At 41.4% G+C, this 144,179-nt stretch overlaps 2 protein-coding genes and 1 pseudogene across 3 annotated transcripts in view; 1 reads left to right on the forward strand and 2 right to left on the reverse strand.

Annotated features, from left to right (window-relative positions):
• The window catches only part of CYP1B1 (cytochrome P450 family 1 subfamily B member 1), an 8,462-nt gene extending 6,191 nt beyond the window's left edge, over positions 1 to 2,271 (forward strand). Inside the window, 1 exon segment of the mRNA XM_077764259.1 lies at positions 1 to 2,271. This exon segment is cut by the window's left edge and continues 1,755 nt beyond it. The gene's annotated coding sequence lies outside the window, so the exon portion shown is untranslated.
• Positions 2,272 to 22,431: 20,160 nt separating this feature from the next.
• Positions 22,432 to 23,432, reverse strand: LOC144231687 (transcription initiation factor TFIID subunit 9-like; annotated as a pseudogene).
• An 11,653-nt stretch (positions 23,433 to 35,085) lies between these two features.
• On the reverse strand, positions 35,086 to 101,404 carry RMDN2 (regulator of microtubule dynamics 2). Of its 2 annotated transcripts, XM_077764222.1 has the most exons (11): positions 101,384 to 101,404; positions 92,979 to 93,446; positions 75,726 to 75,900; positions 74,568 to 74,670; positions 70,327 to 70,387; positions 62,704 to 62,779; positions 61,303 to 61,380; positions 53,078 to 53,176; positions 45,447 to 45,500; positions 45,279 to 45,359; positions 35,086 to 35,184 (listed from the first exon to the last, which is right to left on the reverse strand). In XM_077764222.1, exons 2-11 carry the CDS (start codon positions 93,428 to 93,430, stop codon positions 35,131 to 35,133), a joined length of 1,233 nt encoding a protein of 410 aa, XP_077620348.1. In that variant the 5' UTR covers positions 93,431 to 93,446; positions 101,384 to 101,404; the 3' UTR covers positions 35,086 to 35,130. The 2 variants fall into 2 exon arrangements, with proteins under 2 accessions (XP_077620348.1, XP_077620349.1); XM_077764223.1 differs by lacking the exons at positions 92,979 to 93,446; positions 101,384 to 101,404 and adding an exon at positions 87,478 to 87,576.
• Between the last annotated feature and the right edge of the window lie 42,775 nt (positions 101,405 to 144,179).

A 144,179-nucleotide genomic window follows, 5' to 3' on the forward strand; every position in this document is an offset into this window, starting at 1 on the left:
TCTGTTCTCTCATCCACAACTTGAACGAGAACTGAATAATCTCAAGATTGGACCTGTAACAGTGGGTTCCTCATTACTTTACAGCATATTTTCTAAGATTATATTCATAATCCAGAATCTTCTTGTGACATTGATGTAGTGAATATGCTCTAATTCTAAACTCTTGGCATGCTTCAGTTTTAATTGAATCTTAAAGCCCTTCTGATTGTTGAGTTCCAGTTGAAGTCACTGGAAATACGGCCATTAGCCTGTGTGAGACAGAGAAATTTAACCAGCATCTGCCTGATGAACAGTGAAAAATGCAGTGACTTATCTGGGTGTTCTCTCTATTAGCGACCAAGGGAGAAACTTCCCATCATAATGGACTTAGTTTTTGTTTTAAGTGAATTTTTTTAAAATAGCATTCATGTCTGTGTTTTGGAAAGTCAGAGTCAAAAGGGAGTCTAGGGAGGCCGCTTTGAAGATTATGTCACGTTCCAGTGATGGCTGATCAGATCAGGTGTGCTGTTCAGGATGGTCAACCCAGTGAGTGGCCACTTTGGTAACTGTGAAAACATATAGCCGGAACGAAATGTGTAGGCTCCGTTTATGTAAGGGTCCTAAAAACCTTTAAAAAAAAAAATGATGGAAGACCAGAGGAGTACAAAGTGAAGTTTAGAGCTTTAACTTTCATTGCGTGTGGACTTCCAGAGGAAGACATTCAGTGTCCTGAAAGCTTGCTCTTACATTTTATTAAGAGTTTTGGAATCATCTCATCAGAATTATAAAGGAAGGAAGGAGTATTTGGCGGTTGTGGGAAAGGGTGGTGAGAAAAACGAGCGAGAAATGAAAAAGAAGAAAATTGGTTACGCGTTTCCCCACGCATTCCAAATTAAATAATCTGTGGCACAAAAGTTGAAATATCAACACTTAGAAATAAGATGTTCTGTGTGCCAACGTTAAATCCCAAGTAGGCTTTTAAGAAAGATCTACAACACAGAAGATCCGTTTTGTGATTTGGAATTCTTTTGTTAACAAAAATGTGTATCATAAAATCTCATAGTGCTGCCTCTTGAATACAGAGAACTGTGCCAGTATTTTTAAAGGCAACTAAATTCAACTGTAGAGGTCAGGCTTACCCAATACGCTTAAATTTTTTTTTGTTACCGGCTATTCCCAAATGTTATCACCCCTATGCCCTAAGCAGGGCTGAGACAGTGATTTTAGGCTGCCCTAGCCCACTGACCCTGAGACATGTGTGGTAGCAAAAGTAATCATGTGTCGATCTGGATGCCTCATTAAGTCAACCAAATCCAGATGTGCTGTAGTCTGTCTGCGTTTGTAGGCTCAGTTCATCCAGCAGTTTTGGCAAGGGAAAAGCTAAGCTTATATACGAGGAAGTAAGGTGGGCTCTTGGAGGTTACCTGGATTATTTAACACAGCCTCATTCATTTTATATTTTATAACCTCGTTACAGGAAGGAAAGCAAAACCAAAAATAAGCAAATAAAAATAACCATATTTGGAGGCTACAATAATGAGGCTATTGACTTAATCAGAAGACCTTATTTTATTTCTTTCAGAAAAAGAATCTATTTGATGGTCACTGTTGTAGTCAGAATAGCTACTCCAGGTTATTGTAATAGTTAAGGTATATTGTTTATTAAATGCTTCCTTTATATATGAAGCTTTCACTTTGTAAGAAAATTGCTTTTTTTTTTTTCCAAACAAAAAGATGTCTCAGGTTGTTTTGTGGGTTATCTGAAAGCTTTTTTTTTTTTTTCTTTTTTCCTGAAAGCTTTCATGTCTCAGAACTTAGCCTTCACCTGTGAAATGTTATTACGGCCTTAACATTTCCTTATTAGATCTATATTAGATCAAATAGTTGCATAGCATTTATATTAATTTGTATGTTCTCAGCTATAATACATGATGTGATATTTTAGTAGATGTTCATGAACTCTATGATGGCTTTTTATTTAACCATTTCTTATTTTATATTGTATCACTTATGCTTTTAATATGTACAGAGCAACTATAATGCATAGTTGTAACGGAAATCTATTTTGGAGACACAGCATTAATATGTATCTTTTGCTTTTTGATGGGCCCAATTAAAAAACATTCTGTATCTGTAATTTGTCTATAACAGGACACCATTGCCCAATAGTAAAAATCACTTTCATAATCTTGTTACGAAGTTTTACTTTATGTTATAGCAAAGATAGCCTAATGTATCCATTCCTTTCAACTACTCTCTGTAAGTGTTTGAAATAAAATGTTGCATTGTAAACATTTTATTTGTTCATTTTACCTATCAGTTTGCTTGCTTTTTTTTTTTTTTAAATAGATTTTCAGCATTCAGTTTCCTACCAAATTCCTGATCTCTACGTTTCTTAATTTATGAGAACCAAAACAGAAGTTAAAATTCAACAGCAAACACCTAGCAAAGTGAGAGTTAATTTTTAATTAAGATTTGTTTTTGTTTTATTTTATTTTTTGAGAGACAGAGAAAGCATGAGCAGGGGAGGGGCAAAGAGGGAGGGAGACACAGAATCCAAGGCAGGATCCAGGCTCTGAGCTGTCAGCACAAACCTGACGCGGGGCTTGAACCCACAAACCATGAGATCATGACCTGAGCCGAAGTCGGACGCTTAGCCAACTGAGACATCCAAGTGCCCCAAAAGATTTTCTTTTTAATTTGGTTGATAGACATGTCTATCATGCATGAATGTCTATCAACCGAATTAAAAATGTAACAAATACATCTCAGGTCCAGTAAAAATAAGATGGATGAGAGCATTCCGTCACATGCTATGTGGAAATTTCTGCTGCCCTTTTTACCAGGTTTAAGACGTGACTTCACAGGGCCTCTGCTGTGACTCTCCAGGCTTTCACTGCCCCGCTCTCACCAGAGGGCAGGGTGTGCGGTACCAAAGCCTCTTATTTCTCCCCGGCCCAAGCTCCCATTACTGTGAAAACAGGAAAAGAAATCGTGAAGTAAAACTGCCCACAATGTCATTGATACTTCAACTTGACGGTAACACTTCAGCAACTGAAAGATATGGCTATACATTGGTTTAAGAGAATACTCACTTGTTTTCCAGATGTGCTGACATAGTACCTTCGAAATGGTCATAAAACTTTAGGACAAGTGAACTAAATTTTCCCAAAGGTGAAATCTTTACAAAATTGTACTTGGAGTCAGGTGTTTGCAAAAGTATCGCACAGAGTTGAATTCTCCCCAGTCAATGCACTAAAACCTAAGGCTGGAGTGCGGGATGGGAAATGCAGGTAGCTTTAGACATAAGACAGGCCTGATCACTGCAAACTCATAGAGGTTATTTCCACAGCCTTGAAGCCAGTCTCTTTTTTTGCATAAGTGCTACGGAAATATGGCTGTTAACAGTCCCTTACTTGGCCTCAGTGACTCACAGGCTCTCTGCTTTTCAGCTTTGACCTACTAGTTATGATCCTCAGGGAAGGGAAGGAAAAGAAAAGAAAAGAAAAGAATACATTCAGAGGCAATTATTTTTAATGGGGAAGATTGGAGAAAACGAGGTTTAAATAGACATGGGCAAGCTATCAGCAAACAAGAGCTTATGCCTGTGGCTCCCAGTGCACTCACACACAGGCCATGTGGTCTTCATGAGCACTTCCCAACATGCGTCAGGTATGAGGGGAAGAAATTCAACTAGGATGTGCCTAGCACATACTATGTTTGAATCACCACACTAAGCATTATCTCACAACAGTTCTGTGCAGGAGGCAGTGAAGTAACTTGCCAAAAGTGTACATTTAGGAGTGGCAGCATCTGGATACTCCCACAGATGAACTTGACTCCAAAGCCCATTGTCTTCATGCTGTAGTGTTTCACCTCCCTGTGTGACTGTGTTTGGGCGGACAGTCTAGTCTGTTTTTCAATCCTACGATGCTTGGGTTTCACAGCAGTACACGTCCTTTGTCTAGGGCACGTTCCAAGCTACAGTCAGATTGGGACTGGCATTGTTGAAGTGCCAGGAGGACTCACACTACTCCTCTCTCCTGGAAAAGCATCCTCAAACTGTTCCTTACAAGGAAGAAGGAAGGAAGGGAGGGAGGGAGGGAGGCAGGGAGGGAGNCTAAAGCCTCTGTCCTATAATTCACTTGGGCCAGGGATCCTTACCTGAACCAAAGGCCATCTGTAGGTTGGACCAGTTGCCCGTCAAGTGGCCTGATTCAAGAACTCTCTTTGATTGGGGTGCACGGCACTGGATATTGGCTTATGTGACCGATCAGAACCTCTCCTGCTCTCAGCTAGCTTGGGTTAGGGTAAACACAGAAAACTGGCCAGAGAGAGTGCCAAACCAAGGCATGAATGAGACAGGCATGTCGACAGAAAGCCTGCCTTGGAAAATAGCTTCCTGGAGCTACTGGAACTGGCATTGGACCACTTGAGATCCCTTTAGGTGACAGAGAGGTTAAATAAACTAGCTAAATAAATATTATACTGAATAAACAACACAATATTACACAAATTGCACAATATAACAGCACAAACCCAACAGCCACTGAGATCCCTTCAGGTCGGAGCGAAGAATCACTCCACCAGCCTGAAAAATCTTCCAGGCTCTTTAAAAAATTTTCAATCCTGTTTTTTATTCCTATCTGTCTGCTTTTGTTTGTCTCCCTCTCTTGGCGCTGGGTGGATACTTTTTGTTTGCATGTGTTCCAGCAAAATTTGTATTATTGTTTTATATACATGTGGCTTTAATTTGTGCGAATGCTCTCTAGCTCTCATCCTGTTGCTTAGTCCTCTACATACGACGTTTTCGGTATTGTCTAATCCCGTGGCTTCTAACCACTGCCTACTGCCCCTGGGGGTTCATCCATCACATTTTCTCTGTCCAAGTCTTGGGGATGGGCACCCGAATGGCCTCCAACTTCATGTGTCCCCAAATAATGCTGCAAGGAACATTTTCATATATGACGCTGGTGGACCCATGAAAAATGTGTAATACACATTATGCCCACGATTGGAATCGCAATCAGCCATTGGTGAGCAAGCCTGTGTCTACGTAATTAAGGTTTGTAAGCATGTTCTCCAGAATGCCAACCAGCCACCCTTCCGTCAGCTCTGCACGACAGTTCGCTTCCACCTGCATCCCCACCAACACATGGAATGACCTCATTATTTTTTACGTGAAATATACCATTTAGGGAGGTATAATGCATTAAATTGATTTTTTAAAGAGACATCTACACTCATTTTTCAGTATGTCCTGTAGACATATTTGTATTTACATACACATCTCCTCTCTCAAATGTTACAGTCATTAAAAGCAGGTAACAGGTGTCAACAACTTTGTTATTGAATAGACAGTTTGCATATAAATTATGAAAGAACAAAGAAGTGAATTCTATTAAATCTGCTTCTCAGGACTAATGATACCTTCATCTTTCCTCAGATTCCATTTTCTTTTTTTTTTTTTAATTTTTTTTAACATTTATTTATTGCTGAGAGACAGAGACAGAGCATGAGCAGGGGAGGAGCAGAGAGGGAGGAAGACACAGGATCTGAAGCAGGCTTCACGCTCTGAGCTGTTAGCACAGAGCCCAATGCAGGGCTCGAACACACCAACCTCAAGATCATGACCTGAGCCTAAGTCAGATGCTTAACCGACTGAGCCACCCAGGCGCCCTCTCAGACTCCATTTTCAATCGGTGCCCTTGAAGTCTGATCTCAGTTTCTTCTCCTGGCTTCAATGTTAGGCTTATTGAAGGTTTTTAGGTTCTCTCTCACTCTGAAATGAGCAGAAATGCCAACCCTGGGCCTTCATCATGTGGTGTGAACAATGCCTTTCAAACATTTTTTACCATAATCCGCAGTAGATCTATTTTGCATTATGACTTTGTATGTACCTATGTATGTCATTATGAGCTTATACACTTATATAAAAATACTATTTACCATTGTCTTCTGTGATGCAATCTGTTTTTAAGTCTATTTCATTATTTTTCATTAAAAATGCACTGTAATGAGATATCACCACACACCTATGATAGAGGCTATATTAAAAACCAAAAACCTAATAATAGCAAGTGCTAGAGCTAATGTAAAGCTACTAGAGCTTTCAAACATTGCTGGTGGGGAGTCCAAAATGGTACAGTATGATTCAGCAATCCTGCACCTAGGTATTTATCCTAGAGAAATGAAAGTTCGTTCACATAAAAGCTTGACATTAATATTTATAGCAGCTTTATTCATAATCACCAAAGCCTGGAGATGACCTAAGTGTGTTTCAGCAGGTGTTGGCTAAACAAACGTTGCTGACTCCATACAAAGGAATGACACCCAGTGATAAAAAGCCATGAACTCTATTGATCTATGCAACATCTTGGATGAATCTCTCACAGGAGTACCGTTGAGTAAAAGAAGCCATCCTCAAATGGCTGTATACTATCTGAATCCAGTTATGTGACAGTCTCAAAAAGACAAAATTAAAGTGATGGAGAGCAGATCGTGACTGCCAAGGGTTAGGGGTGAAGGGAGGCTGTGACTCCAGAGCTTTGATGGAATTTTGCGTGGTGCTTTCAGATTGTGGGCAATAGTTACACGGATCTATAGGTGTGTTAAAGTTTCTAAAACTGTACATTAAAATAGACTGAAAAATATTTTTAAAGGAGAGTTGCTGCACATGAGCTTAAACGAAGCTGAACGGAGGTTGGCAGATAGCACAGCAGCTGCTGGCAGACATAGAAGCACTGAACGAAGAAGGTCAAGTCCAGATGTGTGAACCAGAGTTATGTGTTGAATCCTTGTAGGCTGAGGGAAGAGGGTGGTACCAGGTTCTCAGAGCAGAGCAGGGAAGTAGGACACCACCGTCTGGGAGAACAAGAGCAGCTAAAAGTCATGGGTTGGAACGTGCCACTCGACGCAATTTAAATTCAACACTATAAGTGTTCATTGAGCACCTACTAGGTGACAGGCACTGTTCTGGGCACTGGGGATATAACAGTGAAAAAGATACCTGGCTCTGAGCTCACGGAGCTGACATTCTAGTGGAGCGGGTATGGAGAAAGAAATAAAATAGGATTTTATTATAAATAAATAAATAAATAAATAAATAAATAAAAATTAATTTATAAATAAAATAAGAAATAGGGTTTTGGTTAATAGTAAGTGCCGGGTTGCTGTAAAGACGAAACAGAGTGGTGCGTGGGTGTGGGAGGGGTGAGGACTCTAGAATGAGCAGTCAGGGAAGCCTTTCTGAAGGAGGTGGCATGAAGGAGTAGAATTAAGGAAAGCCTTCTCTTCCTCCCACCTTAGGTGAAGGAAATAGCCAGCACTGCGTTTTCAGACAATAAATTAATTACCTTAAATTAAAAAAGCTGGTTACAACTCATTAAATTGATCCTATGGTCACTAATGAGTCATAGCCCACAGTCTGAAATAAAATAATTTTAATACACCAATGACAGATGTCGTTGGCAAGCCCTTAATTAGCTCTGGCTTTTGGTTTTGCCACATGGTAACACTATGGTCCAGATGGTTTTCTGCCTTTGACTCCCAGCTCATTCGTGATCATACTCCCCTGGGAACGCTGCAACAATTCCGATTCCTGGAGAATTACCAGCAAGCAGGCTGTCTATGTACGTAAGTCATGTTGGCGCTAACATTCTTGACAATGATGCCTTGAAAAACACAAGTTAAAACAGCCTGTGAGTTTTTTAACTTCACACGCAGCACAGGATTTCAGATGAATTCTTTGGAGCTCTTAACGGATCTTCTTCTGGACTATTTCATAGACTCTCCCTCCGGCCCTTGAATGAAACTTTTACTATATCTGATTGCAAAGAATTTCCACTCTAGTGTCAGTGGGTTTGCTGAGAAGATCGAGCAGCCTGGGGTCACTGTGTCCAGGATCTTGCATCCCTGGAATAGTACTGCGTGTCTGGCAATGTTTTCTTTGTGTGCCTCTGTCTACGGCTGCACCACTCAGCTCTGGCTATTGTCTAGGCCCTGGAACATCAGAGCTCAGGTCACACCCAGCTTTGAGAGCATCACACAGTCCCATCCCCACACGTAGCGAAAGCTGCTAGTGTTCCCTTGGGTCTGGCTTGCTCTGTGCTGGCCCCTCTGATGCCTCCTCTGGTATTTACCCCCGTCAAATTTTACTGCTGCCCTGCTTCAGTGGGCCAGGAGGGCACCTCACTTCCTCCCACTGCCCTTCCCAGCAATCATCATTTTAAGACTCTGCTTCTGCAATTTCCACAGCCTCTGAGCAAATCCAGTTGGCACCCTGCTTTCTTAGCACTTGGCCTTGACATTGAGGAAAAAAGTGGGAAAACACAAGCTGGGCAAAGAGGTGGAGGAATAGGGCTGATTTTTTTACTGTTGTGTTTTCCAGTGTGGTTTCCAGAAACTCATTGTGCTAAAAAGTGGAGCAAGCCAGTTTGCCACTTAGTTTTAATTTTTAACTTCAAGAGATTGTTCTGGAAACATCTATCAAGGCTTTGTTAACAAAACCCTATAAAAACTGTTCTCCCTCCTCAGAGCCCCCCACGGCCTCATTTTCTTTGTGACCATGTTGTAAGAGGTTCAGGCCACGATCTAGAGCTGTTCCTTGGCTCAGCTGAGTTCAGCTCCTTCGCCATTTTCTTTACCAACCTGCCCCCTGCCCCTCCCTCGTGGCTGAGCTCAGACCTCACAATCATTTTTTTTTTTTTTTAATTTGCATCCAAGTTAGTTAGCATTTAGTGCAACAATGATTTCAGGAGTCGATTCCTTAATGCCCCTCACCCATTGGGCCCATCCCCCACCCACAACCCCTCCAGCAACCCTCTGTTTGTTCTCCACATTTCTAAGAGTCTCTTATGTTTTGTACCTCTCCCTGTTTTTATATTATTTTTGCTTCCCTTCTCTTATGTTCACCTGTTTTGTATCTTAAAGCCCTCATATGAGTGAAGTCATACGATATTTGTCTTTCTCTAATTTCACTTAGCATAATACCCTCTAGTTCCATCCACATAGTTGAAAATGGCAGTATTGCATTCTTTTTATTACCAAGTAATACTCTATATGTGTATACATCATACACATATACACCACATCTTCTTTATCCATTCATCCATCGACAGACATTTGAGCTCTTTCCATACTTTGGCTATCGTCGATAGCACGGCTACACACATTGGGGTGCATGTGTCCTTTTGAAACAGGATGCCTGTATCCCTTGGATAAATACCTTGTAGTGCAATTGTTGGATCACAAGGTAATTCTATTTTTAGTGTTTTGAGGAATCTCCATACTGTTTTCCAGAGTGGCTGCACCAGTTTGCATTCCCACCAGCGGTGCAAAAGAGATCCTCTTTCTCTGCATCATCACCAACATCTGTTGTTGCCTGAGTGTTAGTGTTAGCCATTCTGACAGGTGTGAGGTGATATCTCAGTGTCATTTTGACTTGTATTTTCCTGATGATGAGTGACATTGAGCATGGTTTCATGTGTCTGTTGGCCATCTGGATGTCTTCTTTGGAGAAGTGTCTGTTCATGTCTTTAGCCCATTTCTTCACAGGACTATTTGTTTTTTGGGTGTTGAGTTTGATAAGTTCTTTATAGATTCTGGATACTAACGCTTTATCTGATATGTTGTTTGCAAATATCTTCTCCCATTCCGTCAGTTGTCTTTCAGTTTTAATGATTGTTTCCTTCACTGTGCAGAAGACTTTTATTTTGATGAGGTCCCAATAGTTCATGTTTGCTTTTGTTTTCCTTGCCTCCAGAGACGTGTTGAGTAAGAAGTTGCTGCAGCCAAGGTCAAGGAGGTTCTTGCCTGCTTCGTGCTCGAGGATTTTGAGGGCTTCCTGTCAGACCTAACCTTCTAAATGAAGCTTACCTTGACCTCCTCCCAGACACTCTCAACTCACTTTATCTTACTCAGCTTTCTCTGTGTTTCTTTTTTTCTTTTTCATAGTACATACCTCCTGTTAATATAATGTAAATTTAATCTTTCCATCTTGTTTGTGGTTTCTTGTCTGTCTGTAAAGGACCTCACTCCACAGAATGTAAGAACAGGCATCATTATGTTGCTCGGAAAGTGGAATATTCAATCATCCCACTAAGGTTTTCTACACAACATTTGTGTGATCTGATTATTGCCTAAATAAACAATCCATTCACACACACACAATTAGTTAATTATTGTCCTGTAAGCCTGTGCTGTCCAAAAAGATAGCCATTAGTCACACGTGGTTATTTAAATTTAAAGTAATTAAGGGGCACCTGAGTGGCTCAGTGGGTTAAGCGTCTGACTTTTGATTTGGGCTCAGGTCATGATCTCATGGTTGTGAGATCTGAGCTGGGCATGGAGATAGTATGGTATTTGCACAAAAACAGACACATAGACCAATGGAATAGAATAGAGAACTCAGGATTGGACCCACAAATGTATGGCCAACTAATCTTTGACAAAGCAGGAAAGAGTATCCAATGGAAAAAAGACAGCCTCTTTAACANGAGAGAGAATACATGTAAAAAAAAGAGATTCTCCCTCACTCCCTCTACCCCTCCTCTACCTCAAATAAATAAATAAATAAATACATAAATAAATAAACCAATACTTAAGTAACTAAATAAATTTAAAGTGATTAAGCTTGAAAAAATTAAAGTTCATGTCCTCAGTCACATTGGTATTTTAGGTGCTCCATAGCCACATGCGGCTAGTGGTTACTCTTGTGGACAGTGCAGATAGAAAACACTTCCATGATAGCAAAAGGTTATATCAGACAGCACTGCAATAGAATAAATCAGTTTGTCAATATATTGGATTTTTTTAAATTCAACCAATAGCCATCTATTTAGTATCTACTTGGAGTAAGGTACCATGATAAGAAATCTGTGTTGCACAAGGAAGATTCAAAGAACTTGCCTCTTTCAGCAAGCAGGTCTGAAGAGAAATATAATATGAAAAGATATGGGTCAAAAGCCTTGAGACAAATATAGAGAAAGTACTGCAGGAATTCAAAGGAAGGAGAGATTTATATTTTCCAGTTCAGGGTAGGAAATCAAGGAAGACTTCTTAGAGGAGGTGGGTCTGAAACAGAAAACTGCCCACTTCTGCATTTCAGAAGCACAGAGCACTCAACACCTGGGGATAACTAAAGGAGAGAAGACCTGTATAAAGTAATAACCTGGTGGGTAAGTTAATTCCAAACAAGGAGATTAACAGTGATAGTTCTCATGGCTTTGGAGTCCGGCTTTTATCTCTCCCTCACCTTTGCCCGGGCATGAGTCCCCACATCTGCAGAAACAAAGACTTCTTTTCCCGCTGGGCTCATTTACCCTCTCCCCTGAGCTGACTCATGACTAAGCTGGCCTTCACTCACAGGTGGCGAACCCAAAACTCCCAGTGGAAAATAAACTCAGGTCAGAGGAACAAGGCTTATGAGGAGCACAGTTACTTCCACAGAAAAACAATTAAATTTCTAAGAGCTGGTGTAGTTCTTTCTAATACGGTTTGAATATTTCTGGAGTGCTTAATCTGATTGACATCATCCGGCTAGCTACAAAGGGCTCCCCTGGCCACCAGCCATCTAGATAGATGAGTCTTCGGTGGCTCACACCAGAAGTCAGCAAACCATGGCCCATGGACCAAACTGGGTCCACGGCTTCTTTCTTCCAGCTTGTGAGCCCTGACTGATTTCTACATCGTTAAACGGTTGGCAAATATCAAAAGAAGGAGAATATTTAGGGACACATGAACATTTTTACGAAATTCAAGTTTCCATATCTGTAAATAGTGTTATGCTGGAATACAACCGCATTCACGTATCTGTTTTCTATGTTTTCCTGGTTCAGTGGCAGAGCTGACACATGGTGACAGAGACCAGGTGGACTGCAAAGCCTGAAATATTTACTCTCTGGCCCTTTACAGAAAAAGGGTGCCCATCCTGGTCTGTACCATCAACTTCTGGAGACACCAGCAGAGAGTGATAATAACCTCCTGCTTCTCAAGCTCTTTCTGGTTGACAACACACTTCCCTGGACACCATTGTCACCTCCGTCTTGAATTATCCTGGGCTCCACCAGGCTGATGCTTCTTCACAGACAGACAGGGACCCATAAAGCCAACTGCTCCCCCAATGAGGTCATTAGGGAGCAGAAACAGTTCAAAGGCATTTTTTTTTTCATAGCAGCTACATTCAGGCAAAATTCAGACCCATGCAGTGCAATTGCATCCCTAAAACAAAATCAGGAAACAATTATTTTCCTCTTCCCGAACTATTTGGTTTCTGAAAGGTTTTATCATTTGAGAGGGTGCCCCTCACTATCATTATCCATAGCCTAAGATAATGCAACCAATCCAATGAGATTCTTCCTCATATATGGTCACAGGTGACACTCTGAAGTGTGGTTTTGGGCAATTCTCATGTGTCCTTATAGGCAGGGCATAGTAAATCCTGCATAATTGTATGCACATTCAGATCAGCCAGGCCATTTATTTATTCACATCCAATTTATGCTTCTAAGCATTAAGTGCTGTTAGGTTTTGTTGTAAAAGAAGACTGCTATAAAAATAAGCACAGCACGTTTCCCGATTCTGTGGTGTTCATTCTCTGCTCAAGGAGACACACTCCAGCACCCCAAACCCAGCGCGCTGGATGCAGCAGTGGCTTCATATGAAGTGCTCCGGGAATAAAGATTAAAAAATGCCAAAAAAAAAAAAAAAAAAAAGATTAAAAAATGCCTCCTTCCCCCAGGGACTGTGGGGATATGAGGGTTAGGAATGGCTCTGGAGACGAGGCTCTATGTACACCGGGCCTACAAAGATGCTTTGGGTTGACCAGAAAGACATGGTGCTGGGGAAGGACATGGGAAGACCATGGATGAGGCCCTGAGGAATGGAAGGGGCTGTCTTATTCCCTGCTGGGCCTCCGGTGCTTGGGAAGGGGCTGGCGTCTCACGTGTGTGCCATAGACACTTGTGGGATGATCGAGTGTGACGTGCTTAGGGATGGTGCCAACCCATATGGAGTGGGGGCGGGTGTTCGTCTGCTTAGCAGCATGCTCTTTGGGAACCATTCATTGGGGCGAGAGGAGGCTGACTTTTAACATGTTATTTCACACGTCGGTGGGTAAATGAATAGCTCTTCTTGGAACCCCTGGAAAGAGCTTGTCTACAGTATTCAGCAGCATTTCTGAAGCTTTCTCCCACTCTGGCACACGTGATAGACGTTGTGCACGTGTTTGACATGCCCGTGAAACCTCCAAAATGGCCTGGGACATCCAGCTAAGAGTACTGAGGTGCCCAACTGTTAACGACACGTCACTAACAGCCACCTCTGGGCTGTGTGGTCTTAGGTGAGACAGGGTGTGCATCTCTGGCTGTTGTATTTGGAAGGCACTATTGTTTCTCTCGCTCAAAAAAAGCATATCAAAATTCAAGCGAGCAAGTTATATTATCGCAATAATCCTAAGTCAACTGCTCTCACTGATTTGTTTTTAAGGGATATTATTTGTGCCTGTTGGCACCTTATTTTCAAGAACAAATTACTTTTCAATCTCACAGTGAATTGAGATATAACAACTGGGTCACCTGGGTGGCTCAGTTGGTTGAGCATCCGACTCTGGCTCAGGTCATTATCTTAGCGTTGGTGGGTTTGAGCCCCGGGTTGGGCTCTGAGCTGACAGCTCGGAGTCTGGAGCCTGCTTCCGATTTTGTGTCTCCCTGTTTCTCTGCCCCTACCCTGCTTGTGTACTCTCTCTCTCTCTCTCAAAAATAAATAAATAAACATTTAAAAAGATCTGACAACTAGGTTTGCGAGCCACTGCTTTGTATTTCAAAAAGCCTCGAGACATTTATAGATTTAGCAGTCATGGAGTTAGCGACCAAGGATCCATTCCATATGGAGATTTTTCTGAAGCACAACTTTGAATCCCATGGCTAGTGAGGCCAGAGGCTGGGAGTGCCTCCATCAGCTAGTAAACCCAGCCCGTTGCCCACCTGCTCATGTCCACGTAGCAGTAACATTTTCTACTTGACTTCAGAGTCCCTGTGATCCTTGGGAACTGATTAAGAGCAAAAGCTTGTAGAAAATGGTCCCAAGAAAAACAGCAGCTGCTGGCAAAGGCAATAAGTCAGGGACACAGTCAGACAAAGGGTCCTAAGGCAGGTTCATCAATGTCTATGGAGAATCGTTGAGAACACAAAGGCCACTCCAAATTTTCCTTTCCACTCGACTGCTTTGCACAGGGGGGCGTGTACAACTCCACTGACATTCACAAACACCTCCAGACACACCCCACCTGACTGGGAAGGGTCAGCTATATCCCTGCAACACTCCCTTGGCAATTTGTTTTTGCCATGACTCTGCATGACCCTGAAGAACCAGTTGGCAAATCAAAGATAAACATCAAACCAGACTTGGTCTAATTGCATAAATTCCAGATTGATGAAGCCTGCGCTAATGAGGTTTCATGCCCTCAGGGAAGTCTTAATCCTCGTCTCAGTCACCCGGGTTGGGGATGTCTTTCCTGAAGAGGCTCACTCCCCGGGGCACAGCCAGCCTCCCGAGGCCACGTTGTAACTTGCTCTCCCTCTCTGAATCTTCAATTTTGGCACCTAAACATAACGTGCCCTTCATGATCCTTTCCAGGTAATTGTTCCAGGTGGAAGATTCACAAAAGCGCAGGATTACCCATGAGCCTTCTTCGTAAGCTGCTCCGCTGTCTCGTTTCATTCTGGTACTTAGGCCTCAGCCATTGGGTGTTGTCCAACTTGAGTTGTGAAGTTCGGTGAGTCTCTCTCACGGCCAGGAAGCTAGACTCAGATTAAGAATTACTGTTCAGTTTCAAATCAGGGTGCTTCGGTTTGAGCACATGGGAAAGAAACCATAAATAGTCATTTTAAGCATAATCTCCAAAGATTAATTAAGAATACATTCAATTTTTTAAATGTTTATTTATTTTTGAGAGGGAGCACCTATGCAGGCTCAGGCCTGCAAGGGAGGGAAGGGAAGGAATGGGGTGGGGGGAGCAGGGGAGGGTCAGAGAGAGAGGGAAACAGGGGATCCAAGCAGTCTCCAAGCTGTCGGTGCACAGCCAAGCGCGGGGCCGAAACTCACAAACTGTGAGATCATGACCTGAGCAAAAGTCAGACGCTCAAGCAACTGAGCCACCCAGGTCGCCCTACATTTCAGTTTCTTGACATGGTCTTTCAAATAGCAGCTTGCTTTCAGAGTGCTCCTAACTTTCAAGGTCTTTTTATATTAATTGCCTGATTTTTTAATTTATGTAGGTCCTATGGATAACAACATAAATCATAATAATTCAATACGACAACATGCTATTATGCAATACAGTAGATGAGGCGGTTAAGGTAATCAGTCAGAGCCATGCAGGGAAATGGTCCTCTGATCTTACTTTTAAGAAATGTATAGGGAGCTCATGCAGAGTCATGTTTTCTCTCCGTTTCAAGTTCGTCATGAGGTGACCAGAAGCTCTATCAGAAATGGAACCATGCTGGGACATCCACCCAATTAGAAACCAGATTGCATCCCAGCCAGGCAGGGCAGAGGCATCTGAGATCTGAAAACAGTGTGACGGGCTGGTTATATCGCTGGCTTTTTCAGGAACATGAGAGGAGGAGCAGAGAAATTGGGGCTCTATGTGGGGATGTGTGGATAGAGCTAGACGGTCAAGGGAAATATTTTTTTCCTAGCAGGTAATACTCAGGCCCGTGCGGAGGCTGGCCACAGAGGTCCAGAAGGGAGGGGGGAGAGGATGAGGCAGGACAGAAGGAGCCGTAGCAGCGAAGCCTCTGAGAAGGTAGCGGGACGTGGGACGTGCTGCACACGGTACGCTGTGGGGAGTTCGTGTCGTGTGGGGCTGAGGGCTTTCATCAAATCTGGGGTTCAAGGACAGCAGGGAGCCTGTTTGGGATTCTCTCTCTCCCTTTCTCTCTGCCCCTCCCACTCGGGCTTACTCTTTTCTCTCTCTCTCCCTCTCTCAAAATAAATAAATAAACATTTAAAAAATTGGGGGGAGGTTCAAACCTTATCTCTGCCAGTGTGTAGAAATGTGTGAATTTGTGCAGGTTAACCTCTTTAAGTGATCGTCCCCTCATATGCAAAATGGAGGGAATGAGATCTCAAATTCAAATCCCTACCCCTGAGCCACACACACACACACACACACACACACGCACGCACGTGCTGGTGTGTGAGTCCCTCAGATGTGATGAAAGCTTAGGTCCTCAGTCTTTCCACAACTTGCCTTCTGGCATTCTCTGTCCTCGCAACCCTCCCTGGCCTTCCTCCGACTCGCAAGGGCTCCCTGATGCTGGTCTGCTGGGTCTTCACCTGCCTGGGACCCGATTGTGGATTGTGCGGGGAGAGCGAGCGGGGAGTCCGGCTCGGAGGGGAGGATGGAGGGCCAGCCGGAGGAGAGGAAGGGAGACTAGGAAGTGGGGGAAGTGGCGAGTTGTCACACACTGTGCTGGTCACATTTATAGCCCTTGTCTCCTCTAGTCCTCACAGCAAGGCCTGACCCTTGGCATCCAGGGGCAGATGGTGAAACGTTAGGGCCTTGGGAGGGCAGGGCCAGCCCAGCAGCCTTCCGTTACCCGTCCTGCCTGACCCCTCAGGGATCAGCCGCAGATCACGGATGATTCTGTGGCAAGGGAGGAAGCGGGGTCTTCCCTCAGCCGTCTGCCAACGTGATTCCTCTGTGAGTGGAGGCAGGGCCTTCTGGTTAACCCTAGGAGTGAAAGGGAGGGTGAATACAACACAGAAATAGGTATCAGAGGAGCTGGGGTGCAGACAGGAAGGACTGCGCCCCTTAAGGAAAGGAAGTCAGGGCTTCTTCTTCTTTTTTTTTTTTTATATTTTTATTTATTTCTAGGAGAGAGAGAGAGACAGCGTGAGCAGGAGAGGGTCAGAGAGAGAGGGAGACATAGACTCAGAAACAGGCTCCAGGCTCTGAGCCGGCAGTCAGCACAGAGCCCGACGCGGGGCTCGAACCCATGAACCGCGAGATCATGACCTAAGCGAAAGTCGGACGCTTAACCGACTAAGCCACTCAGGCGCCCCAGGAAGTCAGGGTTTCTGAGGAAGAAGTGAAAAAACAGGAGCCCATGGATGCTCAGGAAAACCTTCACAGACTGTGCGTCCCCTTCCAGCCACGGCCCGTCTATGGATTTAGGAACCAGACGGTTCTGAGTCAGAATCGCGTTCTTGTGGCTCACTCATTGTATGACCTTAGACAAGTTAGCCTCCCTGGACAATAGTTTCTGCACTTGTAAGCTGAGAACAATCCCAAAGGACTAAAACCCTGAAGGACAATCCCAGAATGAAGACCGACCCTTCCAGGACAATCATGTGCGTTAAAATTATACATATATATGGTGTTGAACAGCATCTGGCTTTTCATTGTCGCTTGAAAAAATCTTTACTGTATTTTCATAATCATTTAAAAATTTCAAATCAAGTTTGGACGCAAAAGAACTGCATGCCCTCCTTGGCTTCTAGGGGACATGCCTGAACCAGAAACACGGGGCTGACCCCCCCTAGTGCTGAGAGGGGCAGAACCTCCCAGGGCATGGCTGGCACCGGAGATGCCCAGAAATGACGTGCAGTCTTCTGGTATGGACTCCAGAGCGGGGTCTGGTGAGATCAAAGTGTCTGCTTCTGGGGCGCCTGGGTGGCTTAGTCGGTTAAGCGTCCGACTTTCGCTTAGGTCATGATCTCGCGGTTCGGGGGTTCGAGCCCCGCGTCGGGCTCTGTGCTGACTGCCAGCTCGGAGCCTGGAGCCTGTTTCAGAGTCTGTGTGTCTCTCTCTCTCTGACCCTCCCCTGTTCACGCTGTCTTTCCCTCTCCTAGAAAAAAAAAAAAAAAAAGGTGTCTGCTTCTACCTGTCCAAGGCCTAACTGTTAGTCGCAACCCTTTGGGTTTCTCAGAAGCCTCCGGTGTAATCAACCCACTTTCCTTTTTGATTCTTTTACCGAGGGCCTGCCGGGTGGTAGGTTTTATTCTAGATGCTGTGGGTACAAAGGCTGAAGATGTCGGTTCCCCTGTGGCTGTGGCACAACTCGGGAAGATGAAAGGAAGCCACAGACCACGTCCCCCAAGGCGGTGGTCCTTGCCCTGCCCGCAGGGATGGCTCTCAGTGCAGGAAGCCTTGAGCCCCGCAGGAGATCGTTCTGAATTTCCCAGAAAACAGCTTACGCAGCTTGGAGTATCAGTTTTCTCCTTGGCTCCTTCCCCCAAGTTCCAAGATAACTGAACCAGTAACACAGAACACTCCGTTTATTTGGTTGTTGGGAAAAACCAAAAACACCCCAGGGAAGGAAGGCCCCAGTGCCCTGTGCAAAGAGACTGGCAGTCCGCAGCAGCCTTGCCCTGATGTTCCCTGCGCCCCCGCCTCTCTGAAGGGCTCCCCTCGAGTCCAGGCTGAGGCCCTCCAGCGGAAGCTCCCCGAAGGCCTCCCTCTGGGCTTGGGAGATTTCTGCTGGCTAAATGGAGCCAGTAAGTGCCTTCTATGGTCTAACTGGGGCAAGAAATGGAAAACAAAGAAGGGGACGAGGGAGAATAGAGAAGAGACAAACGAAGGAAAGTAGCCAACATCCTGGACACCAGACTTGCAAGTGAAGTTAAAACTACCAGGCTCCAGAGGCTTCTACAGGCTTACAAAACACTCCAAAGTATTATATATATATTTTTTAATGTTTTATTTATTTCTAGGAGAAAGAGAAAGAGACAGCGTGAACAGGGGAGGGTCAGAGAGAGAGGGAGTCACAGACCGAAACAGGCTCCAGGCTCTGAGCTGGCAGTCAGCACAGAGCCCGACGCGGGGCTCGAACCCACGAACCGCGAGACCATGACCTAAGCGAAAGTCGGATGCTTAACCGACTAAGCCACCCAGGCGCCCCCAAAGTATTATATTTAATCTTTCCTTAAAATTCTCATTCCCTCATCATCTCTTTCTGGAAGCGCCGGATGTGACCCCCAGCTCAGGTCATCACTGCCCGAGTGATTTCGCCTCCGGAAGCTTGTGCTTTATCATCTGTAAAATGGCCATGATGACCTTGTGGGGAGAATTAAAAGAGCCAAAGTGTGTAAAGCGTTTCACACAGTATCTTGCCTGAGCAGTTTGTGGGTTTCCCGCCTTGAGTTTCCTTCAGGCTCTCAGGAGCCAATAGGAAACTGAAAATGCTATTGAACAAAATAGGTGAAAAACAGACATGGATTCCCCAACTAGTGTGTGTGCCGCACGGGGTGCACGGCAAGATGATGTCCTCTGTGCGAGGACTTGCACCGAGTCCCCGAATGCTGCCACGCCCTTCCCCTGGGCTTCTGGACCCCCTCATCGCTGGGCCTGTCCCTGTCGATATTTATTCAACAACCAGAATCGAGAGGAATAGTCAACAAGCACTTACCACATTCTTATGTGTGGGCAACTTCAGTGTCAGTACGGGGTTACAGCGATAAAAAGCAATGTGGAAACATCTAGGGAAGATGGAAAGAGCCCAAAGATTCTCTGTCCCTTCAGAAGGGGAGCTGCTAAATGGTTAGTCTCCATTTCTACACGCCGATTACTTTATGTACATTTGTTTGTTTGTTTGTTTTAGTTTATTTTGAGAGCGGGGCAAGAGCAATTAGGGGAGGGACAGAGAGAGAGAGAGAATTCCAAGCAGACAGAGCCCAGTGTGGGGCTCGAATTCATGAACTGTGAGATCATGACCTGAGCCAAAGTCAAGAGTTGGATGCTTAACCCCACTGAGCCACCCAGGCGCCCCTACGTACATTTATTTAATCTGCCTCACAAAATCTTGCATGGTGGGAATTTTTAGCACCATTTTATGAATGAGGGCACTAAGGCTCACAGACTTTAAGTCCCTCTGCAACTTTGTAGAGGAAGCAAGTGCCGGGTCTGGGTCTGAATCTGATTCTGGACGCAGTACTTGTTTTATTTTACATTCTGTTAGCTTTCACTGGAAGCCTCAATTTATGGAAAACAAATGAACTCCCGGGAGAAAGCAGCACATTTTCCCCCATTGTTTGCTCTGCACCCCTTCCTAATCTTTCCTGGAAATAGATAAGGAAGCCACCAGGACTCCCCAAGGCAGCCGTGGCCATCTGTCCACACAATGGATTTGGGGCCGGGTGGCTTTCCCATCAGACTTTTGCGTCTCTGCCAGCTCAGTACAGCACGTCTCTGGGTCTGATTTCTCCCTGCAGGAACCCAAGAGTCTGTCTCTGTACGTGTTATCAGACCCACTAAAGAGTTGCACATGTCAGTGCAGAAGAAGAGGGCTTTGATGTTGGCTCTGCATCTAGGAAAGCCTCGCTGCTGCCCCACTCCGGCTTGAGCTCTGTGTCTTTCATCAAGTCCCACAAGACGCCTGGCCACCTGCCAGGATGAAAGTAAATGAAGCAGGAAGCTCACGGGGTCACCGCTCCTCCCCGGGACCTGCCGGGAGGAGGGTATCAGGATTCTTGCCCGGTCTTCAGAGTCCATGGCCCCTCTGGAAATGAAAGGTGACAATGGCGAGGTGAGTGTGTGTTCTGAGCCAGGCTCAACAAAAGCGAACAATCGCCTCCGATCAGTTTGCAAAGTGTACACACATTTGTCATCATGCGTCTTTCTCCCGGGAAGCCCATGAGCTGGGCACAGCCGGAAGAAGTATTCCCAACAACACGTACTTGGCTTGCTGAGATCACACTGGGCCGTGCCTGTGGGCTCCTGACGAGACTGCCCTGCAGGTAACGGATGTTCCCAGATGACACCTTGCATCTCTCTGGGATGAGATCTCCAGGATTCTCTATCACCGGCACCTCTTGCTTCCCAAGTTGGGCCCATCAACGACAGTCGTCCGTTAGGCTCTTTGTTTTCTCCTTCTTCCTCTTTCTACTAGTCTCGTTTTCCTCTAAGCCTTGAATTCCTTCCTGGTTGGCATACATACCTTTCCCTGCTGTGCTATTCAGGGGGCAAGGGCTCCCACTGAGCAGTTGCTGTGTGTCGCTGCAGACGCAGTGGTGCTCCCTTGGAATGGAATGATCCGGGATTGCTGGCGATGCCTGGACGTGGTGCTGTGGACATCGATGCCTTGGGAGGACGGATCTCAGGAGGCTGCTGCTTCCTGCTGGCTAACAATTTTACAGGCTAGTCCATCTTTCCCACTCTCTTTGCCTTCTATGGGCCCATTTACTGTATAATCCATTTTACGTGCCCTCTTTATCATATACTAAATCTACATGTGGATTTGGGTGTACTTAGGGCCATTCTATTCTGTTCCACTGATCAGTTCATCTATTCTTTCACAATACTGGTTTACTTCTTGGAGCTTAAGACTACATCCCCCCCACCCCCACCCCCCAAGTCTGGTAGGTATGGTTGCCCTTCATTACTTGACTTCTTTGGAATCTCCATAACACTCTTGATGTTGTTTTTCCATTTGAATCTTAGGGCACTAAAAGAATCTTGTTGGTATTTTAATGAGAATTACACTAAATTTGTAGACTACCCAAGGAAGCTTTGATAACTTTAGGATGCTGTCTTCTTAGTCAAAAGATAGTATGTCTTTCTACTTGTTGGGGCCCTGAGATTTCTGCTTGTCTATCAAGCAGTTCTTAGGTTTATTTCTAGATATTTGATTCTATATTGTGGTTATGGTTAATAAGGCATTACCTTCCATTACATCTTCTATCCAGCTAGTGATTTCTACACACTGATTTATTATTACACTGTCTTAGTAAACGCTCTTATTTTTGAAAATAATTTTTCAGTTACTTCACTCAGGTTTTTTGTGTGTACAGGTTAATTTACCTACATAAATAATGATATTTATTATACTCTGTTAATATATTACTTCCAAATGGATACTATCATTTACTTGTCTTTTTAAATTAGAGCTAGTAACTTCTAGAACAATATTAAATAATAGTAGTGATAATGTCATCCTTGCGTTGCTCTGACTTCAATACAAATATTTCTAAATTCTGTGTTAATAGCATGATGGACTCAGATAAATATCTTTCATTATTTTAAGAAAGTATCTTTTTAGTTCTATTTTGTTAAGAATTTCTTTTTTAATCAAGAAAGGATGCAATTCTATACTTTGAAAAGTTCTGCGTGTGTGTGTTTTATCGTGAATATTTTAGTAATCAGTATTTGTTATTTATAAATAAATGAACATAAATATGTTGGCGGGATACCAACTTTTTTTTTACTTGTATTTATTTTTTTGATGAACGATTTTATTTTTTACACCTAAGGGCTGATGAAAACTCATTACTAATCCTACTAAAGAAAATCCAACATCCCAATCAGAAAGGATAACTGTATTTACTCATTGAATGCCATTTTCATTTTCTAAAACACAACTTGAAAATACCTAGTGCGTATATTTAATCTCAGTACAATGGATTCAAGACCAAGTATACATGTTACAAGCATCAAGGCTAGATTACAAATTATCAGTCATCATGGTCATCATCATCATCATCATCATCTTCTTCTTCTTCTTGTTTTCTTTTCAATTCATTGGCAATATTTTGTAATGACACCATGTTAGCGGTATTAAGAATGTTTGGGGTGCCTGGGTGGCTCAGTCAGTTGAGTGTCCGACTTCGGCTCAGGTCATGATCTCACAGTTCGTGGGTTCGAGCCCTGCATCGGGCTCCGTGCTGACAGCTAGCTCAGAGCCTGGAGCCTGTTTCAGATTCTGTATCTCCCTCTCTCTCTGACCCTCCCCTGTTCATGCTGCCTCTCTCTCTCTCAGAAATAAATAAAACATAAAAAAAAAAATTAAAAAAAAAAAAAGAATGTTCTTGGACCCAATTAATGATGCATTACTCAGAACATTTTGAACTGCGAATGATGCAGGAATTGATGCTTTTATAGTTGGGGACTGTGAAGTGGGCATCTGTACTGTAAACCTTTACCTTGTGAGAGACATTGGAGTCCTTACTTTAGTTGACACAGACATGGTTTGTGGGATTGGTGTGCCAACGCCCTTAGGTCTGCTAGTAAGAAGCACAGGATTGTTATTCTTCCTGCAGAAGTAGATGCCTTTTTTGGTAAAGACTTAAGTCTATAGTTTGGAGCAGTTAAGCAGTATCTATAAGGTGGTAACCTGGGGCCTGACTATGGCTTGATTAATGGCAAAGGAGTTTGATTTATTTGCCTTGCAATATCTAATAAAAAGTCTCTTGGGGGGAGGAAAGGTAAAAGACTGATCAACATGACACTGGATTGCCAATTGCACATCATCTGCATCGACAGTGGCTTTCTTAGCATGGCTTGACTAAAGTTTTGCATCATCTAGAATTGTGGCCACTTATCCGAAGGCAAACTCCAACATCTGATTTACAACTCTTAGCCCATATTCTGGAATGCTCATATCCTTCAGGATTTGTGCCATCATCTGTGAATCTTTAGGCATGCTCTTCAGAGAAGCCCTCTTGCCAGACTCCATGATGTCCGTTAATCAGACTTCTTGAGCTAAATCACCCACATTAATGTATTTCAGTCCTGATCTTGATGCAAGTTCTTTGCCTAGCATAAGCCAACCCCTGGCGTACCCGTGAGCAGGATGTTCAGAAGCAACATCGGGGGGATAACCAACTTTTAAAAACTGGTAAAATCAATGAAATCAAAAAAGCTTGGAGACCAATGGGCTTACAAAATTATAGCAAAATTACTTATATTAAAATTTTAACATTAACCACATATAATTTAGCTTTTTTTTTAATGCAGAAAGCACTTAGGGCTCTTGAATGCTTTAGGATCATCGTTATTGATATTGATTATCTTCACAGTTGATGAGAGGTTGGTTAACTAAGCATTGGTCATTGGAAGGCCTTGGTTTACCTCTGGAAAACTAAGCATAAGAGACTAGATGAGAAGCATCGGATTTCTGTGGCCCTCTAAATGTCTTCCTCCACATCATACAGTGTTCTGGTGAAGCCATAATATGTCAGGTTTCCCCAGCCACACCTACAACTATGGAGGCACCACAACAAGACAGAGGAGGCATAGACTGTGAGCCTGTGTAGCCTGGGCCCGGCCTCTCTGAACCATGCCTTGGACAAGTGGACTGTCCTGGCTGAAAGATGTTCTCTCTGGCAGAGGCAAGGTGGTAACACACCTATGGGCAGACCAGTCAAAAGATGGGAAGGAAGCAGATCTCATAAAGACCCATTGCTTCAGCAGAGTGGGACTTCCTTTTGGGCCCACTGCCAGAAGTCTTCCTGCGTATGGGGCGCCTGGGTGGCTTAGTCGGTTAAGCGTCCGACTTTCACTTAGGTCGTGATCTTGCGGTTCGTGGGTTCGAGCCCCGCGTCGGGCTCTGTGCTGACTGCCAGCTCAGAGCCTGGAGCCTGTTTCAGTCTGTGACTCCCTCTCTCTCTGACCCTCCCCTGCTCACGCTGTATCTCTCTCTCTCTCTATCCTAGAAATAAATTTAAAAAAAAAATTAAAAAAAAAAAAAAAGAAGTCTTCCTGCGTAGAGGATTCTGACAAGTAAAGAAACACAAGTATCCTTTGTAGTCATAAAGAGAGAAAAGATGGCTAGAGGGATAAACATCTCAACCAACAAATTCTTTTTATCAGATGTCTGGTTTTTGCAAATTTTTACTGAACCAAGACATGTGTTCTTTATAAATTAATACACACTGTGCAAAAACTCAAAACAGTATGTTGATTTATTCCATAAAGATAATTCCCAGGCTAACTGTGGGTTTGTTTTTACATTGTCAACAAGAGTAGGGAGTCAGAGGAGAATCTTGTAAAATCCTGGAGATGAAAAGTTTGGGTCCACATGGAAAGACTACTCTGTAATCTAGAGTAAGTTCAGTCTCAGCCTCCTTCCTTCCCTCTGGGTCTTTCCCTTCCTCCCCTCCCTCATTTTCTTCTCTCTCTCTCTCTGACTCTTTATACACACACACACACACACACTTACACATATATATGAAACATATATGTTGAAAATTGCAAATTTAATTCAACTTTAAAAGCACTCATTGAGCACCATGGGAACACAGAAGCAAGATAATATGGGGTGACTTTTAATTTATTTAAAGAATGAATACATGTGCATATAGAGTCAATAACAATTCAAAGAAACACAGAATTGAATAATAAAATACGACGCATGGATTTTGTTGCAAGAGGTCGAAAAACTCATGACTGGTTGTTGGGGTTGTATCAGGGGGGTTCCTATAAGTATAGCAGAGCAAGGGAGGAAGGGGGGCATATGATTTATATCTTCTTTCTTCTAGTCTATACAAGCGGTTCCTGAAGGTCTGTTTTGATGACATTACCCTGGGACAGGAGGCAAATCAGAGCCTCTGTCAGTTTTCATATGTGTTAAGGCAAGAAAGAAAGAAAGAATAACAACCTACCAGCAACTGACAAGGATGTTTTTGGCTGTAGGATTACTGAATTTAGTGCCATCAGGTTAGAATGATTGAGTCAAGGAAGAAGAACCCAACGGGCACATGAAAAGATGTTCCGGTCATTAGTCGGGAAAGTACAAATTAAAACCACAATGCAGTGCAACCACACTTAGATGAGAGTAGCTAAAATTAAGACAGACTGACCATGCCAAGTGTTGGAGAGGATGTGTAACAACTAGAAGTCTCATGCCATCCATTCTGATGGGAATGCAGAGTGGTACTGCCAACTCAAAAGCAGTATGGCAGCTTCTTGTAAAGCTAACATACACCTACCGTGTGACAACTCCACGCGTAGGTTTTTGTCTCCACCTTCCAAATAAAAACACATTTTTGAAAGACTAGCATATGAATATTCATATCAGCTTCACTCATAATAACCCCAAACTGTAAACAACCCCAAATAGGCGAATTGATGAATTATTTATGACATATTCAGGTTATGCAACAAAATGGAATGAACTATTGATATAACATGGGCGAATCTCAAAAATGTGCTCAGAGAAAGAATGATCCCCTTCATGGGATGTTCTAAAAAAAAACAATCAACTTATGGTGCCAGTAGCAGATTTATGGTTGCCTGAGGCTGGAGTGCGGGTTGGAGATTGAGTGGGAAAGGAACTTTCTGGGGGTGATGCACAAATTTTAGATCTTGGTTGTGGTAGGGGTTAAACTGGTGTATAAATTCGTCCAGACTCATCAAACTGCACACTTCCCATGAACACATTTGGTTGTATATAATGCATACCTCACTAGAGCTGATGTAGGAAGAAATGGAGGCGGACCCTCTTCTCATGAATGGGTTTCAGGATGGTGAGCCAGTGAGAAATGGCAGCCCTTCTAAGAAATGCCTGGGGGGTGAGGAGCAGCGAGCAGCTCATCTCCAAATCTGCTTCGAAGCTGTGCAAGGATTTAGGCTGAGCCAGAGGCTGGCAGCCATGATCTGCACCATCTGTGTGTTTGGATGTTTCCTTTGAGACCCGACTCAATTCATTAGCTCCTCTTTTGAACAAGAAACTTGAGTTGGGGGCTAGCTAACTGTGGTTTGAAAGAGCATTTCTCATGGGTTCTGTGCATCCTGAAAGGGGTCCCTCCCTGCCCTGAGAGCATTTCCAGTCCGGGATAAGGTGGGGAGGCAGAAGGAGATGTGCAGCTATAGCTTCTGCACCCCCAGCGAGTTATCCTCTTTGCAAAGAAACTGGGTCTTAATAATGCATGGCTGAGTTGGGGAAAATTCAACAAAACTTTCCCTTCACCCCCAGATTTCTCGGCCAACTCGATAAGCCAAATTGAAACAGTCTCGATTTGGGCAAGGGAAGATTTGCAACTGTGAGACAGATCATAATCTCTGCTAAGTATATCCTGAAATGACATACTTCATGGCGAAGTCTGTGAAGATTCACATCATTATACCAAAATTAAAAGGGAAACAAAGTATGAGTGTGAGCAACATCTTGTAGAGAAACGACCACAAACAGATGTATGCAAATTGCTCCCTAAGTAGAATAAGGTAACTTTCCAGGACGTTTCCATGAATTTATATTATAAGGACACTGAAATCCCTATCTAAACCCCATCTTAATTACTGTTTTCCCTTCCAATGAGCCATTTCCCCACCTCGGGGGGGATACTTGTGTGTTGTTGGCTAAGTTAACAACTACACGAATTTCAAGAAGTCTATCTTTGTTTCTAGAAGACTCTTTGGTAGCTGCCATAAGCACTTTTTAGGTAAATAAAAACAAAGGAAAAAGAAACAAAGAGTTCCCAAGTAGATTAACTCTGAAATGGTTTAAAACTGATTTAAATTTGATTTCTTCCCTCACGGCACAGGCCAGGGCTGGGGGTAAGGGTATCTGGGTCCAATCTCCAGCAATTCTGTACATGAACTCCAGCAACCCTGATCTGGTTTTGGTTTCCTCATGGTCAAGTTAGGATGGTCCTTACCAATGTCAACAATGTCAGCAAGTAAAAAGCCTTCACCGAGGTTTTACATCTAGTGGGAACGCTTGGAAAAATTAAAAGTCTGACATGAATAAAAAGCAGAGTCTCTTTGGCATTTAAAAGAAAACTTTTAAAATGTTATAAACATAATACATGTGCTATCACTATCCGTACCTGGTGTAGGACTGGTCCTGAAAGCAATAAAAATCATCTCATTAAAAAAGTTTCCAATCTGTTAGCTTTGAGCAGAAGGGCTAAGTGTCCTTCAAAAGCAACACTCAATCTTATGAGGTTGTCAGGAATAGTCCTCTGTGATCGCTTTAAATCCTTTTAAGTTCCACACTGGGGTACTGCAGGAATTACTGTATTATTAAACCAAAAGACTACCAACCGAAGCCTAGAAATAGAATATGAATTAAAATTTCAGAAAGAAAAAAGAATTGGGTCATATAAATGCCACAATGATTAAGTCTAGTCGATGGTCCATATTCCAAATTCAATGCGGGCTGTAGTACTAAAAAATAAAACAGAATGTACACATATCTGTGTTGTTTTGAGGGGAGTAAGAGTGCTATGAATTTGAAGTCAAGGGCTGGTCTTGGCATTGACTCAAGCTTACTGCCTCTGGCCTAGTCCCTGAACTGTAGGGCTTCTCCATTTCCAATCCTGCTCTCCCCTCTTTCCCTCTGCTCTCTCTCTCTCTCTCTGTGTGTGTCGAGTCATATCGGAGGGTAGAAATGACCCTTAATTGTCTCTTTCAGGAACCCTAGGAAACTACGGAGTGCTTTCGTGTTTTTGGAGTTATTTAGTTGAACACACGCCAGTTGAGGACATACTGCTACACAGACAACACGAAGGTGAATAATCCACGGTCCCTGCCGTCATCTCGCCAAAGAGCCGGGGCCGGTGGGGCTGAAAAAGGACATAAAAAGGGTCTTGCTAGTTTGAGGGAGGAGAGAACACCTCTACTCAGGTGGGTCAGGAAGGCTTTGTGGTAGAGCTTCCATCACTCGAGCCAGGCCGCGAGTGGGGAGAGAGATGCCCACAGTGGCCACAGGGGAGGGAAGGGACCCTGTAAGATGACAAAACCCAAGCCGGAGGGCAGAAGAGTATCAGGCACGCGTTCAGCAACTACCCCTTCAGCCTGGCTGGACCGCAGCGCGTGTGGGCCCGCGCGCACGCGCAGTGCGAGGGAAGGGTGCTCCTGTGCGAAAACAGACTGGGCGGGAGAACCGGGATGGGGGCTGTCTTCAAAGCCTTGCCGAAGGCAAGGGCTGAAGGCAGTTGGAAGAAGATGGAGAAGTACTGGTTTAAGCCTGCCCTTATTCGGGGGAGCTCACTTGCATGGGTCGTGNTGTGGTGGCAGCGATGGTCAGTGGGTGGCTTCCAACCTCCACAGCAGCCGGGCCCAGTGACAGCTGGTTTCTGGGGCCCGCATCAAGCTACCGACCTTGACTTTGACTCCAAGGAGAAGAATATGAACGAGGTAGTGCTTGGCTCCCTACTCAGGGCCCACTATGACCCAGGCTTTGAGGCTCACCGGGACCTCCTCATGGCTGGGGGTGACACGGAGCCGGGCATCAGAGGTGCCACGGCTGAGCAGAGCCAGACCCGCTGAGCAGACCATCCGGGACCAGCTCAAGGTGCTGGAAGGGCTGGAGTCCTTCCGGGCTCGCTCACCCTGGGCAAGCAGTGCCGTGGAGGAAGGCACCACATGCACTACCAACGAGAAGTGAGGCTGAGAGGAGCTTTTATAAACCATCAGTAATAAAAAATAAACATCAGTCATGTTAGAGGAAAGCCCAATTTTTTTATATTCTATCCTCTCTATAGAAAATGATGTTAATATCATGTGATGAGCAAACGGTACATGGCAAAATGAAGGGAAAAAAGTGTCTTAGACACGTGCCACACCCTTAGTACATAATGATACTTATTTGTCTGGATTTTGTAGTATTTGTGACATTCGTCAGCTTTTAAAATTTTATAATATTTTGTGATGTCTTTTTTAATGTTTATTTTTGAGAGAGAGAGAAAGACAGAGACAGTGTGAGTGGAGTGGGGGAGGGGCAGGGAGAGAGGGAGACAAAGAATCCAAAGGACGTTCCAAGCTCTGAGCTCTCAGCACAGAGCTTCAAGAGGACTCGAACTGACTCACAAACTGTGAGATCATGACCTGAGCTGAAGTCGGACGCTTAACCAGTTGAGCCACCCAGGCGCCCCTGTCTTTTTTATTCTACATAATGTTGCTTTCATACCTAATTTTGTTTTGGAAAGTTTGTATTCTTTTTCTTAACAATTCTCTAAATTGAATAAACTTGAGGTCTCACAAGCTTGAATCAGCCCTTGGATGATTCCATAATATTAGCTCAATAAATATTTGAGTAATTACTATTGCTATGTACACGGAGCTCCCAGGACTGAAGAACCCTAGGGAAAAAAAATACATTTCAAATGAAAAGACCAAATAAATAACTGAATTAGTAGCTTGGCTGGAAAATCACTGTCTTCGTGACTGGAACCTTTTAAAAGTTAGGAAAGCCAGGGTGACTGGGTGGCTCAGTTAGTTAAGCGTCTGACTCTTAATTTCAGCTCAGGTCCTGATCTATGGTGTGGGATCGAGCCCTGTGTCAGGCTCCAGGCTAAGCGTGGAGCCTGCTTAAGATTCTCTCTCTCCTTCTCCCTCTGCCCCTTCCCCTGCTTATGGGCTCTCTCTCTCTCTCTCTCTCTTTCTCTCAGAAAAGAAAAAAAAAATTGGGACAGCCAATGCTTGGCTCCAGATGAACTCCACACACACCATGTCTAGTGGCTGACCGCTTAGGGCACTGCAGCAGCACGGTTATGTGACATTAATAGTTTCTAATCCTCTTTCTACTCGTAATTTTCATCAGATTCTTTTTCCAAGCAGGCTTCCCAATTTAAAATTAGTTGAGTTGTGTAAACACAAAGTATTCGAGAAGGAGGAAAGGCATAATTTAATTCTTCATCTGTTTATAAGAATTAATGGTTTAGAGGACTGGAAAGTGCTCCAGAATTACAAGTCCCTGAAGTAACAATTTCTGTTTTTCAAAATCCAAAACGTGGGCAAAATATAGGAATCAATGGTTTTCAAGCTATTGGACAGCGGGAAAGAAAGGACAGTAATCCCTGCGAAATTGTAACAAATGAGGTGAGCCCTACAATTGCCCCACATTACTGCCTTGAGAGGGTTTCCAGGCAACAACGCACAGAGGGAGAGCCCCGAAGGAGTCCCATGATCTTCTTGAGTTGAGGAGACAGACTGATCAACATAATAGCAAGCAAAATCCTGGCTAGATTTTTTTTTTTAGAAATTAAAAAGCTGATTCTAAAATTCATTTGGAAATGCAAAACAAAACAAAACACAACACCAGAATAGTCAAATAAGTTTGAAAAGAAGCAAAGCTGGAGAAATAACAATGTCTGCTTTCAGGACAATATAAATGTACAGCTATCAACAGTGTGGTATTGGCATTAGTAATACTGGTAAATAGTTCAATGGAACAAAATAGAAAGTGCATAAGTAGATCTACACATATATGGAAAACCGATTTTTGACAAAGGTGCAAAGGCAATTCAGTGGGGAAACAACAGTCTATTCAGCAGATGGTGCTAGAACAATTGTTTATCCATATATACAACAAGTGAACCTCAACCCATACCTCACACTATATACAAAAATTAACCCAGAGTGGATCACAGATTTAGATGTAAAATCCCAAAGATACAATTTTTGGGAGAAAATATAGGGGAAAACTTTATAGCCTTGGATTCAGCAAAGATATTTAGACACAAGACCCAAACCAACATACATGAAAGTAGAAACTGACTCACCAAGATGAAAAGCTCTTGTTCCGACAAAGACACGTTAAGAGAATTAAAAGATAAACCACAGACTGAGAGAAAACATTGACAAATTACCCATCTAAGAAAGGATTTGTAACTTACAGAATAGATAAAGAACCCTTAAAAGTCAATAAAAAAGAAAACAAGTTATCTCAATTAAAATAATGGGCCAAAAATTTGAATAGATATTTCATCGAAAAAGATATATGAATGGCAATTAAGCACATGAAAAACTGCTCAATGTAATTTGTCACTAGCGAAATAAACCCCCCAAAACCCCAATTAGATACTACTACACGCCTAGAGCAGTAGCTCAAATTATGAATGACCGTACCAAGTGTTGTTGAGAAGGCGGAGGAGGTAGAACTCTCATTCATTGTTGGTTGGAATGTAATATGGGATAACCACTTTGGAAAACATATATGTGTGTGTGTGTGTGTGTGTGTGTGTGTGTCTGTGTGTGTGACACACACAGACACACAGACACACACACACACACACACACCCTTTCTTCCTTTCCTGTCCTTTTCCCCTTTCTTTCCTTCCACCTCCTGCCTCTTACCCCCACACCCCACATTTGCTGGCAGGGTTGCCCAGAAGTTCAGACTAGAGCACGAACTGCAGTAGACTGCCCCGGTTCAAACCTCATGCTGTGCTCTTATGGTATTTAATAGCTCGTGCTTTAGCCGCCCCTGTCTGTAAATAGGGTAATACCGAAAGTTCCTTCCTGTTGGGCAGCTGTGAGGATTCTATGATTTGATACAGGTTCAGCACTTAGCACAGGCAGAACCATGGGTTAACGCCATGCAAGTGTCACTGATCTCATAGCCCCTAATCTAGGACAGACATGTTGGACTCCAATCAGTGGAATGTAAAAAGGCCTGGGCTCAGAGAAGAAGGCAGAGGGCACGAGATTCCAAGTGCTGGAACCCAGTCCTGGCTTGGCCAGTGCCAGCTCCCTGCCCCCATCTGTGCTACTTATTATTTTTTTTAATATTTATTTATTTTAGAGACAGAGCATAAGTGGAGGAGGAACAGAGAGAGAGGGAGACACCGAATCCAAAGCAGGCTCCAGGCTCTGAGCCATCAGCACAGAGCTGGATGCAGGGCTCAAACCCACGAACCGTGAGATCGTGACCTGAGCCCAAGTTGGACGTTTAACCGACTTAGCCACCCAGGCGCCCCCAGCCCCTCCCACCCCATTCTGTGCTACTTATGCGTCAGATCTTAAACAGTTTCTGGGGAAATGAGAAGGCAGGTCTACAAGACTGTCTCCATGGTCCTGTCCAGCTGCTAGCACTGCTTTTTCTCACTCAAAATTATATAAATATTATCAAATGAAAAGCTTTTTGAAAACCGTTAGGCACACGGGAGATTTTCACGTTACAGCGTAGGCCATTCATTATTTAGTAAGAAAGAGAACTAACCTTGCAAATTATATGGACGGAACAACTGTTAAAATTTTAGCAGAACACCAAGTGACCTCTTTAATGTTTTATGAGACGTTTTAACATGCAGTTTATTATCTTCTGAAATGGGATGTATGCGAAGCTCTGGATGAGAACTCCCCTTTTCAAAGCCAATCACGAAGTCTCTTTAGGAGACTCTTTAGGAGTTTGTGTACTTTGCCTGTGGCGGACGGTGCACCACTNAGCTATTGTTCTCTCCCAGGTGGGCAGCAGGCGTGGCCAGTGAAGTAACCACGGGAAGAAAAGCTACATGCAGTTCACATGGCCCGCTTCCTGGGAAATTCACCCACGTAAGTGTAACAATCTACCTATGATGCTGCTGTCCGAGATAAATACTCAGCTTTTAAAGGGGGCAGATTTAATGGGGAGGCCATCTTTAGTTGTGACCTAGACAGCAGGGTTTTAATATTAATTTGAAAGGGACACAGTATAACCATGATGAGGAGGGAGATTTTCCCCTGTTAACAACCTCCTGCAGAAACTCTCAAGTGTGTCAGAAATTCCTAATACTTTAAAGATTCAGGTGCCTTTCAGGAGTGATATACTCCCATCAGGTCAGATCTTTATCCAGAAACTGGATCAGCTCAACTAAGGGGCATCCATCCGCCCGCTGAAGACATACCACAGGGACCAAAGAGGAATTTCGTGAAAACAAATGGAGCTTGATGAGCTCTTCTGTCATTTACTGATGAATCCCAAGTCCCAGGGAGAGGATTTTTTGATGTTCCTCATAATTCCTAGCAGAAGTCTTTGCACCGATCTCTGCCAGAATGCGCTGCCCCAACAACATGGTTCGTTCTGTCATTTGCTGCTAGTGAGATTCACCTGTCTCAACTGGCACATCCTTTAGGCTGTTTAGAGAAAGCCAGAGGTATCCATAGTCTTATGGACACTGTGTATCTATGGGGGTACCTGCCACACCCCTGTCCCTCCTCGCTAGTAGTTTCAGAGACCAGGCAAGAGTCAGTTAAATTCATTCAGGTATCTCGATGGGTCACTGTGAAAGGCCAGAGGGAGGAACTGGCTTAGTATGGTTAACCAGCACCTCTAGGTCAGCGCTTGAAATTGTGTGTATAAGTGTCTGTGTGTGCCCATATATTTGGGATAGAAACAGGAAATTCAAAGTTTGACCTGATGTCCGGGATGAGGCTGGTTAAAGTGTAGTGAGGAACCTCTATAGATCACTGCTAGTTAAGTTCAATGGAAAAAAAAAATCGTTTTAGTTTAGTAAAACTTGGGAACTATAAGAAATAAAACACAACTCCACAGAAATATGAACTGCTACCAGTTTAGTGTATTTCCAATAGATGCTCTTCTGCTCATTTTCATATAGCTGAGCTCATATGTATGCGCTATTTTGCCTCGTACTTGCACTTAAGATGCTCTAGGCATTTCACTATTTTTGTAATTTTTTTCAAATGTCAAAATAATATCCTATTGTAGTTGTATGGTTAACTGCTTCCTTACTGTTGGACATAGAGTTCTACTGTAATAAATAATGCTGCCACAAACATTCGTGCATGAGTAATGATACTTTTTCTCCTTAGGACCATTTCCCTGAAATGACATTAAAGATTAAAGAATCAGTGCATTTTTAAGGCTCAGGACATTTTTTAAGGGTGTGTATGGGGATAGGGATGTTCCAACTCATGCGTCATTACCGGCATTGAATATCTTTTTAAAAATATTTTTCATGTTTTTATTTATTTATTTTGAGAGACAGAGAGCACAAGCAGGGAAGGGACAGACAGAGTGGGAGAGAGAGAATCCCAAGCAGGCTCCGCACTGTCAGTGCAGAGCCCGATGCAGGGCTCGAACCCACAAGCTGTGACACCACGACCTGAGTCGAAATCAAGAGCAGATGCTTACCCGACTGAGCCACCCAGGCGCCCCAGATATTTCTTCGGAAGAAAACAAAAATCTTTGCTCATTTAATATTAAAACATTACCTTAATGTAATTTTATTCACATTTCTGATTACTAGTTAAAATATATTTCCTCTTTTGTTATTCCTCTTCTGTCAACGTGTTCACGACCTCTGCCTATTTTTTCTGTCTTTCATTCACATGAATGAAATTTTGTTTCCCAAAGTCTCCATTGAAGCAGGAATCAAACACTTGCTAGAGTTCATTTTATTGAATTGATTTAAATATTTTATTTAAAGAAATATTCTGAAGATTATAGTATATTGATAGGAAAAATATAAATCATACATGTTTAAAGATCATTTTGTACTGACATTATGCGAAACAGACTTCTCCAAACAACATGATTAGTTTTGTAGTGCTACTAGTGGAATGCATTCTGCAAAACTGTGGTTTTACCTTCAGATCTGAGCACATTACCCTTACATCAGAAAAGAAAAAGGGATAATAAAAAACACAACTTGGATTAGTTTAAATTTTAGTAGACCACATCTGATTTGTTGAAGAGTAAGTTCTTTTATTTACCTCTTCAAGGAAGCGCTTATTTTTTTCACTTCTTTCTGTGCATCTTTATCCTATAAAGAAAATACAAACACACAGTGAAATTTCACACATTTATCCTGCTACTCTGGCTACTTTGAAACAATCTTTGGTTGAATGAGGGGATACTTTGTGAAGGACCCTTAAAAGGACACTACGGATTTCTGAGATCCAGGCATGATTTAGATCTCTGAGAACACGTGTAATGCAGAGGGCTACTTCCGGGCTGTTCCCCAACCAGGTCGGCAGTGGGGGGATATGGGAAGAAGAGATCCTTCCCTGTAAGCGGACATATTGGACTTCACCAGTGTGTTAATGGTAACATTGGTTTTTTTCTTCAGCTGTATGATGTGGAGGAAGTCCTAGCCTTAGCAGCAAGATTGGAAGAAATCAGAGATTCCGCTGCAAGGTCTAGACTTCATTACTGACTTCATCAAGTAGTTTATGTGAAAGATGAAAAACCATAGACTATGTTTTCTACGTGGTTTAATATACTCCACATGTATTGTTATTTCTATAAAACAAGAGTGGAGGTTAGAAACAGTGGCAATAAATTTAGACGGCAAGGTACTCCTATGCACTTTTGCATTTAACAAACATTTATTGAGCCCCTGATTAGAAAGAATTTAAGGGATGTAACAAATTAAAATAAATAGATGAGAAAAAATGAATAACGTAGTATTCGGAAGTGGCTGTTAGATTTTTTAAAAAACCCAATCTTGGAAGTTCTTCAATAGTTTTAATCTAATGTAGTGTCTAGTCAATCAGATGTCTACCTTCTAGCAAATCAATATTTTTTGAAGGTTGTGAGAAAATATGATTAATGAATTTAGAGCATTAATGCATTATTTAAAAGAACTTACAGAAAATAAGCTGTAAGTCACGTTTATCTTGGTAACCCTGGAGATGGTTTAGTGCCTGGTACCTACAAGTCCCTAAATAGGATGCCTGCTATTAGCAGTAACATTTCCCTTTAATTGATTTCTAGGGATCAATTGCTTACAGAATAATGACATGAGAGAATTATTTCCACTAGACGCTTAAGGAAATGAACATGAACAAACCATAAGGAAAGATTTAAAAATTAAGATCATGGCTTAGCAATATTTGCACACGTGCATATAACTAAATTCTACAAAGAACTCCCCCAAAACACACCCCAAATTAACCGGCAGTGAACGCACACCGCACACCCACAGTCACACCTGCACACACAACACCCCTCCTGTCGTACCTCTCTCCCCGAGGCTTCCATCCAAGTATTTTATTTACTTATTTTTGATGTGCAGGCTTTTTAGCCCAAAATGCCAGCTGAAACGACTACCTCCAAACATGCTTTCCTCTGTTACTGTCCAAAATGTCCGCCCTTCACACCATCAACCCTCATCGATATTCCCCCCAATACCGTTCTCCTTGACTCAATCTCCCACCGGTCCTCTTTTCCTCACACATTTCTACAGAGCCCCCTGGCACTCCTGTGTGAAGTCACTTTTGCACAACCACCAAAGCATTTGCTGAGAGAATACATTTTGGGGGTAGAGGGTAATTGCCCTCTACCATTTCTTACAGCTGTTAAACTCCTGCTCACTCTCCTTTTACGTTCATTTCTTACGGCTTTGGCCCCTGGGGCGCTCTCCCACCAAGGTCTGCCATCGCGGCTGGAGACATCCTAGTCCCCGGGGACCGTGGGTCCCAGCCTCCAGGGAGGTGGCCTCCTCAGCTCTGATGCCCTTCCCCACCACCCCCGTGAGCATACCCTGGGCTGCGTCATGACCCACCGCTAACCGCCCCACCTCTGGAACAGGCATCCCGCCCTCCGAACACACCTGCCGATCTCTGCGTGTCACTTAGCCCATCACTCTCAACACCAAGTTTTCCACTGCCACAGTTTAGAGAGGTTTTTTCCTTCTTGTCTTCTACCAGCTTTCGCCTGCTTTGGCTTATTTTTCTTATTATTATTTTTTGCTTTGCCTTTTTTCCTACCCACTGTAGGTTCTATATCCAGCTACCCACTTACTAAAAGACAAAAGCCCATTCCCCCCTCTGTGGCACCTGCCCTGGGTCTCTACAAATTCCCAAGTCTACAAACCCATCAGCTTTTCTATTGAGCCGGCAACAAAAAAAGGGGACCCTGGTGCGCTCGGATCCCTTCCTGACCTCCTAGGTCCCGAGGAACTCTACCAATGATCTCCTCTCTCCTTGGTCTTTCTTGAATCCTTCCTTCTCTGATGACCTTTTCTCATTATCATTTAAATATGCTCCCCTATTTCCCATCTAAAAAAACACAACAATTTCTCGACTCTGGCACTTTAACTGCCACCTTACTTTCCGCCCATCTAATTGTTGGAAGTACGTCTACCGGCACTGACAGCATTTTCTCAGTGCTCTGTCTCTGCTTCTATCTTTCCACTGACACAGTCTGGGTTAAGGTCACCAGTGACACAGACATGATTTAACTCCACTCATTCTGGTCCTGACGTCTCCAGGGTTTCTGACAGAGGTGACCACTTCCGCCATCCCTTGGCTTCTGAGGGCTCGTCTCGTGTGGTCACTTCTTCCAGTCTCACTTGCAGCTTCCGTTTCCTCCTCCTCTTCCATTATGCTGCTGTTTCTCAAAGTTGATCCTTTGCCTGCTATCTTTCAAACACTATATAACCTCACGGGGTGACCTCCGCCATCTTATGGCTTCAGACATCATTTATATGACAAATACACAACCACTTTACAGATTTGAAAATCTCACAAACTCAAAATGTCTGTAACTGAGCTCACCTTCTCTACCAAACCTGGCTCTCCAATGGTCCCTGGGTCCTTAAAGGGTACCTCCATCTACCTTGGTCAGTTGCTAAAGCCAGAAACTGAGAATCTCATTCTTTTGAGTCCTCTATCTCCTCAATATCCAGTTTCTAAGTTTTGCAGAGAACACCACCCATGAATCTGTTAAGTTTGTGCATCTCTGTTCACTGCTCATTGCCATCATCTTAGTCGGCATCATCGGCTCAGGTCTGTGTTACTGCAGTAGTTACTCAAATGCTACTTCTTTTTCTAGTTTTGCGTCCCTCCAAGCCAAGCCAAGTCTCGACACAGTAGCCAGCATGCCCACCCCAAAATCTCATTTGTTACTTGTTGCTTAAGACCCTGTCTTTAAGAAAAAGGTACACAAGGCTCTCATCTCTTCGTTCCCTCTAGTTTCAGCCATACTGTACATTTGATTCGATGCTTTTAGGCATATTTCTCAATTCCACGCCTTTGTCTGTTTTTAGTGTTTCATAAAATGGGGCGTGTCTACTGCCTGCATCAGTATCACCCGAGATATTTGAATCACTTACAAAGTGTGTGTTTAATTGTCCATGTTTCCATTCACTGTTGCCATGTAGCTACATATTTCAACACTAATACCATCATTAGAACACATTATTTTGTGTTCTCCATTTTTTCATTACATTAAAAGTTGTTTTCTGATTAAACAAAGTTTTTGTAAATATGTTTAGAGCTGCAAAAAGAATAGAAGCTGATCAGCTTTCCACAGTGATGTAATAAAGGAAAAATGGTGGTCAACTACTCAGCATAACATTTCATTACTTTTTTTAAGGACAATTATTAGATTTTTTTTATCAACAACTTTTATTAATCTACTGAGGAGAGTTATCTTATTGCCTGTTACACCTTACAAATTCTTTTTTTTTTTTACATATAGTTTATTGTCAAATTAGTTTCCACATAACACCCAGTGCTCATCCCCACAANACACCTTACAAATTCTGCATTCAACATTTCCAAGAATGCATCACAGTTGTACACCTTTACACTACATTTATTTTCAGTGATATGTCCTTTGCCAAAAGTCGAAATTATAGGCTGGACTGTGTTCTAAAGGGTTCTTGATGGTTTTGTTTTCCAGTATGAGGTGTCTTATATAAATTGTAGATAAAGGCAGTTCTACTTTGACCTGAAGCCTGGGAGACTCCCCCGGGTGAGAATTTGAACGCTGACTAAGGTATGTGTGATCATGATCTTCCTTCCATCCTGATACCGAGAGTGTCTTATACACTGAGAATCCTCATGTGTCCTATGATATCGCTCTGTGAGGAAAGGGTTCCTCATATTCATTTCATTGAATTGCTTCTCTAACATGAATCATCTAGTATTTCCCAAATGCCTCCCTCCTCCTGGTAAAGACTTGGTGCCTTCCTTCTTGGTTTGCTCAGTGTTCTACCCATTTGAAGGCTTGAGCTTTGGCTAAAGGTGATGGGATCTCTCCCCTGTGGGAACGCTAGTGTCTATAAAGGTTAAAGCTGAGGCTGACGGTTCTTCTCCATTCATTATATTTATAGGGTTTCTCTCCAGCGTGAATTCTCATGATGGCTAGGGTTAGAACATCAGCTAGGGGCTTTACCTATATGACATTCATATAGTTTCTCTGCCATGTGAATTCACTCATGCTGTTTAAAGGATGAGTCATTGCTGGAGGCATTTCCGCTCTGGTTATAAGCAAAGGGTTTTCCTCCTGTGTGAATTCTCTGGAGTGAACAGAAGTTAGCTCTCAGGCTGAAGTGTCTGCCACATTCGTTACATTGTTAGGGTTTCTCTTTGGGTAACACATGCTGAGTCAGCTGAGCTGTGGGTGTGTCCTCATTCTCAAAGAGCTCCTCTACAGTGTGAGATGTCTGCCGCTGAGGGGGACAGGAGAGGATGTGAAAGGTCTGCCTGCATCCATTCATCTATTCATTTTTCGACATATGAATTCTGCGCTGATCCTTCAATGATGGCCTCCAACCAAAGCCTTTGCCACACCAGTTACACTCACATGGTGTGACACTCCCCTCCATGTAAGCCTTCTCCTCATAGCTTGTCAACTGCACAGGCATCTGAGTAATTCTGAGGCCTTCGTCATTATGTTTCAAGTACTCGATATATTGGCCACATTTGCTCAAATGTCATCTAAGGACTCAGGTTATGGCTTTGAATTCAGGTGATTCCTTTCTTCTCCAGATTCAAACTATCCAAACCTTTTTTCTAAGACAGCACCCCTTCTCTCCATAAAACACTGTAGTTTCAAATTCCAGGGATTCAAAGTTGGTCACATGCATGAGTCTAGGCCTTAGAGCCCAAGGGCTGACATTCTCAATATCAAGTGCAGTGTGATGAGCTTAGAGCTCCCTGGGAGGGATAGAAGACATGTCACAAATAACCATCATGCCAGGAAGACATTACAAGTGCCATAAGAAAGAGGCACATATGGGAAAATATATCAGTACTCTCTGCCAAAGGCTTTGGATAAATAAGAGACAGACATACTTGTATTAAACTGTTATACTCCTGGCTTGTGTGTAAATGATTATCAAACACCAACTTGACTAGACTGGGTGCTGGGTAAGAATGACTGATCCCAGACTGATGCTGTGTCACCAGTTATTTTTAAGAATATTACTAAAGGAGATCGAAGAGTGACACTTGGGTGGCTCAGTTGGTTAAGCATTCAGCTCTTGATTTTGGCTCAGGTCATGATCTCCCAGTTAGTGAGATAAAACCCTGTGTCAGGCTCCACATGCAGAGCTTGCATGGGATTCTGTCTTTCTCTCTCTCTCAAAATAAATAAACATTAAAAAAAAGAGGTCTAAAAAACTTCTTTAAGGTGTTTTTAAGATCAAATTAAAAAATACAAGCAAAATGGGGCGCCTGGGTGGCTTAGTCGGTTAAGCGTCCAACTTTCGCTTGGGTCNTCAAGAAAGCTTAACAAGTCATGTATTTTGGACTGCCAATGAATAAAAGGTTAGAACCCAAAGAGCAGACATAGGGGGCTGTAAACAGAATAAAAATCCCTGCCTGTAACTCAGGAAAATGTCTCCTCAGAGAGTGGGAAAGTCTGTCCCTTCCTCAGTGGCCTTATGAATTTCCTTTTAAAAAAAAATATTTATTTTTGAGAGAGAGAGAGCACAAGCAGGGGAGAGGCAGAGAGAGAGGGAGAAAGGATCCGAAGCAGGCTCCATGCTGATAGCAGTGAGCCTGATATGGGGCTTGAACTCATTAACCCTGAGGATCATGACCTGAGCCAAAGTTGGATGCTTAACCAACTGAGCCACTCAGGCACCCCTAATTTCTTTTCAAATGTATCAGGAAGAATGAATTCTCCAGGCCTAGATAGCATAGAGGAGTTAATCTATAAGAAGTAAGTTCAAACCAGACATAGGCAGGCAAATAAGAATTTCTAACAAATGAGGCTGTGGGCAATTATTGCTGGGTTTTGGTAACTGACCCACTCCTCACTCTGAGCTATAGCATTCCCTTAGATGGAAGGCAGGCTGAACATCTGTGGACTAACTATATTTTATAAACTTAACTGAAAAACCAATCTCTTAATTAAAAGAAATCAAATATGAGGACTTAATGAATAGAAAATTAAAAGTAGGATTAGGATTTTATTACTAAGAGTGATTACTGATGACAGGGATGATTGTCTATTTGTGGAACAGGATGGAAATACAGTCCAGGATTTGAAACAATGGGTAACTTGAAAGCCAACCACACAACTTGTTAGCCAGGAAGCCGCATCCTTTTCCTCTGAGCACTCCTGGAGTCCTCCTCTTCCTGACACTGTTTCTGGTATATTTACTGTCCTACAAGAGTTGGTCTTAGAAGAGCAATTAATGTCACTTCAAAATGTTACGACAATTTTAAAACAGTTTTTGTCTTTACCAGATTAGCACATCCCTTGCTGTAAAACAAAAGATTACTTAACGCTCTGCTCTCTGCACCCAACTTTCGCAGCCCTGCCCCAGGTCAGTAACTCGGATGCTTCGTCCAGGCAAACGACTCCCAGGCTGCCAGGTCATGATTTCATTCATCAAGCATTCTCACACTGCCTTACACACAGGGATCCTTTTTTGGTTTCAAAGTGGACCGTTTCCTAGGACCCAAGATTACCTTCCTAGGGTCAAGCAAAGACCACATGAAGAATAATATACTGCAGTTTCAAGTTCTGGGGATGTAAAGTTGCTCACATGCAGGACTCTGGGCCCTAGAGCCTAAGGGCTGACGGTCCCGATGTCAGGTGCAGTGTGGGGAGCTTAGAGCTCCGTGGAAGGGACAGGAGACGTCACAAATGACTCCACTGCCAGGAAGAGGTTACAAGCACCACAGAAAAGAAGGAAGTATGTCAGGCAGGGGATTCGCTGATGGCTGGGTTATCTTCGCTGTTATTAGTGGCTCCGCTAGACATTTTGGAAATGAACAGACTTGTCAGCAAAATCACTAATGGGGTATATTTCAGTCTGGAAAAACTTACAGAGATGGGGACTACAAATAACTCTCCTCGGCCTATTTTCTAATTGAAAAAAATACTAGGATATTCTTGACATTACATTTACTACTTGAAACAAGACAAAACAAAACCTCCTAGAAAATACAAATGGAAACATCATTGGGAAAATGTGTAACGTGGGAAATATTTACCAGTGCTATGTTGCTCATTACCTAAATATTCCCACAATGCCCAGCTTTCTTAGTTACATTTATTACCAGTCCTATTTATTAACACTATTAGCATTATTCTTTTTATTTGCACGGTATGAGACTTCTGATTTTCCCTACCAGTACTTATGGGTGCTTATTACATGCCAGGCATGGTCGTTGGCCTGGGAGTAGAGGGGTGAATGAAACACACCTGGCCGCGACTTTCCTGGAACAATCACACAAACAATTGTACAACCACAACCATTCTGGATGATGTGAAGGAAAAGTACGAGGAACTTTCTTGCCTGGGAGTGGCAAGGAAGTCTCTCCTAAAGAAATGACATTTATGGTGGGGCCTGAAGGGTGAGTAGGAATCAAGCAGGGGAAGGGAGTGGAGGGCTTGGGAGGGAGTGTTTCAGGAAGAGGCAAGAAGAGGTCCCCAGGGTGTGAGGCAGGGAAGGGCATAGTGTAGAGGTGGGGAGAGAGGGCAACAGAGATCCAAGCCTTGAAGGACATGCTAAACATTTAGGGCTTTATCCCCAAAGCAAAGGGTTTCAAGTAAGAAGTGTCATATGGAGGTTTACGCGGTCTGTTCCTTTGGATGCCACTGAGAGTCAGGAACGGCTTGGCGGGAGAAGGAAACCCAGAGACCAGCGGGAGGCTCGCACGTCGTCGGTCCGGTGAACTCGGGTGGTTTCCTGCTTGGTGGTAGCAGTCGAACGAGAGGGCAGCTGGGTAGCTCAAGGCATGCTTTCGAAGAGGAAGACTGAGACCTGGGGGAGTGGATGGATGTCTGGATTGGGGGCTGAGGGAGAGGATTCCCAACCGATGGATGGACATGCCAAATACTAGAGGGGAAGATGGAGAAGAGTAGCTCCAAAGGCCCAATGACGAGGGAAGTCTGAGGTGTCTGCGACACATCTAGGGACAGAGGTCAGGTAGGAAGTTGGATAATCAGGTCTTAGAGCTCAGAAGGGAGGGCTAGAGATACGAACTGAGGATCCCTGGCAGGTAAATGGCATCTGAAGCCATGGACTATAGGTTTCTGGGGCAGGAAGAAGGAAAGGTGAGGGGGGAGGGGGAGAGGAAAGGGGAGAGAGAAGAGGAGGGGGAGGAGAGACTTAGGGGACAAAGACCAAACCTTGGCGGGGGGTGGGGGGGTGGAGGGGGAGACATCAATATTTAGCCCTTGTTATATTTCATGCACAAATATTTGCATGTCAAACCAGGTATTATACCTCACAACATACTGTATTCTAATCTCAAATTCTAAAAAGAATGCACAGACCCTCAGTTTTAAACGACTGCATGTAACTGGAACTGACATCACTGCGGAGCCACGGAAAAGATAATAGCGTCCCCCCCCCACCACCGTGGAGCAAGCAACCAGAGGGAGAGAATCCGTTTTCTGCCAAAACAATTGCACAGAGTGTCTTCTGGAGATAGGGCCGCCCCTGAGCCGAGGCTGCCGTGCACCTCCTTTTAACCAGCAGAACCAAGCGAGGGATCGGAGTTAGAAGGACCCTCAACCCTGTAGGAAATTCCAGACATAAGCCATCTAGGACCTTGCATGGGCGGTAACTGGAAAGGCCCAGTGAGGCCCGAGTAGCCCTGTTTAAGGACGCAGGCATCCCGGAACCCTGAAGTTCCTGGCAGGTCTTATCCGCTTCCCCTTTTCTTCCTTATTTCCCAGGACTGAACAACCCTGCCCCTCGTCCTCCAAGCAAACAACTCTCTGCTTTTCCACCGAGGTGCCTGTGTTCATCACCTGCGATGCACCTCCCCCTCACCTCCACGTTGCATACAATTACAAAGCCTACCTCGGATGCTACCTGATCTCTTCCAGGTGAAAATAGTTTCTCCCTCTTCACTGTTTCCATAACCAATTATTTGTACCTCTCTTAGCACTTCAGGCTTTTCACCCTAGGTTACAGTTACTCGGATATATGACTCATATTCTCTCCCAGGCTGTGAGCTCCCAGAGGGCTGTGCGCATGCCTCACGCGTTTGTATTTGAGATCACAACACACACGGGAGCCAGTATTGCTCTGACAGAGAAGAAAAGGGTGCTCATTTCTGCGGCATTCCTTCTAGCTGCGATTCTGAGGATGACAATGTTTGGCGGTGTGAGAAGGGAGCCGGAACACATCGATCCATTTCCTTTTGTCCCTGCAATACCAATAGACGGCTCAGGGCAACACACTCTGGGTAGTTAACTCAGAAACTCCTAAACCGGAGCACATCCAGCATCCTGAATTAGCGAAGAGAAGGGCAAGAAGCAACATGATAGTTTCTTCTTCGTTAACGGGAGGTGTTCAGAGGCCAAGAAAATGTTAATACATGATTTTTAATCTTCACGGTAGAGGAAAACCATACCCTACTGTGAGCTGGAGACTGAAGACGGGCCCTCCTCTTGTGGTCTGTGCTTAACAAGCACTAGGATATTTTAACCGCTAGCCCTTGATTTGTGTGTCCCTTAAAGATACAGGGAGTCTGCTGGTGAAGGGTGACCCACAGCAATTCTAAAAACTTCACAGTACGTGTTAAATCTAAATTAAATCCAAAATGTTTTGGTATGGAAGAAAAATCCAGATGCCTCTGAGTGTCTAACTTCATATCTGGAGCTACAAAAGGACTGGTGAGAATAACAGCCTTCGCTGTCACTGTTAGGACTTACCTCTTTGGTGACACAAGGAAGCAATACTGCCAAACCACAAAACTTCATGGCATCATCCATTTGTTCAAGATCAATATAACACTACAAATGAGAAGTAGACAATATGAAAGGGAATCCCGTTTTTATGTAATGGATTCAAAGCGATCTTAAAACAGCGGTCTTCCTTACCTTGGCCAAGAACAGGTAATTGGACTTAGAAAAACCAGGGTGTAGTTCTTCAACCTGATTTTAAGAGAGAACAGAAAAAAAGAATAAATGGGGCAATATTATCACAACCCGTAAAGAGGATATATATCAATAAATCAAATACTAACCAAATTGTGCTAAAAATTTAGGTTGGTTGTGTTACATCTGAATCATTTGATCAGTTCAAGGATGGTGGAAATACAGCTTTTGAGATTATCCATTAAAATGAGATTATTATTATTACACTTATAAAGCTTATGAAACAATGAGATACTTTAAGATTTCAGGATTCCTTTGTATAACTTATCTTTTTTTTTTTTTTTTTTTAAGGACAGAGACAATTGGTTATACATCTTCCCAGGACAAGTCCTATTCAATTCATAATCTATTTTGGAAGACGAGTCGAGGATGATACTGCTGTCAGCATAGAGCCCAAAATGGAGCTCGAACCCACGAACTGTGAGATCACAACCTGAGCTGAAACCAAGAGTTGGATGCTTAACCTTCTCCAGGCGACCCAAGAGGGTTACTTTAAAAAATTTACAAAGATATGCTTGTTCTACAAGATACAAGTGATACAAACATTTCCAAAATTAAAAGTGAAAGTTTCTTTGTTCTGATTTTATTTTCAATTTCAATCTCATCTCCCAGGAGTAACCACTATCAACAGTACCAGAACTTTTATCAACCATACACAAGTAAAAAACAAAAAATTCACTTTTGAGAAAAATGAAATGGGACCTTTTCTAACCATTGGTCCACAACTTTTTTTCCCCACAACATATCAAAGACATATTTTTGAGGTAGGTACACAGACCTACCTCACTGTTCCTAAGAGGGGTATTTCCTATTACACATATGCCATAGTTAAATTAAGCATTCTCCATTATACCTTTAGACATTTTTTTCACTGTTACTAATAATGATCAATGAACATACTTCCTCCTGTATACTTGTGTACATGTGTGATTATGTCTGTAGAAGAGATTTCAGGAAGTTGAATCGCTGAGTCAAAGGATACATGCGTTTTGAAGATGGATACCATTGGATGGATCTAAGACTTAGGGTGCTGAGGAGTTCACATCTTTGGTAAAGGGCATATACTCGCTACAAAATCTGAAAGGAAAGGATCCTAGGATAAAGTGTCTTGGGCTGGGGAGTTAGACTGGGTGTTTACTCTTTAGGACCGAGGAGATGAATAGTGTGTGGATCTGCCAAGAACTTGCTGGTGAGACAGCAAGGCTGCTAACAGACGAGAGGACACTGTCAAGTTCAGTCCTAGCCAGAGCCTTGAAAAGCCTAGAGAGCCACCCAGCGTATGGACGGATTCTGGTTCTGCTGCTTCTCTCTTGCCCGATTATTTCCATCTCAACTCTTCAAGTCTACTAAGTGCATTTCTTAAGTCTCTCTAAAAGGAAGAATTTGATTAACCTTTGTTCAACTGCACCTTCTTCTAGGTCCAGTAGTTGCCCAGCTCTGTCCAAAACCTGTCCAGAAAACTTGCTTCAACATATGAGCATAAGCAGCTGATTTCTTTTTTAATTAATTTAAATTCATATCCAAGTCAGTTAGCATATAGTGCAACAATGATTCCAGGAGTAGATTCCTTAATGCCCCTTACCCACTTAGGCCATCCTCCCTCCCACAGCCCCTCCAGCAACCCTCTGTTTGTTCTCTACATTTAACAGTCTTTTATGTTTTGTCCCCTCTCCTGTTTTTATATTATTTTTGCTTCCCTTCCCTTATGTTCATCCATTTTGTATATTAAATTCCTCATATGAGTGAAGTCATACAATATTTGCCTTTCTCTGACTAATTTTGCTTAGCATAATATTCTCTAGTTCTATCCACGTAGTCACAAATGGCAAGATTTCATTCTTTTTGATTGCTGAGTAATATTCCATTGTATATATACATACCACATCTTCTTGGTCCATTCATCCGTTGATGGACATTTGGGCTCTTTCCATATTGTGACTACTGTTGATAGCACTGCTACAAACACTGGGGTACCCGTGCCCCTTCGAAACAGCATACCTGTATCCCTTGGATAAATACCTAGTAGTGCAATTGCTGGGTCATAGGGTAGCTCTCTTCTTAATTTTTTGAGTAACTTTCATACTGTTTTCCAGAGTGGCTGTACCAGTTTGCATTCCCAAAAGCAGTGCAAAAGAGATCCTCTTTCCCTGCATCCTGGCCAACATCTGTTGTTGCCTGACCTGTTAATGTTAGCAATTCTGACAGGTGTGAAGTGGTATCTCATTGTGGTTTGATTTGTATTTCCCTGATGATGAGTGATGTTGAGCATTTCCTCATGTGTCTGTCAGCCATCTGGATGTCTTCTTTGGAGAAGTGTCTATTCATGTCTTTTGCTCCTTCCTTCACTGGATTATTTGGTTTTTGGGTGTTGAATTTGATAAGTTCTTTATAGATTTTGGATACTAACCCTTGATCTGATGTGTCGTTTGCAAATATCTTCTCCCATTCCATTAGTTGTCTTTTAGTTTTGCTGAATGTTTCCTTCACTGTGTAGAAGTTTTTATTTTGATGAGGTCCCAATAGTCCATTTTTGCATTTGTTTCCCTTGCCTCCAGAGAAGTATTGAGTCAGAAGTTGCTGTTGCTGAGGTCAAAGAGGTTTTTGCCTGTTTTCTCCTCTAGGATTTTGATGGCTTCCTGTCTTACTTTTAGGTCTTTCATCCATTTTGAGTGCATTTTGTGTATGGTGTAAGAAAGTGGTCCAGGTTCATTTTTCTGCATGTCGCTGTCCAGTTTTCCCAGCACCATTTGCTGAAGAGACTGTCTTTATTCCACTGGATAGTCTTTCCTGCTTTGTCAAAGATGAGTTGGCCATCCGTTTTTGGGTCCATTTCTGGGTTTTCTATTCTGTTCCATTGATCTGAGTGTATGTTTTTGTGCCAGTACCATACTGTCTTGATGACTACAGCTTTGTAATACAGCTTGAAGTCCGGAATTGTGATGCTTTCAGCTTTGGTTTTCTTTTTCAAGATTCCTTTAGCTATTCAGGGTCTTTTCTGGTTCCATACAAATTTTAAGATTGTTTGTTTTAGCTCTGTGAAAAATGCTGATGTTATCTTGACAGGGATTGCTTATTTCCTTAATATTGGCATTTTAATCCTGCATATATACCTTAGCACTTAAGTTTAATTAACCATACTGGTTATAAATCAGAACATCTCTCTCTCTTTTTGTGCTCATGGTTAAAAAAAAAGAAGCAGCAGCAGCAGCAGCAGCNACAGCTTGAAGTCCGGAATTGTGATGCTTTCAGCTTTGGTTTTCTTTTTCAAGATTCCTTTAGCTATTCAGGGTCTTTTCTGGTTCCATACAAATTTTAAGATTGTTTGTTTTAGCTCTGTGAAAAATGCTGATGTTATCTTGACAGGGATTGCTTATTTCCTTAATATTGGCATTTTAATCCTGCATATATACCTTAGCACTTAAGTTTAATTAACCATACTGGTTATAAATCAGAACATCTCTCTCTCTTTTTGTGCTCATGTTTAAAAAAAAAGAAGCAGCAGCAGCAGCAGCAGCAGCCAAAGGAAAATAGGCTACTAACAACACCAACTTCCTTAAATGGAGCAGATTCTAACGTTTAACCAAAGAGCTCACCTAAATAAATAACAAGGAAGGTAGTGTTGCTCAGTAGAATGTTCTAGTTAAGGAGTAGTTCCTAGCTAGGCTCTTAGAACACCCTATCTGGCAGAGACTATTGTAGTTGTTTACTTGGTCTTGGCTGTACAGTTCCCTGAAGACAGGAGCTGTGTTGGTCATTTCTGCCTTCCCTACATTTGCCACGATGGTACCAGGTATGTGCTTGATAAACATTACTGAATAAACTAGCATTGTTTTAAAAACATCTCATAAACTCAAGCAGCAGCCCTCCATCATATCAGGACATAGAAGGTGGCTCTGCAGGTGGTAAAACCACTAAGAGAGATCCAGAGATCATATGTTGCAAAGAGTGCATGAGATCAAGGCTGTCCATTTATCCCCCAACACTGCCACCCCTGTTATCTACTACCCACACCCCAGCCCTCATTCCAGGCCCTCAACCACACAATGGGCTGCACAGGGAGAGTTTTGAGAGCTTTAAAAACATGGATCGAGCTTTGAAAACACTTTCCGTATGACCCAATAATCCATCCCCAGGTACTTCCCAAAGAAAATTTAAAACATGTCTACACAAAAGTTGCATATGAATGTTCACTGAAGCTTTATTCATAATAGCCCCAAACTGGACACAGCTCAAATGTCCATGAATAGGCAAATGCATAAGCAGCCTGTGGTATATCTCCACAAAATAGAATATTACAAGGCAGTAAAAAGGAACTAGAGATACACCAATGAAATGAACGAAGCTCAAAACATTATGCTGAGCAAAGGAAGCCAGATACACACAAAGTACAGCTCTATGATTTCATGTGTATAAAAGTTTAGAATAGGCTAAAAAAAAAACCCAGAAAAGTAGATCAGTGGTTGCCTAGGGCAGGGGGTGAGGGAAATTGACAGCAAAAGGGCAAAGAGAAATTTTGAGAATGATAGAAATGTTCTAAATCTTAAAATGGTGGTGGTTACGTGAGTAAATAAATTTGTCAAGCTTCAATGAACTGTACACTTGAAATGGATGCATTTCATTGAATATAACCTATACCTTAATATATTCAAAGATTCTGAAATAATTAATCTGGGTCATGGTCTGGGCTCGCATTTTTTTTTCAAAGTTCACCCATTTATTATTTGAGAGAGAGAGAGAGAGAAAGAGAGTGCAAGTTGGGGAGGGGCAGAGAGAGAGAGGGAGAGAGAGAATCCCAAGCAGGCTCTGTGCTGACAGCATGGACTCCACGTGAGTCGTGAACAGTGAAATCATGATCTGGGCTGAAATCAAAAGCTGTAATCTCGCCTGACTGAGCCCCTCAGGCACCCCCAGGCTGGCATTTTTTAAAGTTCTCCAGATGATTCTAATGTATAGCCAAGGTTGAGAACCACTGTCTGAGGGAATCATGCCAGAATTTTGGATGAGGTGGGAAGCATGCTATAGTTGGAAAGAATTCCCACACAGGATTCACAGATGGCTCCTGGTCTAAAACCACCTCCCTGGATGCTGTGATGCTGTAGAGGATCAGATTTCATAAGTTAGAAGAGCAAAATAATTTTAAAAAAGCAAAGTTATTTACTTATTTGTAGTTAGAGTAGTTAATGGGCTAGATCCTGGGCCAAGAAAATTACATGTATTAGTTTATGAATTTTCACACAAATCATATAAAGTAGATATTCATCTGCTTTACAGATGAAGAATTTAAGATTAGAAGAAAGAGGGAAACATGGTCAAGTCACACAGACAGGGAAAGGCTCAGATCTCAAACTGTCTGATTCTAAAGCCAACGCTCTAGATCTCTACAGAACTGAGCTGGATGGTCTGGGGACACATTCCTAGCCCCTGTGAGCCCTCTTTGGAGGGACAGAGCTGGGACAGGAGTCCTACAGTCCGGGGTCCAGAAGCATGACCTCTTGCTGGGACCAGAGATTGCAGACTCTCCTAGGACGTGGGATACAAGTTCCTTCTCTCCCCTCACCACCCAGATTTCTCACTTCCCCACCTTGGCCTTTGCCCTTAGCACTTTGGGCTCCTCCATATCCTCAGATGTTGCAGTTGATACAGNCAGACAGAATGTCGGTCATGATGGAATGGGGAGGTCCCCAAGATGGTTTGCCAAGGTGTTTACATTTTAATGACATTAAAATTCTCTGAGCTGATATGAAGCACTTCCTAGGAGCTAGGAAATCTCTAAGCAATTTACTTGTATTAACTTCTTTAATCTTCAGAACAACACTATGAGTCAGGTCCCATGTAATTGATTAACTTGAGAGAAAGGTTAAGAAACTCGTCTAAGNGATCACTTTTGATTTTATCTGTGTAATATTTCAGGTACATTAGCACCTTAAGAATTTTTGGGCAATGTCCTGAATATCTGAGCCCCCATTTATAACTGCTACTATGAAGAATGTGTTTCAAGTCCAAACAACATTTTTCCTAATTAGCTTAGCACCTTCTATGAACCCTTTATCTTAAATATACTCATGGTCTATATTCTTTTTTAAAATGTTTATTTATTATTTTGAGAGAAAGAGAGAGGCAGAGAGAGAGGAAGAGAGAGAATCCTAAGCAGGCTCTACACACAGCATGGATCAAAACTAGGGGCTTGATCCCACTACTCTGAGATCATGACCTGAGCAGAAATCAAGAGGTGGACGGGTGACCAACTAAGCTACTCAGATGCCCCTTTGAAGATCTATATTCTTACAGAGTTTAAAATGAAATAACTAATTATCAGTGGTAGATAAAACGTGAGGAAATAAGGATACAGTTTTAAACTACATTCATGTCTTTGGTCTGCCATTGTGTGATGCTAGAAAAAATTAAGTTTCTGAGGTCTTGATTTCCTTTTTTTTTTTTTAGTTTTAATTTAATTTAAATTTTATTTGAGAGAGAGAGAGACCACAGGTAAGGGAGAAGGGGAGAGAGAGAGAGAGAGAGAGAGAGAGAGAATGAGAATCTTAAGCGGGCTCCATGCTCAGTGCAGAGCCCATTGTGGGGCTCAATCCCATGATCCTGGGATCACGACCTGAGCCAGAATCAAGAGTTGGATGCTCAACTGACTGAGCCACCCAGCACCCCTTGATTTCCTTTTCATAAAACAAAAAAGATCACGTGAAATAAAAAATAAGAAATGTCTAGCCCTTGTACTTTTATTCCCTGTACTCTTTTCCACGAGTGTTCTTGTACATAAGCTCAGAACACTTACTTTTTTCCACAAAGCATAGTAGGTAGGCACTAAGCATTCATTCATAAATGGAAAGTATGATGAAACCTATTTTGATCTTAGAATGTGTTCTCCAAATTCCCTCTCAGTTCTACAAAACTGATCCCTAAGATACGACAAAAAAAATATGAGAAGGTACAAAATGGACAACAGATACAGAGTCTGATTGTGTCTATATTGTTACAAATCTGAAATAGGCAGATGAGGAAAGATAAAACATGTTAGTCTCTATAAGATTCTATAATTCGTTCCAGAGAAAGATAAAGGGATTAGCTTACAAGGAAGTCGATTATATGCACACATATATAGTACTGTTTAGAATTTTATTAGCATAGCAATTATACATTTTAAGACAGGAATGAAAATACTGGTTTGGTCTGCTACCCTAAGAATGTTCTAGAGAACTGTCTTCAACTTGTAGAATGGCTTTTGAAATAACTTCCCTTTTGGCATCTTTTAGTTCTTTAAGATTAAACTGGTTCTATATTAGGCTCATTACGAGTATTTGGGATCAAGTCTAACAATGAGGGCATGAATGCTTTTTTTGCACATACTTACACGACCTGGAGAGTTGCTCTTGGATTTGGTAGTAAGGGCTGTGTGCCTAAGACCTAGGGCATACCTAGCTACTCTGGGAAGCAGTTTGGACATGCTTAAATTAGGATTCCATCCCGGGGTCCTGGTGGAGATCTACATGAAGAAGGGTAGGGGGGGACTAGTGCAGGTCATAGCCAGTTCAATACTAACATAATGGATAGACAAACTATACCTTGAGGAAATTTTGCAAAGCTTCTTCTACAGTTGAGGATGGCATTTTTCCAAACAGAGTAGCAGCCATTTTTTTCTCAATCCAGCTCAGTTTCGAGACCTGCAAATACGGAGCAACATCATTCTTAGAGAGTTGTTTACTTTTTGAATAAGAGTCTCTCTTCAGTTACGTGTGTGTGTGTGTGTGTGTGTGTGTGTAGGTATGTATATATATATATATATATAATATATATAAATATGAACATACTCCTAAATAACATATATGACAGAGATCACTTTTGTGATATTAATATTGTACCTTCCCTTTTTTATAAGTCTAACAAACTATGAGCTCTAAAAGTACTGGTTACCAAACCAATTTGAAATACTCATGATGAGATTTGTGTTCAGTGAGAGTAAGGCATGGGGATAGGGAATAATGCTGATCCCATTTGTTCATGTGATTCAAGATTCTGAGACGGCCATACAGTATTTCTTTGCATGGAGTATAGGAGCTACCAGACCCCGCCATTTCTTTCTTCCTGCCTATTCCCTGCTGCCAACCTGACCCAGGACACAGCATCACAGAAATGTAAACAGAACAAGGATCCTCAACCCAGGCGGAGTGTAGAGTGACATCCCAGTATACATACTTATAATCCAGGAGAAAATGTTTTTAACCAATAACCACCAAAATTAAATGTCCTATTATCATTTATTTGTTGCTTCCTTCTCCCACCATTTTATTTTAATTCCAGTTTACAGACAGTGTTACATTAGCCTCTGGTGTACAATATAGTGATTCAACACTTTCATATATTATTCAGTGCTCTACAAAATAAGTGTACTCTTTTTTTTTTAATTTTTAATGTTTAATTTATTTCTGAGAGAGAGAGAGACAGCATGAGCAGGGGAGGGGCAGAGAGAGAGGGAGACACAGAATCTGAAGCAGGCTCCAGGCTCTGAGCTGTCAGCCCAGAGCCTGATGCAGGGCTCGAACCCCCCAACCACGAGATCATGACCCGAGCCGAAGTCAGACGCTTCACCCACTGAGCCACCCAGCAGCCCCAAAATAAGTGTACTCTTAATCCCCTTTACCTACTTCCCCCATCCACCCACCACCTCCTTTCTGGTAACCATCTGTCCCCTTAGTCAAGTGTTTTTTGCTTGGTCTCTTTTTTTATTTGCCTTGTTTGTTTTGTTTCTTGAATTCCACATATGAGTGAAGTCATAAAATATTTGTCCTTTTCTAACTTAGTGTTAAACCCGCTAGTACCATCATGTTGTGAATGGCAAGATTCCACTCTTTTTTATGGCTGAATAATATTCCATTGTGTATAAATACCACTTCTTCTTCTTTTTTTTTTTTAATGTTTTATTTATTTTTAGGAGAGAGAGAGAGAGACAGCGTGAGCAGGGGAGGGTCAGAGAGAGAGGGAGTCACAGGCTGAAACAGGCTCCAGGCTCTGAGCTGGCAGTCAGCACAGAGCCTGACGCGGGGCTCGAACCCACGAACTGCGAGATCATGACCCAAGTGAAAGTCGGACGCTTAACCGACTAAGCCACCCATTTTTCCCTAAATACCACTTCTTCTTTATCTATTCATGTATCAATGGATACTTCAGTTGCTTCTATAATTTGGCTATTGTAAACAGGGTGCAGTAAACATAGGGGTGCATGCATCCCTCTGAATTAATATTTTTGTATCCTTTGGTAAATACCCAGTAGTGTGATTACTGGATCATAGGGTAGTTCTATTTTTAATTTTCAAGGAAACTCCATACTACCTTCCACAGTGTCTGCAGTAGTTTGCATTCCCACCAACAGTGCATAAGGGTTCCTATTTCTCTACATCCTCACCAGTACTTGTTATATAGATGTGACATGATATATCACTGTGGTTTTCATTTGCATTTCCCTGATGATGAGTGATGTTAAACACTTTTTCATGTGTCTGTTGTCCATCTATATATCTTCTTTGGAAAAATATCTGTCCATGTCTTCTCATTTTTAATGGGATTATTTGTTTTTTGGGGTATTGAGTTGTATATGTTCTTTATATATTTTGGATACTAACCCTTTATCAGATATGTCATTCGCACACATCTTCTCCCATTCAGCAGGTTGTCTTTTAGTTTTGTTGGTTGTTTCCTTTGCTGTGCAGAAAATTTTTACTTTGAGGTAGTCCTAACATTTTATTTTTGCTTCTGTTTCCCTTGCCTCAGGAGACACATCTAGAAAGATGTTATGGCCAGTATCAGAGAAATCACTGCCTATGCTGTCTTCTAGGATTTTTATGGTTTCAGGGCTCACATTTAGATCTTTAATCCATTTTGAGTTTGTGAATGGTGAAAGAGAGTGGTCCGGTTTCATGTTGCTGTCCAGTTTTCCCAACACCATTTGTTGGAGAGACTGTCTTTTCCCCCATTTCATATTCTTGTTTCTTTCATTGAAGATTCGTTAACCATGTAATTGTGGGTTTACTTCTGGGCTTTCTCTTCTGTTCTATTGATTACATGTCCATTTTTGTGCTGGTACCATACTGTTTTGATTGCTACAGCTTTGTAATATAACTTGAGGTCTGGAATTGTGATACTGCCAGTTTTGTTTTTCTTTTTCAAGATTCCTGTGGCTAATCAGGGTCTTCTGCGGTTTCATACAAATTTTAGGATTGCTTGTTCTAGTTCTGTGAAAAATGCTGTTGGTATTTTGATAGGGATTGCATCAAATCTATAGATTGCTTTGGGTAGTATAGACATTTTGACAATATTTTTCTTCTAATACATGACTATGGAATGTCTTCTCATTTCTTTGCATTGTCTTCAATTTTTTTCATTAATGTTTTATAGTTTTCTGAGTACAGGTCTCTCACCTCTTTAAGTTTATTCCTAGGCATTTTATTATTTTTGATGCAATAGTAAATGGGTTTGTTTTCTTAACTTCTCTTTCTGCTGCTTTTAGAAATGCAACAGATCTCTGTACATGGGGATTTCTTATCCTGTAACCTGACTGAATTCATTTACCAGTTCTAGTAGTTTTTTGATGAAGTCTTTATATTTTCTATATGGATTCATCCCACTGCAAGTAGTGGAAGTTTTACTTCTTCCTTACCAATTTGAGTGCCTTTTATTCCTTTTGTTTTTCTGTCTGATTGCTGTGGCTAGGAATTCCAGTACTATGTTAAATAAAAGTAGTTTGAGTGGACATCTTTGCACTGTTCCTGATGTTAGGGGAAAAGCTCTCAGCTGTTTTTCATATAAGGCCTTTATTATGTTGAGGTATGTTTCCTCTAAACCAACTTTGTTGACCATATTTATCATAAATGGATTACTCTGTCAAATGCTTTTTCTGCATCTATTGAAATGCTCATATGGTTTTTATCCTTTCTCTTAATAATATGATGTATCACACTGATTGATTTGCAAACAATGAACCACTCTTGCATCCCAGAAATAAATCCCACTTGATCACGGTGAATGATTTTTTCAATATATTGTTAGATTTGGCTTGCTATTATTTTGCTGAGGATTTTTGCATCGATGTTCATCTGAGATATTGGCCTGTCATTCTTTTTTGTACTGTGTCTTTATCTGGTTTTGGAATCAGGTTATGCTGGCCTATTAGAATGAATTTGGAAGCTTTCCTTCCTCTTCTATTTTTAAGAAAAGTTTGAGAAGAATAGCTGTTAACTGTTCTTTAAATATATGGTAGAATTCACCTGCAAAACCATCTGGACCTTAATTGTTGGGAGCTTTAAAATTACTGATTCAATTTCACTGCTGGTAATCAATCTGTTCAAATCTATTTCTTCCTGTTTCAGCTTTGCTAGGTTATATGTTTTTAGGATTTTATCCATCTCTTCTAGGTTGTCCAGTTTGTTGGGATATAATTTTTTATAATATTATCTTATAATCCTTCATATTTCTGTGGCGTCAGTTATTTCTCTTTTGTTTCTATTTGAGTCCTACCCCCCTTTTTTGGGGGGTGAATCTGGCTAGAGGTTTATCAATTTTGTTGATCTCTTTAAAGAACCAGCTCCAGTCCGTCCGTCCTTCCTTCCTTCCTTCATTCCTTCCTTCCTTCCCTCCTTCCTTTCTTCCCTCCCTCTCTCCCTCCCTCCCTCCTTCCTTCCTTCCCTTCCTTTTCTGTATTTCTGCTGTAATCTTTATTATTTCCTTCTTTATTATTTCTGCTCTAATCTTTATTATTTCCTTCTTTCTGCTGGATTTGGGTTTTGTTTCTTCTTTTTCTAGCTGACTAGAAATACTCTTCTAGGTATCAGGTTAGGTTGTTTGAGATTTTTCTTGCTTCTTGAGGTAGGCCTGTATTGCTATAAACTTCCCTCTTAAAACTACTTTTGCTGGACTCCAAAGATTTTGGATTATTGTATTTTTATTTTCATTTGCCTCCATATATTTTTTATTTCCTCTTTGATCTCTTGGTTGACTCATTCATTGTTTAGTAGCATGTTATTTAACCTCCAGGTATTTGTGTTTTTCCCAGATTTTTTTTCTTGTAGTTGATTTCTAGTCTCATAGCATAGTGGTCAGAAAAGATGCATGGTATGACTTCAGTCTTTTTGAATTTGTTGAGACTTGTTTTGTGGCCTCACATGTGATCTATTCTGGAGAATGTTCCATGGGCATTTGAAAAAAAAAATGTGTATTGTGTTGTTTAGGATGGAATATTCTGAATATATCTCTTGGATCCATCTGGTCCAATGTGTCATTCGGAGACACTGTTCCTTATTGATTTTTTGTTTATATGATCTGTCTATTGATGTAAATGGGGTGGTAAAATCCTCTACTATTATTGTATTACTATCTATTGGTGCTTTTATATTTGTTACTGTTTTATATATTGGGGTGCTTCCATGTTGGGCACATAAGTATTTATAATTGTTATATCTTCTTGTTGGACACATCCCTTAGTGATTATATCGTGTCTTTTTTGTTTCTTATTACAGCCTTTATTTTAAAGTCAATTTTGTCTCGGAACACCTGGGTAGCTGAGTGGATTGAGCAACTGACTCTTGACTTTGGCTCAAGTCATGTTCTTACGGTTCATGGGACCAAGCCCAACATCAGGCTCTGCACTGAAAGTGCAAAACCTGCTTGGGTTCTCTCTCTCTCTCTCAAAATAAATAAATATTAAAAAAACGAATTTTTAAAAAGTCAATTTTGTCTGATATAAGTGTTTCTACCCTGGTTTTCTTTTCACGTCAATTTGCATGATAAATGTTTCTCCATCCTCTCACTTTCAATCTGCGTGTGTCTTTAGGTCTGAAGTGAGTTTCTTGTAGGCAGCATATAGATGGGTCTTGCTTTTTTAATCTGTTCTGTCACCCTATGTCAGGTGACAGATGGGACATTTAGCCCATTTACATTCAAAGTAATTACTGATAAGTATATATTCCCATTTTGTTATTTGTTTTGTGTTTGTTTTTGTGGATCTTCTCTGCTTTTTTCTTCCCTTGCTCTCTTCTCTAACCATAAGTTGGCTTTCTTTAGTGATATACTTGGATTCCTTTATTTTTATTTTTTGCACATTTATTACTTTTTTTTGTTATTTCTGGTTACCATTCAGTTTGTATATAACCTCTTCTGCATATAGCAGTCTATCTTAAGTTGATGGTTGCTTAAGTTTGAACCCATTCTTTATTCCTCCAAGTTTTAGGTATATGGTGTCATACTTTATTTCTTTTTATTTTGTGAGTCCCTTGACTGATTTTAACAGATATATGTACTTTTATTGCTTTTGTGCTTTCTACCTTTCTTACTCTTATTGATGGTCTTTCTTTTCCACTTGCAGAGTCCCCTTTAACATTTCTTGTAGGGCTGGTTTAGTGGTCATGAACTCCTTTAACTTTTGTTTGTCTGGGAAACTCTTTATCTTTCCTTCCATTCCAAATGATAGTCTTGCTGGATAGGGCATTCTTGGCTGTGGATTTTTTTCTTTTCAGCACTTTGAATACATCATGCCACTCCTTTCTGGCCAGCAAAGTTTCTGTTGAAAAATCTACCTCTAGCCTTATGGGGTTTCCCTTGTAGGTAACTGTTTTATTTTCTCTTCCTGCTTTTAAAGTTCTTTATCACTGCTTTTTGCCATTTTAATTACTATATGTCTTGGTGTGGACCTCCTTGGGTTGATTTTGTTGGGGGATCTCGGTGCCTCCTGGATCTAAATTTCTGTTTCCTTCTCCAAATTCAAGAAATTTTCAGCTATTATTTCTTTAAATATTCTGCCCCCTTTTTTCTCTTGTTCTTCTGGGCTCCCTATAATGCAAATGATATTATACTTCATGGAGTCACTGAGTTCCCTAAGTCTATGCTCATTTTGCATAATTTCTTTTCTCTCACTTGCTCAGCTTGATTACTTTCCATTACTCTGTCCTCCTGATCAGTGATTCATCCTTTTGCTTCTTCTAGCCTGCTATTTATGCAATTTTCAATTTTTTATTTCAGTTATTTCAATTATTGAGTCTTCATCTCTGACTGGTTCTTTATTATTTCTGTGTTGCTGATGTCCTCCACTCCTTTCTCAAGTGCAGTGAGTAGCTTTATGATCAATACTTTAAATTCTCTATCAGGCATATTACTTATCTATGTTTCCCTTGGGTCTCTTGCTGTGATTTTGTCCTGTTCTTTCATTTGGGACATATTCCTCTGTCTCCTCATTTTGCCGAACTCTCCGTGTCTGTTTCTCTGCATTAGGAAAGTCAGATATATCTCCTGCTCTTGAACATAGTGGGCAGGGTGTGCACCCTTAACAGGTGAGGCTGGTCCTCTTCCACAGGTGATGTGCAGCCACTGCCAAGATGGGACAGCTGGCCACTCTGCATGTGGGCAGGGGCACAGTGCTTGCAAGTTGTGTGCATCAGTCCTCTTCTACAGGGGATGCATAGTATTTTTTGCGTCCTTTTAAAAACTTTTCATTTTTCCCAAATATGAATATTAGAGGCTTATCATAAAAGATTAAAAGGGTTTAGAAATGAATACTTCAGAGGGTACTGATGCTCTCTCAACCCCATCAAGTGCTTTCCTTCCCAGTACCATCTTCTAGGTTTCTAGTAGCCATTAATCTCTATCAAACAGAATTATTCCCTCGCTTTCCTACATAATGTTACTTATTGCTATGTTTATTTTCACTTTTTTTACTTCAAAAATGATATCATGTTGTTTATTTCCTATGACTTATTTTTTTCACTTATTATGGTTTTAAGATTTTATCCAGGCTGCTAAGAAAGGAGACACAGAATCCAAAGCAGGTTCCAGGCTTTGAGCTGTCAGCACAGAGCCTGACATGGGGCTCGAACCCACAAACCATGAGATCATGACCTGAGCTGAAGTCAGATACTCAACTGACTGAGCCACCAAGGTGCCCCTCTTTTTGGGTTTCTTAAGCCTAAACAAATAATGTACATACAAGTCCCAGACTCATGTGAGGTTGGGTCAATAATTTTTAAGCCTTAGGAGTCTTCTACCTTCTTGAAGACTCAGATTCTTAATATCAAAAACTGGCATAATAAAAACTGCTTACAGGGCTGTTTTAAGAATTAAAGGAGGTAAGAAATATAAAGCATAAGATGCACATTTGATACATAGCAGGTGTTCAATAAAAGAGCTTCCTTCTCCATTCCTAATCCTCAGACCTCAACTAGCAAGCCTCCTCCTTTGCTTATATGAATCTTTCATTCAGAAATAGCATTTCTCATAAGCATAACTTTTCATGCATCTCTTAAGATATATTTTCACATTATGTTAATTTTCTATAAACTAATACACTGGGTCTTAGCCTTCACCAGCTGCCTTTATTTATTTCTATATATTTCATGTCCTTATCTAACTTCAGTTCTTTGAAGACAAGAACAGTGGGCACATAAATGCTCAATACACTCTGTTAAACGAAAAAGTCCTCTCACAAAACAAAGAGTAGTACACCAACACAGGGCACATGCACGTAGGTGGTTGATCATCAACTGAGAGAGTGCAGAGGGGGCAGTGTGGTTGTTGTGAGGGGAAATGGAGAGGCAGTAAGTAGAAAAGTACAGATATATATAAAATCATATGCCGTATGTAACATAGGATATAAATCAATCAACCATAAATTCATAAAATATGTGCTGATTTTATCATTTTCCCTACAGTAGGCACCAGGTAAGACAATTAAAGAAAGAATAAGTCACTAAAAATATATCATGTAATCCAAGCATATTGAAATAATTATGGATAAAAACATTTAACTTACAGTATAACAGTATCTTCCTTTGAGGTAATACAAAAAAGGTTCTTCAGGTAAAAATTGGATTGCTTTATCCAGATGCTCCTAAAAGAAAATCCAAAACAAATGCCATCTCTCAGAGTTCAGGTGGTGTTGAATGCGACTGTGCCTAAATTCAAAGGGGCTTTACTGTGTTGTTTGGTCCCCCTCCTCAATCCCTATCATTAATATAAGAAGTCTTACCAATAATTCAATTATCAGAAATGATTGCTCACAACTAGGACCAGACTGTGGTGATGATTTAATTAAGCGATGGATAATTTAAAGCCAAATGTCACTATAAAAAGGAGGAAACATCCAAGTGACACTTCTGTCTGTCCATGACTTGCCTAGCTAATACTGATTTAGAAGCATGCTTACAAATATCAAATGATTAGGATACAATGGAAGAAAGAATACCAGAACTAGGTGGTGGAACTATTCCCCTGACATAATTAAAATGGGTTAGGGAGCTGGAAAACAAAGAAGAAACTTCTTTGCTCATTTATTGAGCTATCAGAGCTACAGGCACATTATAAATGATTTACACGTATATTACTTATCTTATTCATTTATCCTGGTAAGTTTAAGTCCTAGATTGGATTCTAGTCCTCCCACCAAATCAATATGCAAGTAATGTTAACTAATTAGTCCCAATCATGTTTATGATGTTGGTGAGCTCATAACCAAAAGACTTATTCTTTCTTTGAAAAAATAATACTCATCTACTATAATGAGTTCTTTCGAGATCTAGAATAATAATCTTCTATCACCCAAATAGTTTCATTTTTTTTGGCATGGTACTATCTATAGGGTGTCACTTCATTTAAAGAAAAAAAGATAGGGGCACCTGAGTGGCTCAGTGAGTTAAGCATATGACTCTTGATTTTGACTCAGGTCATGATCTTGTGGTTTGTGGGACTGAGCCCTGCATTGGGCTCTGTGCTGGCAGTGTGAAGCCTGCTTGGGATTCTCTCTCTCTCTCTAGTTCTGTCCCTTTCCCTTTCTCGCACATGCTTTCTCTCTCTCAAAATAAATATATAAACACTTAAAAATAAAATAAAAATTAAAAAGATAAATTCCTTGAGATTGAGATTAATTTGGGTTTGTTTTATAACTTTTTTTTGAGAGAGAAAGAGAGAGAGAGAGAGAGAGAGCGCATGCATGAGCAGGGGAGGCATAGAGGGAGAGAAAGAATTTGACAGGCTCCAGTGTGGAGCCGGTCATGGGGCTCCATTCCATGACCATGAGACCATGACCAGAGCCAAAATCAAGAGTTGGACACTTAACTGACTGAGACACCTGAGAGATAATTTGTCGAATAATCTGATTCATACCTTTTAATGGAACATATAGCTACATTAAAATATTTTTAATATCAAGAAATACCTTGAACCGATGTCCATAGTTGATTTTATTTTGTAAGCCCTCAAACTCAGACACATAGCCACACAAGACTGCATACCTGAAAAGGATAAAAACAGTGGAGAACCAACCTGACAATAAACTATTTGTAAAAAAACAAAACAAAAAAAAACAAAAACAAAAAACCCAGAAAAACAGTGGATAGTGTGTGAACTTCTAATCAAATACCACCAAATAAACATTTTAAAAATATCTCTAAAGCATTCATTGATATTTGATAAAAGTATTAATTTAGATACAAGGGCCCTAAAAATAATAAATACTTGACATTAACATGAGGCTGGAGATCATGACCTGAGCTGAAATCAAGAGTCAGATGCTTAACCCACTGAGCCACCCAGGTGCCTCTGCTTTTCTTTTTCTTCATATTTTTAAAAATTTTATTTATTTATTTTGAGAGAGAGAAAGAGAGTGTAAACAGAAGAGGGGTAGAGAGAGAGGAGAGAGAGAATCCCAAGCAGGCTCTGAACTGTCAGCATAGAGGGTGACGTGGGGCTCAATGTCAAAAACTGTGAGATCATGATCTGAGCCAAAATCAAGAGTTGAACGCTCAACCAACTGAGCCACCTAGGTGCCCCATGAAGACGCCTTCCCCTCCCAAATTCCACACGACCTTCAATCCTTCGTTGGAAACACTGCATACTAGAATATGGCCTCCTGTGAATTGCTTACTTTTTTTTTTTCCGCTGAGAATATGAAAGTTACATCAATAATTATTTGAAATAAGTTGGGTGCAATATTTGTTCAGCAATTTGCTCACTCCAAAATCTGGGGACATATTACTTTTTATATTCAGAGTGTTTCTGTCTGTGCAAAGTCTTCAGAGTATTTCAGAGTGTTTCTGTCCAAGACAAAATATTCACTTACCTAAATCAAGAGTAGGTATTAATGTTTACTTACACTGTCATAACTGAAATGAAAGCTGTAATTTGGCATATTTACCTTGATCATTTCTGTGGATAAGCATAACTTTCAAGTACAAAAATGAACTGAACAGGGGCACCAGGGTGGCTCAGTCGGTTGGGCGTCTGACTTTGGCTCAGGTCAAGATCTTGCAGTGCATGAGTTTGAGCCCTGAGTCAGGCTCTGTGCTGACAGCTCGTAGTCTGGAGCCTGCTTCAGATTCTATGTCTCCCTCTCTCTCTGCCCCTCCCCCATTCACACTCTGTCTCTGTCTCTCAAAAATGAATAAATATTTTTAAAAAAATTTTAGGGGCACCTGGGTGGCTCAGTTGGTTAAGCATCCGACTTCTGCTTAGGTCATGATCTCACAGTTCATGGGTTCGAGCCCGGCATCGAGCTCTGTGCTGACAGCCAGCTCAGAGTCTGGAGCCTGTTTTGGATTCTGTATTTCCCTCTTTCTCTGACCCTTCCCTGCTCATGCTGTTTCTCTCTCTCTCTCTCAGAAAAAAAAAAAAATTAAAAAATTTTTAAATGAACAATTTTCTTAATTTGGAATAGTAAGACTATTCCTGAACACAAAAGATCACAATTCGCACAACTTCTGACAAACAATAAAATGGTCACTTTTCCGTTATGACATTTTTGACCTCTTAATTTTCAGTTTCTACATAATCAACCAAATCTGCAACAGCAGAAATAATGATGACTAAATCAACCTACAGAAGTGATCTGAGAACTTAACCAGATTAGGAGGCATTACTATTCAGAAATTCTACAATCACACTGCATGTCACATACCTCTCTGTGCCCACCAGTGACTAAGCTTGTAGGAAAAGATTACTGGACTTATGAGTTCTCCTGTAAAACTGCTATTGTCACCTCTGGCCGCACCATGTTCTTTTGAAATTCTCTCTGTCATTCTGTTTTATCATTCCTCCCAGGGAGTTCCAGAAAGTGGAGCAAAATTCTCCACAGCTGCATCCCCCAATTTCCCCATTTCTGTTATGGGCATCATTTGTACTTAAAACCTTAGGCCACTTTATAAAAAAAAATAAGCTTTTATTTATTTAAAAAAAATTTTAATGTTTATTTATTTTTGAGAGAGAGAGAGAGTGTGTGTGTGTGTGTGTGTGTGTGTGTGTGTGTGTGAATAGGCAAGCAGTAGAGAGAGACACACACACAATCTGAATCAGGATCCAGGCTCTGAGCTGTCAGCACAGAGCCCAGTGTGGAACTCGAACTCACAAACCACGAGATCATGACCTGAACCCAAGTCAGACTGAGCCACCCTGGCACCCCAATAAGCTTTTATTTTATTTTATTTTCTTAAAAAATTTTTTTAATGTTTTATTTATTTCTGAGAGAGAGAAAGAGAGAAAGAGAGAGAGAGAGAGAGAGAGAGACAGCGTGAACAGGGGAGGGTCAAAGAGAGAGGGAGACACAGAATCTGAAACGGGCTCCAGGCTCTGAGCTGGCAGTCAGCACAGAGCCTGACGCGGGGCTTGAACCCACGAATCATGAAATCATGACCTAAGCCGAAGTTGGACGCTTAACCGACTGAGCCACCCAGGCGCCCCAATAAGATTTTATTTTAAAATAGCTTGAGATTTATAGAAAAGTTGCAAAGACAATAGAGAGAGTTCCCGTATACCCGTATTCGGTTTTCTCTACTGTGTATGTCTTACATTACTACAGTACATTTATCACAACTGTACCAATACTGTTAAACAAGATATGTAATTTTCACAATGTACCATAATTAATATGTTATTATTAGCTAAAGTCCCCACTTTATTCAAATTATCATGTTTTTCCCTAAATTTAATTTTGACACTTCTCATTCCATCCCTCCCCCCACCTTTATCTCTATTCATTCACACATGTGGAAATCTTTTTTTTTTAACATGAAAATCTTTTGAATTGCTATTGTCATCCATCATACACTCTACTCCTCATGATTCTGCGTTACTCACAACTTTTACGGCATCCTTATATCTTCACCCACTGACAAAATTACGGAACACGCTAGTGTCTAAGATACGGATGTGGAAGCCTGGGATCATCCATTCATGTGCTGCTGGACATTTAGATTGTTTCCATACCATGGCTATTGTGAACAATGCAGCAATGAACATAAGAGTGCTATTTCTTTGAGATCCTTATTTAAGTTCTTTTGGATATATACCCAGAAATGGGATTGCTGCATCATATGGTAGTCCTATTTATAATTTTCTGAGGAGTTCCCATACTGTTTTCCATAACAGTTACTCTATTTTTCATTCATTTCACAGGTGAAAAGCTTCCAACTTCTCCACATTCTCACCAGCACTTATACACACACATATATATACAGAGAGAGAGAGGTAAAAGGCCAATGATGGCAACAATGATGTTACCAACAGTTATTCTGTTGAATAACTCTGGCTTAACCCCTTCTCTCAAAATGGGTAACCCAGAGGCTTGCCCACATTTCTATATCTTGTCCACAAGAATGTTGGAAGTAAATTGACCTTGCTGCCTTGCTTAAATTCACATAAATACTAGTTCAATTTCCCTACTCTCTATACTGACAAAGAAAGAAAGAAAAAAAAAAACCCCTATCACATGTTTAGAAAAATCTGTTGGGTCTGTTTGGACTTTCTCAGCCAGAGACTTATGGAACAATGAAACATTTGTCCGGGGATCAAAAGAAAAGAACCTATGGTCACTGATCTAGAGTGGTGGGATCAATCATCTATTTTCTGAACACCAGCATCAGACTGACGTGACGCACATCTCGAGGCATGTATAGTGCTCTCTCAGCACTTTCTCTCCAACTTACTCTGAGCAAGGAGAAACATGAAAAAAAAAACACAAAAACTAGACTTATGAATACCATTGCACGAAGCCTGCACATTTTCCTTATAAATAATCTGTCATACAGTCTTATGCTTTTCACAATCCGTTTGAAGTCTTTTTCTTTAAAGTCTAAAATATTATTTATCATCCTACATATCATAAATTCAAAGTTCACCTGACCACTTTTTTTCCCCAAAAGATCATCAGTTCTTTTCTGGCAATTAGTTCGACTTGTGTGTGTGTGTGTGTGTGTGTGTGTGTGTGTTCTTCTTCTTTTATATTGTTCATCTTAAAAAATGTAATTTAAAATCTTATTTCACAAACCATCTCAAGTTGATGGAAACGCCAAAGAACGTAAATTCACAATGTGGCCTTTACCTCCATCTAGAGGTCATTCTCACCATACATGCTTTGACAAAAATTCTGTATTTGCTTTGCATTGATATTGAATACATCTTTACTAAATGACAAACATTCCTGTTTCGACAACTACTAAAATAACTCCATTAGTTTCCCTGCAGTACTTTGGACTCAGCACAAATGCTATTTATACTGTGAGAAAGCAGAGAAAGAATACTGTAATAGAATACTGAGTATATACTAATAAAAGATCTGGTTTTTGTTTTTCTACTTACCACGTGACCCTTGCTTACTAACAACCTATTCCCCCCCACACCCACCTCCTATACACAACCTTGCTCATCTTGACCTCTAAAATGGAAACACATTGTCCTGTAAATCACTTGCTGTAAGGCATGTGGATATAATTTGTGAACAGTAGAGCATGACAAATATGTAAGATATTATTTGTAATTATGGTCAGGCCTATAGGGCTGACAAACTACAAAGCCACAGTGACTTTACTCTCTTGATTCTAGAAGTATCTTCGGCCGGTTCAACAAAAATAACATTTTTGCAGATAGCTTATGAAGATTTAAAGCGTCAAAGCTTTTTGGAAAAGATGAAGATGGAAAGCAAGTCTTAAAATGATATTTGTTTTTCAACCATTCCCTCGATGTTAATCCTTTCTGATACTTATTCCTAAAGACTGAATCTTTTACTTCAAACTGAAGCTTATAAACTATCGCATAACCCTTTCAATCACGGATCTGCAAGTTGTGCTACAGGGCCAGGTAGCAAACATTTTAGGCGTTGGGGTCAGACAGTCAAGGTCGCGACCACTGTACTTTACCGCTATGGACAAACACATGGACAGGGCTGTGTACCAGTAAAACTATTTATAAAAATAGGCGTTGGTCTGGGTCAGAGTTTTTCATTTATGCCGAGTGAATGAGAAAATGTCTAAACATACTGACAAAAACCTTTTTGTGATGCTTTATTACAATTAATTATGGACTCAGTTAACCTGAATTTTAACCAGTGCTTCTCAAGTCAAAGTTTTAATTTCTCCTTTTTCTCATTACCCTAAACGCTGCTATTTAATTGGATGAGAACTCTTGTATTCACGACCTACATTATAATACACTCTAAGAATTAAGATAAAATTGTCATTTGAATGAATTAAATTTTATCACTAATTAGATTTTAATATTTTTAAATTACAAACTGATACTGAATAAGATGCTTGTGTGCAACACAATTGGATCATTACTCCGCGTGTGTGTGTGTTGATAAGATTTAACCCTAAGAGTCAAACCCCATAGTTATAAACAAGGCAATCTGTTCATAACAAAAAGTGAAAAAGATGAACAAAAGAAAAACAGCCAGATTAGTGTAAGACAGACTGGGTCACCTGCTAGGAGAGAGTTACATATAATGTCTTCTAACAAGATGGATTTCAAGGTAATTTTGAAGCCCCCAGAGAAGGCTCAACATTCTTCCTCCATGAAAATTGGGAGCTCACACTGATAAATGCCCTCAAATTGAGGATTAAAATCTACTGTACATTTTATTTATGTATTTTTAATGTTTTTGAGAGAGACAGACAGACAGAGCGTGAGAGAGGCAGAAAGAGGGAGATACCAGATCCAAAGCAGGCTCCAGGCTCTGAGCTGTCAGCACAGAGCCCAATGCGCGGCTTGAACTCCTGAACCGTGAGATCATGACCTGAGCAGAAGTCAGATGCTCAACTGACTGAGCCACCCAGGCGCCCAGAAAACCTACTGTACATTTTAAATGTGACCCTTCAGGGATGCAGTCCTATGTGTGGGAGAAGGAAAACGACCACAGAGAAGAACAGGCAGGGGGGTGGGGGTGGGGGGTTNAATCCAGCCAATTAGCTTCCAAACAGTCCCAATATTAAAAAGGAGATGAAGACAGTGTGGCTTGATCAATACAAGTTCATTATAGTCACCACTAAAAGTGGAAGAAAGGAAGTACATTAATGCATATATATGTTAATTTATTAATATTAATGTGCTAACTAGATGAGAAGGTAAATTTGGTCATAGAAATAATAGCCAACACCCCCATAACCTGGGAAAATGATCTTAAAGTTATGTACTAAGATGCTAAGATGCTAAATACAAAACTACCTTTCTCCTAGTGGGAGGTAGAGGAGTGAGAATTCCTGTGGATAGAATTGTTGGGGGGGGGAGGGGGCTGTGGCTTCCACCTCCCACTCCCTCATGAAGACGGCAGGGGGCAACCTTGCACCTCATCTTAAGCAAACTGAAGGCAGGTCAAAAGATGTATTTTTATTTTGGACTGTGTCTCCTGAGGGACAGAAAAAAATGTCCCGTGACTCCTAACCAGAGAGGCTTGAAGAGGACAGTGTGGGTGGAGCTCCCCCTGCTGGTAGCAGAGTAAATAAACAGGTTTGCACTTGAAAGTTCGTTGGAGTAAATAGAATTTCCCGTGGGGCAAATGCAGACCTACAGAAAGAAAGCCAGTTTGAGAGAGATTCTGCCTAAAAGTGCTCCCGAAGAATAAAATACTTCCTTAGAGGGTTGGATTTCTGGAAACCGGGGTCTGAGAGAGGGGTCATAAATTAATTTATTACACTTATCTTCCTAGCACCTGAACTACCTGTATTGCTGCTAGGAACTAAAAAATGTCGTAAAAACACAACTACAAAGTGTTAATTAAAGACAATATATTTCATGGGGCGCCTGGGTGGCTCAGGCAGTTAAGCGTCTGACTTCGGCTCAGGTCGTGATCTCACGGTTCATGGGTTCGAGCCCCCGCGTCGGCCTCTGTGCTGACAGCTAGCTCAGAGCCTGGAGCCTGCTTCTGATTCTGTGCCTTCCTCTCTCTCTGACCCTCCCCTGCTCACGCTGCCTCTCTCTCTCTCTCTCAAAAATAAATAAAAAATTAAAAAAATATATTTCTTCTTGTGTTTTATACTTCTAAACAAAGGATCCAAAATAAAATATACTCAAGAATAAATTTGTTTCCCCAAGGGCATTCAGCTACACCCATCCAACGAATTAAATTCTCTTTGTTTGAGCTTTCCTATATTACAAATGACTTCTCTGTGACCTATAGTATTCGTATACATGAACTTATTAAGGTATAAAAAATGAGTGACATGCTTTTATTCTGTGAAGCATTCTTTCCACATTTCATTTAGAAGCATAGCATCACTTTAGTATTTGTTTTCAGATAAAATAGTAAATCACATATAATTAGGATTTCATGTTCAAAGGCACTGAACTTAGTAGATTCACTTACGAAATCTTCGATGAAAGTTGACCTTGAATACATTTAAAATATACATACTGTAAAATACATGAGACTAAGAATAGTTACTGTGCTATCTACTAAATATCTTTTTCGGTGAATGTGACTGACAGCTTAAATGGGTCGATAATATCTTGAAAATCTATTGTAACATATAGAGGCATGTGAGAATTTTAAAAGACTGCGTAAGTTCTACGTACTTACCACAGATGACAATGACCATTCATGGGTGCTCTAGTAATAGCTTTTTCCCCCAATGTCTTCCCTGAAAGACAAATGGGCTTACATTTAGTACCTTCATGTGAGTTGGTGGGGGTAGATTACTGAATTAAGTCAGTGGTTCCTAAAATATGGTCCCAAGACCAGAAGTACCAATTACAGAAAAGCAAATTTCTGGCTGTAAGAGAGACCTACTCTACAACAAACTGTGGGCTCAGCAATCTGTATTAACTGGCCTCTAGAGATTCTGATGAATGCTCAGGTTTTCAGCTCATTGGACTAAGTGATATAACCAAGTGGAAGTCATGCAATCATTATTTAAAAGCATTAATAAAAATTGTTTTATAATTGACCAACATTTACTGTGTGCCTTCTGAGTGTCCTATCATAATCTCTGGGAATAAAAAGTCAAATTAAGACACAGCTTTTGACTTCCAAGGGTTCACAGTTCAGTAGAAAGCAGGTACATAAGCAAACAGATCGCACGTAAAAACTAAAAGCAAGATGAAAAAAACGAGAGAGCGTGTTAGAGAACTGAGTGTTGAGATGGAGAGAACCCCATCTAAAGGGAAGGTTTCCCAGAGAAGTGCATACCTAATCGTGCACAAAGATGAACAGGCTCGATACATACATAACCCTCCCAAATCATCTCCCTTAGTTTTAGAATAACTTTTCATAATGTCATAATTACTTTGGATAGAGGTTTAGCTATCGGCCTGAAAAATCATAATGCTTGCAACGAAACTGAACAACGTTCCAAAAATCCTTCTCAAAAAGGAGCTGCTTCATTTTATACCATCTCCTTTTACCCTGCTCCCTTTTTGCTGTTGTGGTGGCCTTGAAGAGCATATCCAGTGATCTGCAAAATGCTCTTCTAAATAAGTGGTTGAGATCATCTTTATAAATAAGGACCTTTAATTCTGAAACCATTCTAGCTGTTAATTTGTTAAGATGGGACACTCTGGGTTTTATAGCTCTATCCATTAAGGGAAATATCTCATGTATAAATCTACCTAAACTGGAAAAAATTAAAAAGTGAAGTTTATTAATGCTAGCTGACATTACATTGTAGACATACATTAAAAGAGTGACTTTCGTTTTAAATTTTCAACATTAATCTATTTTTGAGAGACAGAGCACAAGCAGGAGAGGGGCAGAGAGAGGGGGAGACACAGAATCTGAAGGAGGCTCCAGGCTCTGAGCTGTCAGCACAGAGCCTGAAGTGGGGCTCGAACCCACCAACCATGAGATCATGACCTGAGCTGAAGTCAGATGCTTTACCGACTGAATAACCCAGGAGCCCCTAAAGAGTAATTTCTTTTAAATAAACATGTGAAAAACATAAGTAGTTTTAAATGTACAAACATTAAAAATGAGATCAATGTTTTAGCTACTTTGCCAAATGGACAGAAATAGCTTTTAATGTACAACCACCAGCCCAAAATAGAGGAGAGGCCATCACCCTGAGAACACAAATGGAAGCTGGGTCAGTCATATGCAGGCTGGTTTTGCAAACTCATTTATGCAGCTGAAGTCTGAAAGGAAGGCAGTTTCACTTACAAAATGGTACTTTGTGATCTATTTGAGGCACCTGTATTGATGGCTTAATTCTGGAAATTATAATAATGTTCCTTTAGATAAAAGATTCATAGTTTACTTGGAATACAAATTACGGGTACTTCAAAAGACACACTGCATAATGCTACACCCCATCCTGAGTTTTATTAAAGAATTCTGTGCTTCTCCAGTGACCAAATCATGCCTTCAGATAACAATTTTAAATATGTTATTATGGGGAAAACCAGTCAGCCCTTCCTCCTCCCTTACACTGAGTTCCAGGGCCCCCCAGCGCTGGTCTCAGCTCTAGCCCACTCTGTCATTACCTTTCCTAAGCACTTACTACCCGAACACTGAAGTATAATGGGCTGGCTCCATGTTGATCTGTCTAGCAAGTTCCATAGTGTGGCTTCGTCTTTGTNGAGGGTCAGAGAGAGAGGGAGACACAGAATCTGAAGCAGCCTCCAGGCTCTGAGCTGGCTCTCAGCACAGAGCCCAATGAGGGGCTCGAACCCGTGAACTGTGAGATCATGACCTGAGCTGAAGTTGGATGCTCAACCGTGGCTCCGTCTTAATCACATTTACCTCATTCCTCTCTCCCTTCTCTCCCTCTCTCCACCCTTCATTTTAACATTGTTCCTGGACACAGTAATTTCAAATAAATATTTCCCTAATGGATAAAAAAAAAGAATTGTTTTTAATATACCTCAATATGTGAATGAATAGACTACATCGCAGGCTTTTACTCATTTTTCTTGACACCATAAACGTTTCTCGTTTTTTAAGATATATCCTATTCCGATCTCCATTTTCATCCCCAGGTTTCTTCCAGCCCATTTCTTTTTCCATTTTTATCACCTCTTCTATGAACTCAATTAAGCTTTTACTCCATTTAAAACTAAAGATCCCAAGTAATTTCACGTATGGAAACTCTTCCTTCCACAGGAAAGGCTTCCTGCATCAACCCCCAGCCCCTGCTATAATATCCTTTCTGGGATTACTCATAACACCCTGCATTCTCCTCTACTTGCAATGTATTTCCATTTGTTTCTTTATAATGTGTGGTTATTTCAATACTACTGCTTCCCCCACAGAGCCATCAGCTCCTCTGCAGTCACACACAGGATGAACCTTGATGCCCAGGGTAGGGCAGGTGCTTACGGGCAATAAAAAGTCTTTCATACTTTAGCAGTTTACACAGCTAGACCTGATTTTCTCAGTAGATATGAAAATAAATCTGCTTTTTAAATTTTTATGTACCCTAGAGTTAATGAACCTCTAGAATGTCGTTTTTTTTTAACAAATAGTTTATTGTCAAATTAGTTTCCACATAACACTCAGTGCTCATCCCCACAAGTGTCCTCCTCCATGCCCATCCCCCCTCCCCCCCCACATCCATCAGTCCTCAGTTTTTGTCAGCATTCAAGAGTCTCATGGTTTGCCATAGAATTCCATGTTGTATATGGCCTACAAGATGGATCACTACAGAAAAACTGCCCCAGAAAGCTGATGATGAATATGGGGCAGAAGTCACTGCACAAGGAAATCTACAAGTAGAAGGAATAGAATTACAAGGAGTTTGGAAATATTTCCTTCTTGGAGACAAAAAAAAATGACAAGGAACAAGAGTGGAATGAGATCTGCAGTATCATTATTTTCTTGCTGTTTCTTCCTCATGCTAACTTAAAGAAAGAAAGCTTGGAAAAGAGAAGGTTTGGAATAAAGGGAGAAATTAAGGAAGTTTGATGTCAGATTACTACACCGAGGCTCAGAGAAATGGCAGTTAAGGGGCTTTGTACAAGAAAGACTTTTGAGATTCAGTGGCAGAGACATATATGTACAAAAGCTTTGACATTCTGGCTGTTACCATGTTGTTATGATGGAAAATTTCAAAAATATGCATAAAAGGGTAGAGGACAATAGCATGAACCATCATGTACTGTATCACTCAAACAATGATCAACTCAAGGCTAATCTTGTTTTCTGGAGATACATTTTGAAAAAACAAACAGACAATGAAGTTCAAGTAATTATCTCTTTGTAGCACCTGCAGTTCTCCCTTACAGGAATCAAGGAGGGGTATTTTAATTGTGCTAAAGACAACCATCCACTGAGTCTTCCTGCTCCTCAAATGTTACCTAATTATCTTTCTGTCATAAACTTTAGTATCTGAAATCTGAGTTTTTTGGCTGTCTATTCTAATATGCTCAAACATTTTTAAAGAATATATATCTGGGGCGCCTGGGAGTCTCAGTTGGTTAAGCATCCGACTTTGGTTAAGCTTCCGACTTTGGCTCAGGTCATGATCTCACAGTTCGTGGGTTTGAGCCCCACATCAGGCTCTGTGCTGATAGCTAGCTCAGAGCCTGGGCCTCTCTTCAGATTCTGTGTCTCCCTCTCTCTCTGACCCTCCCCTGTTCATGCTGTCTCTATCTCTCTCTCAAAAATAAATAAAACATTAAAAATTTTAAAAAAAGAATATATATCTTAGTCCTAAAAAAAACTTTCTGTCCTCAGACTATGTGTATTTTCCAGTACTAGAACATATAAAATAGATTAAACATATTGGTTTTAGCTTAAGATAATTTGGCTTTAATTAAAATTCATTAATGGGTTATTATAGATAACAACTGTCACTTGAGAAAAATCAATCTTTATAAAATACTTACCAATATTAGCATAATGTTTCTTTTCTTGTGCATTAGTAGATAGCTCATACATGTCTCCATAAGCACGAGCAAACCTCCAAATAAACTCTATTTCATCTCTAAACTGAAAAGATAACACTGTACATTAGATTAACTCAGTCACTTGACGAAACTATAAATGTTTTCCACTACACCTTTTAACAAATTGGGCAGGTGAACTGGTACTTATAGATGACTGAATTTAGTCATGTATATATAACATTTTAATTCAAAATATTCAGGCTACAAAAAGTGACTTAATAGTGTTACATTTGAATCTCAAAACTAATGAATGTCATCCCGACTCTACCTCTACGCCAACATGGAAGAGAGAATTGAGAGGTACCAGAATTTTTAAGTTTTCACTGGTTGTATTATCTTCTTCTTATTTCTAAGGTAACGACCCTCGATATGATGCCTCAGTGAGCATTAGAGATCCCATATACTCAAAGAACCGTCACATTTTTAACCTACATTACCTATAATTATAATCATAATGCTGGAGGTTTAAAAACTTTTAAACAATCTGTTTAGAGTTGCTAGAGCCTCAGACAAAGGATTTAAATTGTTCATGGGAAAGAAAGATGTATTGCTCACTGAAATATTGAGAACCTTTCCCTCTCTACCTCCCTTCCTCTGTTTCTCCCTCCTTCCCTCCCTCTCTCTCTGCCCTTCTTTCTCTCTTTTCTTTTTCTTTTAAGGTGGTTGTAGTAGGAAGGATGGGCTTTCCCAATTCAGCCCAATGTTAAACATTGAAAAATGACCATTAGTAGAAACAGAATGAAATACTGATAGCTGTTACATTAATAACTACAAGACAGAAAACTTAAAATGTAGTTTTTTTCTTGCCCCAAGAGAAGTATGTCTTATTCTTTATGTTTGGGTATGTGTTAAATACAACAAATGGATAAAAATCAAATAAAAATAAAACTGTAAAATCATATCTCTGGTTCTCATTTTCATGATCTTAGAGCATAATAAACTCTTATATTTACTTTTTTAAAGTTTAGATTATGGAAAAATTTTGCATCCACCATTTGGCTTGTGTAAACTAACCCAATTGTTATGGTTATAACATAAATGGGACAGCAGATTAAATAAAAATTAAAATCATACAGATGCTATTATCTCATCTCTTACCTTTTCTTTGTGGTCACAAAGTAGTTCAAAACTCTCCATCTTGCTAGATTCATTCATACGTAAATTATCAACCTTCTGAAGAAGGACATCTAAATTTAATTCCTCTACGTGTGTGTTAAATGCCTTAGGGACTGGAAAACTCTGCTCTTCTGTGTCAGTATTAGCTGTAATATACCTAAAATTGCAGAAATAACAAATAATGATCAACTCTCTTGAAAGTTATGTTATGTTATAATAGCCAGAGTGATCCTTTAAAGATGCAAGACAGTATGCTACTGGTACAAGAACAGACGAGTGACTGACGGAATAAAACAATGGCCAGAAGTAGATCCATACATATATGGAAATGTGGTGCATGACAGAGTTGGCATGTGAGATTAGTGGGAAATTAAGGGATTGACCGGGAGGGAAATGGCTATTCCTATAGAAAATAATGAAATTGAATCTCTACCATATAGCATAAAAATAACTCTGGATGATATAAGGAATTAAATGTTAAAAATAATTTGTTTTTAACTCTAAATAGAGAGTATAGGTGAATACCCTTTAGTCTTTGGAGCAAAAAATTTTCTTAACCAAAATATGAAACCATTAATTGTAAATGATTATTAATTATACAGGATGAATCAGTTTGACTATGTTAAAATGAAAAATGGCTGCTAATCAAAAAACACTTTAAAAAATATAAAAATGCAAAATAAAAACCAGAATGGTTTTTAACATTGGTTTGTTAACATTAACAATGGTTTGCAACACAACTGAAGAACATGGGTATCAAGAGCACATAAAAACTTTCCTAAAATTCAATAATAAAATCACAGTGAACTCAACAGAAATATGCTTGGGAGATATAAACAGACTTTCCCAAACGAGAAAATACATAGAGTCAATAAACACAAGAAGAGGTATTCAGTGTTCACTAGCAATTAGAGAAATACAAATAAAGACCACAAAGAGATATTGCTTTATACTCATTTCATTGATAAAAGGTAAAAAATCTGACAATACCAAATGCTGGGGAGGAAGTCAATCCACAGGATCTGACATGAATGTAGATTGGTGAAACCCTTGGGAAAACACTTTGGAATTATCTTTTAATACTGAACCTTCACATACTCTAGGACCCAGTAACCCAGATCTCTTGCATATGTGCATATATGTATGCACAGATATGTATAATATGTACATGTTACATATAGTATATGTATAATAAAAAAGATATGTATAATAGATATGTATAATAAAGACAGCAGTACTTTCAAATAGAAAACACCCAGAAACAACCTAAATGCCCATCAAAGAGTGGATGAATATCACACAACAGTCAAAATGCAAGAAACACGGTGATGCGCAAAATATGAATCTTTTTTTAATGTTTATTTATTTTGAAAAAGAGAGAGAAAGAGTGCATGCATGCATGCACAATGAGGAGCAGAGAGAAGGGGAGACAGAGAATCCCAAGCGGGCTCTGTGCAGGGATCGATCTCGCAAACCGTGAGATCATGACCTGAGCCGAAATTGAGAGTAGACACTTAACTAACTGAGCCACCAGGTGCCCCAATATGAAGAAATATTAACAAACTTAGATTAAGGGGGGGAAATAAGCTCTTAAAATTATATACAACACAATCCCCTTTCCATAAAAACAATCAAAATTCAAAGTGTTTCAAGGAATATACACACAGGTGCAATAAAATGATATATTAAAAAGGAAGGAATGAACAATATAGAGTATAGATTCATGATGATAGTTATCCTCAGCTGAGGGGAGGCATAGGAGCCAAATGTTTGATGAGGATTACTGTCTAAGTCCTATCTTTTGTTTTAGGAGGTAGTTTCATGGATGTTTTCACATTATTTATAATAACTAACTAAATGAATAAAAGTGGCGCATGCATGGACCAGTCATGAGAGCTTGTAGTTTTTAATCCAATTCTAGGCACCTGAGGTATAATAAGAAAATGATAACCAAAAGGAAGTAATTAGTTTAGTATTGGGCATAATATTCTTTAGAGCAAAAAGCTTAAAATTTAAAGAGGCACACAAAACACTAAAAATCGTTCAATTTATGAACAAGAAAGAGCAGTTTTAGACTTCTATGCATCTACAAACACAAGTCTCAGATATATAGAAAACACAAATTAACATATACAAGGAGAAATTGAATCCATTATTAGAATGGGAGATTTTTAACATAAGATTCTAAGTAATTGATAAAGTGTGAGAGAAAGCCAGGATACAATTTAAACACCAAATGAACAAGCTTAAATCCAATCAACACATATAGAACTCGACATTCAACCCCTGGAAAACAATGTCTCTTCCCGTTACATAATGAAGTATCTATGAAAACAGCCATGTACACAGGACCATGAAACAAGCTACAACTGATAATCTATTATGTAGACCATATTCCCTGTTCACAATGTAATTCAATTAGAAATCACCACTAAAAAGTAGGGGGGGAACCCAAATATTTAAAAATAATCGAAACAGTTCCAACTACATGCTTACCAGAATGGCGAAGATGGAAAAGACAAAAAACGCCAAGGGTCAGTGGAGATGTGGAGCAGATGGAGCTCTTATACATGGCTGATGGGAGTATAAATTAGTACAACTGCTTTAGAAATATGTTTGGCAATATATCCTGAAGCTGTCATATACATATGCTATGGATCTAGCAATTTCACTTGTAGGTATATACCCAAAAGAAATGTGTACACATGTTTATCCAATCATAATAGTCCATAAGTGGAAAGTACCAAATGTCTATTAGGATCAGAAAACTTACACACCGTAGTATATGAACACAATGGAAGGTATTTTGTAGTGCGAATAAATCGCCTACAATGACACACAACAAAATGGATGGCGATAATAAGAAAATGTCAACTGAGAGAAGCTAGACACAAATAAGTACGCAGTGTATTACTTCATTTACATAAAGTAGAAACAATTTTCACTGCTGTCTACATTTAGAAATCAAGATGGGTTATCCTGTTGGTTCCAGGGAGTGACTCGATGAGGGCATGTTGGGAGTCGCTGAGGTATTGATAATATTCTGTCTCTAAATTTAGGTGCTGACTTTACCATTTATTCAGTTTGAAAATCCATGTATCTGTATACTTGATATTTGTATGCTTTTCTACATGTATATTGTATTTCATAAAGTTAAAACATTTTTGAAAAGATAAATCTCATACATAAAAGGATGGAAGAAAAGAAAGCAAGCAGAAATCATCATAAACAGGCTTAGGAATAAAGCAAAGAGCCATTGTTACTACAGAGAAGAGCACAGATTTAAATAATGGACTATCATGAAAAAGTTTATGCTAATAAATTTGAACTTTGAAAGGAAAGACAAGCACCTAAAAAAAATATAATTGGCTAAAACTGCTCATGAAAAAAAATAATAAATTAGTCAAGAAAGTGAAATAAAAGGTGCCCAAATTGTTAAGAAAGAAGGAAAGTTATCTCCAATCACAGATAACATCATCTTATTCATAGAAAATCCTAATGAATCCACAAAAAGTTATTAGAACTAATAAACTAGTTCAATAAGGTTTCAAGATACACAATCAACTAATAAAAGACAATTGTATTTCTATAAATAAAAATGAACAATCCCAAAATGAAGAAAACAATTTCACTAACAATATTATTAAAAAAAATAAAATTCTTAGGATTGCATTTAACAAAAAATGTGTAAACTTGTACACTTTAAACTATAAAACATTGTTGAAATTAAAGAATAGGATCTAAATGCATGAAAAGAAATCTCATGCTCATATATCAGAAGATTTAGTATTAGCATGATAGCAGCACTCCCCAAACTTATCTACAGATTTAAACAATTTCTATTAAATCTCAGCTGGTAACATTTTCCCCCAGAAATTGGTAAGCTGATCATAAATTTCATATGGAAAAGCAACGGACCTAATATAGCCAAAATAATTTTGTAAAATAAGAGGAAAGTTAGAGAATTCACACTTCCAAATTTCAAAATTTACTACAAAGTCATAGTAATCAAGTACTGGCAGAAGGATGACACACATGGATTAGAGATTAAAGGCCTAGTAAGAATTAAGTGTCTGGAAATAAACCCTTATGTTTATGATCAACTTGTTTTGACAAGAGTACCAAGGCAACTTGGTGGAGGAAACAATTGTATTTTCAATAAATGGTACTTGGACAAATAGATATCCACATGCGGAAGAACGAAGTTGAATCCATACCTCGCACCATATATAAACATTAACTAAAAATGGATCAAAACTCTAAAGGTAAGAGCCAAAACTATAAAACTCTTAAAAGAAAGCACAGGAGTAAATATTTGTAACAATAGACTAGGGAATGGTGTCATAGATATGAATGACATTACAAGCAGAGAAGACAAAAGAAAAAATAAACAATACAGGTTTTATCAAAACTTAAAATTTGTGTTTCAAAGGAAATTTTTTTCATCTATTTAATTCACAAAATGGAAGAAAATACTTACAAATCATATATCTGATAAGGGACCTATATATAGAATATATGAAGAACCCTTACAACTCAATAATAAAAAGACAAATAACTCAACATGGAAAGAGGACTTAATAGATATTTCATCAAAAGATGATAACAAATAGCCAATGAACACATTAAGAGAGGCTCAATATCTTTAGTCACTAGGAAAATACAAATCAAAGCCACAATTAATTATCACTTCACAACTTGTAAGATGGCTAAAATAAAACAGACAATAGCAACTGTTGATAAGCATATGGAAAAACTAGAACTCTCTGACACTGCTTATGGGACTGTAAAATGCATATGCATCAACTTTGAAAAACAATTCAGTAGTTCCTCAAAATGTTTAACATGGAGTTATCTATCATATGACTCCGCAATTACACTCCTAAGTACACATCCAAAAGAGCTGAAAACATCCGTCCACACAAAAACCTGTATAGGAATGTACACAGAAACTTATTCATGATGGCCAAAAAAAATGAAAACAACTCAAATGCCCATCACCAGATGAAAGGGTAAACAAAATGAGTAAGCAATGAAATATTATTTGGTAATACAAAGGAATGAAGTACTATTAATTGTATGATACAACATGAATGGACCTTGAACATATTATGCTTAGTGAAAGGCCACATATTAGTAAGATTCCATTTTATGAAATGTACAAGATAAGCAAAACGATGGAAACAAAAGGTAGAATAATGGTTGACAGGGCCTGGGAATGAGAGGAGATAGAGAATGAGTGGAAACACAGCACAGGGCTGTCTTTTGAATAATGAAAGTGTTTGGAAATTAGAGAGTGATGATGGCTATATAACTCTGTGGATAAACTAACCCCCACCAAATTATACACTTTAAAAGGGTGAATTTTATAGTATATGAGTAATATCTCAATATTTTATTTTTATAAGAAAAAACAAAAAAGTGAATATTCCTATATCCATTGAATAAATTAAACCAGAATTTATTTCAACACACACACACACACACACCACAGATTGAGAGAGAAAGAGAGAAAGGGAGAGAGAGACTCAATTTCCCTTAAGCGGAATTCTACCAAATATCCAAAGAATTAGGTATATTCAAATTCTTGTAAGGAATTAAAAGAAGAGGGAAAACCTCCTAATTCCTTTTATGAAGCTGGTAAAACTGACACCAAAATCAAACAAAGATAGTAGAAGAAATGAAAATTATGGACCAATTCCACACATAAATATAGACGTGAAAATATCAACCAAAGGTATCAGAGACATCACAAATACCAACCAAAAACCGCAACAAACATGAAGGAATGCATCATAACCAAACTGGATTTCTCCCAGGAATTACAAGCTTAGCTTAATATTAGAACATTTCTCTAGCACAATAAATAGAATTAGAAAAACTGCATGATCATTTCAGTGGTTACCAAAAATTTTTCTTCAATAAATTCAATACCATTTTAGGACAAAGGAATACCAAACCCAGAAATAAGGAATAGAAGGGGACTTCTGAACACAATAAAGGTTATATGCCAATAACTATAATACATTTCACACAATTATGAAACATTAGAAGCATTCTCTTTAAAGTAAGAAATAGAAAAGGTTATATGTTCAATAATGTTGCTTCTATTCATCAATGTACTGCAGATCCTATTAGCATATTAAAAGAAAACAAATAAAAATCATAAGAATTGGAAAGGAGAAATAGAAGTATTATTATTTGGAGTTTATTCAATAGAAAACACCCTAAAAGAAAAAGTAAACAAAGCTAATCAACATTTGTGATCAATTTTTGAAAACCAATCATGTTCTTATATCTATAAAACAAGTTAGAGAATGTAACTTCATAAAGTATAACATTTACAATAGCAGGAAAAACACACAGTACCTACAAAATAATTACATATAGAGTTTTGGTTTTTGTTTTTACTTTTCTATAGAAAATTACAAAAATACTATTTGAGGACATTAAAGAATATCTTATTAAACAGAAAAAGGTACCATGGATAAGAAAACTTAACATTGAACCCAAGTTCATATAACCCCAAATTTAACTACACCTTAATGCAATTCCAATCAAAACCACAATGGTTTCTTTTCCCCCTATGGAACTTACCTGACTCTAAAATCAAGATGGAAGGGCAAGTATAAGAAGAACAAAGACACTTTTAAATAACAGCGATCAGGGCAATAGTATGAAGAATAAAACTATAAGAAGTCAATTGGTAATGGCCTAACAACAGACAAACTGGCCAATAAAACAAAAGAGAACATCTAGGCTAGCCTTATCCCCACATTTAGAAACACTCAAGTGTAGGGAAACTCTTTTCCCACTTTGGGTAGGAATCTTCTACTTATAACTAAGCATTTATCAAAAATTATGAAAAAGTTTTAAAAGCAAATTTTAAAAATAGGGCATATCTAAACAGGTCTGGGAAAATCCAAACATGTATTCATTTTGGGTTAGAGCTCAGATTTGGACTAAGGCGGGGAAAAATCAGTTCATAGATATCTGATGTCAGAATTTTCTCTTTTAGCAGGTCTGGAGAGTCCCACCTTAAAATGTCAAATTTACTTACACACATTTGTCATATCATTTACTTTTCTGGCCCTATTTATTGCTCCCAACTTGAATAAGAACTATGCCATTTCTCCTACCCTTTCATCTCTTCTGCACAATCAATTACTTGCTTCAATAGCAACAACAGTGTCTTTAAAGGTATCACTGCACTATTTAAAGAGAAAACGACATTATTTTCTACGAAAATAGTGTATTTACAAAAGTGTATTAGTAGTGACTTGCATCAGAATAGGCAAAAACATGCCTGGCCACATCAGGTACCCTGACTCAGTTCCTTTTGTTCAATCTTACCTAACACTTCATTCCCTCCAACATTTTTTTCCAAAAGATACACGCCAAGAGAGACTGATGTCAGCAAGACGGTGGATGGGAAGCTCCATGATCTCGAACCGCGAGATCGTGACCTAAGCGAAAGTTGGACGCTTAACCGACTAAGCCACCCAGGCGCCCCATAGATACTGTATTTGGTAATGATTTCTTGGATGTGGCAACAAAAGCACAGGCAATAGAAGCAAAATAGATAAACTGGACATCAAAATTAAAATAAATTAGACATCAAAATTAAAATTAAATTCTGTGCATCAAAGGACATAATGAACAGAGTGAAAGGCAACCCACATAATGGGAGAAAATATTTGTAAATCCTATATCTCACAAAGGGTTAGTATCCAGTATATATAAATCCTACGACTCAACAGCAAAAAGCAGACAACCAAATTTTAAAAAAATGGGCAAAGGGCTTGAAGGAATATCTTTCTAAAGAAGATATACAAAAGGCCAATAAGCACATGGAAGAATTCTCAGTGTCACTAAACATCAGAGAAATTGACACCACAATGGGATACCACCTTGTTAGGATGGTTATTGTCAAAAAATAGAAATGAGCAAGTGTTGGTGTGGATGTGGAGAAAGTGAAATCCTTGTGAGCTCTTGGAGGACCATAAAATGGTGCAGCTGCTATAGAAAAAACATGGCAGTACCTCAAAAAATTAAAAATACAATTAGCATATGATCCAGTAATTCCATTTCTGGATATACAATCAAAAGAGCTGCAAGCAGGGCCTTGAAGAGATATTTGTACATCCATGCTCATAGCTGCATCATTCATCATAGCCAAAAGGTAGAAGCAACCAAAGTATCCATTCATAGATCAACAGATGTGGTATATACATACAAAGTAATACTATTCAACCTTAAAAAATAAGGAAAGTGACACATTACAACATGGATGACAGCTGAAGGTATTATGCTAAGTGAAAAACAGCCAGTTACAAAAAGCAAATACCATATAATTCCACTTCTTTAAGGTACCTAGAGGAAACAAATCCACACAGACAGAAAGTAGAAGAGTGGAGTTGCCAGATGGGAGAGTGGGAAGTGCTTGTTTATTGGGTCCAGAATTTCAGTTTGGAAAATGAAAAAAAATTCTGGACATAAATAGTTATAATGGTAGCATAACCATATGAACGTATTTAATGTCACTAAAGTTAAAAATGGTTAAGACAGGGGCACCTGGGTGGCTTAGTCGGTTAACCGTCGACTTTCGCTTAGGTCATGATCTCGCGGTTCGTGGGTTCGAGCCCCGCGTCAGGCTCTGTGCTGACTTCCAGCTCAGAGCCTGGAGCCAATTTCAGAGTCTGTATCTCCCTCTCTCTCTGACCCTCCCCTGCTCACGCTGTCTCTCTCTCTCTCCTAGAAATAAATAAAAAATATTTTTTAAAAAAATGGTTAAGACAGTAAGTTTTATGTAATGTGCATTTTACCACAAATAAAAAACTGAAGTAGAAAACAAATTTTGTAAAGATACATGCTAAAAGGAGGAGAAAAGTTCAAAAGTAAAAGTAACATCATAGCCCAATGATATAGGTTTAGGGGGCATTTTATCATGACAACTAATTGAAAATGATGCCAATTCCTTTCCTCTGCAAAAACTAGCTGTATTCTAACTTAAGTATTTTTAATTGCCTATATACATTTTCCATTCATTACTTATTCTGATAAATATATTTATAAACTTTAATATAATGGGAAAAAATTGAAAAATATTTACTCAAAAATAAAATTTCAGGAGACATTTTTTAAAATATAAAAAATGTTTTAAATAAAAATTTTGGAAAAAATATGAAAAATGTTCACTTTTAAAAATAAAGAATGGGGCACCTGGGTGGCTCAAGTTGGTTGGGCGTCCAACTTCGGCTCAGGTCATGATCTCACAGTTTGTGAGTTCAAGCCCCGCGTCGGGCTCTGTGCTGACAGCTCAGAGCCTGGAGTCTGCTTCGGATTCTGTGTCTCCCTCACTCCCCCCCTCTCCCACACTTGAGCTCTGTCTCTCTCAAAAATAAACATTAAAAAAATTTTTTTAAATAAAGACTAATTTATGAATCTATTAAAACTCTGACTTTGAGTTCTCTGAAGTCACAGACATGCACACACAAATGTGTATGAAAATTATTTACTTAAAATATCTGGGTTCCATATTGAAATTTTCTACATATTTCCATTATAACATATTTGTATTTATAATTTGATCCTTATATTAGTAAAAATATCATCTGTCAGGGGGTATCTGGCATGAGAAATGCAGTTAACAAGGCCAATATAAATGAAAAATTGTGAATTGCTGAATATAGCTCCATAGATGACACAGGAAAACTGTCCGTCATGATTAGAGTAGGATTAAAGAAGATGTTAAAACTCTCAAAGAATGTCATAAATTTAGAGGACCTATATATCAATGTTTGATGTTATTTTCAGATCACAGAAATATTACAATCATCACCCAGAAATTTGAGAGTGGACAATCTGTAAGCAGTCAATTTGTTAAAAGCCTGAAACAGATTAATAATCTTTGGCTTCCAAACTCCAATAATGTCACTAAACTATCTTTTAAAAAAAATACAGCAATTACAGTTAAATTTAGACTACAGCGTGAAGGTCTTTTTTCCAAAAATGCAGTGAAACTGAGAAAGACAAGATTCCTGTGAGAACTGAGCAGTGAATACTATGGGCTGTGGAGTATGCCTGGTGGGAAAATTTCTGCTTTGAGCTATCCCTCGAAGAAAAGGCAGAATTTGAGGCCACCTTATTTTAGGGACTGTAATAGATGAAGATGTGTCTTCATCCTGAGATGAAAGAGCAATGTTTTCATCTTCCAAGGAATCTGAAGCAATGTCATTCTGAGGTGGGATAAAGCTAGTAGCATTTTTATAAAGTGAAGAAAACCCAACATTACAGAAAAACAGGGGAAGTTACTCTTTGAGAGGGATGCTGTTGCATCCTAGGTGGAAAATAATCAATACGGTGATTTTGAGAACCAGGATGAAGGTCAACTTTCCTTGATTGGCCTCTTTCTTCAGTATCAGTAGCAATCTCGCTTTGTTGACAGGAATAGGAAGTCAGAGTTGGAAGAGAAAGTAAGGTGGCTGTGCTGTGTTGGTAGATGCTTCTATCAACAGCATTCTGATGGGTTGAAGAGTTAGCTTTTGTCTCAAAACTCATAAATTGCCCAATGTTATATTTGGGAGAGCATGGGCTTAAATATTTTTCAGCACCAGCCATACTTGAGCTTTTAGAAACTGCTTCAATTTCATCTGGATTAAAGATTTTATGACCTCTTGATTGAAGATCAAAAAAACTCGTGCTATCGTAACAGGAAATTATACTAAGTCTAGGGGCTGAGGAAAGTCCTTGGGATCTAACGCCAAAATGGTTTGAGGAATATTTTAAATCACTGAAGCTGCCTTTTTCTTGAGAATCAAAATTGGCTCTACTTTGTTGACGGTTGGGGAAAATACCACTTTTCTGAAATTTCACAAATAAAGAAGGTCTTCTTCCAGAGAAAGACGAGTGGACAGATGCACTTGATGAAGATAAATCTTTACTTCCTCTACGTGAACTGACTTTAGATACTGCAGATGGATGAGCTCTTTTAGGACCAAGAGATATAGTTCGGTGAGTAACGGAAGACGCTCCAAGGTACAGGTAGTCTAAAGTGACTTGATCTGCAGGATGATTTGGTAGGAGGCTCTGGTCATCTTTGCAGTAGCTAGAGTGAGAAAAGGGTCAAATGAGGAAAAAAAAATAGGGAGCAGAGGAGGAAACCTACCAAGCCTCCTGAAGAATAATATCCACTTTATATATGGAAACAACGGAGAATGAGAAAATAATGGCGGCTGAATTGATGGTCACACAGATGTACCCCCGCAGAATGCCCTAGTCTAAAAGATTATCTCTACCTCCACAATACCTGCCCAATCTATTAAATTTGGGGAAGATATATAGAAAGTCTCAGGAAAACAGGCAGAAAGAAAGATCAGGGGAAACATACAAGAGGGCATGAGAACAAAAGTCTCCCCTGAAGGAAATGGCAGGACTTCCTGTTTTAAATCATACTATCTGTTTGAGTCTCTTGAACTCCTATATTAAAGGAGTTTAAGTAGAATAAATTTATGCCCCGTTGACTAATACATTTTAAAATATTAACCACCATGGATGAAGTGGGACCTCTCTAGAGAGAATACTGCAGATAAATATCCAGCTCTTCCAGAGATTCAGTTATTATGGGAAACTAAAGGAAGCATTAAAGTTTGGTTTGCGAATGCTTCCACGTTCTTTAGCACATGAAACATATGGAACAGTGGGTTGCTGGGTTTTTTTCTTTTTAAAGGCTTACCTTAAGCATTTTCCCATATTGAATTTAATCCAAAGTAAATTTTTCCCTTCCTTTCTAAGCCATCATCTTTAAGCCATAAAATGCCCTGTGTAGGTGGAACAGGTCAGAAGACTGAATGCTTAAGCTGCATGTGGAATTAACATGGCAATAACCCAGAATGTGATGACAGCAGACTCTAGAATCTGATGACATCAGGTTAGGATAAAACTGTTCTGTGGCTCACCTTTCTGAAAAGCTGAAATTCACGTGACTGGGGAATGTATAACTCCATCGTGTTCAAGGAGTCAGCCAACAAATCAAGGATGAGAAGGCAGGATGAAGGACGAAGGCAGTAACATATATAATATCTGCACTATCCTTTGCCCGGGATGGTCTCTCTCACTAGCCGTCCTCTGCGCCCTCAGCCTACTAATCCATTCTACTTTCCCAGAACACTCCTTAAGGCTTTTATACCCTCCGGTGACACGGAAAAGTGACCATTACAGACTTTGGCCCAAAGATGCATTGATGAAGGAAAATAAAGACATAAAGAGGAAACCTCATTGCCCCCAAAACAAAACCAGCTTTATCTATGTTGACAGCAGAGCATGCCATCGGATTGTGTGGGCCCCATGCCCAGAAGATGGAGGCCTGCCTGTGTGCGACTGTTTCTAATCCCTTGAAACAACTTCTACTCATTTCAAAACAAGGTTAACAGCGTTTTCAGAAAAGAACTACTGTCCTCTCCTTTCCAAACCAACTCGGAGCACTGTCCCTATAATAGGTGTGCGTGTAAAGCCACTGATGACATAAAACACTGCCTCAGATATAAACTTTGTTACTTCTCAGTATCCTGAATACCTTGTTATGTTACTACCTCCTGTTTCTGTACAATCTTCTTTGGGAAACCTTTGAACAAATTACTTTTCAGAGGCCTAACCCTCCCTAATTTTCATCATATAATTGTCAGTTTGGTCATTTGACTTTACCCTCCATAGAAGCTAATGCGTTATTCACCATTAATGTTTCACACATGGTTCTTGGGTCAGAGAGACAGGACTTTCTTGTGTGCACAGCAAATCAAGCAGTATGGTCACCAGCGTCTGTGTGCTGGTTCTCCCGGCCCCCAGGTCCCACAGGGGCAATGCAGAGGGCCCAGAGACGCTTGCATTTGCACTGCTCTGTGCTACAAAGAAAAGACGGCACCGTTTAGGGAATGCACTACTTTTACCACAAGCAGTAGGCACATCTGCCAAAGGTGCTGTTGGCCCTGGAGGGAAACATGACCTCATTCCTCAGGGTTTCTTGCCACCATCCCGAGATTTGGCCTAGATAAAGAGCAGGTCACACAGACCTTACAACCTTTGCAAAAATTGCTCAAGCTGGAACACAGACCTCGGTATAAAATGCAAACTGTAAAACTCCTGGAAGATAACACAGGAGAAAAAATAAACATAGATAAATTTGGGTCCGGCAATGACTTTTTAGATGGAACACCAAAGGTCTGCTCCCACTTCCTGGATCAGTCTTCAGTCTTTCCTGGGCAGGCTCACCTTCTTCTGCTCGTCCCATCGGTACTGGTTCCAAAAGGCTCTGTCCTCCACCCCTTCACTCTTCCCAGGTGATACATTCTGCCTGAGCGACGTCATGCGTTCCGAGAGCATCAGCTTCGTACACATTCCGGAGGGATGCCTGGAACAGGGACAACTTTCCCCGAAGAAATGCTTCTCTCAGCCCTTCAGCTCCTTCTCACAGGCTTCAGATGGGTGAATGCTCATGCGGGCAGGGACTTCCATCGATTGGCAGCTCCCGCCTAGGAGGGGCTACCAACTGGCTCTACAGTGCAAGGGAAGACTTGATGGCTCTTATTGCTGTTGTCGGCCATTGGGGCTCTGGTTAAGACTAGAACACAGCATCTCTAAACATTTTTTTAAAAATCTGTTTGACTTGCGAGGCTTTGTATAATTTCCTCACGGACCTGAGAGCCAACACAGTGGCTAGCACAGAGTAGACATTCTTCATTGAGTGAATAAAGGGAATCCCAACTGTTAGTTTCACGTTCCTTTACTGTTTCATTTTTATTTTTATTTTTTACAAAGTTTATTTATGGGGGGGTAATNACCGACTGAGCCGCCCAGGTGCCCCTCATTTTTAAAAGAAATTCACAGATGTGAAGACCAGAATACAAATAAACTATGAAAAGATGCTCAGTCTTATTAGTGTTCAGGGAAATGCAAGCTGAAATAATGATTAGTTACTATAACCATCAGGTTGCCTAAAATTAACAAGTCTCTAAGAATTTGTAGGGGAAAATAAGAGTTCTCACGCACTGGCAGACTCTAAAGAATAGTTTAGTTATAAAGGATAACAATATATTTGGTCTACAACTCAGCATCCAATTCTAAGTCTATATTTTCAAATTATTCCACATGTACCTAAGGGAATATGAAGGTGTTCAATAAAACATTGGTTAAAAGAGCAAAAAAAAAAAAAAGGTGAGGTCACATAAACAGCTACCCACAGGTTGAGAAATTAATGCATTTACATACAACGAAATGCAACACAGCAACCAAAAAGAATGAGATAAATTTACATACATCAGTCTGGAAAAATCTCGAATAAAAACATTTGATACAAAAGCGAGTGACAAAATGGTTTACACCCTACCATTTATGTAAATTTTAAGGACCAAACACCATTCATTCATTGTTGATATAAACACTCACAACTATGGGAAACATGCAGACTTTCAAAGGAAGACTCTGCAGGAACTTTAAGATAAAAGTTACCTCTGAGCGAGAGGACTGCAAAAAGGATCGCGATTACGTGTAGTGTTTTTATTTTCCAAAATCCGCAACAAGAACCAATTTTTGTGTGCAAATGTATACTTCTACAACCTGAAAGAATACAGAAGGACCCCATCATGAATATTTGAATTTGTCTTCCTCCCCAGGCCTTGAGAAAGGGAAGTCCAACATTAAAACGGGCTTGGCAGAAGTAAACCACGGTTAGGAATAAAAAATGTAAATGAACAAAAAGCAAAGAGTATATTTTTGTAACGAGTTTTCAAGAAAATCTCAAAAGCCTGTTTCCGTCTGTGGTCTTGCTGACATCACCACGCCCTATATTTGCAGAGTAATAGCTGAGGTACTAGGTGTTATGGCTCGAGTAGTATGGTGTGGTGTTCTTTTGGGGGTAGGTTGGTGGGGGGTTTCTTTTCAAATAATCAGAATTGTGTCTGTTGAAGCTATCATATGAACTTAACGCTACGTGGAAAATGCCTAAGTCGAGAAAAAAAGAAATAAGGCCCATAGGGTCACTATACAACCCTGATTTACTTAACAGAATTGTCTCATGTTGAAACACATGTATTCTTTGTAAAGCCCCCTTGAAATGAGGAACTATGAGTTTATTACAGGATATTACTTTAATCCAAACTGGAATAAGATGAAACTGGTGTAAGAGAGGTTTCTAAAGCTTTACATAACATCATGACTTAAAGAGGAGCGCCTGGGTGGCTCAGTTGGTTAAGTGTCCGACTTCAGCTCAGGTCATGATCTCATGGTCTGTGAGTTCAAGCCTCATGTTGGGCTCTGTGCTGACAGCTCAGAGTCTGGAACCTGCTTCACATTCTGTGTCTCCCTCTCTCTCTGCCCCTCCCCTCCTCGCACTCTGTCTCTCAAAAATGAATAAACATTAAAAACAAATAAATGGTTTTTTAAACTCATGGCTGAGTGGAGCAATACAGATGAAGGCTGACAGAGAGAAGAACAGTGAGCCCCCTGAAAAAGAAAATGAGCTCAAAAGTTTTTAGAACTAAGGCAGGAATTTCAGTTTACGGTGAAAACACCAGTATGAACTTGTGACCTTAAAAATAGTTAACCCCCCTTTTCTTCACCCTGACTCTAAAAATGGGCCCAAACACGCTCCGGTATCATCCTGCCTACAAATAGTACATGTGTGTACACCAGACACTGCTGTCTCATACTCCTTGTCACTGAAAGGAACCGAAGCTGCCAAGGCGGTGACTGACTCCAAGTCTTGGAGCAGGGACAAACACAAAATCAGCTGAGACATAATGCTACCGAGCAGCACAGATGCTTTCCAAGATGTTCACGCTGGTGCTGAGACGGAAAAGGAAGAATGCTGACAGGCCCTCTGACGGCCACGTTATGAGAATTTGAGCCTCAGGCATCATCAGCTCCACAACGCAGTACATGAAATTAGCCAAATCCAAAAAAGGCATAAATCCCTCAGTCCATGATGATACTGTGAAATGAAGACAGCATGCAGGAGATACTATTTGCAGAAAACGCATTCTACTGATCTACCCACTCAAGTTTTTGATGTCACCCAAGGATATAACTAGGTTTTTTTCCTTGTCTTGTGTAAGACGGTGTCAGCAAATTGTGACTGGCATCTCTTTTACTAAAAGAAGGCAAAATCTCCAGGCACCTTTGGCAAAAGAGAAACTTTACATAGCGGAACATGTAACTGTCATTTGATGTTTTAATGTTGCCATCAAGGGTTCATTTCCAGCTTAAATGTGGTGAGGGGGCTGGGACAGAATCTTACCATGACCAGTCATTTCTGTCCCGTGGGAGGTTTATAAGGACAGGCAATCTAAAATTTACACAACTTACACTTTGTTTTTATTTTATTTAAAAACTGTTTTAATGTTTATTTATTTTTGAGAGACAGAGAGACAGACAGCATGAGTGGGGGAGGGGCAGACAGAGATGTAGACACAGAATGTGAAACAGGCTCCAGGCTCTGAGCTGTCAGCACAGAGCCCGATGCGGGGCTTGAACTCACGAACAGTGAGATCATGACCTGAGCTGAAGTCAGATGCTCAACTGTCTGAGCCACGGCTCAGGTCATGATCTCACAGTTCGTAGGTTCGAGCCCCACATTGGGCTCTCTGCTGACAGCCAGCTCAGAGCCTGGAGCCTGTTTCAGATTCTGTGCCTCCCTCTCTCCCTGACCCTCCCCTGCTCACACTGTCTCTCTCTCTCTCTCAGAAATAAATAAAACATTAAAAATTTTTTAAATAAATAAATAAATAAATAGATTACAATTAAAATTCAGCGTCTCAGTTGCACTAGCTACATTTCAGGTGCTTAACAGACATACGTGGCTAGTGGCTACCATATTGGCAGCGTCGATTTAGACCATTTCCATCACCACAGCAAGTTCTTATATAAGGGGTCATACCGTGGCCACATATAAAAAGAGGTTCCACATTTTGGCAAGTAACGACTGACTTTTTCATTACTCACATGATGTCACCTCATGCTAATACGTTACTTATATTCCTTCTATCAATGTGGTCTAAACTATCTTAAATACAGACCACTATTGAATATAGTTTTAAGTATGATGTAAGCAAAAATAATCATTCCTTTTTATATCTTATTAATAGCAGAATATATAACTGGACATACATAATGAAAGCACCTAAATAACAGCAATAATGAAATAAATAATCAGTTCAACATGGGAAACATCATCAAGAAACTTACCCTCCTTCACTTTCTGCATCCTCTGAACTATTACTTGTTGCGGAACTTTGAACTGTGGTAAGCCTTCTTTTTCTAGCTCTGTGCTGAGGACTTATTTTATGAACAGTTATTTTCCCTCCAAGTTCACCTTGTATATATTCCTCCAGCTTTGGAATGGTTTCTTTAAGGACTCTGATTTCCTCTTTGAGTTCTTCCATATTTGTCAGTAATTCATTTAACTTCTCCAATATCTGAAGTTGCCTTCCTTGAAAGATTGCTACTGTTCCATGGCCGTTATACATTTCATCTTGAAAAGTCATGGAATCGAACTTATTACCCAGGGAAAGGAATTTAGGTAAATTCAGTGCTGTCCTTGATTTACGAACCTTGTGGTACCACAAGAGAAGCAGGCTGATTCCAGTAGTTCCCACCATGATGCCAAATATCAGTTCTTTATTTGTGGAATGAGGCATTTCTTTGGTTTTGTTTCTAAAATTGAAAGCATAAGTGTAAATGAATGTTGTTTCTGTCTTTGCCCAAGACAAAAACGTTAAGGTTTTCTCTATCAACAAAAGCCAAGTCTATGTCATAAACAACACACACACACAGTAAATCACAAACTGGAATGTATTATAAGTATAATATATTTACCTCTAAAAAGTAGTGGCCCAGTAGAAATATTTACTTTAAGGATATCACTGAAGCCCAATGTAAAGTAGCAACTTTAATTCAGAATTTGTATTCTACATGACTGATTGGAAATGTACTCTTTTTCATATATTTTTATAGAGTATGATAGTGATAACGGAAAAGCATCATTATACATTTTTGAAAAAAAACTATATAAGAATTCAAACTGTGCTTAACTGTGCTTGAACCCCTAATCTGTATAAAATTAGTATGCTGATTTCTGGATCTTATCTTTAAGGAAGTTCAAGGAGCTTTATCTTTAAAATCTTATTTTTACATTTATTTATTTTTGAGAGACAGAGTAAGACAGAGCGTGAGCCAGGGAGGGGCAGAGAGAGGAGACACAGAATCGGAAACAGGCTCCAGGCTCTGAGCAAGCATTCAGCACAGGGCCTGACTCAGGGCTTGAATCCACAAACCGTGAGATCATGACCTGAGTTGAAGTCAGATACTCAATCAACTGAGCCACTTAGGGCCCCAAGGAGCTTTTTCTTAGCACCCAGTTCACATGTACAGTTAAGGTAATAAACAACATTTTTAAAAACCCAAGGATTTAAAATATAAAAGAGAGCTCTGGCAAGCTGGTAACCCACCTCACCTCTGTTCTACTCAACATGGAGAGCAAAAATTCTAATATGTACAGGCTTCATCGCTTTTCTTCTTTTTACCCAGAATTCCTCTGCTCCCTACATTTCTGTTTCTGTCTGAAGTCTTAATGTTGTTGTTTTCTTTCAAATTTTCCTATTTTTTAAAGTAACAAAAATGTCATTTCTTTGAATCTTTTCTCCATCTGAACTTTCACTGTTCGCATTTAATTCCATATAAACTCAGCTACTTTGACTAAATGCACCATAATGTTTCTTTGGTATATCCCATCTTCACTAGGTTTCTTGCTTTATCTCTGTTTTTAAAATCAGAAGACCACTAAAGGAAAACAATATAAAGCTCCCTTTTCTTCCTAGACTTTAAAATGGCAGTAAATATATTAGTATTATGATAAACTTCTGTGATTAGAGTAAAATATACTGAGGCGTTTTTTATAGACTTTGAAGTTCTCAAAATTATTTTCCCATCAATTTCCACTATTTTGTAAACAGGTAAACTTGTATATTAAATTTTGTTAGCAACTTGGGGAAAATGTTACAAATAATGGTAAACTGTGCATTACAGTAATTTAAATTCACAAAATTTTTGGTTTGTTTTTCTTGACACTTTCTCAAGGAGATTAGTACAGCACTGTCACCTTTGATTCCCAAGAAAGAAGAAACAAATGAGATTCAGTCCTATGATCTCCCCAGGTTATTAACTGGAGGCAACTTCTGGACTAGGGCACAGGAAGGAGAAATCCAAACAAAGGCTGGTAGCCTACTGAGCTGAACTGAGATCAGAGTTCAGAGAAACCGAAGCACCTAGAATTTGTGTCGCACAGTACTGAAGATGAAGGGGGCTATGTAGACAAAGAGCTCTAGAAATATGCATAAGGGTCTCCTTAAATCTTTTAATGGATACCAGGCTGGATATGCATGGAGTGAAACCCCATCAGACCAGGCGAAAGAACAATTTCCAGAAATAGAACCATTACCAGGGAGCTATAAGCTGAGCACCAGCCAGCATGGAGTGTTTATCAAATACTTGAGGCTTTCAGTAGAGACCTCACAAAGGTAATGCCTTGAAAATGAGGTGAAATTAACCCTATAGTTAAGTCTATTTTGACTTGCTCTAAAATAGATTGAAACTGAATCTCCAAAGGATCAAATAATATAGCTGCCTTCAAAAAACTCCAGTTGTCTTTAAAGGAATAGCAGATGTTCAGAACTCAACAACATAAAATCACAATGTTGATTATCTAATCAAAAATTACTAGATACATAAAGGAGCAGGAAAATGACAGAGATGATACAATTAACAGCAGACAGGATGTTAAAACAACCATTACAAATTTGTTCACTACTTAAATATTAAAAACATGTTAAAGGAAAATATAAACATGATGAGGAGAGAAACAGAAGTTATTAAGCAGAACCAAATAGAACTTCTAGAGACAACAAATAAAATATCTGAAATAAAACTGTTTTGAATGAGACTAACAGAAGAAAAAACATTGTTGGAAAAATGTCAGCAAACCTGAAGACAAAGCAATAGAGACCATCTACTACAGACTAAATGCTTATGTCTCCTCCAAACACATATGTTAAAATCTTAATCCCCAAGGTAGTAGTATTATTAGGAGGTGGGGACTTCAGGAGGCAGAGCCTTCATAAATGGGATTAGGGCCCTCATGAAAGAGAACCCAGAAATATCCTTTCATCCTTCCAACATGTAAAGTTACAAGGAGAAGGTGTCATCTATGAACCAGTGGGCCATCACAAGTCAGTGAATCTTCCTGTACCTTGATCTTGGACTTTCAAGCACTAGACTTGTGAGAAATAAAATTCTGTTGTTTATAAGCCACCCAGACTATGGTATTTTGTTATAGCAGCCCAAGTGAAATAAGACACGATACAAAATGAGGCACACAGATATATATATATGTGTGTGTGTGTGTGTGTATATACACATATATATATACATATATGTACATGTATATATGTATATGTATATATATATGCCTAAAATAAGAAAGAAGGAAACCAAAAAAAAAAAAAAAAACCAAGCACAGCCTATGGGCAATATCAAGCAGTCTAAAACATACATAGTTAAAGTTATAGGGAGGAAAAAGGGACATAAAAAATATTTGAAGGAAAAATGGCCAAAATTTTTCTAAATTAAACAAAATCTATAAACCCAGGGATCCACATAATCCAAAGGTCAACATAATCCAAGCAGAATTAGGTAAGCAAAAGCAAACCAAGGCACAATGCTATTAAAACACTGAAACCAGTGATAAAGCAGAAATCTTAAAGGTAGTCAGGGGGAGGGGCGCTTGGGTAGCTCAGTCCATTAAGCGTCCGACTTCTGCTTAGGTAATGATCTCATGCTTCATGAGTTCAAGCCCCTTATTGGGATCTGTGCTGACAGCTCAGAGCCTGGAGCCTGCTTCAGATTCTGTGGCTCCCTCTTCCTCTGCCCCTCCCTCAGTTGCGCTCTGTTCCACTTTCTCTCAAAGATAAACACTAAAATAATTTTTTAAAAAGTAGTCAGTGGGAAAAAGTGACATATTGTGTACAGAAAGAAAGATAAGATTATAGCAGACACTGTCTCAGAGACATAGCCCTAGAAACTTCAAACAAAAAACCCCCAATGAAGTGACATCTTTAAAGTACTGAAAGAAATGGTCAACTTACGTTTTCATACCCAGTGAAATATTTTCCAAAAATTAGGGTAAAACAAAGACTTTTTTTAGGCAAACGTTGAGAGAATCCACTGCCATGAGGCATGCACTACAAGAAACGCTAACAGAGACTCTTTAGGTAGAAGGAAAATGATAATAAAAACTCGGATCTACACAAAAGATGAATTACACCAGCAGTAGCAAATATGTGGGTAAATATAAGTCATTTTTCTCCCTTCATAGGGGCTCCTGGGTGGCTCAGTTGGTTAAGCGTTCGTGGGTTCAAGTCCTGCATGGGGTCCTTTGTTGTCCGTGCAGAGCTGGTCTCAGATCCTCTGCTTCTCTCTCTCTCTGCCCTTCCCCCATGTGTTCCCATGCTCTTTCTCTCTCTCTCTCTCTCTCTCTCTCAAAAATAAAAACACTAAAAAGAAAGTAAAAAAAAGATTTCTTTATAAAATATTTGCTTATTATAGCAAAAATGATAATAAACTATTACACAGAAGTAAAAAGTTAGGACAACAATAGCCCAAAGTATGGGAAGGGACAAACAGGAAATACTATTGTGAGGGTCTTGGATTATAATTCAGTGTCTTATTATAGGTTAAAAGATGTACATTTGTAAATCCAAGGGCAAACACTAAACAAATAATAATAACAGCAAAAAAATAAATTAAAATAAAACACTCCACAAAGGTATAAATAGTAAGCCAAGAATGGAGATAAAAATGCAATACTAAAGATATTCAGTTAACCTAAAGAAAGTCACGCAAGGGGGAAAAAATCAAATGGGTAAACAGAAAGCCAGTACAGAGAGAAGAAATTATGTCATGACTCTATGGGGAAAATGGTGCCCAACAGATGGAGAAATAACAGTATTTCTGTTTGGGAATGGACAAAATCCCATTTTTTTTAAAAAAAAAGGAAGATAAACTGATGAAGCGGAAGAAAGATCAAGAGAATCACAGCAGTGATGAACTTGAGAAGGCCGAGGGATGGATGGTCTGCAGTGCACAAGTACAGACGTTGACCTTTGATGGAAAACACAAACCATTCATTCATAGCAATGGAAGAAAAGGCAGATTATGTGAACAGATCCAGGAAGGTGGGTAGATGCGATCGTGGGAGCTTATGAAAGTCCTCTGTGGTTGCTTCATTGTTCTAAGTGAAGTAGGAAATAACAAAATAACAAAATAAACAGCCGGAGAGTGAAAATGGGGGAAAGCACACTGGAAACATAGAAATTCCTATGATCTATATCCCATGATCCCACATTCTTAAGCAAGGCATTGTTTTTTATACTCTAAATGACCAACTAAAAGTAGTGTTTCAAATGATGCCCTATATGAGAGTGAATAAGAAGCACATTTACCAGAAGCCTGCCTAAAGAAAGTCTCTTTAGATCCCTAAGTAATACAAATACACATTGAAAACAGGGAGTATCCTATCTGGATGCTCTATTTCATTACAGGTTTAAGTGTAAAAGAGAAGGACTAATAGTTTTGAAATAAAAATCTATCATGGGGCACCTGGGCAGCTCAGCTGGTTGAGCATCCGACTTCAGCTCAGGTCATGATCTTGCTTTTGTGGGTTCAAGCCCCACACTGGGCTGTGTGCTGATGGCTCAGAGCCTGGAGCCTGCTTTGGATTCTGTGTCCCCCTCTCTCTGCCCCTCCCCTGCTCACACTCTGTCCTTCTCTGTCTCTTAACAAAACAAAAAGTTAAAAAAAATTTAAATAACAACTTTCCAGAAATTACCTCAGAGGTTGGTGACTACTACACCCAAGGGAATTAAGAATCCCTTCTCCTAGGGGTGCCTGGATGGCTCAGTTGGTTAAGCGTTTGACTTCAGCTCACGATCTCGCGGTTTGTGGGTTTGAGCCCCACGTCGGGCTCTGTGCTGACAGCTAGCTCAGAGCCTGGAGCCTGTACTCAGAATCTGTGTCTTCTTCTCTCTCTGACCCTCTCCTGCTTGCTCTTTCTCTCTCTCTCAGAAAGTTTTTTCAAAAAGGTTTAAAAAAAAAAAAAAAGAATCCCTTCTCCTTAAACCAAGGATTTCAGCTTAAAGCCAGTGTGCTTAATCCGGCCTGCCTGACCTCAGCAGTTTGCCTGGTATTAACTTTTTTAAGCAAAACACATTTTTACTTAGTTGGTAAAACTGAACTGTAAATCTAACCATTTGCCCACTCCTATCCCATCTAGGAGACATGCCAGGAATAGATTCGGGTCAATGTGTAACTTCAGCTGAAGTGGTAGGTAATTATTATTAGCTGGACACTTTTTTTTTAATGTTTTATTTATTTCTAGGAGAGAGAGAGAGACAGCATGAGCAGGGGAGGGTCAGAGAGAGAGGGAGTCACAGACTGAAACAGGCTCCAGGCTCCGAGCTGGCAGTCAGCACAGAGCCCGACGCGGGGCTCGAACCCACGAACCGCGAGATCATGACCTAAGCGAAAGTCGGACGCTTAACCGACTAAGCCACCCAGGCGCCCTGGACACTTTTATTTCCACAAAATAATATATCACCAAACTAACTTAGTTTTAAAGACTATTGCAAAAGGCAATAGATACAAGAAAAGGCACTACATGCCAATGACTTCCATTTGCATCCCATCTAATGACCATGCATCAAGCTTGATCACCCTGGCTTTTTGTCAATAAAAAGATTAACGCAGAAAGCTCCTATGCTGATCTTGAAGTCTGAAAAGAAATTTTCCTATTCTGATTGTTTCTTGGCTTGTTCATATTTTGCATTAAAAAACGTGGCCTAGTTTGACATTATTTTCACTTAATAAGTAAATAAATGGAAGTCGAAATCTACCCAGGAAGGCGATCTTTGCCCAGAGCCCGTACCAGGTTTAAGCAGGTGGCAAAGAGCATCGATTTTTGTTTGACCTTTTCTTTAGGGACTGTACCAATTCCAAATGATCTCGTTGAGGCAGGTCCTATTATTACCTCTATTTTGCAGATCAGCAAACTGAGGCATACAGTTCTCAAGTCATTTACCAGGGGCCATCCAACCAGGACAGGGCAACTGTCACCCTGAGAATTCCTGGATGTACTGTGGCATGATGAAGATTCCAACAGCAGCAGTAAGGGCATGAAGGAGAATGCTGACTGGGCAGAGATGTTCAGAGCGGAAACATGACTTCAAAACTATTAAAATCAACTGGGGAGAAACCCAGAATCAATGGAGTAGGTACTGCTTTTACGTAACCACAATTAGAGCCTGATAGCGCAAGTTATGCTTGAGTTTTTTTATCAGCATAAAATAAATGTGCTTCTACCACCAATTTGAAAAATGCCACGCTGATTCAAAACAGTAACTAGTAAAGTGATAAATCAGAATACTTGCTTGCCTGCAGTATAATTTCAAAGGTTATGTTATTTATCTAACTTTTATGTTTAATTACCAAATTAGCATACACTTACACTTTAGTATAAAACACAGTAATTTTTAAAAAACCTATGGACTAAATAATCAAATGCTATGTATTATTCTTGTTACAAGTTTTGATTCGTAAGGTACTAGTAATAATGGCGGAAAATGATAGGCATTATTTTAATAAAAACTATTGGCATCTAAAATTAATGGGCAATAGATCATTAAGTTATTTACAAAGAACCAAAAATCTTACTGAAGTAAATCATCCAAATGTTAGCACTAATGAAATTTTACACTAAAATTGATTTTTAGATATGTAAATTATGCTTTACCAAGTTACTCAGAATGTTTTCAGGAATATCCAGCACATATATTCGTTTATCGCATCAGCAGAATCTTACGGGGAAGTACATAAAATACGTAATTCTGGTACTTGAAGGATGTACGAAAAATCTTGCAAGAAAGGTAAAGGAACATCATGGGTTACACGCAAGCCTGAGGTTTGTTTCCCAAGGGATTGTCTCTGAGCGCTTGACTTGGCAGATTCCCCACAGCGATCTGGATAACCTGATACTTTCTAAACGAATTCTAATACTTCTATTCTATCTAGGTTTTCACTATTTTCCCTATAACTTCTTTCAAATATAGGGCTCGCTGATGTTTGGCTTATTTGCAAATGTGGCACTGAAAATCTGGCCTTCCTTTCGTGTAAAATAGAGGCTCAGAGTCTGAGCAAAAAAAATCACAACATAACAAAAATGTTTGCCGGAGGCTGAAAGTTCAGCCCCAGGAGCGAAGGCTAGAGGCGACCCAGAGTCTCCGGGTGACACTCCTCGGGTCTGCAGGGAGCCGCCGGGCCGCGCAGCACACCGCCAGCTTGCCGCGCACCCAAGACGGCCGGCCTGCGTNGCGCTCCCCGGGCGCCTCGGCCCGCACCGCACATTGTTGCCGGGATGCCGCCTCCCTTCCAGGCCCGTCTCCCCCGGGGCCACCGGCCCTGGCTCCGCGCCACCCGCGCCTGGCTCAGCGCGTTCCGTCCCATCTCTGCCTCTCCCCGCCCCCGCTGGCCCCTGGCCCTTNTACCCTTGCTTCCCCCTTCGGGGCACAACCTTGAACTTTGATCTGCTATACTGGGTAGCGCAGACGTCATATACTAATTAGCAATCGTGTCCGCAGCCACGTTTTCCTGACTTTGGCTCACGTTCCCTTTTAATGAAGAAAATCCCCAACCTCTTCGTACCCCCACCATTTTGAGTTGCCTTTAGGCGAAAACCACTGTCTTCTCAGATGCCCAACATTCGAGATTTTACCCGGTTGCACGTTCTGTGGTTTGTACAATGAAAGCAAACTGCCAAATAAGCTCAAAAACTACATACTCACTCCTTTGTCTTGCCCTCACTTTGAGCTTTAAATTTAGGCTCGTCGAGAACTTAGTCTTGCTTACCAAGTTCCCCCCAGTGTACTGAATGGAGTTAAAAACAGGTCACTCCTTCCAATATAATAAAAATATTCACCCCAAAAAAAAAAAACAAAAAAAAACAACAGGTCACTCCTATTTACAATGAAAAAAAAATACTGCTCTGTGAAGATCAAAAGGCTCATTTTATAATCTATACAATGCTTTTCTACTGATGGGGGTGCTGTAGGATCTTCAAGACTAAGATGTTTTTTGAGCCGTAAGCAAGCTGCCTTACAAAATTACCTTAGCCTAGCCATAGCCACAGTCATTTTATTTCAAGAGGTTCTGTTTTGGAAGACAGCTGGCCAATACTTCTAAGATTTGAAACTAGTAAAGCACTCCGTTCCAAGAATCACTTTCACTCTCCTGTTATTATGGCAAACATATTACAATATAATGCTAAAACTTTGTGTAACCAGAACACAATATAATGCAAACCTGTTTTGCAGGGTAATAATAGGTGGTTGTTGTTTTATATTTAAGATTTGGTTACGAAAGAAACGATATTGTCTCTTCTATACTACTTAAATGAAGCTTAAAGCTTCATAAATGAAGATTTAAGCTTTTCCAGAAGCAGCCCACCGAGTTGTTCGCTACTATGTCCTCAGCACACAGCGCAGAAGAGGACTTCAATAGGGGCGCCTGGGTGGCTTAGTCGGTTAAGCGTCCAACTTTCGCTTGGGTCATGACCTCGCGGTTTGTGGGTTCGAGCCCCGCGTCGGGCTCTGTGCTGACTGCCAGCTCAGAGCCTGGAGCCTGTTTCAGTCTGTGACTCCCTCTCTCTCTGACCCTCCCCCGCTCACGCTGTCTTTCTCTCTCCTAGAAATAAATAAAAAACATTAAAAAAAAAAAAAGAGGACTTCAATAAAAATATGGAGTGTGGGGTGAGAGGCTTACCAACTCTCTGCTCTGTGAGGAAGATGGCAGCTGGTATGGACTTGTCTTCAAGTTCAGGAAGGAGGGTAAAATAGCTAGACTCCTCCTATCCGCCCTTATAACACCTGTTCTTCTACCTGCCATCGCCAGTATCTTTGAGTCTGTTCCTTGCTCAGCAAAGATTATCTGAGAGGTGGAAACTGAGATAGTGGTAGTCATTGGTCTTTGGTAAAGTTCAAACTAAATAGCACGGAGAGGAGCTATCTTTGCTAGGCACTGTTGTAGGGATGATAAAAAAGAAGAAATGACCTACTCAGAGAGTAGCATAAAAGGAACTATGAAAGGGGGAGGGGCGCACAGCCGCGAGGAATTTCAAAGTTGCCGTAGGCTGTGGACAAACGTTTGTGTTCCTCCCCAAGTTCGTATGTTTAAACCCTAATCCCCGAAGTGATGTGATTTGGGGGTGGGGCCTTAGGAAGATAATTAGGTCACAAAGTTGGAGCCCTCGTGGATAGGATTACTGCTCTTACAAGAAGACTAAGAGAGCAGAGCTCACTTTTTCTACCTAGCGAGGGGATGACAAGCTGTCTGCAGCCTGGGAAAGGACTCTTACCAGAACCCAACCATACTGGTACTGTGATCTCTCCAGCCTCCAGGACTATGAGAAATACATGTGATTTAAGCCACCCAGTCTACGGTAATTTGTTATGGCGGCTGTAACTGACTGAGGCCCTTTCATCCATCGCAACGACACAGGGCTGCAATTCTCACGAACTGGTGACATACGGGCCCCTCGCAGTTTGTCCCCACATGCTTTTCCAGCTTTTCCTTGCCATTCCATCGGGCATCATCCCATACTTCAGCTATGGCCAAACTGCTGCATCATCTCTCCAATAAGCCACATAGTTTCCAGTCTCTGTGTCCTTTTCTGGCTGCTCTCTGTGCCTAGAATACCCTACTCTTTGCTGCTTGTCAAAACCCAATCCATCCAGTTTAACCTGCTTCCCTTGAGAAGCTACGCAGTACATGTTCCCTCTCTCCAAAAGATGTTTTCATCCATGTCCCCGTCAAAACTTTTGTGGAAGGATAAGGATTTAAACAAATACAAAACCCCTCCCTGATGCCTTTATACACCTCTCTCATGGACACTGTATTATTATTACTGCTTGTTCAGTGATGACTGTGTCCTTGAGATTATGAACATCTTCAACAAGGATGTTTTCATCTTGGTGTCCCCAGCGCCTCTCACAGTGCACATACCTGGTACTAAATAAATATTTGAAACACATTTTTTTGAAAGTAATATGGATAGTCAAGAGCAAAGAATTAAGAAATGTGTAGTCCTTCCTATAGAAGGCGTGTGTCATTGGTTGGTCAGTTATTTTTGTTTTATTTTTATTTCTTGGGTTTTATCTAAGTTTTAGGGTTTTATTTCCAGTAAGCAATCAGATGACCAGATTGGTTTTAGTCCTAAAATAGTTATCAATCTTCTCTATAGTTCACTGTCCTTATATTTCCTTGTGTAATTAGTTCCTAATCTTTTTCTCACCCATCCGCTTACTCAGGGAATAGACCATGTGAAGGAACTGGTTAGTTAGAATACAATCAAGAGCTGTGTCTCCATTTCCTTGAGAAGATATACTCTCCTTTTATTCTAGAAATGTGATCTGCATTTTACGTTAAGGCATCAGGAATTGGTGATGGTCAGATATTACAACTGACATTCCAATACCTTTTATTTTTTTTTCCCTCTCTTCAAATGTTCTAATTCACAACATGAATGTCTTCATTTGTGAACTGCAGGTTGAGCTGTAAATATCGTAACTACCACCACATCAGCCCCAACTCCTACCTCAAGATGGCAAAAGCGACCTTCTTCTCCAGGCTGGGGTTAAGAAGTAGTTTATTGAGGGGCTCCCGGGTGGCTCAGTCGGTTAAGTGTCCGACAGTGGCTCAGGTCATGCTCTCACGGTTCGTGGGTTTGAGCCCTGCATCGGGCTCTGTGCTGACAGCTCAGAGCCTGGAGCCTGCTTCAGATTCTGTATCTCCCTCTCTCCTGACCCTCCCCTGCTCACGCTGTCTCTCTCTCTCTCTCAGAAATAAATAAAACATTTTAAAAACTGTTAAAAAAAAAGTAGTTTATTGGTAATTAACTGAAGAAATTATTTTAAAATTAAGAACACACTAACCACAAAGAGAGAGAGAGAGAGAGAGAGAACGCAGAGATCCAAAGCTGGCTGCACAGACAAGGAGCAGCAGTGGAGGATAAATGAAGCTCCAAGTTTCCCAAGTCAGACCTGGAAACTGGAGGGACAGCCAACAGCCCCAGCAAAAATACTGATCGCGTGTTACACTCACTTCCTGCTTCCTACTTAATACGATTTATCTTAGTCCATCTTCCCAGCAATGCAGTGAGATAAACAACATTGCAGGTGAGGAAACCAAGGCTTGGAGAGGTGAAGACACTTGGCCCCGGGCACACAGTCACTTTTAGAGGCAATAATCAGGGGCGCCTGGGTGCTCAGCCCGTTAAGCATCCGGCTTCAGCTCAGGACATGGTCTTAGGGATCCTGAGCTGGAACCCCGCATCAGGATCTGTGTTGCCAGCACAGAGCCTGCTTGGATTCTCTCTCTCTCTCTCTTTGCCCCTGCCCTGCTCTCTCTTTCCCTCTCTCGAAATAAATAAATAAACTTTAGAGGCAATAATCAAACCTAGCTTTGTCTGAGAGCCTTTCCTCCTGACCACACCCTGTAAGCCCAGCCGGGACTGCAGGCCTCCATGCCTGATGGACCACTGGACCGAGGAGGCTCATCATAACACATCATAGGAACATCATAGCATAGCTCCTAAGCACATCACAGCAGTTCTTACGTGATATTGTCCTGTCTGCACCTCCCACCGCAGTTATTTGGGGTTCAACCCTCACTGCCTCTTACAGGAAGGACTGAGCCTCCAGATCAGAGCACTTTGTCCCATGGGGAGCTTCTCTCTACGGGTCGCCATTATCTCTAAGCCACAGGGTGCACACAGAATTATGGTGGGCCTATCGTGTTCAGCTTAGGCTAAGAATAGACTTGGGGAAAAGAGAAAAAAGAATGCTGTGTCTAATGCAAACAGGGTGTTTGGGGGCATTTTTTCTTTTGGGGGAACCCCAGAACACAAGAAAGTTACCCGCCAAGTCAGGAGCTTACTATGACTGAGTTGGACCTTCCAAAGGAAAAATGCTTTCTTTGAAAAAGGCATAGGAATAAGCTTATTTCCCAATCAAAATTGCACCAGCATTCTTCTCAAAACTAGAACAAANTAAAATAAAATAAAATATAAAAAAGTTAAAAAATAAAAATAAAAAAAAAGATGTGGTTTATCTATACCATGGAATACTACATGGCAATGAGAAACAATGAAATCTGGCCATGTGTAGCAACACGGATGGACCTTGAGGGTGTTATGCTGAGCGAAATAAGTCAGGCAGAGAAGGACAAATATCATATGTTTGCACGTATAGGAGGATTAGGAGGAACTTGACGGAGGACCATGGGGGAGGAGAAGGGGAAAAATAGTTGGGGAGAGGGAGGGAGGCAAACCATGAGAGACTCTTGAATGCTGAGAACAAACTGAGGGCTGATGGGGGGTGGAGGAGAGGGGAAAGGGAGGTGATGGGCATGTGAAGGGCACTTGTTGGGATGAGCACTGGGTGTTATATGTAAACCAACTTGACAATAAACAAAGAAAGAAAAAGAATAAGTTTTTTAACTGCTTCCACAAGCCTAAGTAATTAGTATAATAAAATACTTATTCATCACTTAAAGACAATAAAATAGTTGACCCAATATTCCTGCACCGAATAAATCTTAAAAGGTATTTTGGGAAAATATGTATGAAAGAACAATTAGCAACAACATTTATGTAATACTAGTTAGCAAGTCAATGTTGAAACAATTTATTAAGTATGGCTACCTCATTGAAATATAGAATTCATTTTAGAAACTTTCTGTTTGGCTTGAAAAATTAAGTTTTGTTCAGCGAAGAAAGTCATTTGCAGAAAGACATATACTTTGCCCGATTGATACTAACCTTGTTCAGTGGTGATCGGCAGTTTTTCCAGCACACTTGAAGATAGGAATGAAATTTCTTCAGAAATTGCAGAAGGCTTTGTAAGTCAGCCACATTCTTACACTGATTTTTGTTGCCTGTTTGTCAGTCTGTTCAAAGCACAGCTTTGGATCCACTTGAAAATGGAACTCACCAGATTCAGAGTAAGGAGTAATTTTGCCTCCCCCGCCCCTCCCCCGGCTTTTTTCTTCATCCTGAGAGAAAATGTTCAGGGACATTCTTGCTGATGTATTTGTCAGCTTCATAGGGCAAGGTCAGTTTCCTTGTGGCAGATTTGAAATAAAGTCAAATGGTTATCAGGCAAAACCCTGTGGCAATACACGTATGTTACAAAGTAGTTAAAATAACTGGATAGTGTTAATTATACATAAGTAGAACAAAAGATTTCGTTTTGAATTTCGGTTATAAGTAAATTTTGCAGGAGGTTCTTCTGGGGAAAATTTAGGTTAGCAGTTTCCCAGACCTACTGTCCTCAAACTATACGAAGATAAGTCATTTTCTCCTTAGGAGGAGATCTCTTGCAAAAAATTGTTCAGCAGACACAACCCCTTGGTATGCAAATAAATCTGCAGGAACAGTCCACTCTATGCCAAAATAGAGACACATGAATTAACCAACCATTGTTGAAACTTTTTCCATTTGATAAAGAATGTAGTTCCATCACTATAACTAAGATACATAGACTCTCGTTCAGAAAAGTGAATCTAAAAAAAGATGAGGTTCATCACGGTAATGATTTTAGAAGAAAGCTTGCTTCCTAAAGCAGGTGACTAACCCATAGGTATTATGGTCCAAAATAATTGTGGTTTGTTTGGAACTTAGAATATATCTTGCTAAAATCATGCCATAAAATTGTGGTTTGTTTTCTAAGTAACCCCATAAAATCCTTCATAATCTATACAATAACGTATTATATGGTTTCAGCTGAATTCTCACTCAGAACTGCTGATGTCAGGCTATCACCAATCTGTAGCCATGGCCTTAGCTATTTCCACTTTAGGAAAAAAACAGAGTGGACTTGTTTCTGTCAGCTGCAGCAGCTAATAAGTGTCCGATGTAAAGAGAGACCTCATTTTCTAGCTATTGCATCTGCTTACTAGCTAATTAAAAAAAAAAAAATTCTTCCTATCTCCAACCACAGGATCTCCTGAGTTTTCTAACAAGAAAAGAACTATCCATTCAATCACAGGGCTCTCTGACTTTCTCACCTGAGGCAAAACAATAGCTCCAATGCTGCTTAAAAAAAAAAGTCAATTCCAACATAATGACATTTCCTCTCTCTGTGTAATCCCCCCCCCGCCCCCCAACCAAATTCTCAAACAGATGGGCTCTGGGAGGAACTTTTCTTCTGGCTAGTCACTCATGGTACCAGAAGTATGTATAACCCAAAGGGTGTCTGTATTTAATAAATGAAAGACTATTCAACTAATTTTGATCATTGAGATATTCACATTGAAAAATGCAGTGCAACTTTCCTGAGTGACAGGAGTTAAAAAATATATATTTGATTTTGAAAATCCAACTTTAGACATAAAGGCACTTCTATTATTATGGTTTGCTAAATACTTGTGATTGTGAAGACATGACCAAAAATAATTAAGGCGTAAAAACTGTACAGATCTTTCAACAAGATGATATAATTGTCGCTATGGCTTAGGTTAGAGCTTCAACAGCTTCATATATCTAAAGGAAAAGTGAAAATTTCAGTTGATTCAAATATTTTTAAATAGTTTGGTGCCAATTATCCTTCCTTAAAAAAAAACAAAAAACAGGGGCGCCTGGGTGGCTTAGTCGGTTAAGCGTCCGACTTTCGCTTGGGTCGTGATCTNTCCCCTTTGGTGTTTCTACCTTATCTCATGCAGGGAACTACCAAAAGCTATAAGAGAAAACTCCACTTACAGACTTTGCTTCTTTTTTTTCTTTCTTTTTAAATGTTTTATTTATTTTTGAGAGAGAGAGAGAGAGCACAAGCAGGGAAGGGTCAGAGAGAGGAAGACACAGAATCTGAAACAGGCTCCACGCTCTGAGCTAGCTGTCAGCACAGAGCCCAATGCAGGGCTTGAACCCACGAACCAGGAGATTATAACCTGAGCCAAAGTCGGGCACTTTACCAACTGAGCCACCCAGGCGCCCCTTCCTAGACTTCGCCTCTTGATTCCCCAACCATTAATCAGCCCAGTGCAGAAACCACTAAAACTACTCTCAGTAAGGGGACAGAGTCTCCTGATTTCCCAAATTAGTGGTTTCTGATCTCTTCAGATCAGGGTTTTTCAACCTCAGTCCTACCAACTTTGGGGACTAGAGAATTGTTTGTTGTAGAGAGAATTCCCCGTTGTGGGATGTATAACAGCATTCATGGCCTCTCCCCACTAGCTGCTCTTAAACCTATAAATTGACATGTAACTTCATGGAATCTCAGTCCTCAATTAACAGTGAAAAGCTCAAATACCAGTACATTCTCTAAAGAATTAAATACCCTGGAGGCAGGCTTGTTAAGCAATGTTGCAACATCAAAAGAATATGATGTGAGTTCTTAATTTCTAAGTTTAGATAACTTTTTCTTTTTTTTCTAATGTTTTATTTATTTCTGAGAAAGAGAGAGAGAAAGAGAGCAGGGGAGGGGCAGAGAGAGAGGGAGATAAAGAATCTGAAACAGGCTCCAGGCTCTGAGCTGTCAGCACAGAGCCCAATGCAGGGCTCGAACCCACGAACCATGAGAGCATGACCTGAGCCAAAGTCAGATGCTTAACCGACTGAACCACCCAGGTGCCCTGATAATTTTTTCTTAAAGCATGGGCCATGCCTTATTCATTCTTCTACCCTCAGTACTTGGCATTCATTAACATACACCTTTTTTTTTAAATGTTTGTTCATTTTTTTAATTTTTTTTTTAATTTCTAGGAGAAAGAGAGAGAGAGAGAGAGACAGCGTGAGCAGGGGAGGGTCAGAGAGAGAGGGAGTCACAGACTGAAACAGGCTCCAGGCTCTGAGCTGGCAGTCAGCACAGAGCCCGATGCGGGGCTCGAACCCACAAACCGCGAGATCATGACCTAAGCGTAAGTCGGACGCTTAACCGACTAAGCCACCCAGGCTCCCCGTTGTTTGTTCATTTTTGAAAAAGAGAGAGAACAGAGCGTGAGCGGGGGAGGGGCAGAGAGAGAGGGAGACAGAATCTGAAGCAGGCTCCAGGCTCTGAGCTGTCAGCACAGACCCAGACATGGGGCTCGAACTCACTGACAGCGAGATCCTGACCTGAGCGGAAGTCAGACACTCAACCAACTGAGCCACCCAGGCACCCCCATTAATATACATTTTGAATTAATAAATAGATTGATGGAGAAATTAAAATATCTTGGCATCTGAACTCTTTATGTTTCAACCTGAAGTTTTGGTAAGTTTGCACATACGTCCCCAACCTATGTGATTGCTTTAAAAAATGCTTTTGTGGGCGCCTGGGTGGCTAGGTCGGTTGAGTGTCTAGCTTTGGCTCAGGTCATGATCTCGTGGCTCATGGGTTTGAGCCCTGCGTGGGCTCTGTGCTGACAGCCAGCTCAGAGCCAGGAGTCTGTCTTCGGATTCTGTGTCTCCCTCTCTCTATGACCCTCTCCTGCTCATGCTGTCTCTCTCTCTCTCTCAAAAATAAATAAAACATAAAAAAAAGTTTTTTGTAATTGGTTAATGCCAGGTAAGGCAGGTCACGGAGGAGAAAGGACCATTGGTCATGGAATATGGAATTTGTAGGGTGAGAAAGGACAACACAAATATCCAAAATTCAATGGTACCACCAATTATTTTGCCTAAATTTTGCCCAAAGCTAGGTCTTTTTATCAAACTACTTTTCTCATCAGGATTATACTATCCAGTGTTTGGAATTCTTTCTAATATATGTATACTTCAGAAAGATTTAGTGTGACTGCTTTCTGCTTTGCAAGGCGCACTAAATCTTGTAAGTAGCATTTGTAATGAAAATGGCAAACTAAATGATCGGGACATTTATGTGCTTATCTGTCAACTGGACTGCTTGCTTATTTTGTGGATTTTCTGACCACCAAGCCTTCAGACTTTTAGTTTTGACATGGGGCCCAGGAATTTGCATTTCAAAATATTACTCTGACTTGATGTCCTGTGGGCCACCCTTTGGGAAACTCTGCGTGCAGCAGTATTTCTGAAGTCAAAATGAGATCAGGCAGCCTGATACTGGAGGCATCCGTGTTAAATCTGTTCTTTATTCATTTTTAGTGTTTTGTGCAAAAAGAGGTTCGAAGACCTTGTTGAACAAGAAACCAAATGAAATTCAGATCTGGGAATCAGAATACCTCGTTAGGGGTCCTTCTCGCAATTTTCCCCGTGCGCAGGCGCGAGCAGGTGAGCAAGCGCAAAGATAAGGAAGGGTAAGAAAGGCCCACATTTGTTACAGGAATCACCCAGGGAACCATTCTCAGGATTCCAATGCGAGGGGAATATGCCTCTTGGTACTTTTTGTTTCTCTTCTACACAGTGGCTTAGGGTGTTTATTAGACTCCCTTTCTGAGATCATCAATTAGATCATTGAAGGGATTACACAGGGAATTTCTCTGAGAGTTGTGGTGGGAAGGGGGCGCCTGGGTGGCTCAGTCGGTTAAGCGTCCGACTTTCGCTTAGGTCATGATCTCGCGGTTCGTGGGTTCGAGCCCCGCGTCGGGCTCTGTGCTGACAGCTAGCTCAGAGCCTGGAGCCTGCTTCAGATTCTGTGTCTCCCTCTCTCTCTAACCCTCCCCTGCTCACGCCGTCTCTCTCTGTCTCTCTCTCTCCCTCTCTCTCAGAAATAAATAAAACATTAAAAAAAAAGAGTTGTGGTGGGAAGAAGAAAACTGTAAGGAACGAAAATCCAGATGCACACAGGGTCACAAAAAATAGTACAGAAGCTCTCCACTGTGTGCTTGTGTATGTTTGCCATATCCCAACATCCAGGATGATAAGGGAATCGCCTATTTGGTCTATCACGGTACTATGCAAGAGCCATCGGAGAGCACCACAGAGTGCCAGGAACCTCTACCAAGGACAGATCCAGACCAGGAGGTAAGACTCTGAGAGAGGTGCTCCTGAGAGAACAGGGGGGCTGTGAGTAGGACTTGGGGACCCCCAGAGACAATGAAGCATTTAGCTCCGGAGAATAAAATGGAGGCAAAAGGGAAGGGAACTCTAACATTAAATCCAGGAAAATCCCAACACAAACTGAAAGATTTTTATTCCATTTTCACAGCGTATGGAAATTAGTTCTCTTTCCTACGACTCGTAATGCCCTGCTTGACTGCAAGTAACAGACAACTTGACATGTCTTCAGCACTTAAGGTTTTTATCCTCTCCTATCTCAAAAAGTGTGGAGATCAGATTGAGTCAGCACCTCGGCAGTACCACGAGGAGCCAGACACTTTCCATATTTCCATGCTGCAACCCACGGCGTGTTGACTTTCCTCCTGGGCCTGCGTCCTCGTGGTTGGAAGATGGCTGCCGCGGCTCCGGGAATCGAGCCCTCTCGCCAGTGCTTCAAAGGGCAGGGCGGAAGAAGAGGCCATCTCTGTTTTTATGATTAAGGAAAATTTCCCCGGGTGTTCCGGAGGTCTCGGTGGTTGTAACTGAGCATCCCCACGCCATCCCTGGAAGGGAGCTGCTTTGGAACAGCTGTCCTTTGGGCCTTTGTTGTAGGAGGCGAACTCTGGCAAACAGCAAGAACTGGAAGGCAACTGGCTATTGTGCGGAGAAACTTGTGGGTGAGCAAACAAAATGGTTTCGAGAACGGCTCTGGTGTCTCTGCGTCGGTGTTTGGATACAAGTGAGTCAGATTTCTAAACCCGGCTTCATGTTAGAATAGCTCAGGCCCAGATTATTTCCTATCTCCTGAGAGTAATTCTAGCCCATTAACTCACTTTAGGGAACAGGGTGCTGGTTATGAGCTAGCTCTCCCGCTAATGTGCTTTTTTGCACTTGAAAGAGCAACGCCTGCGGGGAAAAAAATGTGTCCCAATATATTATGGTTGCCAGGAACATAATGAACAGAGGTTTAAAAATAGGGGAGGTCAAGAGTTTTGTTTTATAGAGGCCACATGTGTATTCATGCAAACACAGCTTTTACTGCTTTTTCTTTGTACACATACAAATTTCCAGTTGGACATGAAAATGTGTGGAGGCGCTCCATGAATAATGACACTTTAAAAAGAAATAAGATTCTGGCTTTTACCTTCACAATGTGGGAGTCAGGGGGTTAGTGGATCCTTCCAGAGATCTACTACAGTATCTTCGGTAAAACAAAATATCGCTAGTAGAGCAGATAAGCCTTCCAGTCGGAAGATTCAAATATGCAGAAATGTCAGTTTCACGATTAGTCTGAAACTGAACTCCGTGTTGCATCCTTTAATCCTGGCTAGCAATGGAGCAGGAGATTAAGATCGTCTATTCAGGGGAACTCGGTTACTTCTAGATTTAAGTCTGGGAATCTTCCACTCTGATTCACCTCTCCTTCTCCCTAATCTCTTAGGGAGGCTCACGTATCATACTGGCACCTCGCTAGTGTGGCCATGCTCCCTTCTCACTCACTTCTCATGCCAGAGAACTTGTTTCGGTCCCCAAAGGCTTCCTCCACCCCGTCCTTGGGCTCCTGCTCCGGCTTCAGGAGCTGGTGGCCAGGGCGGCCTTTGGTTTCAAGGTCTAGCGGTTTGTTTTCTTTTCGCATCCCAACCGCAAGCTTCTTCTGCCCTCTGGCCCTTCAGGCATGCTGCACGCCCCCTGCCCACTCATCCCTGCGGGTTTTAGAAACTCTTACCCTGCTTTCTTACCTGGGTGGGGTAGCAGAACTTCCTGAGACAAGCTGGCCTATTCATAAAAGAAATGGTGACACAATTAAGCACAGCTAGCTAATGAGAGACTTCTGACCGTGAGATTTTTTCCAAATCCTCACTTTCCCTTTACACAGCTGTGTGCACGTGGAGATTTATCATAGAGGAAAATAAGAAATCAGCTTTGCTTCTAACAGTGCAAGCACGGGTGGGTCTGCGAAAAGCAGGGAAGAATTTGATCCTCTCTTCTTAGATAAGGGAACAAAGTCAGAGATAAGATAATGTTGCCTTGGGAAAAAATGTCTCCTTTCAGCGGCTTTCCCCCTGGGAGCCTGATTGGTCTGTGGGGATTCAATACTCAAAGCTGAGTCAGTGTGCGTTTCTGTGCCAGCGAGCTGTGCACATAAAGCATTCAGCTTCGGGGGATCTGGGGGGCTCAGTCAGTTAAACGGCTGACTCTTGGTTTGGCTCAGGTCATGATCTCACTGTTCGTGGGTTCAAGCCCCATGTCAGGCTCTGTGCTGACAGCTCAGAGCCTGGAGCCTGCTTTGGATTCTGTGTCTCCTTCTCTTTCTGCCCTTCCCACACTCACATTTTGTCTGTCTGTCTGTCTCTCTCACTCTCAAAAATAAATAAACTTTAACAAAGAGAGAGAGAGAGAGAGAGAGAGAAAGGAGGAAGATGGTGGATTGGGGTGGAGAAGCAGCAGGCACTGAGCGTGCTCAATGGGGCCTTAGAGCATTCATCTGCCTCCAGGCTGCATTTCTCTGTGGCTTTTGATTCTAACCCTCTTAATAGCGCTCACCTTCTGGAAGCCAAAGGACAGGATAGGCTCATGTAAGAGGCCAGGACCAAGGAACTAGTTAGACAGCTGTTTGTTCAGGCAGAAAAGGAGACTGGGCTACGTAGGGCAAATGTGTGAGGACGGTGAGTCCAGGTGAGGAGGCAGGATACAGAGTCAGGGCATCTCCATGGGAGGCAGGACCAAGCAGGTCTGGAGGTCTGGAGCAGGTAGGAGAGAGGTCTTGGGTCAGGAGGAGCACAGATGAAGTTTCAGGCAAGCCAGGCTTCAAACAGAAACACTAGACCAGCTAGTGGGTCCTGTGTGCTGTGGTCTGGCATCTAGCTCAATGGCCGAAGTCCTCAGAGCGGCCACCAAACCTGGACAAGACCACGGATCCTAAGACAGTCCGTCTGCACTCCCTCATCTTGGCTCGTTGCTCTGCTCAGTTTGGAAGGAAAAACTGGCCACGAGAGGGCAGTAGGGAGCCACTGACACCCTTAGGTGGCATATTGTTGGGTACTAGGTGCCCCCAAACCTGGGCAAACTGACTTTGATTCCTTAGCCTCAGCCTGGACATCCTGACTCAGTAGCCTGGGTGGAGGCCGCCGGTCTGTAGTTTTAATTGTGCAACAGACCCACAGTATCCTGAAGTACTCTGCATCTCCTATCATCTTTAGCTCCCTTAACCCAGGATGACAAAAAAGATTGTTAGGAGAATAACGTGTTAAAAGGTTTACTGAGAAAAGAAATCATGTAACAATGAATATCTAAAACATATGCTCATTTCAAAGTATAATAATAAAGGGAAGAGCTGTGCCAGCACCTGGTAGCTTGAGAAGTAGAATGTCACCCACACCTTTGAAGCCCCCGTGTGCCTGTCTCACTTCACATCCCTTCCCTCACTCAGGAGGTGACCATAATCCTGAGGTTTGTACAAATCACCTCCTTCCTTCTCTTTAGACCTTAACACCTCTGGTTTTCATTTTGTTTTGTTTTGTTTGTTTGTTTATGCCTAAATAATAGATTATTTAACTTGGGCTGATTTTGAATTTTTAACAAAAGGAATTATTTTTTTCAATGAGCAGTAGGCTTTTGAGAAAAATCCATATGGACACATGTGTTTGTAATTTATTTCCATGTACATGCATAAACCCATGGATTTATTTCCATGTACGTGCGTAAATTTATTTGTAATTTATTTCCGTGTCCATGCGTAAATCCATGTACATGGAAATACATGGATTTCCTCTCACCCCCCACCCCCCATATCTTTAAACCAATTCTACCCATAATGTGGGGCTTGAATGCGCCAGCCCAAGATCAAGAGTCACATATTCTACTGACCGGGTCAGCCAGGCACTCCTCATCTCCTCTCTCAATGGACATTTACAGAACTTCTGGGTTTCTCCCTCCACAGTTCTGTGAATATTCCTGTGCCTGGAGAATTTCTCAAGAGTTTTTCCAGTGCATACATCTAGAAGTAGAATTTCAGAGTTTTAGTGTATGCATTAATAATAAGCACTATCCATAAAAAAAGAGAGTGATAAATTTGATCCCATCAATATTTAAAGATAGTGAAAAGGCAAGCCACATCCTGGGATAAGATGTTTGCAATACAGAATGTTGACAAAGGGCTAATATCTAGAATATACACACAATCGTGAATCAATAAAGAAAAGTGAGATGACCTGGAAGAAAAATGGGCAAAAGTCACACATGCTTCAGAAACAAGGAAATCCAGAAGGCCATTAAAAATATTATGTCCAATGTCATTAGTTATCAGAGAAATGTGAAGCGAAGCCACAAAGAGATATCAGCACGTAGCTTATGGATTGGTCAAAATGAATCAGCCAATATTAAGTGTTGTCGAGGTTATGGGACAATAGAAAAATCCACTCACTGCAGAGTAAGTGGTATCATCACTTTGAGAAACACCAACATTATCTGACTAGTCCTCTCAAGGCTCTGGTCTTATAGGATAAGCTGGAGAATACAATGGAATGTGAAAAGCCAGGTGCCCAGCACTGAAGTGGGGCTATGAAAAGGAACTCGTGAAAGGGTGTATAGGAAGCTCTCACCTTGGCGTAGCTGTGCCCTCTGTGGGTTCACAGTCAAGCATCTGATGGGAGGCTCAGGGCTTCCATGGCTCAGCAGGACCTATAGTCTGGAAGAGCTAGACACGTAGCAGAGAAGCATGAGGCCAGCCTGGGTGGACCTGACAGGGCACCTAATCACGAAGACTGTTAGAGAGAAACAGCTCCTGCTTCACTCATTCTCACTTCCCAAATCTTATCTAAATATGTGTTTTGGCCAATTCTAACCAGGACATACAGGAAAGGGGATTCTGGGAGATGTGGTTTCCAGGGTATTTGTTTCCCATTACCCTGTAACAAATCACCAACAACTCAGTGGCTAACACAGTGCAAACTTAGCTTGCAATTCTTGAGGTCAGAGGTGCAAAACATGTTCCACTTGGTTAAAATCAAGGCATTGACAGTGCCCCACTCCCTCTGGAGACTCTGTGGGGAAGTCTACTTCCTTGCCTTCTCCAGCCTCCAGAGGCTACCGCATTCTTGGCTTGTGGCCCTTTCCTCCATCTTCAACATGTGACACACCAGCCTCTGCTTCTGTTGTCACGTCTCCTTTCTGATTGTGATCCCCCTGCCTTCCTCCTCTAAGGACCCTTGTGATTATATTGCGCCCACCTGGATAGTCCAGGACAACCTTCCCATCTCAAGATCCTTACCTTAATTACATCTATGAAATCCTTCTTTTTTTTCATCAAAAAATTTTTTTAGGGGCGCCTGGGTGGCTTAGTCAGTTAAGCGTCCGACTTCCGCTNGAAAGAGAGGGAGAATCTGAAGCAGGCTCCAGGCCCTGGGCTGCAGCACAGAGCCCAATGCGGGGCTTGGACCCATGAGGCCTGAGATCATGACCTGAGCTGAAATTGGATGCATAACCGACCAAGCCACCCAGGTGCCCCAATCCCCTCTTGCCATCTAAGGAGACACCGTCACAGGTTCCAGGGATAGAACGTGGCCATGTTTGGGGGTTGTGATTCAGACCACCACAGCGGCACAGCCCAGCCACCTTCCCACCAACTGGAGCATTTGTTTATTAGATGATTTTCAACGGGCTCACCTAGGTTCTCACACAGAGCATGGCTGACTTCTTTCAGCGCTGAGTTTGGCTGATAATCTATGGATCCTCTGTCTTGTTAAGATCGTTTTGGACTTTCTTTTCTCTCTCAGGCTTTGTTTCTGTCTCACATTTTGGCACACCCACCAAATTCCTTTTCACTTCAAGGTGTCCTTAGTGTTCTTCTTTTAATCGCCCTTGTAGCTATGTCTGTTTTTTATGATTTGGGAAGTTTAAATAAAACTCCACTGCCATAAGTTCTTGCTATCATGTATTCTTGCCATGGTTTTGAACTCGTGTATAGATATTATTTTCTTAAATGAGGTTAGAAAATAAGTATGATGATAAAGATTAATGAAGGTTTTCAAAAGACCTTTCCTGAGAGTGGATTTCTTAACCAATGTCTTCCCAAACCATCCCCTAAAATATGACTCAGCACTAAACTTCAAAGCTGGGTAGCTACTTACACTACTAGAAATAAAATTAGATAGGAGAGTTATGTGGCTAAGATATCCCTCCATTATGGTCAGAAATGAAATTGTGAAGGTTTGGGGTCAGGATATTTTCTCAGTTGAAGTATCAATTTCAAATACCTATTTTAAAGATTCTCAGACAAAGTGGTTTGATTTCCTAGTGTCTTATAAGTGTTTGGCTTCACTACATCCCAAGTGAGATTTTAGACTATGAACCACATTGAAAGAATCCCTTGGACCACCTACCTCAAAGCTTCTGCTTGCAGCCATGGAACACACACACACACACACACACACACACACAATACAAACCCCACCACCACCACTATAACCACACCATTTGAAGTGTCTGCCCAGCGTGTGACATCTTTGTGGTTACAATTGTCAAATATCTATTTTTATACCCTTTTTATGGAGAATTCAAATCTCTAGCAAAAAACACTCTTCGAACAAAACCTACTCATTGCATTTGGGCAACCGCAGACCACCTGGAGGGCCTTCAAAGACCAGATTTCCAGAAACTACAATTTAGAACAAAAAAAGAATCATGGTGCCTTGAGTTGAGGAGGACCGAAAAGGTACCTGGTACAAGCTCGCCCCAAATTTGAAAACTAGCAAAGCACACAACTTGCCCTGGTTTTCATATTTTACAAGAAGGGATTAAGTATGGAATCCAGATGTCATCTAAGACAACCTTGTCCATTGGGGATTTAGGAAACTTTCTAATAGAACTTGGGCTGAGCTCCTACATTCACAAATGCTTCTCTGTTTTGTTTCCCCCTTAACCTGGAAACTCAGACCCTTGGACCCTGTAATTGGTCATTCTACTTAATCATCTCTAGAAGTTAGTGGTGTCAGAGAGGAGTCAAAGGGGTCATCTGATGCCTCACCCCACATCCTGACATCTCCCATGTCTTTCCTTCTTCTCTTCTCCCTCTTCCTCTTCCTAATGCCACCTCCCTCCCTCCATAGAAAACAGATAATCCCATCTCCTTGCACCGTATGCCCTCCCCACATGGCCTTGGTACCAGTCCCTACCTTCCACTGTCCTCCTGCCCAGATTAATCTTCTCTGAGGGGACCTATTGAGTATTTTCCCCAATAAGAATGGGACTCCTGTGAAGAGCAATTTACCTACCAACTGCTAGGAGAACAAAAATGTCTTCATCTCCTTACATATATGGCAGGCAAAACGATCATAAAACCATGAAACTATGTGAGAAGTTATTCAATCTCTTCCTCCACAGAAGAAAATCCACACAGAAAGCTCAGACAGGTGAGTGCAAGTGAGAGAATGTCTACAGGCTTCTCTCTAGAACTCTCTAGAACCATTAGCAGGTTCAGCAAACAGGCATCGCCTGAAGTTTTCCCCTCTCCCAACGCTACAGTCAGAGCAGGATGTTCTTTCTTCTGCATTCTTTCCAAATCCTGGGGAAAGCTTCTTCCCCATTCACTAAATCAGTCACTCTATTCTTTCTCCTTGGTAATGGGTATGCATCCAAGAAGCAAACTTCCTACTGCTAGCTTTTGTGTTTGTTTCACTTGTTGAAAAGGCAACATGGCAATGAACTGTACTTAGCAGTAGAGAAATCAGTAAGTTCTTACAGCCAAAGAAGAGTGGGTTCTTATATTTTTCATGATGAGTTCCACAGGTAAACGTGTTGTTTTACTGATGAGGCAGCAAACTCCTGGGGCCCTGTCTTTTTTTTGGGGGGGGGGGCCTGTCTTATACTTCAGTTCAACCTCCACCTAATCTAGCTGCTACCTACTTGCTTCAGAAATGAAGCATCACTAGGCTTCCCTGGGCTGCTTCCTGCTAAGTCAAACAAAAGCGGGCCTTAGTCTTTATTCAAAGGACTTGAAGAAACAACATGATGTAATGGGAAACATTGGATTTAAAGCCTGAGGGCCTGACTTAAAAAACAAACAAACAAAACGCAGTCCGGTTATTGAACCTTTCTGAGATTCTTTGGTTTGCTTGTTTGTAAAACGAGTAATAATAATTACTGCCCAACATGGGGTTGTTGTGAGAAGCAAATATGATCGTGCGTGTTACAGTCCTGTGCAGAATGCAAAACATTTTGCAATATTGAGATATCAAGCCAGAGTTTAGCCATCAATATAAGCATCCAATAGGATGTAAAAGGAAGGACTCAGTTCATTCTCTGAGTCTTCAGGTCCGTTTCTGAGGACTTGAACTTCAAATCCATTCCCACAGCTCAAATTTTTGTACAAACTTTTCCTTTATCCTCAAGACTAGCCTTGAGTTTGTGATGCATCTGCCATGGCCTGGTGACTAAAGACATCTGAACAAGCAGCTTGAACTCAGCCCTCACGAAGGAGAGTCCCACTGAGCCATAAGTTGTCTGACACTGACTTGTTCCCTGCTCCATGGCTGCAGACTCCAAGTCTGTCCCTGGAGATTGAGCCTTTTCCGGCTTTCCCGGGCTTTGCCTGAACAGCACACCAGTGCAGAGACTGAGAGGCAGTCTGGGTAGCCAGGCTGGGTAATTTAAGCCTGAGCAAATCTTCATTTCCCCATCCAGCCAAACCCTCCGAGGAGGGCCACCTCCATATTCCATTGTGCACTCAAAGAGGCTGGATTGCCAGGTTGGGCAGGGGCCTGGCAGTGACTTACCACTGGCATGGTATGTGCCAGGATGGCCATGGCAGTGACTTACCAAGGTGACAGAGCTGGGTAGCGTCTGGAAGTCCCCCGTTGAGCCAGGCCTTAACCCTCTGTTGCCAGATCAGGGGAGATGGGAGGGAGGCGGGGAGTGAGAAAGGGCAGAACAGTTTGGATAGTGAGGGTAGGGGTGTTGCAGGAGAGCCCTTAAGGGAAGTGTGCCAGCAGCCTTCAACCCACCAGTAGGAAAGTGTTTCAATGTATTAAGACCTAGAATGTTCTTATAGGGACACACAGGCCAAATACCAGCCCAAGGATTGAGACATCAGCTCCTCTGTTCCTCTGGCTTCACTGATGAGGAAATTGAGTAATTGGGCCAGGTCACTTCCCCAGCAATGGTTTCTTTGCGGCATTCTCCCCAGCCAATTGTCCTTAGTAACCTGGGCTTCACAACAGCAGGACTGACGGGTGACTGGTTTCCATGGCGACCAGAAAACAGATGCAATGCTGGCACAACCCTTTATTTAATCTATTAAAGTCTTGTTACTGGTACCTTGGATTTGATGTCCTAACACTACTGGTTTCTTCATCAATAATTTATGTCAACGTAACTTTATTAAGCAGCTATTGTATAGAATGGACTAGATTTTACAGGATCTTCAGAGGACCAGAGAGCCTCTGGTATATGTATATTTATTTATGAATTGTACTGTACTGATATTATATTAAATATTAACAAAGCTTAACTTAAAATGTTCTTTCTTCATAACAGTGGAATATTTACACAATCTTTGATGATGGGAATGGATTCCATATCCATGGTTTCCCTATGTATGGATCTTTTTTCGGTAGAAAAAGTTAACCCATTCTACCAAACACATAAAGCGTGTTAACTTTTCTCCAGTGTGCTCTGATAAGAGCATCATCTGCTCACTTATAATCATTTTTGCCACTGTATATAGAAACTGTGACCCCAAGGTCCTAACTTGTGTGTTTGCACACTGATCTTATCTCACATTGAAGAGCACAGTGCCTTCCTTCCTTGCATTGAGGCATCATGATTGTTAAAAATACCAAAGATATCAAACACATACGCAAGTCTGGCTGTCAAGTTCACATCTACAGAAGCTGGGGCTGAAGTGGTTTCTTACCTTGCAGAAACACTTTGAATTCATCTCGCAGTTTAAACATTCCTGAGTTGCTAGAGCCTTCCCCCTCCACAACCATCATGCCTCATCAAGAAACTTGTTTTTTATGGATCAACCTCCATATTAACACATAATAAAGAGAATGATTTGAGCTAAACATATTGGCCTCGATGTCATTTCATGTTTTACAGGATCAGTAAGCACGTTGTGTAGTTCGGCCAACTTTTAAAGGACTGTTAATAAGATTTCCTTGATGAATAAAGCAGTGAATTGATTCACAGTCACTGGTGTAAGCTTCTTGGTACCTCGCTAGTGTGCAGAAGCCTGTCTAACCTCATCAGTCAGCTTCTTTCTCTTTCCTAACCAGCGCCTGGGTCTAGAGACAAACACTTTCCTCTCCCCTCTTTTTTATTTCCAGTATGGAATTTTATGGTCTATAAGGGTTTTCGTTATGTCAAAGAAGGAAGTAAAAGCGTGTTGGAAGAACTTTCTCTCCAAATCAAACCTGGGTTTTACTCTTGGTGTTTGACAACAAAATGCTGTTTTGATTCAAAATAGCAAACTTTTACCCACTTCTGTCTTCCTGCTGTAACAATCTGCCAAAGGGAAAAGACATGTACCCCCAAAAATGTAGAGAGAAAAGCATGTTGACATTTTTAGACTTCTTTCCCGAGCCCCATCAGTTGGCCGCAGAGGGTTTGCAGTCTCCTCTACAGAGGGTGGTTGCTGGCCGTACGTTGCCACACGGCTAGCTGTGTAATGGCGACGCTTCCGGCTCTCCGGGGGGGTCTATATCCGGGTTATGTCATAAGTGTCCCCCCCACCCCCCTGTAATGTTCCAGCTGCAGTAGCTCTTTTCCTGCCCATTGCCACCAGGGATCCAGAGAGTCTCCGGTTCACAAATGAATGGTCTGTGTTCGGCATGTCTGGGAGCCCAGCATTTGAAACCCAGAACTCATTTTTCTGTAGAGAGAATGTTTTAAGTGTTTGTTGGGTCTCCAGGTCAACCCACAAAGACTCATTCCACTCCTAGTACAGGTTAATGAGTTTTCCCTTTGCTCCTTTTATATATATCCTAGAATTACAGAATGTCAGGGCTGAAACGGAACATAGACCATTGTGTTATCCGTTGCCAACAGAGTTGTTTTCAGTGTATTCTGTTACAAATGTCCCACCTTCCATCTACTTAGACGTTAAGTAGGGTCCTGTGGTCTAGCCTGGAAACCCAGTCATCCTTTACAATGTGGTAAATCAAATAGCCATAAAGCAGGAATGGTCTTGCCACAGAGAACTTCACCTTGGCTACTCTTCTTTACAGCCTTTGAGGCACACTGCAAGGGCCAGGAGTTCATTAGTGGTGTCCACACAGACATGGCCAATACTTCTTAGGCAACTTAAATCAATGTGATCAGGAAAACCTTTGCTCAGCTGCGGGAGCAGAGGCGTGAGGGAACACCTCCTGGCATTTACTGAGCCAGGCATACTTGCATCTTAGGGAGCCCTTATCCCTCTTGTATTCTTATCTTCCCTGTCCTCTCCGCCTGAAATGCTCTACCCCAGATATCGTCATGGTGCACTCTCTCACTTCATCAGCTCTTTGCTCCAGTGTCACAGCTCAGAGAGGCCCTCATTGCTGGCTCTATGTGAACCAGCACTTTCCGCGCTCTGGGTGCTCTGGTTTCCTGCCCCCACTTTGCTTTTCTCCGTAGCACTTTTCATTTGCTTAGTTATCAGAATCCCTGCTTACCACCCTCCCTTCCCTCTTCTCCCAACTCCGAGCCAGCTTCAGGAGGGGAGGATTTTCTTCCTTTGGTTTATACCATCACAGTCTAAAACACTATCCAGCACACAGTAGGAGCTTGGGAAATGTGCTTGTAGGTGAAAGAATGAGGCTAGTAAGTACTGGACCAGATGCTCTGTATACATTATTTCACTCAGCACTCAGAGAGCTTCCGGGTAACAGGTTTCTTCTTTTTTAACAGAGGAGCGGCCGAACGCCCTTAGGTGATAGCAGGTTTAGCAATACAATTTTGTGATTCATGTAAGCATTTTATCCGTTTCTAATTGTTGGTATTTTTGGATCTCAGTAAAATCCTCTCACATTCCCTGCCGTGGACATTTGAATCAAAAGAAATTCTCTCTAAATTTAGTTATCAGAAAGGGGGAAGGATGGCATTTTACAGTGGTTTGTCTCTAAGGACAATTTGGAGCCCAAATGTCCATCAAGTGATGAGTGGGTAAAGAAGATGTGGTGCATATATACAATGGAATGCTACTTGGCAATCAAGCCAATGAATCTTAAATGAATGATAATGACCACCATTGCTGGTAGGGGTAGGATTTAAGGTCTCTGTCCTCAAACACCTTATGGAGATACCGTCTTTTTGTCCTGGGAGAAACAATATGTAACCATTTTTCATTCATCCATTCATTCATTAAACAAACATGAGTTCTGTCCTTGAGGAATTCTATCCCAGAAAGAAAGAAGCTTTGTAAAAACTTTGATAACACAGTGAGATAATAGTAACAGAGCAGTCTGTGTAAAATGCTATGAGGACACGTGGACCTGCACGCGTATCATCTTTTTCGTCCTTGGTTATGGTCAAGGTTACATGCCAAACTCTCTAAACATCTTCCTGAAATTATTTTCTTTTCTTAAAAAATGTTTTATTTGTTTTTTTTTTTAATAGTTTATTGTCAAATTAGTTTCCACATAACACTCAGTGCTCATCCCCACAAGTGTCCTCCTCCATGCCCATCCCCCCTCCCCCCACATCCATCAGTCCTCAGTTTTTGTCAGCATTCAAGAGTCTCTCATGGTTTGCTTCTCTCCCTTTCCCCCACCATTTCCGCCCTTCTTCTCCCCCTTGTTCCTCCGTTAAAATGAGCAAATCAGAGAACTCTAGATGTTTTATTTGTTTTTGAGAGTGAGAGAGAGAGTGTGAGCAGGGGAGGGTCAAAGGGAGGGAGACACAGAATCCGAAGACAGGCTCCCAGCTCTGAGCTATCAGCACAGAGCCCAACACAGGGCTCGAACTCACAAACTGTGAGATCATGACCTGAGCCGAAGCTGGACGCTCAACTGACTGAGCCACCCAGGTGCCCCTGAAATTATTTTCTTAAATGTACATATGCATGGCATAGTTAGACAAACTTGGCACTTCTATGCAAAGAGATACATGCATCAGACCATAAAGGATGGGGTCCATGTCAATACATGATGGCCCCCAAAGTGAACCTTCACAGAAATATATCAGAAGGGAGTTTGAAGCCATGTTTTGTGAGTTGGCAGGAATGAGAACAACTTTAGAATCAGTTGACAAATTGGGTTTAAACCTAGATCTCACTTAGCTGTGTATAATCTTGGGAGTGGTCTCTGCTATCTCAGAAGCTCGCATCTCACAGACTGTTGTGAACAGAATTCCCAGCACAAATTGATACTTAGCAGGTGCTCAGTAAATGTCATAGAGCAAAGCTACCTTGTTCTGCTAGCTTTGGGGTAAATTTTACATCTATCATTTAATCAACATAGGACTTTATAATTATTCATATTTTACAGGTGAAAATCGGAGGGTAAAGGTAGCAGTATATCTACTAAGCAGTTTAGCTGGGAGCCCATATTTTCCTCTTCCAAAGTTAGGCCTCTACATAAATAAGTATATTTTAATTTCATCCGGTTCTTTCTGTAAGTTGCTTAAGGAATTCATGATCTAAAATTAAAAAATATGTGTGCACGAATTTATTAGTTAAGTCCTCAGGGATACAAAATTGTCAGGGATACAAAATTGTCTTTTCCAGACTACATACCCCCTAATTTTCATCGTTATGGCAATGCTTCGCAATTTTATTTTCAGGCAGTAGATGGCGCTGATGATTGTCAAAAGAGACAAAGATACTACCAAACACCATACCCCTGACTCCTTTCCTTAGCCATTACAACAAAATAAAAAACAAACAAAAACTGGTGAAGAAAGTAAAGATTTTCATTCCAATTAAACGTTGAAATTAGGAATTTGGAACTGCCCTGTAATTGAGCTGGATGCATATGTGACACCTGTGCGCTTAATTTAGGACTCTAGGAACGATCTCCTGGGCTCCTTGCAAAATTTCGTCAAACAGGATTAAAACAAAATATAGTAAAATGTAATTATCCAGACAAATAATAAATTTAGAGATATTTGTCAGATTTTATTTTCTGCATCATAATTTTAGGAAGAGATGAATATTGAGACAACTATGAATGCAGTTAAAACGTACAATATATATTAGTATATATTACATAATATGTAATACGTTTTATTTATAAATATATATTTAAGTCATATATATACACATATTATATAATAATATATATCAATGTAAATATATTATATATTTATTTAATGCATAATATAAAAATGACATTTATTTAAGATATATAATATAACTATTATTATATATTATATGTAAATATAAATATTATATATCTTAAATAAATATAATATAAATATAAATATATACATGACTTAATACATATACATTTTATATATATATATTTCTCTCCCTCTCTCCCTCTCTCTCTCCTCCAGAGTGCTGAAGACAGTACAGAGGAATACAGTGGTCAAGAAGAAAAACAAGACAATTGAATTATATGAGTTTGGGGTAAGTTAACATCTTGGAACATAAGTTTTCTCCTCTTGAAAGCTGAAATGTTTCTTGCCTAACCCACAGAACAGCTGCACGGGTCAAAGGCAGTAATGCAGCGTAAACGCCTTGAAAATCATGTCCTATATTAAGATAAGCCTTCTTTCCTCCTTTCCAAGCATTCAACCCAACCTCCTAGAAGGCACAATCTTAACACAATGGCACTGAAATTCAGAATAAAAGACTCGAGTGTTCATTTGCTCATCTGTCCATGAACAATTTAAAGACCTTTGGTGTATTAGATTCATGGAAAACTGGGGACCAAGGCGTTTTCAATCATAAAAGGAACGTTTAGATTAATATTCAGCCATTCAGAGAATTAAATAAAAGAACCCTTGACTCCAAATGGTATAAGTTTATTGAGGTAGCCTATGCTCTCCTTCCCACTTTCAACTGTCTTTTCCTCCGTAGGAGTGAGGGTGCCCGCACTTGGAGGCACTGCGTGTATGTCTGTGGGGCACACATTTGTGGGGTGCAGGTGAAGCAGGCTAGCTCAGTGTACTTCTGCTGCAGTGACAGTCATAGGTCTACAGAAGCCTACGTGGAATTTCTCCCTTGATTTCTACAAGAGGCGTAGACATCTTTTTTTTTTAATAGCTTATTGAAATATCTTTGACATATAAAAAAAATAGACATGTCTCAAAAGAAGAAATTCAAATAGCTAACAGCTTCTCAGCATCTTTAATCATCAGAGACATGCAAATAAAAACCACAAGGAGCGATCTCCTCACACCTGTCAAGGTAGCTATTATCAAAAAGAGAAAAGATAACAAGGGTTGTCAAGGATGTGGAGAAACGGGAACCCTTGTGCGCAGCTGGTAGGAACGTAAATTAGTGCAGCCGTTATGAGAAACAGCATGGAGGGTGCTCAAAGCATCAAAAATGAAATTACTATAGTACCGTCAGTACTTCTTTTAACAAAAGATTCACAAATATTTGTGGGTGAGGGTGGACATGCTGTCATTTCTGCTTTAGGAATCCTGGGCGTCTCATGCCACTGATTCCTGGGTCTCAAGCTGCTGTCCCCTGGAGGGGAAGACCTTCCTCACCAGGGACCCCCAACTGCTAGACCCAGCTTCTCAATTCCTGCCAAAGATAAGTGACCCATCTCCATGCTTCGCTATTTGATCTGGGCTTTGGGGACATCAAGCATCCAGGCCAAGGCAAAACAGTGTCTGGCTGGATTCTAAAAGCTGGGGAGGGTGTGTGTGTGTGTGGGGGGGCAGATTCCTGGACCGTGACCTTCTTCTTGCTTTAACAGATTCTGTCACTTGCCCAGGCAGGACTTCCTGCCTGGCCCCCACCATATTCCCCACCCTGGGAGGAAATATCCCTGTAGAGCCTTCCTACATTTGTGATTAGAGGGGTGTTTCCATGGTTGTTTATGTCATCCCGCTAGACCCTAAGTTCTGGGGTATATGACACAAGTCTGTCGCTGGTCCTGCTGTATTCTCATGCCTGGGACGGGGCCCAGCGCAGAGTAGGTGTTTGGTGAAGGGCTGCTGAATGAGTGCAAGAGTGATTGACTTGAACCTTCCCCCGGGAAGGGTTGGCAGGCACCTAAGGGTCACACCGACCCAGCCACTAAGCGCCCCGACTGACCGCCTGTATGCCACTTCTCAAGCTTTTCAAGAGGACAGACTGGTGGAAGAAAGGGGAGAGTTTCTGGTTGGAAAGAGGCTGGATGTGTAGGCCTCCAGCCCCCCCGCCCCATGCCCTAAGCTTTCCAGAACCTTTCCTGCTAAACCGCTCACCCCCCAGAGGGCCCCTTCCTCCTCTTTCCATCATTGGTCCCCATGGGCACGGGCTGGCATGGAGTTGGATTCTAAGTAAGAGGCTGTTATAACAGGAAGCAAATAACGTTCCTCCCCTGATGGGGGTGTTTCCTTCTTAAAGCAGTTACAAAGGGCTCTTTTCAGAAAGAAAGGGGCCGGACGTGGTGTGTGGCCACATTGCTGTCTGCCCCATGCAGGTTGAAGCACAGTCTGGAGTCAGGGCCTCCGAAATGAACCCCAAAACGGAGTGGCCCAGGTTCTCTGAGCTCCCTTTACCTGCTGGTTACCAGCACCCCCAGAACCCCCTAGGGTCCTTGTGAATCGCTTTCTTTTCTTGGCTTCCAGGATACAGCAGTCTGGGTTTTCCTCCTGTTTTCTCGAAGTCCCCTTGCAGGATCCCTTTCGTAATCTCTACACCGTGGGGGTCCCCAGACCTCGGTCCTGAGGCCTCTCTCCCCTAACCACATTCACGTTGGCATGAGCACATTGAGTTTCAGGGCTAGAAATTCCCTCTGTGCCCTGAGGAATCCGTCCAGCTTTGTTCTAGCTCTTGCTTTGTCTCTGGACTCCAGATTCTTAAGGCTCACTGCAGACTCTACCTCCCCATTGGGGGACTAATGGATGTTTCACACTAACCAGATCTAAAGCTGAACCCTCTCTCTCCTTCTCTTGTTTAGAAGACTATTTTTAATGAGGGACAGAACATTAATGTAGACCCAATAGTTGATACCATGTGCAATAGTGAAAAAATAGGGGCCTTCGTGTTAAAGGTCAGGAAGAATGGAAGGAGGTAGCCATCTTGATGCCATTTAAACAATGATCAGGAGGTTCTAGCCAAGTAAATAAAATGAGGGGAGAGGACAAAAGAAAGGAAGATGAAAATTTTTATTTGCAGATGATATGATTGTCAATATTGCAAACCAAAGAGAATCTAAAAGAAAATAGCATAAAAGAGATATCAGGTAAGAGTCAGTTAGAAAATAAATATGCATATATTAATACCTGTTATACTAGCTCTAACAAATTTAAAATATAATGAAAAAGGTGTTGTATATGGTAGAAGTTTTTTTAAAACAATATAAAATACCTCAGAACCAACTTCTCAAAGAGATATAACATGTACATTTTGAAAATGAAATATAAGCTACATTTAATTTTTTTAACGCTTATTTATTTATTTAACACAAAGTTTAATGTTTATTTTTGAGAGAGACAGAGACAGAGTATGAGCTAGTAGGAGCAGAGAGAGAGGGAGACACAAAATCCAAAGTGGGCTCCAGGCTCTGAGCCATCAGCACAGAGCCCAGTGTGGGGCTTGGACCCACAGACCATGAAATCATGACCTGAGCCAAAGTCAGATGCTTAACTGACTAGGCCACCCAGGTGCCCCAAACATAAACCACACTTAAAAGCAAGTGACAAATCAGGAAAACAACTTCCAAGTAAATGACAAATCACATTTTCCTATCTCTAATATATAAATAGTTCTTACAAAGAAAGAACAAAAAGGCAGAATTCCAGTTAAAAATTACAAAGCGCAAGTGATTCACAAAAAGAAAAAATAGTCAACAAATCTTTTAAAAGCATTTGGCCTCCTTAGCAACCAAAGAAGTGCAAATTAAAACTGTAAAATGGTATTTATGCCTTGTCAGATTATAACCCCTTTTCTAAAATATTGTCAGCATTGATAAGGTGTGAAGAAATTGGCATACTTCTATGTTGCTGGTGGAATATAACTAGCTGTGATTTTCCTAAAGGCAATGTGGCAATATGTATCAAAAGCGTTATGGCATGCTTTGACCAGAAATTTCACCTCTAGGAATACATTCTAAGGATATAATCATACTCATTATTAAAAGCTTTGGATTACAGAATTTTGATAAGGGGAAAGTTCTGGAAACAATCCAAATGGTGAACAATAGGGGGCTGGTGAGATAAACTAGGTCCCTCCAAAATTAAAGCGACCATGCAGCATTACACATGACATTACGGGACATAAAGCTGAACTCTTGTTCCTCCGCTTCCGGTGCACCAGCTGGCCTTGCTCTGAATGTTCCCTACCTCACTAAGTGGCTCAGTCCCAAAACCTTGCAGTCATCCTTGACCTCTCTCTTTCCTTCAGGGTCTGCATCTAATCCACGGGCCTGGCAGCTCCACCTTCAAGATGCATCCCTTGTTCGACCTCTTCTCATCACCCTGAAACGTGTTGGGCTTGATGGAGACCAAGTCACACCACGTCGCTCCGGGACCAGCTCTGCAGTCTCTGTCTTTCTGCTTCTGCTCTTGACCTGCAGCAGGCAATTCTCTATACAGCAGGCAGACTGATCCTTTTAACTATCAGTTCGTATCACCTTTTGCTCGAAACTATCAGGGCTTCCCTCACACACGGAATAAAATACAAACTCTGTGCCACTGTCTAGTCAGCTTCACCGGCTCTGGTCCCTGCGTATCCTTCTGACTTCAGCCTGTATCTCTGCTCCAGCCACATGGAACTTCTTGGCATTCCCCAGACACACAAGCTCATCCCTGCCTCCCATTTGCACGGGTGGTCGCTCTCTGGAGGTCTCTGCCCCCAGTTCTTTGCATGGCTTTGTTCTTAAATGTCCAAAGAGAGCCTTGTTTGACCACTTAAGTAAAATAGCTTCCCATCGCTCTCCATTCCTTCATCTGTATTTTTGTCATTGTACTTATGACCACCTGTGCTCGGAGTAACCTGTCCTTAGGTGAAAGCGTGAGAAACCCGGCTAGTTTAAGTAGAAGAGGGATTTGATAAGAGACAGGAGCTGAAGGAATGGTTGGGAAGGCTCAGGGGTTCATAGCCAAGAGCAATGTGTAAATCATGCCAGCTGGTAAGAATCTGCTGCCCTTCTGTCAAAGGGCACGTCACCGGTGCTGCTGTCCCAGATACTAGCTCTGCTGTACCCGCTGCAATCTTCGTCTTCCCGCAGGTACCACCGCCACCAGTGAAGGTCTTCTGCAGGTCCTGTGTCCTTGAGTCACTTGTTCCTGTGCCAAAGTATGGGCTCATGTGTCTGATTGGCCAAGACTTGTCCACAGGTCTTGGCCCGTTCTGCAGGACAGGCTGATCAAACTACTATCTGGTGGTTTCTATTTCTACATCGTGGGCCATGGGTTCTGTATCCCGAGACTCCATAAGGTACATGGTCTCCAGATATGAGATGGAGTTTCAGATTCTAGGCAGCCAAAAAAGGATGATAAATATCTACTGCATTCACTGGCTTGCTACTGTATGTTTATTTGTCTATTGCCAATCTCCACTACTAGAATAGAAGCTTCACTAGGTTGGGGACTTTGCCTTCTCTCCCTGTCTCCTGAGAGTCCAGCACAGTGACTGCACAGAGGTGGCCTTCCATTATTATGTGTTGGCTGAATATCACATACTATATTCAAAGTGTTGGCAAACATAAAGATTAAATTGCCCAGTTGTTATTGTTCTTTCTTTTGGCGGTGGATGCTCCTGGCCCCTCTTCTGGCCTGTTCCCCCTCCCCTAGCTCCTAAAGCAAAAGCATGCCAGTCTAGCCTGACGTGGCTAGAAATCACACTTCTAGGCAGAGAGCATCAGAATCGAGCTGCATTGCAGGACACCCAGCTGATGTCACAAATTGCTTGGTGTGGGGAAAAACCTTCACACATTTGGTGACCAGAAATGAAGTGCTCTCTTGGGGTTAAGTCAAGGAGACACACAGGGAAGACACACTGGAAGGGAAGAACTGGAAACAGAAGGAGAAAACAGTTTTCTTTCCCTTACAAGGACACGGACATACGGAATGCCAACATTTGGTGATGGGAGAAGGGTGATGCAGAATTTTCCTCTTTTAATGAGAAAGAGAGAAAATGATAGTGAAAGTAGTGTCTGGACTGGATTGCCTGCAGGACAGGGATGGGAGGAAGATGGAGAGAGAAAGCAATGGGGGGGGGGTGGAGAAAAAGGAAAAAAGGAAGGGGGCTCTATGAGGGAGAATCGGGCTGCCCAAGATGTTGAAAGAGCGCTTCGTATATTCTATTTATAGATTCTAGAGACCTTCGAAGATGAGACAGCGTGAATCGGTTTAGCTGTGTTGAAAGATTACTAATTACAGTCATTTATGAGAATCGCTGCTTTGCATTTCTAGCTAATCACTGTGCAGGCAAAGTATTATCTATATCGTGAATATCTGCTGGAGTGTCTTTTGTTGTAGATTTTATTTGATTGCAGCACCTGCTCGTGAAGATTCCCTCTGTTCTGGTGCCACATAGCTGCCTGCTCAGGGCTGAAACAAAGCAACCCACAAGGCATGCTTTCCAAGAATAAAGAAAGAAAAAAAAATGCCCATAAATATGCCATGTAATTTTTGTTATTTGGGGTGGCGGTTGCTAGAAGACGGTTAACAAAGCACCAAGAATTTTTTTTGCAGCTTCCTATATCCCCATTCTCTATTCTTATCACCGTCTCTCTTTTCTGCTCTCTCTCTCTCTCTCTCTTTCACACACACACACACACACACACACACACACACACACACCAGTCTTTGCAACTAGGTCCACGACAGATACAGAAACTGAAGAGTGTAATCTGCAAACCTATCCATTATGGTGTTTTGCAGACGGACAGAAGTCGCTTTTCCTGTTTAAAAAAAAAAAAAGCGCCATGCTACTAACAGTGCCTGGGCCATTCAGGAAATCGGTGACATATTAAGCAATGCGGGGTTTGGATTAGGACAAAAGAAGGCTAAGTTAAATCCAAGACAAAGACATCTTGACTTTTAGCTTAGAAACGTGTGCAGTTCCTTCCTTTAGATTCCGTTTTGCAAAACAACTTTCCAAACCACATATTGCGGGCGTGTGTACGTGTGTAGCCCTTGGAGCAGTTTGTAAAGAAGCAAGTCAACATGGCCGTCATTCTCAGTCCGATGCCCCACCACCACGATCTCTGCACAGAGCAGATAAACTGGGGTTGTCGACCAGGGCTCCTCTACCAGTGCTGGAATGCAGACAGGGAACTGCATACATGGAAAAAGAAAACAGATTGGAATCGCTTGGTTCCTATGTACATTCATCAACTTCTATCCAGTCAACATTTGGCATCAGCGCCGGGGGATCAACCTTTCCAGGCCTGTTGTTCAGATGAAGACATTACAGAACCCGAAAGGCACGTCAAGTCCTCCAGCACGGCAGCAGGCCTGAGATAAAAACCAGACTTCGGAGTCAGAGTGGGAACAAGCTATACTGTTTTAAAATGTTACTTACTGCTTAAAAAAAAAAAAAAAAAGTAAGGAATCAGGAGTCAGAAAATGAAATATAAGGGCGAGATTTAAAAACTTAAGCGCTTTCTTCTTAAAAATACTACTTCTATGTAAAATTGCAACTTGACCCTTAGTCACCCCCCAATAACTGGGTTATTGGGGAAGAGCCAAATGACGAAAGCTTAAAAGTCGTCGAGTGCAATTCTCATCTGATATTTGAACCCCTCTTCTGTGCCCCAACATCTTGCCATCTTGCTTCTGGTTCAAAACTTTCGGTGGCAGCAAGCCCGTTGCCTCCTGGGGCAACTCTCTTCTCTGAAATGTGCTGGTTGAGAGGCAGAGCTCTCTGCTACTCTATCTCCCCATAGTCTTGCCGTTGCCTTTTGGAGACACGTAAGTCCAATATCTCTTCCTTGTGCAAGCCCTTCCTTCACCATTAGGAAGCCTCAGTTACATGCTTTTCAAGACGCTCCTTTATATAAAATATTTATTTATTTTTGAGAGACAGAGAGAGAGACAGAGCACGAGTGGGGAAGGGGCAGAGAGCGAGGGAGACACAGAATCTGAAATGGGTTCCAGGCTCTGAGCTGTCAGCACAGAGCCCGACACGGGGCTCGAAGCCATGAACTGAACTATGAGATCATGACCTGAGCTGAAGTCAGACCCTTAACTGACTGAACCACGCAGGTGCCCTCCAGACGATCCTTATGGCTCCAAGTCTACAAATAGTCCTGAGCCGTGGTGTCAGGCTCCAACACTGACTGTCCTGGCTCCAGTGTGCAAATGCTCCCCTTCAGTGTGGCACTGGCCACCAAATCCATGCCATGGCTTGAGGTCTGACCATGTTTAGTGGATACCTGCCANGTGAGATCATGTCCTGAGCTGAAGTCAGACGCTTAACCGACTGAGCCACCCAAGCGCCCCAACCCAGCAACTTTTAAACACCTCTTCTCAGGAGCCTGGTTATCCCTAAGAAAGAAGTCAGAACCTGCTTTCTTTCTTTTTCTTTTTTAATTTTTAATGTTTACTATTTTGAGAGAGAGACAGAGACAGAGAGAGAGAGTGCCAGTAGGGGAGGGACAGAGAGAGAGGGAGAGACACAGAATCTGAATTGGTCTCAGGCTCTGAGCTGTCAACACAGAGCCCAACGCAGGACTTGAACTCACAAACCGTGAGATCATGACCCGAGCTGAAGTCGGATACTTAACCGACTGAGCCACCCAAGTGCCCCAGAACTTGCTTTCCAAGCCTCCTCTGCAGCAAAGGCTTGAGCATGTGATCTAGACACCTCTGATGACATGCAACCACAGAGACTGCGATTTGGGAGCTACAGATATGAAGAAGGACTGAGCTGAAGCCATTCTGGCAAGAGTAGATGTGGTGACATCCAGACTTTCATGGACAGGGCTTGTGAGAGCCTCTCTAGAGGCTTGAGCCCAGCATTTAGAAGATGAGCTCCCAGGGTAGGAAGAATAATGGCCTTCTAAGGATGTCCATGCCCGAATCTTTAGAACCTAAACATGAATATGGGACTCGCGTGGCTGGTGTGATCAAGCTCAGGATCTTGAGATGGAGAACTATCCTGGACAACCTGGATAGACCCCATGTACTCTGTACAGTCCTCGTAAGAGGGAGGCAGGAAGGTCAGAGTCCGAGAAGGTGATGTAATGATGAAAAGGAAAGCTGAGGGCAGGAAGGAGATGTGATGACAAAAGCAGAAATCAGAGAGAAGGAGAGATTTGAAGGTGTCATTCTGCTGGCTTTGAAGATAGAGAAAGGTGCAATGAGCCAAGGGATGCAGGAAGCCTCTAGAAACTGGAAAAGATAAAGAGAATGTCGCTCCCTTAGAGCCTCTGGAAAGGAACGCAACCGTGCCAGCACCTTGATTTTAGCCCAGCGGGACCTGCTTTGGATTTCTGGCTTTCAGAACCAGAAGAGACTAAATCTGTGTTGTCTTAGATTAAGGTGATAGTGGTTTGTTACAGCAGCAATAGGAAGCCCATACGTCACTGCCCAAGTCCGTAAGCCCGGTGACGGCAGTAGTGGGGTCTCCGGGAGAGGCTTTGATGCAATTCAGGCACTTCTCCCCCCACTCAACTTGCAAAGCTGATTCTCTAGTCCTCCCAAAGGCCCCACAACCTCTCCCCTAACATTTAGCAAATTCATTTTCTTCTTAAGCCGGATGGAGTACATAGGTTCTGGTAACCCTGGCCACCCGCCACTCTACATTCACGCTTTCTATTTTATTTCTGATTCTCTCTCAGCCCCACCTTTGCTGCTCTGTCACTTCTGCCCTAGTTCAAGTTTCCACTATTCCATACCTAGACCATTTTCATGCCTTCCTAATGGGTTTCCCTGTGTCTGGCTTCTTTCCAATCCACCTCTTCCTTCACAAGCCTGCTGTATCATTATCTTTCTGAAAACTTGACCTTGAGACTTGGTTGCCCTATTGAAAACACACTGACAGTGTGCCATGGCCACCAGGATCCAGACCAAAGTCTTTACAAGGCTTGGAAGGACCCATGTCCCCTTGTCTGAACCCACTTGCACAGTCATTAAGAGCAAAAGCTTTGGTGCTAGTGACACCTGGTGAGCTCTAGACCTGGGTAAGTCCCTTCACTATGAGGAGCCTCATCTGCAAAGCAGCAACAATACCCTCTTCGTTGGTAAAACGGTGATCTGAGGCTTCCTAGCTCATAGCATTGCCATGTAATTAAATGAGATAATGTATAAAAATGCACTTGGCTCAGTGCTTGGCATATAGTAGGCATTTGATTATATACACGTGTGCCTCTGTGTCACTCCCCACCTGTTCCACCAAATACTTCCTTGTTACTTTTGCATTTTCATGCTGACATTTCTTTAACCTGAAAGTCCTTCCCACCTTCTCTTTTGCCTGGCAACCTAATCTAAGATCAAGCTCAAATATTATCTCCTTGTGGAACCTTCTTTGACTCCTTCAAGCAAGTCCCTACTCTGAATGCCTCATCTGATTCTATTGTCATGACTTGTTTACAAAGTCACTTCCTCCACTGAGAGTCTTTTTCATTCTGAGGTTGATAAAGCCCAGTGTGGCATCCGGCAAACAGGAGCCTCTTGAAAAATGTCAGGTGAACATTCCCAGAATGACGCAATGACGGAAAGGAAAAGGTTGGAACCGTCACCTGCCCTTTCTGGAAAGTGAGATTTGGCTGGAAGCATGAAAAGTTCAAACCTGAAACTTCACTCAATTGCATAGCAAACCTATGCAGGTGTTCTAGGTAGGTTTAAAGGAAAATAACTTTAAGAAAGTTGAAGATTACAGGTGACTCAGTTGGCTAAGTGTCCAACTTGATTTCACCTCAGGTCATGATCTCACAGTCGTGAGTTCTAGCCCCACATCGGGCTTTGTGCTGACAGCATGGAGCCTGCTTAGGATTCTCTCTCTCCCTCTGTCTCTGCCCCTCCCCTGCTCGTGCTTGCATTCTCTCTCAAAATAAATAAACATTTTTTTAAAAAAGAAAGTTTAAGATTACATAATGGTTGAGTATGAACAATTATTTTACAAAGGATTTTTAGGTGCACAAAAGAATCGTTTTCTTTAGAGAGGAAATTGTCCAGTTGCTATAAGCAATTATTATTCACTTAATAATTCCAAATGTGGGCAGGGCAAAAAGCCTCAGTGGTAGAGGCCACTGCCAAATGAGGTTCTACTTGAAATTAAGACAAAGCACCTTGAGCTGAGTGCCAGTGAGAAAAAGACATTGGTTGGGCATGCAACCATTGACACGTGTGTGCAAAGTCAAGTGCATCTGAGTGACATTTGACTGTTTTTTCCCAGAAGTCAGCAAGAAGTGTCAAACCATCCAATGTATCTTTATTTTCAATGTCAAATCACAAATTGTAACTAAGATCTCCAGGCAAAGGGTTAATTGGTGAGTTACTTGGACTTTCAAACAAAATACACAAAAATGGAACTCATCTACAGGAAAAAATGGAGATTACTCCTTCAGGACCCTATGACTTGGCTAAACAAATACAGGTTACAACTCAACTGGGCTGTGGCCCATGAGAGGCCACGTCTGCCTCCACAGAAATCTTTTCCATCGGTGGGAATTGCACGTAGCACCATTGGCCCACCCTTACCCTTGCCCTGCGGACATTCAGAAAGTCAGAGACAAGTGAATCTTGGTTGGGGTCACTCAGGCCATGGAACCTTTGCCAGAACAAAAAAAAACCCCAAAAGGTCATGACCTTGGTTGCATCTAAAGTAAAGGCTTCTCTGCTTTAGATTATAAACTGGTCTGGATGAAAACCAGCTGATGTGCGGACAATCTGATGGGTTCAATAGGCTTTTTTCAACCTTTGTAATTATCTCTTTGCGAAAGTAAATGTTAGCATAACCATTGGCATTTGGTAAGTTATCCTGTGCTACTTAGGATGGAAGACAGATAAACTTTTATCATTTTTTGGAGTAGTTCATATACATGTCTTATCATAGAACGCTATTCTGTTTTGTTGCTATGCTGTGTAGAAATATATTTCTATAGAGTTAAGTTCAAATAGTTGCACATGGATGCAAGGTTTTTCTGTTTTCCAGTACGTGCCTAATTTTAAAAGCGTGGCACTCCTTTGAGAACAAACAATGACTTCCCTCTACAAGCCTGAAGACCAGGCTGTGGAAACCGAGAGCCCTGGCTGAGGACCTACTGGGGAAACACACCCAATGAAAGACAAAGTGGTTCTGTAGGGATCACAGGCCTCTTGGGCCATATTTTTGCTAAGACTGATCACACGTTGCTCTTCTCTGGCAACAGAGAACGTATCGCTTTCCAGAATAATGAGAACCCTTTTGGTCAAAAGATAAGAAACATGCCATTTCTCAATAAGGAGACAACCTGTCAAAATCATGCATAAGTAAAATCATAACTAGAGGGCCCGAGTCCTTTATAGCCATTAATCTCTTCCATCCTCTTTGAAAATCCCGAGGGGAAGAGGCAAGTGACAGCAGCTCACACACAGAGACACAGAGACACGGGTGCACCGGGGACTCCTGCCAACTCGGTAGGATCTAAAATAGTCCTTTGGCAACTGAGCCAAGAATGGGTTCCAGGCCGGGAGGCGACTGTGCACATCAGAGGAATGGGTTCCCTCCCCTTGGCTGGGGCAGAAGCTAATCCTGCGGCCTCCCCAAGACAGCAGCTCTGCTCCAAGGGTGGCCAACGAATGCTTGGCAAGAGCCAGCTTGCGGAGCGGCCCAGCCCAAGGTCATGCCCACACGCTGCTACTGAAAATGTTTTAACTATTCGTAACATCGTCTGTACTCTGCTTAGCGAGAGCAGCTGCCCTTGTTCTCCTCTCTCCTTGAAGAGCAGGGCTGTGTCAACCTCCCTTCCCCTTTGGAGTTTGACCAAGTAATAGGAGACCCCACCCTGGGCATTATCAGTTTGTGTGTGTGTTGTTGGAGACTGGTTTATTTCACATTCAGCAAGCATTTCCTGAGCGCTGACTAAGCTCTCTGTGCCATGGCTTGGGGTAAAAGTTCAGCGAGGAGTCATAATATTCATTAAAAAAAAAAAAGAATATACCTCAGCGAGGTGTGATAAAAATAAAAAGATTAGACGGGCGCCTGGGTGGCTCAGTCTGTTAAGCTTCTGATTCTTGGTTTTGGTTCGGGCCATGATCTTGCGGCTTCATGGGTTTGTATCTCGCGTCAGACTCTGTGCTGGTAGTGTGGAGCCTGTTTGGGAGTCTCTCCCTCCCTCTCTCTCTCCGCCCCTCCCCGGCTCGTGCTATCTCTGTCTCTCTCAAAATAAATAAATAAATCTTAAAAAGTAAAAAAATAAAAATAAATAGATAATAAAAAGATTAGCTCCAGGGTATCCCACTCCGACTACGTGTCAGTCCCCATGTTTGCACTTAATTGTCTCAATCTTCAGAACAACCCTGCAAGGTGAGGATCTTCATTCCTGTTTCACAGATTAGGAAACTAAGGCTCAGGGAAATTACATGATGTGGCGAAGCTCAGAATATCAAGATTGGGAAGGGAATTGATTCAGCGGTGAATGGAGGAGTCCTTGAAGGTTGTTGGGCAGGGACATGACCTGATGGGAGACTAAAGAAAAGAAGTGCATAGAATGGCAATAGGCTCAATCAAGAGACAGGAAATCCACCAGGGGTCAGTTAGGATTTGGTGGAAATGTGCTAAAGGTTGACCTGCAAATCTAAACGATATATGTATATGCATATATGTTTTAAGCACATGATCATCTGCAATAAAAACTACAAAGAAAAGCCAGGTAATTGCCAACGCAAAAATTCAGGTCGACAGCTACTTCAGGGAAGGGTGAACAGAAAAGGGGGCGGGGGGGGGATATAATTAGGGTCGAAGATTCAGTAGGCTTAAACAGCATTGATTTTTATTTTATTTACTTTATTTTATTTTTCAACTTCATTGAGGTATAATTAATAAGTAAAACTGTAATGCTTATAATTAATAAGTAAAAATTAAAAATATACAATTTGCAGGACACCTGGGTGGCTCAGTCATTAAGTGTCTAACTCTCGATTTCTGCTCAGGTTGTGATCTTGAGGTTTGTGAGTTTGAGCCTCAGGTCGGGCTCTGCATTGACAGCATGGAGCCTGCTTGAGATTCTCTCTCTTCCTCTCTCTCTGCCCCCCCACCCAGCACGCGTGCATGCGCTCTCTCTCTCTCTCAAAAATAAATAAACTTAAAAAAAAATACACAATCTGACATTTGGCATATGTACACATTGCAGAAGGATTCCCACCATCAGGTTAATTAATGCACGAGTCACCTCACATGTTTCCTTTTTGTTTTCTTTTTTGGTGAGAACCCCTTAAGTTCAACTCTCTCGGCAAATTATAATTATACAATATAGCATCCCTGAATGGCAGCCACAGAAGCTGGGGCACCAGGCATGGCTACAAGCTCTTCCCAGAGAGATGTTGATAATCTGCTTGTTACAGCTGGGATGAATAGAGGGAGAAGGTGGTGGAAGTGCCCTGGGTTCCACCGAGGATCGTAGCTAGCCCCTAGATGTGTGCAGATTAGAAAATGGAATTTCAGATCGTAGGTTGTCGAGTAGGCAATACGTCTCCTGGCAGGGAAAGGCTGGGAGATGGGCCTTTTTGCCTGTTCTGTCTATGCTGAGCTCTGGGCTGACGGCCTCAGTGAGCCCTCACATGCCTGTTAAGAATTGCTTCTTTGTTTTCTGTAGTCTTGTGGGTGTCATGAATGTAAGCACCACTGGCTTTTCATAGGTGTCTGGGGGCCTATATCTCTGGAGAGAACCTTGAAAGTTATGGCACTAGATGTAGGGTCCAAAACCCTTACTCCTCAGAGAGAAGCTGGGAGCTGAGGGCCCCCTGATTGTATGGCAATGTGCCAGATTTGGGGGTTATGGCGAGCGTGTGTCCCAGTCTTTCTTACCCATTTTGATCGGGGCTGTTTCTTAGTCACCTGATGTGGAGGACTCATCCAGCTAGTTTCTGGATTTCTCGCAGAAAGAATTGCTCCGAATGTAGCCATGCATTTGGTGCTCTGCAGGAGGAGAGAGCTCAGGAGCCTCCTGTGTCGCCATCTTGGTTCCTCTCTTTGCCTCATTCAAACAATAGTTAGCTTCCCCATGCCTTGTGCTGTTTTGGAGCCACATGGGTAGTCAATACATTCTCCTTTGAAACCCTACGTACTAGAATTTCACAAGTTCTCCCTGCTCAGAGTGCCCTCAGTGTCTCCGTGAAGTTTTCAGTGTCCTGAGACAAAACCAAATACCTAATAGTTTTGTTTTCTAGTAGTTATGTACAAATAACTTCAAACTCGTAGATTATGTGATGTCTCTTGAACGTTTAAAATATCCAGTGATGCCAAAGAAATGGAAAAACATTCCATGCTCATGGATAGGAAGAATAAATATAGTTAAGATGTCANTCCAGTGATGCTCCTGTGGTGTCGCTATGGTCTTCTGGATGGCTCAGCACACAATCTATCATCAGGTATACTCATGAATATGAAATATTTCTAGATATAGATATAGATCAATTATGTAGATTAATTATAATATTAATATTTAATATGTAAGGGTTTGTCCAAAGCTGAGGCAGATGGGGATATGAAAGGAGCATGGGACTTCCTTGGCTTGGTGACGGACTGGACGTGGGGAGGGGAAAGTCAAGGCTTCATTAGAGTGTTGAGGCAGGATGTTGAGAAAAGTGTAAAGTCAGTGGTAAGAGCTGATTGATGGATTATAGGAAGAAACAAGTGGAGTTTGGGACATAGTGCATTGATGGCAGAAGATATTCAGATTTCCAGAGACAGTTGAATAATTGGCACAAGGTTATGTCCCAGAGATCTGGACCCAAGAGGCCGATTTGGAGACCATCTACAGACAGCAGTGGGGCTCTGAGGCAGAGATGACCCAAGGGCAGAGGATAGGAGGAGTGTGATGGGAACCGAGGGCAGACACCAGGGGAGCACCCACATATTTGTACAGGGGGAATGAGAGAAACTGGAGATAATGAGAGGACAGCAAAGGGTGGGCAGCTTCAGAGAAATCAGGAAGGGATTCTGGAAAGGGGTGGGGGTAGGGGAGATTGCCAGTGGGCTCCAGTGCTGCTGGGACAGTCAGAGGAGAAAGATGGATACAAGCCATGGGAACAGACAGTCAGGCAGTCATGAAAAACAGATCATGGGTTAACCTTGCTCTTTCAATAAATTTGAAGGTAAAGGGAAAGTTGGAAAATTTGCCTGAAGGGGTAAAGGGGTCAAAGGACTTTTCATGGTTGTTGCCTATATTCACCTACGGGCAGAGAGAAGGAAGCCGAGGGAGAGGGAAGCTATAAAAGCAGAAAAATAGAAGGGACAAAGACTGGGGCAAAGTGACAGAGGAGACAGAAGGAAACAGGGTCAAGAGCACAAGCCAAGAAAGACCAGTGCTCCTTCCTCAGAGATCGGCATGGGTACAAGGGAAAGCTGGATGAATGCAAGTTCAAGGGACAGACATTGAGAAAGGTCCCACCTAATGGCTTTGGGTGTCTCAGGAAAGTGTAAAGAAAGCCTGCAGCAGTGAGGTTTGGTTAAGGGCTTTACAGACAAGATCAGAGAAGCCAGGAATCAACCAAAGGTGCGCAAGGGATCCTCCCACGGCCGTGCGGCCCCCATGGAGTTTCAACAGTCCATGTCCAGTGGCTTCAGGGAGCTCTGCTCTGTGGCTGTTTCCCATCAATGCTCAGCAGCCCCAGAGGGAGAGTAGACAGGACCAGGGTGGCATGGTCAGGGCTGGGGCAGCAGAGGTCAGGGCATGAAGGCATCAAAGAGATGTCTGGTGATCATCTGGCCCCAAAGTGGGGAAGGGTGGAGGGTCTGACAGATGCAAGGAGGGGTGAGATCTGGGAGGGGCCAGCCTCCTGTCAGGTCCATCCCACTCTTCCCAGCCTCCGCAGCCCACCAACTTGCAGGAAGTCTCCACTAGCAGAGGCGCTGGCAGAGTACTGGGGATGGCAGGAAGGGCGACTTGAGGCTATTTCTCACCTCCTTCCCCTTCCTGTGGCACTCCTGGCATTGGTTGTGTTTCCTCATGGGCTCCGGGTCCTATGGGGAAACCCCTCCCTCCATGGTTCCAGCTCCCAGCAAGCAGCTCGCGCCCCGGGGTCCCTGGTTTCTGGCCTAGCTATGCCCCCTCTCCTGCCAATCCTCCAGGCCTAGCAGCGGTCATGAGTTACTGTAGTTGTGAATATCTCTGTGACCCGTGAACCAGTTCCCTGGTTGAAATATCTAGAGTGGTGTCTGTCTTCCTAAGTGGCTTTCATGGATCCATTGGAATAGAAATGAATCAAAACATATCCCTCCTTTTTGATCTGCTTCCATCTCCTTCTTTCTCCTTTGCCTCAAAACAAGTGAGGAACAATATGTAGTTTTTAAATTATCGTATGGAGTATGATAAAGGGGAGTGCAAGTGTGCACACAGTCTACACAGTACTTGGGTTGATTGCCAGAGCCAGGACAAGCTTGCTTCCTTGCCACCTTTCTGAGATGGGGGCCATGGAAACACAGAGCCAGGGGTGAGTGTGTGGTCACCCATGAGGCCCTCTGACCCAAAGCAGTTCTGCAAAGGTCTTGGTACCTGAAATTCCTAGGTCTTGGTACCTGAAATTCCTCCCCCATCCCCCTTTGATTCAAGTTACTCTGCATCTCCAGGAAGCTTTTATTTATTTATTTATTTATTTGAACCACGTCTTATTGGTCTATTCGTCAGTTGGAATAGAAATGATTCAAAACATACACCTCCTTTTTGATCTTTCCATGTTTTGGCTGTTATTGAGAGTGCTGCTATGAACATTGGGGTCCATGTGCCCCTGCACATCAGCACTCCTGTATCCCTTGGGTAAATTCCTAGCAGCGCTACTGCTGGGTCATAGGGGAGTTCTATTGTTAATTTTTTGAGGAACCTCCACACTGTTTTCCAGAGGGGCTGTACCAGTTTGCATTCCCACCAACAGTATAAGAGGGTGCCCGTTTTTCCACATCCTCACTAGAATCTAGAGTCTCCTGGTTTGTTCATTTTAGCCACTCTGACTGGCGTGAGGTGGTATCTCAGTGTGGTTTTGATCTGCATTTCCCTGATGATGAGGGACGCTGAGCATTGTTTCATGTGTCTGTTGGTCATCTGGATGTCCTCTTTGGAGAAGTGTCTATTCGTGTCTTGTGCCCATTTCTTCACTGGATTGTTTCTTTTTCGGGTGTGGAGTTG

This window comes from Crocuta crocuta, unplaced genomic scaffold (assembly GCF_008692635.1).
Source record: "Crocuta crocuta isolate KB4526 unplaced genomic scaffold, BGI_CrCroc_1.0 scaffold164, whole genome shotgun sequence".
NCBI lineage: Eukaryota > Metazoa > Chordata > Mammalia > Carnivora > Hyaenidae > Crocuta > Crocuta crocuta.

Excerpts from the sequence above, each read along its gene's own strand:
- RMDN2 (XM_077764222.1), bottom strand. The coding sequence starts at position 93,430 with ATGCCTCATTCCACAAATAAAGAACTGATATTTGGCATCATGGTGGGA. Across the intron at positions 61,381-62,703 it reads ACTATGGACATCGGTTCAAG|GAGCATCTGGATAAAGCAAT; the intron begins GTATTTCTTGAT and ends ATTTTCTTTTAG. Across the intron at positions 35,185-45,278 it reads TTCCTTGTGTCACCAAAGAG|GATAAAGATGCACAGAAAGA; the intron begins GTAAGTCCTAAC and ends TTTTCTTTATAG.